Genomic DNA, 144,179 nt, shown 5'->3' with positions numbered 1-144,179 from the left:
CTAACAGTTACCTAAAATAGTGATACAATAAATAATAATTAGAAAACTGTTTATTAAAAGAAAAACAAAAAAGTTAAATTATCTTTTATCCTGATAGGAATCCCACAAATGTGTTATTATCTAAATAAAGCAGTAAAAACCATAAGAAAATATTTTCCTACTAAACATTTCTCTGTCCGTTAAGTTTTAAAAGCATCGGTTGGTGAGAGCTGCGACAGTGTTGTTGAAGAAAGGCATGGGTTGGTGTTATACTGCAGAACATTCTTCACGATGGGCCTGAAATGGGTCGTGGAAATCAACAACACTAGGATTAATGTCGGAGAGTGTACGTATAGTTACCGATCACAAGCACTTCAGTGCCGGCTCGCATCGTCTAACCTTTACGATGGTAAGTTGAATAAAGAATATAGACTTTCTAATTTTAGACGGTTTCTCTTTAGATATAACAACTTATGGTGATTAAGGTGCAACTGTAGGGGGCTGATAACAATGCATGTGTTTGTGTTGTGTGTTAAAATAATATAATGAACGATTTAAAAGTTATTTCAGTCTAAAGTTAAAATTAAACCTTATCCCTATCTTCTATAGTGTTTTAATGAAATAAAGGAAACATCTTTCATTTCGTCGTCGACATGTCAAATCAAAAATCCTTTGTTTGATTTAGCATATCTTTTCGTTAGTTCTGATTCAGATTCAATCACATTCTTAAAACTTTATAAAATAAAACTGCGTGCATTAGATAAGAAATGATATTCCCAACAACAAATAATACAGAACAGTTTGCTTTAAAAAAAGTCAAGTGTTGTCCCTTGCTCTCTTCCTTTTTTAAACATCAACTCTCATTAGAAGAGGACGGCTTCGCCTAGCGATAGAGAGATAGACTTCTAAACCGAAAGTCTCGAGTTCGAATTCGCCATCAAGTCAGTAGAATTTCCCTTTATTAATCCAGGCGGCTGGACATACTGCTGACCACACTATCCCTTCATATTGCGAGTTTAATTATTCCATATATTATTCTGTGAACCCGATAAACTCTAATTCATCTGCCCCGTGTGTTTTAAAGCGAAAACTGTTTATTCCAGACTATGACATTGGGATTGTCCCAAATGCAAGTTCCCAGTTCACATCCTACTTAACAGTGTATCAAGTTCCGAGAGAGCTGACTAAAGTCAGGTGTATACCTCTCTTACCAGTCCTCACTACCGGTTCTACATGTGCGATTACAGTCGTAGGTAAGACATCATCTGTTGTTCACACGAAAAGTTATGCGGGTTAAGTTAAGAGGTAAAATAGTTAACTTGGGTAGTGTAGTTTATTTCAGAAGTAATCGTTTAGGTCTAACTTCATGCAAATGTATTCTAAATATGGCGTGCTATTTATAAAAAAAAATGATGCAGTTTAGTATCTCTTTTAAAAAAATGATTACTAAAAAAAATAATTCTAACATACATCTGAGTTCAAACTTTAAACTAGTGGTCAACTATACAAACTTTAGACTAATGGTCAACTATACAAACTTTAGACTAATGGTCAACTATACAAAATTTAGACTAATGGTCAACTATACAAACTTTAGACTAATGGTCAACTATACAAACTTTAGGCTAATGTTCAACTATACAAAATTTAGACTAATGGTCAACTACACAAACTTTAGACTAATGGTCAACTATACAAACTTTAGACTAATGGTCAACTATACAAACTTTAGACTAATGGTCAACTATACAAACTTTAGACTAATGGTCAACTATACAAACTTTAGACTAATGGTCAACTATACAAACTTTAGACTAATGGTCAACTATACAAAATTTAGACTAATGGTCAACTATACAAAATTTAGACTAATGGTCAACTATACAAACTTTAGACTAATGGTCAACTATACAAATTTTAGACTTATGGTCAACTATACAAACTTTAGACTAATGGTCAACTATACAAACTTTAGACTAATGGTCAACTATACAAACTTTATACCAATGGTCAACTATACAAACTTTAAACTAGTGGTCAACTATACAAACTTTAGACTAATGGTCAACCATACAAACTTTAAACTAGTGGTCAACTATACAAACTTTAGACTAATGGTCAACCATACAAACTTTAAACTAGTGGTAAACTATACAAGCTTTAGACTAATGGTCAACCATACAAACTTTAAACTAGTGGTCAACTATACAAGCTTTAGACTAATGGTCAACTATACAAACTTTAAACTAGTTGTCAACTATACAAACTTTAAACTAGTGGCCAGCTATAAAAACTTTAAACTAGTGGTCAACTATACAAACTTTAAACTCGTGGTCAACTATACAAACTTTAAACTAGTGGCCAGCTATAAAAAAACTTTAAACTAGTGGTCAACTATACAAACTTTAAACTAGTGGTCAACTATACACATTTTAAACTAGTGGTCAACTATACAAACTTTAAACTAGTGGTCACTTATACAAACTTTAAACTAGTGGTCAACTATACAAACTTTAAATTAGTGGTCACTAATAAAAACTTTAAACTAGTGGTCACCTATAAGATTTAAATTATTTGTGTTCCTCAACAGTGCGACCGTACAAAACACTTTGCAACAGCTCCTTAACAAACTCTGGTCAAACATTTCAAGTCACCTGCAGATTCCTGGTCTACCCAAAAGGCACGTGCAGTCTCAACTCACAGGTAAATCCTAACATCATCTTTTCCAAGACACATGGGGCCGCCACAGAAAGGTCCCTTCACTTTTGTCGGTCACCGGCAATTTTCTGGCAGTCCCCCATGACAGTCCTGCCTCTGCCAGCTGCAACCTGGTAGTCCCACATGACAGTCCTGCCTCTGCCAGCTGCTACCTAGCAGTCCCCCATGACAGTCCTGCCTCTGCCAGCTGCTAACTAGCAGTCCCCCATCACAGTCCTGCCTCTGCCAGCTGCTACCTGGTAGTCCCCCATCACAGTCCTGCCTCTGCCAGCTGCTACCTGGTAGTCCCCCATCACAGTCCTGCCTCTGCCAGCTGCTAACTAACAGTCCCCATCACATTCCTGCCTCTGCCAGCTGCTAACTAGCAGTCCCCCATGACAGTCCTGCCTCTGCCAGCTGTTTCACCGCTGTACGCCTCCACGTCTCCCTTGACCTATCATAGAACATAATACACATAAAAACAGAATATAGATTTTTAGAAACAAAAATTCTTGATTATACATTTTTGAACGCTCAAGAAAATAAAAAATAGATAAACAATTGTTTTAACAAATAACAGCAGCATTCTCATAGCGTATAATAAAAAGCTTTAAAAAGTAATAATAATAAAAGAAAAAAAAAAAGAATTAATTAAAACTTTTTATGTTTTTCAATGTAAGCCATATTCGCTAAAATGTTGAGGAGATTTCATGAGCGACCAACGATGAAATTGAATAACAATGCAATTTAGATTAATTTAATACCAAGAAATTATTGTTGTCTTCGAAGGCTAATGTATCATGAAAGATTGGACAAAAGTTTGAAAAAATACTAGAGAGGACTGAATTGAGTTAACAGCAGTGGCGTAGGCAGGGGGGGAGGGGGGGTTAGGGGGGGTCATAACCCCCATAGACCCCTCGGTATATATATATATAAAGTATGAAGGGGGTGCAAATAGAAAGTTTGAGGGGGGTGCAAATCGAAAGTTTGGCCCCGGTAAAAATTGGACCCCCCCCTTGAGACGATCCTGGCTACGCCACTGGTTAACAGAATCTACCACAACACCATAAAGAAGAAAAAAAGAAACTACCAATGAAGAGACATTGTAAAAGCTCATAAAAATAAAAATGTTACTATCGTTGTTGCGTTTATTCTTATCTTATGCAAAATTATGCACACAGCCTACCATCCTAAAGCTCTACGCTACTTCAAGCTGTTCTAGTATGTAAATACTCTTTTTTATAATATGGGTTGACCTTTTTTTAAATAAAGTATTTTAAGTAAAATCACCATCTCTCAGTGGCGTAGGCAGGGGGGGGTTAGGGGGGGGGTCATAACCCCCCCATAGACCCCTCGGTATATATATATATAAAGTATGAGGGGGTGCAAATCGAAAGTTTGAGGGGGGGTTGCAAATCGAAAGTTTAAGGGGGGGGGGGGACGTGCAAATTGAAAGTTTGAGGGGGGGGGGTGCAAATCGAAAGTTTGTTCCCGGGTAAAAATTGGAACCCCCCCCCCCCCCTGAAAACAATCCTGGCTACGCCACTGCCATCTCTTATTGTATGTGTTTCAGTTCGTACTCCCTGATACAGACCAGCTACAGCTACAAACAACCTACAGTCACGAGCAAGTCAATGGGAAACCACTCTACCAGACAACATGCACCATAGAGGGGATCGTCCACAACGTACTGTACTCGCCCTTTAGAGTCGAGGCCCACCCGGACGTGGAGAATGGCGACAAGTATTCAACACTCAGTGATTGGATCTCGCTCGATAACTTTGGTAAATTGTTGAATTCATGCACGTTTAGAAACCGTGTATAATTCTCTTCATGGAGACCATAGAAAACACCACACAGCTTAGCCACCACCCTCTTCCCCTCCTGGCAAGTGATCTGTGGTTCACCCCGAATGTTTACAATCGTAGAGCCGGGTTAGTGACGGCTATAGGCCTGGTAAGTAGGTCACCAACCAGTTCTACGGCTTAATAAAATCTGCCTGAGCCATAGAACTGGCTGGTGACCTACTTACCAGCCCTATTGGGGGCAGATAATTTAGTATTAAACGATTTGAAACGAAGGGGAGGTAACAATTTCTAATTGATCTTTTCTTTGTCTGTAAACGGCTGCTTTCACTGGGTGGGAGGGGGGGGGGGGGGTTGTGTTGAATTCACAAATTATGAATTGCTGATAAGCAGAAAATAATACAACTAGATGGCGGCGTACACTACGTAGCGGGTCAGCTCGTTTTTTTTTTTATAAATCGCATAATGGAAAACATTTCCCTGAGTAAAAAAAAATAAATTAGAAGGTATTTCCTGGACCTTTTATTTCGCAAAAAGTAACACTAACATGATTTACTACGTTTTCGACCCACGTAAGTCATGCCTAAGACCGGACTCTTAATAATTAAATGATTATAATGATTTTGTGCTATACATCAAAGTTTCTATACACTCGTCTTATTTCTTTAATTAGACCAGACACTGGTGTTTACTGTCAACAAATTGACTACGGACATCAGCGTCAAAAAACAGCAACAAGTCAACTTCCTGTGTTACGTCAACAACATCCCCGACCTGACCCTCACACTGTACAAGGGCGACCTCCGCCAGGTGATATACAGAAGTCCAGTGGTCAATACGCTTCAGTACACCCTGTACATGACGTCATGCAGTGACTCAGACGTGTACATCTGTCGGACAGATAATGACATCATCATTGAGAAAAGGATCACCGTCATCCTAAACTCTTGTAAGGCATTTGGATATATATATATATATATATATATATATATATATATATATATATATATATATATATATATAAAGACATATATACATATATATATATATATATATATATATATATATATATATATATATATATATATATATATATATAGACATATATATATATATATATATACACACACACACACATATATATATATATATATATATATATATGTGTGTGTATATATATATATATATATATATATATATATATATATATATATATATATATATATATATATATATATATATATATATATATATATATATATATATATATATATATATATATATATATATATTCATATATTGCAGGTGGAACAGAGGACACGTCAACAACATACACTATCGTCGTTTACGTTGCTTTGCCTCTCTGCCTCATCATCCTCATCGTTATTGTTACCATTTCTGTCGTCTGCATTAGACGAAAGATAAAACTACGCAACGCCCTCCTAGAGGCTCAGGCCCGTAGAACTGGTGACATCAATATGACAGCTTTCCCGAGCAGAACCTCGAGAGGATGTTCCAGGGGGCGCGGACGCTCATGCCATAGAGGTCATCGGTCAAGAAATCCACACGTAACAAACCAGCCATCTTATGACGTCAGATACACGGCTAACCCCCCGTCATACAGCTCTATTTTCCATACAAGCTCGAACAATGACGTCATACCGTCGGCGGATATTCCCGCATTTTACCCTCTTTCCCCGCCGTACGAAACTGTATACACTCAAGTCGAGGGCGAACATCAAAGTGCTGTCCCTCAATGTAATCAAGAAAACAACAAGCCTGGTAAGAGTTTCAGTTCTTGAAACATTTCTCGTTATTTTATTTACTGTATGTCTACACGACACATGTAACCAATAACATAATTGGTTAAACAATCAAAAACACACATGTTTTGTAAAAAAAAAAATTGTGTTTAAATGTAAACATTAGTTTTGAGGTAGAAGTTTATGTTTTCAAAATGGCCAGTGATTTGTAAATGCAATCGTAATGCAAACCAACACAGTTTATATCAGAAACTAACAGCAAGACACATTGATTAGGAAACTTTTAAAACAAGATCCTAAGAGAATGTTATTATAAAAAAAACTATTCAGTTTAAATGTATCAACACAACATAATCGAATTAAAGAAGTATGGTTAAGGTAGACTATTATTTGTTGAAATGTATGTAGATTGTTAGAAAACAAAAATTCAATGCAATAATTGTATGTAGTGATCTTCAATTTGAATGTTTACAATCTCGCTTTTTTTTTCCATTACAGGTGATTCAATAATCGACCTACCCCCTCCATATCCAGGAAGTTAAATGATACTTCGTATCGCCTTTCACTAACACTAATACTGTTTTTATATGAAACATGTTAAGCACATTTATACGTCATTATAAAACCCATATAAGAGAATCTGACATTCTATGTTAACAAGTTGCCTATTTATCTTTTATGTTCTGATATTGACGTTTACGGTGCAGGAGGAATAAAACTATTGCTCTCACTGTATACAAAAAGGTGTGGCTAAATGGGACTAATGGGCTAATTGCCTCCAGAAGCGTAGCGACCCTTCCCGGCGCCCGGGGACAAACTTTTGGATTTGCACCCCCCCCCCTCGAGATTTCGATTTGCACCCCCCTCAAACTTTCGATTTGCACCCGCCCCCCTCCTCAAACTTTCAATTTGCACCCCCCTCGAGATTTTAATTTGCACCCCCCTCAAACTTTCGATTCGCACCCCCCCTCAACCTTTCAATTTATTTTTCCAACCCATTTTGGCGCCCCCTAAGGTCGGCGCCCGGGGACATGTCCCCCCCCCCCCGCCCCCCCACCCCTGCCCCCTCGCTACGCTACTGATTGCCTCAGCCATACCGATTAGGATATAAGACAAAAACACAGTCCGCATTGTGACACCATCCACCTATAAGCTATATGTATGTACACGTTTTAGACCTTAAGATACGTATTTATGTAGAGATTTTTTTTAATATGTTATACACAAATTTATTTGAATACTTTAATTAAATTAATGATATATCCATAAGTACAACACACAATAAATTATACAACTTGAGAACAATAACTCTGCATTATTTACAACATGGTGTCCACAGAAATAAAGAATTAATTTTTTAATACAGAAGTTGTAAGCTGAGGAATGACCTCTTTAAAATGTGTATAGTCAAGTTGCCTTTCTGACCTGTTGTGACATGGGGCAGGGGAGGTAGATTTGACCTGTTTCTGAGACTCAGCTGACATTGGTGTTTTTTTTTTTTTTAAACATGTTAAAAACATGCTTTGCGATTGTAAGGACATCTTGTAAACAATGTTTCTTCCAGGCGTTTTTCTCCGGGAGGGATGAGGGGGGGAGACACTTAATATTTTCAGACTAAATTTTCCGGGGGGGGGGGGGGCAGACACTGATAAAAATATGTTATATAAATTCTATTTTGTTCGGAGCGCAGGGGTGGGAGGGGGGGGGTGGGGGGGGGGGCAGTATGCCTGGAGGAGACTCTGCTTTTAAATGTTGCATCTAAGTTCCATAAAGCGGACCGATTGCTTTAAGACTGTAACACGGTTGTTGTTCTGATAGATTGATAAGGATGGTGTTTGACTTTACACTAAAAACGTCCTGTGATATATGACTATATGTATTTAATGGTATAGTTATTTGTTTGTTTTTTCAAATTTTAACACGATGTAATATGCTCTTTATTAATTCCTTTTGAAAAACAATTTATATATAATTTTGATTGCTTTTAATGGCAGCTTATATAATAATATTTTTTTTTTGTTTTACTTCAAATAAAATATTAAAATTAAAGATTTTATTCGTTTGTATTTATTATTTTTTTGAAGACATTTGGTCTTATCTGATGTTTCATCTATCTCAAGTTTGATATCCTACGGATGAGAACTAGTAATAGTTTTCGCTACCTGTATTGTGGTTGTTTATCGTTAAGGGTCGTCCATAAATGACGTCACACTCGTAGGGGGAAGGGAGGGGGCCGTAATTTTGTGACGGTGTGTGATGAGAAGGGGGGGGGGGGGGGTTCAGAGGGTGTGACGTCACAGTTTTGCATTGTAAAAAAGCAATGTTAGAAAACAAGTTTTAACCGTTATTTCGCGTTTAGGAATCGGTTTTAATAAATTGTAATAGGAATTTATCAAAATACTCAATGTTGACAGAGTTCTGACAAGATTTTGAAAAAATTCAACAGCATTTTTGAGGGGGGTTGTAGGCTGAGGTGTGACGTCATTTTAGGGGGGGGGTCTGCCTTTTTGTGACGACGTGTGACGGAGGGGGGGGGGAAGGAGGTAAAAATCGTCAACAAAAGTGTGACGTCATTATGGATGACCCCTTACGTGTACAAAGTTGAATCGCACTTGTTGTGGAAGCTCTATAATAGCGCTTGCACATTCAAAATTTTGTTTAGCGGACTTCATTAAGTTCAAAGCTCCGAGAGACTTCTCTAAATTTTTGCTCACTTTACTTTGTGATATGCTTTTTTTCCCAGTGTAGTAACAGTTGATTTGATTGCATATTTTTTTAAAGAACACCTTGTTGGCAGCTTTAAAAATTCATTATCAAGGTGTGGTCAGACAAATGAGTGCGTAATCGCAAACTCTAGAGCAAAGTTTAGGACATTTGCTTGCTATTTGCTTGCTGATAACTATAAATACGTTCCTGATTCGAATACCAAGGCCTAGTTTAGTCTTATCTACAGATATGGCAAGGTGAAAAACAAACATGTAACAATATGGAAGCACTGCTGTTTCCTTCAAATAAAAATAGCTTCCCATTTTGAACTAACTGACGGATATATTAGCGTGCAGAAAAAAATGTAAGTCATAAATCTGTTATGTACTCTATACAATTATGATTATTAAGTTATTCTATTCTATTCTATTCTATTCTATTCTATTCTATTCTATTCTATTCTATTCTATTCTATTCTATTCTATTCTATTCTATTCTATTCTATCCTATTCTATCCTATTCTATCCTATTCTATCCTATTCTATCCTATTCTATCCTATTCTATCCTATTCTATCCTATTCTATCCTATTCTATCCTATTCTATCCAATTCTATCCTATCCTATCCTATCCTATCCTATCCTATCCTATTCTATCCTATTCTATCCTATTCTATCCTATTCTATCGTATTCTATCGTATTCTATCCTATTCTATCCTATTCTATCCTATTCAATCCTATTCTATCCTATTCTATCCTATTCTATCCTATTCTATTCCATTTTATTCCATTCTATTCCATTCTATTAAATTCTAATTCCATTCTAATTCCATTCCATTCCATTCTATTCTATTCCATTCTATTGCATTCTATTGCATTCTATTCCATTCTATTCCATTCTATTCCATTCTATTGCATTCTATTGCATTCTATTGCATTCTATTCCATTCTATTCCATTCTATTCCATTCTATTCCATATATTCCATTTTTTCCATTTATTCCATTTATTCCCTTTATTCCATTTATTCCATTTATTCCATTTATTCCATTTATTCCATTTATTCCTTTTATTCCATTTATTCCATTTATTCCATTTATTCCATTTATTCCATTTATTCCATTTATTCCATTTATTCCAATTATTCCATTTATTCATTTTATTCTATTTATCCCATTTTATATCGTCCCATGCCACACTGTACAATTCCATGTCATGCCGTCCTTTGAAATCCCAGACTCGCATTGACTTTAATCTCAAAATGAGGACGAAGAAAAATGACTTTAAAAAATACACTTTTAATTCAACCAAATTTGCCAAGAAATTGTAGCAACTACAAAACCTCATAATTAGTAAAAAAAAAAATTATTTTTAAAAATTATTTCATTCTACAAAAAATATAATATAATGTGCCTTCACTTTTAAATCTGTATGTTTCAATAACAATCCGCTAAACATATCACTAGGTCAATACATCACAAGCTGTTGCTGTATATATGTGTAGAAATACTTCTCCAATCATGTAAGTACAAACACAGGGCTTGGTTATATCTCTAAACATATGCCATACACCAACAGATAACGTTATTCGATAGATAAGAATCCCATGAACATTGAGTGGGCTATGTACAACTCAAAAGTTATTACAGATTACATATTTATATATGTATATATATATATATATATATATATATATATATATATATATATATGCTTATATATATATATGTATATGTATATATATATATATACATATATATATATATATATATATATATATATATATATATATATATATATATATATATATATATATATATATAAGCATATGCATATGTATACATATTAAAATTACACATATTTTATTATAAAAGATATTAAAACATTAGTTCCTTTGTTCAAGTGTAATACATGAACAATGCTTCTAGAGTTTCTTTCAATTTGTAAAGCATCAGAGGCTGCAAGCTGCGATAGAGTTGTAAAAGAGAATGATGCGCTCATTGTTAACTGTAGCGGCAAGTATAACGAGTACGCCATGAATTGGTATGTGTACGTGGAGGAACGTCCAGTTTTTGTGGGACAATGTACACACAATATTTTGTACTCACACACGCAGTGCCATCTGACGCAGTCCAATTATAACTTAGGTAAGTATAATGATGGACATATGCAAGCTAACTATAGACAGCTTTTTACTTTCCAGTACAAAATTATACGTTTAAAATGTTGGTGTTGAGTTAGAAATAATGTCAAGTGGGTCTAATTTTGATAAATGCTTAGGTAAATCTTTTGTTTGAAATCATATGTTCACAAACCTTAGCGAAGCTAAAGAGCATACCTGGTATAAATATTATACAAACGATGTTAATTAATTCAACATAATTTAGCAAATATCAATCAATGTCACGTACAATATAAGTGTTTACGATCTCATTCAATAACAATTATTCCCGGCTAGAATAAATAATTTTCCATGTCAAAATTAAATTGAAATGTTTTAAAGAATTTTCATTGTTACGATTTTTAAAATCATTTTAAAGTTTGTTTTCCTAAATGGGAGAACTAATTATGTTAAATAATAAAATTGATATGCATCGCTCTACTTCATATTCCGTTAGTTTTTTCCAAAATGTAACGAACAATAATAATTTTCAGACTATGAGATAGGAAATTTCACGGTAAAAAGTTCACCCTTCACAACTTACCTCAAAGTGTTTCATGTGCCGCGAACGTTGACTCAAGTTGCATGTGTTAAGACAAGCGGTTGGAATAGGCAGACTTTATCTAAGTGCGAGATTACAACTGTAGGTAAGTTTCTAGTGAAGTGCACAGGTAATTTATTTCAGAAATTTAGTACTGGTAATAGCATAATGATGGGTGTTTTAGAGATCATTATATATATACGCTTAATTAAGTTACATAAAATAATATGCTAATGTAGATGATGTAGTACTGTCTGTTGACTAATTTGGGTTATTATTACTCGAGTAAATAATAATATTTCTGCCTTCCTTAAAATAAACGTTTTATTCTAGCATACATTTACAGTATCGGCCAAGATAAGGTTACAAATATTCCTCTATTTTCTCAGTACCGCCTTACAGCACCTATTGTAACAGCTCCGTCGCCAACTTTGGTCAAACATTTCTGATCACCTGTACATTTTTGGTCTACCCACAAGGCAGGTGTAGGCTCAACTCACAGGTAAAAACGTATTTTAATCACATGCTTTAAATGGACTACTGTAAGAAATAAATTTTTCCCACTAAAATGATTTCGAAAACTCTACATGTTTCAATTATAATATGTTAAGAAGGAATGTGTTGGTGGAAGTCTCTAAGACGTGAAGATTAGTGTTTCTTCCCGACTTTTTATCTCTTGGGGGGGGGGCACTTGAAATTTCCGGGGGGGGGGGCGGTAGACTTTCTTCGGGGGGGGGGGGGCAGACACTGTTAAAAGTATATATTTTCTATATAAATTTCATTTCGTTCGGGGGGCGGTAGACTTTTTTTCGGAAGAGATGCCTGGAAGAAACTCTGTTGAAGATATCAATAAACACCAGTTCACATTAATCTAGTGAAGAATTTGATGATCTGCATAACTACATTTTCTAGATTTGTTTGGACAAGTAATTTACCTCTTTAAGTCCGTAATTATGTTCACGATATACCGGAATTATTTTTTTCACCCATTTTTGTCAGTACCCCTGCGGCCTAACGACCCATATCTTTTTACCCGTTGATTTAAACCCCACACATTATGGATAAAAATTAATCATAATTAAATACACTACACGCACATATAAATTTTAAGTAATTATTTATTTATTAAAGAAAGGTAATTACTTAGCTTTAGAGAAAAAAAAATAAAAAGTTGATTTTCTTCGAGCAAAAAATATGCTTATGTCTGTAAAATTAATGATAGGAATTACTTTTCATGAGTTCTTATTCAAAGAAAACGAAAGTACTTTCAATTTTCTACAAAAATCATGGATTGGATTAGTCTCGGTATAAATACTGTAATTTTGGTTAATTTTATAATGCGGCGACGTAAACTTTCAGATACATTCCGAATTGTTAAAAATGCCGTTTTGCTAGTTGTTTTACAAAAACAATTTTATAACATACAAAAATCAACCTAACAAGAACACTACACGAAGTAAGTACAACACAAAATGGCCGTTCTAGCGTTATCATGACCTAGATTTACGATAAAAAAAACTTGGATTCTGAAAAACAACGAATTAAATAGAGAAAATTTTACCGGACGCTGGGAGCGTCGTTACGGTCTTAAAGCAGTTTTAAAGAGTTCGCTAAAATTTGTAAACTATCAAGTTACAAGATCTGACAACAAACTGACCCTCGATTTACAGAATACAGACATTGTTAAAAATGAAAAAAATGATATAACGTTTAATTACGTGTGTAAATCAAGAGATCAACATATTTATCAGTTTCAGAGGTGTTGCGAGGCGGGTGCGGGGGTGCGGACCGCACCGGGTGACATCATTTAAGGGAGTGACACCAAGACACAAAAAAATAGCAAGATAGCTAGAATAAATATGTTTTTGACAGTTCAATGAATGACGAATTAGAGTTAAAAATCATTTAAAGTACATAATGGCGATCCCAACAGGGGAGTGGGGGGGTAAAACGATAACGTTAACATACAAATAATAGAAAAAGCAATGCTTATCCCACTTTATTAAGAAACGACAAAAAATAAATGTCGTTAGAATTCTTCTTCTTCGTTCTTAATTTTTAGTGTTGGAGGGGATCGAGCCTTATATGCCAGAGGGTTTGAACTCGAGACTTTTTCGAATTTATCAACCATGAGCTTTTGCCGACTCGACCACGCCTCCAACACAATTAAGGATTACGTGTCAACTGGTTATGTGCCATTGAGGCCATTGACTCCGATTTCAGCCTGCTTTTCTTTTTGGATTTGCTTCCATAGCCTTTGTCCAACCATGAACAAACTACAAGGCAGCAGTTTTTTGAATTTCGGAGTTGTCTCTCCTAGAAGTGTGGCTGTCCCCAGCTAGCGAGCCCCATCTGTACGAGGGCTCGAACTCAAGACTTTTCGGTTTAGCAACCATGAGCTTTACCGACTCGACCACGCCGACCCCCTCGTTAGTTATAAAGCTTTAACTGGGGGTGACACCAACTGCAAAATTTACAGAGATAAATTAGGGTGGGGGGAGACACCAAGAGGGTCGGCACCGAGTGACGCCCGACCTAGCGACGCCACTGATCAGCTTGTCATCATGTCGACTAAGGGCCGCACTTATGTTTGAAATCTTAGTTTTCTCTCCTAAATTGGGCATTGTGCCCAGCTTAAAAGCCCAATTCACCTTGGGACTCAAACTCGGGAATTTCGGTTTAACAGACATCAGCTCTTCCTTCTAATCACGTTATTATGGCGGTATTACAAAACGTATGTAACACTACCATATTTAGTATTTGCCAGAATTACCCACACATATCAACCTGCCGCGGTAACCTAGGAAATCATGCTCTTTTTCATCACATATGTAACAACAAATACAATGTGTTTACAATTTTGGCACCCCGTCAAAAAAGCGCACGACAAAAGAGCGCCGACATAAGAGCGCTGACAAAAGAGCGCCGACATAAGAGCACCGACATAAGAGCGCACTAATTTCCCGACAAAAGAGCGCCGACATAAGAGCACAAACTAAAGATCGAAAACAATAGTTAATGGTTAATAAAAATTAACTCAGATCAGAAGGCATCGTTTGATGTTAACTCTTAATTGTTTCATTAAAAAACTAATTGTTCAGTTTCTTTAACTAAAAAACTGATAAAATCAACGTAAAGTCCAATTATTCAAAACGCAATCTAATAACAAATACAAAAATTTTAAATGTTAGGCCTAAATTTAGAATACAAACTGAAATGAAATGTAACAAACTGAAAATATATTTCAAATGAGTAAAACGTTTCTTTATAGTTGCATTTATATTGCTAAGTTGTGGGCTATACCTCGTAACTGTGATCTTGTTCCAGACGAAACTGGTTGATCAATTTATAAACAACAGGATGGTTTCTCCTTCGCCTCCCTATGTACGTATCCTGCCGATGATGACAGAACAACATCGTTCAGCATTTCAATCCATCCTCGGCAGCCATCGTTCTTGCAGCATCTCCATGTCGTACTTCCACCAGCATTTGCTCTGCCCTTTCCACATCTGTAGCCTTCGACCAAAATAATAACCTTCCCTTTCTGTGATTCGATCTTCTCCATATTAATTTGGGTTAGAAATATTTTCAAACTGCATTCATAACATATTAACCATAATATATAAATGTGTTTTTTAATTGGCTGCGCTCTTATGTCGGCGCTCTTTTGTCTGCGCTCTTTTGTCTGCGCTCTTTTGTCTGCGCTCTTTTGTCTGCGCTCTTTTGTCTGCGCTCTTATGTCGGCGCTCTTTTGTCGGCGCTCTTATGTCGGCGCTCTTTTGTCGGCGCTCTTTTGTCGTGCGCTCTTTTGACGGGTCACCTACAATTTCATGTAAATAAATTCATACCACTATGTGTTTCAGTTCGCACTTCCCGAGTCAGACATAAAATTACAAACCACCTACAGCCACAAATCAATATATGGGAGAGCACTCTATGAAACAACTTGCACGATTGAAGGGATAGTCCACAACATCATGTACACGCCCTTCAGAGTGGAGGTGTGGCCGGATGTGGACAATGGCGACACGTTCTCGACACTCAGTAACTGGATCTCGCTCGATAACTTTGGTAAATTACAGATTTATTGAACAATTATAGAAAATCAATTCACTTCGTCAAAATAGAAAATGTGTTAAAAACATGTATTTCGATTATTAAAATCGAAGTATTTTCAATTTCTCTTCATTTGCAATTCATCATATTCAATGTCTATATAGGGGTCCGCGTGGTCGAGTTGGTAAAGTTCATGGTTGCTAAAAAGTATCGAGTTCGAACCCTTGGGCAGATGAGGCTTGTTAGCTGGGGACTCTTCTAGGAGAGACAACTCCAAATCAAACAACTACCGCCTTGTAGTTTGTTCTTGGTTTGACAAAGGCTATGGAAGCAAATTCAAAAAGAAAAGCAGGCTGAAATCGGAGTCAATAGCCTCAAGGGCGCATAAAAAGTTGATACGTAATCCTTAATTGTGTTGGAGACGTGGTCAAGTCGCCAAAAAGTTCATGGTTGATAAATTCGAAGAAAGTATCGAGTTCAAACCTTCCTGCAGATAGGGCTCGATCCCATCGAACACTAAAAACTAAGAACGAAGAAGAAGAAGAAGATCAGTAAAAGAAACCAACACGTATTTACATGATTTTCAAAACAAACTATTATTTATTAATTTCTATTAAGCAGTTTTAGTTTCCAGAGTTAAAAGTGTCATATGTTTATTTAGCTCTCAATATGTATTTGATTTTAATGGGTTTTTTTTTTAATTTTAATTGCAAACATTGCAGTGTTTTATATCTAAAAAATATTTTTCATTTTTTTAAATATATATTTAAAGAAATAGTTGAATTTTGATTTAGAAATATTGCTTGCGCTCAAGCAAAATCATTTGGTGCTGTACTTCATAATTTATACTATAAAAGTCTCATGTTTATTTACACTAGACGACAGCCTAGTGTTTACTGTCAACAAATTGACTACACACATCAGCGTCAACAAACAGCATCCAGCCCACTTCCTTTGTCACGTCAACAACATCCCCGACCTGACCCTCACCCTGTACAAGGGCAACCTCCGCCAGGTGATATACAGAAGCCCAGTGGTCAACACGCTTCAGTACACCCTGTACATGACGTCATGCGGTGACTCAGAAGAGTACATCTGTCGGGCAGAAAATGACGTCATCATTGAGAAGCGTATCACTGTTAATCTAAAATCATGTAAGACACCTGTGTATATACGGTTATATATATATATGTATATATATATATATATATATATATATATATATATATATATATATATATATATATATATATATATATATATATATATATATATATATATATATATATATATATATATATATCATATATATATATATATATATATATATATATATATATATATATATATATATATATATATATATATATATATATATATTTCATATATATATATATATATATATATATATATATATATATATATATATATATACATGTCATATTCTATGTTTTTATATATTTATATATATATAATTCAGGTGGAACGGATGAGACTACAACATACGATATCGTCGTCTACACTGCAGTCCCCCTCTGCCTCATCATCCTTATCGTTATTATTACCATTACTGTCGTCAATGCCAGACGGAAGATCAAACTCCGTAACGCCCTTGATGCGGCTCACGCCCACCGCCCCGGTGACCTACACATGTCCAGCCGCCCAGTCCACGATAGCCATCAGTCGAGGAATTCACCTGCAGCAAACCAGACATCATATGACGTCAGATTCTCGGGTGACCCTCCGTCATACAGCGCCATATTCCACACCAGCGCGAACAATGACGTCCTACCGTCAGCGGATATTCCCGCATTTTACCCTCTTCCTCCGCCGTACGAAACCGTATACACACAAGTACAAGGCGAACCACAAAGGGATGTAACTCAATGTAATCAAGAAAATAACAAGCACGGTAAGAGTTAGTATATTTGTATAGTTTCTTGTAACGTTCCACTCAATGATATTAAAAGTGCCGCTTCTAAAATCGTTTCTCATTGAGAGTTGTTGCAAATAAAAGGTTTATTTAAATTTACCTTTAAAAAATGGCCGTCGATATGAAAATCGATCTTCATACTCAACTTCTGATAACAACGTCTGTATCGTAAAATATTACGAAGACAAATTGAATTAGTTAGCTTTTGCAGTCAGATTCCAACGGAATGTCAAAACGTATATTGCTAGTTTGTGTTGTTTCTATCAAATCGCTTTCTGTACCCTTTGTTTCTTTCCTCTCTCGTAAACATAAAATCAATGCCTTAAAAGAATTTGTTATCATAATAATTTCATAATTATCAATCATTATTTTCTATCTCATTTGAATTAATTACTTGTTTTTATATTACAGGTGATTCAACAAACAACCCACCTCCCCCTTATCCAGGAAGTCAACCATAGTTAAATATCAGCTGTCAAATTCGCAAATATTTTGTTTTATAAAAATAAATTCTGTCGGTCAACAAAAAAAAAAACCTACACGAACATATTATATTTATATTTAGTGACTAAATGACATTCCATTTTAACATGTATTCTGTATGTCTTTCTATATTTATTTAAAGTTATATTTAAGATGTATGATGAATATATATGGAAGAGAAATATTGATCTTACTATTTAAAATCATACTGTACGATAGATAAAATGGGCCATAAACCCTCATGTCATTTCGAATAAAAGTAGGCCTATATAACATAGCTCGGCATTGTGAGACATTCTACTTTTATGTATATTGATAGAAAAATTAAATTGTTTATAGTTTATACTTTTCAAAATTTCAAATATATCTTCTCTGTGTAATAAATATGCTTTTTTTATTAATTTATTTTTATTTTTTATTTTTAATATGGGATGACGTGGCCTGGAGGTAAAGCACTACGATCCTAATCGAAATTCTCGATTTCGAATCCAGGTTCAAGTCAGTGGAAAGTCCTTGGGTCCAGCCATCCTTGATGGGTACCTAAACCGTTTAGAGAAAGTAAAGAAGCTGGGCATAGTGCTGACCACATAATCTCTTCATACACCAAGTTCAAGGAATCTATAACTCTACTTCATCTGCCCAATTGATCGCTAGGTTTAAAAAGGAATCGTTACTTTTTTTTAAATAACAAAGCTTTAAAGTTTGCTTGAACCTACCGTTTAAATGCCACATCGACTTAACTGAAATGCCCCTGGCTGTAATGCAGCCATCGTTTTCATGGGTAGATAAAAGATCGATGGTTGTCATATCAACAAAAAAAAAAATTGTGGTATAATTGTGTTTCATTTTTTGGTTTGGTATATATTTTATTCTTTACACTATATAATGTGCGTTATGTTCCTTTTTAGAGAAATAGTTTACCATTTTAATTCCGTTTACATAAAATGCTGATCATTTTTTTTACATTTTTGTTCTGTTTTTCTTTAGAACATATTTATTGAAATAGAAAATGTATAAAAAACTAACCTTTAATTTGAATAATTTTATAAACATGTTTTATTTGCTATTTTATTCAGTATAAAAAAAAAATAATTTTCTACTTATCAGACTTTTAATTAAAAATTTATCCTTACCTATATTTTAATTGTTTACCATTGCGTATTTTAATAGTTATCTTTATTCTAAACTGGCTTGAAGTGTAACGGTTGTAATATCGTCAAAACACTAGGCTTCTTTTTTCTATGGCATATTTAGCATCTCGTTCAGCAGAACTCATTCTTCTTTAGCTCCGATAGGCGTGGTCACCCTTTTCTCATTTTTCTAGTTGATAAGCAATTTTTCAATGTTCTTGCAATGGTTTCGATCCTACTGTATTAAAGAGACCACCTAGTTAAAAGCTTAGTGATAACATTAGCGTGGTGAAATAACATAACGCTCGATTGCTAACTTTAGAGCCAAGAATATTAGCACAATGTATCTCTAGTACAGAGGCGTAGCGAGGGGGGGGGGGGGGTCGGGGGGGTGCGGACCGCACCGGCTGACACCTTTTAGTGGGGGGGGGGGTGACACCAAGGCCAAAAATAGCAAAATATATAGAGAAAAACTTGAGGGGGGGGGGATGAAAATCAAAAGTTTGAGGGGGGGGGGGCAAATAGAAAATTTGAAAGTTTGTCCCAGGGAAGGATCGCTACGCCTCTGGGGGATGACACCATTAAGTTCCGCACCGGGTGACACCCGACCTGGCTACGCCACTGCTCTAGTAACTCCATCAAAGGTGCTAATTATTTAAATACCGTTGACAATAACAAACACCTGTTTTAAAGTTTATCACCTGTACACTTAACATCACGACATATTTATTCGCCACACCAAGAAGTACACACAAGAACGATTGATACATTCATAAACACACTTGTATCCCGTATGTTGTACATAACACAACTTGCGGCAAAGAACTAAAACGCTGATCCTAATTATAGCCGCCATGCGATTTGGCATCACGCGCTTTCTATAAACAAAAAAGAGAACCTGCAAATCAATAAGGTGAACAATTATATAATAAATTAAGAATATAGAGCCGTACATTTAGAAGAAAAAATATTCATCCATTCTAACCCATAGATAGTCAACTATATTGTCAATTTGTATTCAAGTTTTTTTTTGTAAAATTACATTATATATCAAGTTCTTTTAGTGGGTTTTTTAGATTCACAAGTGAAATATATTAACAGAAAACATTTGACTAAAAGAAGTTCGCTTAATGTAGAGCATAATATGTTGGCATACCTGTAGATTGTCAAAGAATAAAATATCGATTCAATAATTTTATATAGAGACCTTCACTTTCAACACTCTCGTTTAATTATTTATTTTTTCCATTACAGGCGATTCCGTTATCGACCTACATCTCCTTATCCAGGACTTTAAGCCAGAGGCGTAGCGACCCTTCCCGGCGCCCGGGGACATACTTTCGATTTGGCGCCCCCTTGGGAGCAAATTTTCGATATTTGCACCCCCCCCCCTCGAACTTTTCATTTGCACCCCCCCCTCAAACTTTCAATTTGGTGCCCCCCCCCCTAAGGTCGGCGCCCGGGTACATATGTCCCCCCCCCCCGCCCCCCCCCCCCCCCCCTCGCTACGCTACTGCCTTGGGGGGAAACATAACTAAACGATAAAACTAAACTACACACTTTAGGAATGTTAATTATATGTTAATGCGTAATTAATTCGGTACTATCTGCTTTGTATTTAATGTTTAGCTGTTAATAGGATTAGTGAGTCAAGTAGAATCCCTGGTCCACTGTACAGGATGTCCAACCCACGGACCATATTTTCTAAGATAGCATCTGTGGAACTCGTGGTGCCAACTCGTTGCCTGTGTTGATTTGATGAACATTTGATCGGTTCTAGTTACTTCCCATATACATAATCTGAATAATTAAAGGAATATAACTTGTGATTTTTCACATAGTGATTAAAGTAGAAAGCAATCAATCAAGTTTTATGATACAATCGATTTTATTAATAATATATTACAAAAAATAAGGCTTTATAATGTATGTAAATATTCGTTAGGCGTAACCTGCATTTTAATTGAATGTTTGTGCTAGTGTTTTATAAGTGGACTACTATTATTTTATTATACGAGCCGACCCGCTGCGTATCATACGCCGCTATTTAGTTGTTTTATTTTCTACTTTTCATTCATTCATAATTTGTGAATTAGACAGTACCAATGCTGCCACTGAAAATATTTGCTTTAAAACACTAACCCCCCCCCCCCCCCAAACCCCTACCCTACCCCCTCCCCACTCCCCGCAAATGCAGCCTTCTCTTAGTTACCTCCTGTAAGTTTAAAATCGTTTCAAACTAAATTATCTGCCCCTTATAGCCGTCAACAAACTATTTGTAAACATTCAGAGTGAACACCGCTCACCAGATCATGTGGGGGTGGGGTGGGGGTGGTAGTGATGGTGATAGAGAGGAAGAGAGGGGACTGCCAAGGCGCGCTTGCAGCTTGTTATTAACACGTTTTTCTTAACTCAGCTTCGCGTTTGTGGGTTTGTTGTTAAAATTGACATCGAAAATTAGCCCACTTCTGATTGCTCTAGAGACCTGAAATTCGGCATGCATGCTACTTTCGCCTAACAATTTCAGATGCAATCATAAAAACTAGCAATTAGTGACCGTAATTAGCTTAATTTAATTACGCCCCAAGGACCATAAAATTGAGGACATGATTTCTAAAGATACCGACAAGACTGGAGGCCTATCGACACAGTTACTTCGGCCCCAATCGATGTGAGCGCGCTGGCCGTGATCGTATAGTGGTTAGTACTTCGCGTTGTGGCCGCGACAACCCAGGTTCGAATCCTGGTCGCTCAAGATTTTTAGTCCGTGTATTTATAAACACTTTTTTAAAAACCACGTTTTTCATGTGTAGCAACGGACTAAAAAGGAGAAAATAAAATACATTTGATGACAAAAAACGTGGGTCGGGCAGATGGGTCGGGAAATTTGATGGTGAACGTACCCACTTTGTTTGTCATCAAATGTATGAAAATTTATTTTCTACTTTTTAGTCCACAAGAAAAACGTGGTTTTTTAAAAAGTTTTTTTTAAGTATTTTATTTTCTAACTGATCCCAGAAGAGAATTATATATATAGATACCTAATTGTATTAGTAAAGAACGATTTTCTTAACCATTTACCTCCAGTTTTTCAACCCTTCGCCTAAAACTATATATATTATTCATTTATAATTATATTTATTCTCACCCAAGTCGATTAACATGGCGGCAAAGATGGCAGAAGACAAGGGAGCTGCCAAGGCAAGCAAAACAACTGCAGGAAAGTCTAGAAAGGAAGGGTCCGGTGGTAGAGCTGAGAAGAAGTGGTCTAAAGGAAAAGTCCGTGATAAGTTGAACAATCTTATCCTGTTTGACAAGGCAACATATGACAAAATATTAGCTTTTGTTGCACTCAGAACGACTGGGAACAATAAAAGATTGATAAACATTGAAGTGAAACATATCACGAAATAACAACTATACAAAGGGAACTGGCAGATGTACGTGTATAAACTCGTGGAGCTGTTACGGAACGCTGTCTTAGAACTGTGAGCTGGCCACAGACCGAAAGCAGTAGCGTAGCCAGGATCGTCTCATGTGAGAGGGGTTGGGGGTTTACATCTTTTCCAGCAGTATAATATAACCCGGGGACATACTTTCGATTTGCATCCCCCCCCCTCTCAAACTTTCGATTAGAACCCCCCCTCAAACTTTTGATTTGCACCCCCCCCCCTCAAACTTTATAAATATACCGGGGGGGTCTATGGGGGGGAGGGGCTTATGACCCCCCATAACCCCCCTCTACCTACGCCACTGCAGAAACGTTTTAAAATCTACGAATGAAAACTTCAACATCAGTATCGTGAAACCCAAGCACTCTGTGGCATAGACGCCATAACTCATCCACATCATTATCGGCCAACAAGAAGACAATATGGCTATCTTGTTACTGTAAGGTAGAGTAATAATGTGCCCTAAATGCTAGACAATGGGTTGGCAACCTTTTGAGAAGGAAGAGCCAAAAGCTACAATTTACAAAATTTCCTAGTTTTTGAAGAGCCATTTACGTATTTGTTTTTCTTTAATATTATGATAGTTGATTAGGATTAAGTTAATAAATTTGATTTGTGATTTGAAATGAATAGCGTTAATTACGATCTAATATTGATGCATAGCTCTGCTATGATGCATTTAGTAATCAAATAATATAACAATATGACTATCCCAATCGAATTTAGAAGCCAGTTACGAACACCGCTGGTGTCTCCTATAGCTAGGCAGCCCTCTATACAGCAAACTTCGACTAACTGGTTTGGATATCGGTTTGATGACCTTATATCGATATTTTCTGTCCATCGGTTCTCACCGGGCTTATCTTCCACCCTATTCGAACCTAGAGTCCAGTACATGGCTCAACCGTAGGAAACTAATAACTAAAATACTTCGTCACTCAGGTCAAATTAGGAAACTAATAACTAAAATACTTCGTCACTCAGGTCAAATTAGGAAACTAATAACTAAAATACTTCGTCACTCAGGTCAAATTAGGAAACTAATAACTAAAATACTTCGTCACTCAGGTCAAATTAGGAAACTAATAACTAAAATACTTCGTCACTCAGGTAAAATTAGGAAACTAATAACTAAAATACTTCGTCACTCAGGTCAAATTAGGAAACTAATAACTAAAATACTACGTCACTCAGGTCAAATTAGGAAACTAATAACTAAAATACTTCGTCACTCAGGTCAAATTAGGAAACTAATAACTAAAATACTTCGTCACTCAGGTCAAATTAGGAAACTAATAACTAAAATACTTCGTCACTCAGGTCAAATTAGGAAACTAATAACTAAAATACTTCGTCACTCAGGTCAAATTAGGAAACTAATAACTAAAATACTTCGTCACTCAGGTCAAATTAGGAAACTAATAACTAAAATACTTCGTCACTCAGGTCAAATTAGGAAACTAATAACTAAAATACTTCGTCACTCAGGTCAAATTAGGAAACTAATAACTAAAATACTACGTCACTCAGGTCAAATTAGGAAACTAATAACTAAAATACTTCGTCACTCAGGTCAAATTAGGAAACTAATAACTAAAATACTACGTCACTCAGGTCAAATTAGGAAACTAATAACTAAAATACTTCGTCACTCAGGTCAAATTAGGAAACTAATAACTAAAATACTTCGTCACTCAGGTCAAATTAGGAAACTAATAACTAAAATACTACGTCACTCAGGTCAAATTAGGAAACTAATAACTAAAATACTACGTCACTCAGGTCAAATTAGGAAACTAATAACTAAAATACTTCGTCACTCAGGTCAAATTAGGAAACTAATAACTAAAATACTTCGTCACTCAGGTCAAATTAAGAAAATTAATAACTAAAATACTTCGTCACTCAGGTTAAATTAGGAAACTAATAACTAAAATACTTCGTCACTCAGGTCAAATTAGGAAACTAATAACTAAAATACTTCGTCACTCAGGTCAAATTAGGAAACTAATAACTAAAATACTTCGTCACTCAGGTAAAATTAGGAAACTAATAACTAAAATACTTAGTCACTCAGGTCAAATTAGGAAACTAATAACTAAAATACTTCGTCACTCAGGTCAAATTAGGAAACTAATAACTAAAATACTTCGTCACTCAGGTCAAATTAGGAAACTAATAACTAAAATACTTTGTCACTCAGGTCAAATTAGGAAACTAATAACTAAAATACTTCGTCACTCAGGTCAAATTAGAAAACTAATAACTAAAATACTACGTCACTCAGGTCAAATTAGGAAACTAATAACTAAAATACTACGTCACTCAGGTCAAATTAGGAAACTAATAACTAAAATACTTCGTCACTCAGGTCAAATTAGGAAACTAATAACTAAAATACTACGTCACTCAGGTCAAATTAATGCATACTGACAGGTAGGGGAATGCATTCTGAATAGAATAACATTCCTCATTTAACGATATTCGAAAAAGTCGGCATTCGGGCACTAGCAAGCATGGAATTGTTGCCAAGGGGCTGTACACAGCACGGGAGTGCGGCTGGACCTGTTGCCAGAGCGGCTGTCAGCTGTCCGTATACATTCTTTTTTACCTATTCTCAATCTTCTCTCATTAGTTTGTTAATTCTATTTAAGTTACTTTTTATGAGTTTTGAAAATGAAATAATATAAATATTAATAGTTGTGCATGAAAATCGAGAGCCGCACCTTGACATCCAAAGAGCCACATGCTGCTCCGTGAAAAGTGTAGAACTATCCATTTTAGAAATTAGATTTCATGGCGGCATAAAATACGGGAAATACATCGCGGCAATAAAAAAAAATAGTGTTTCGTTGTAATAGTTGTTTCCCATATTATAAGATATAGCAACCAAGGGAAACAAAAACAACCTAAAATAATTATGTGGGTAAAAAGTAATAATACAATAAAAACTAAAATGATTGTTTTATTAATTAGATATGTCGCAGTTATTAATATTTTCTTACCACAAGTTCTGTCCATTATTGATACGTTTTGGATTTCTGAATAATTAAGTTGCTCTAAAACGTGAAGAAAACCATTAGCTCAATGACCGGCGGCATTTTATCAGATGGGAAACCGCCGCTTCTTCCATGTTCATATGACATCAATGAGAAATTTTGGATCCCTTGAAAATCAAGGGACAAGTTGAAAATGAAAATTATCTGTTGCTGTTCATATGTGACAAGTAGCAGCAATTTAAGTTTGCCAACAATTATTTTGATAGCATTATTTAATACCATGATTAATTATATACTTAGACCATGGATCAAAAGAGCCGCATGCACAAATATTAATAATTGTTTTGTTTTAATTTCAAAACTTATAAAAATATTGTTCTGTAACACTCGGTAATGAACGATTTTTTTTTTTGCCTCAGACATGTAATTTACAGCGTCAGTTGTGTGTTCGCTTTAGTATTACAGTTTTCATCATCGGCTTGTGAGGACTGATACAGATTTACAATAGTAATACTTCTTTATTACTTGTAGCCTACTTTCATTCATTTTAGATGGTTTATTTATACATTAATCTAATACAAAACGTCTAAATATTAGAAAAAAGTAACAAATTAAAAAAAAACCTAAACATGCAAATGTGTAATTAAATGATGATTCAGGGGATCTTTTTTCCGTCGGCGTGGTGGGTGAGGGGAGGGGGGGGGTCGGGGGTGAAATTTGGGTTTTTAAGTAGAGCTGAAACAGAGGCGTAGCGACCCTTCCCGGCGCCCGGGGACAAACTTTCGATTTGCACCCCCCCCCCCCCCCCTCAAACTTTCGATTTGCACCCCCGCTCAAATTTTCGATTTGCACCCCCCTCAAGCTTTCAATTTATTTTTCCAACCCATTTTGGCGCCCCCTAAGGTCGGCGCCCGGGGACATATGTCCCCCCCCCCCGCCCCCCACCCCCCCCCCTCGCTACGCATCTGCTTTAAGCGACAATTCAAATCACGTGTTACTTTGCAATATATGTTTTATAAGAAAATGCGAAGCACATTCTACAGGTCTACATGGAATCATTATTTGTTTTGTGATTATAACTGGCGTTCTATGTTTAAGAGTAGCCCATTTCTGTTTCTATTCCTATTTACAATGTATGGCCAATACATATATAGGATTTTAATGTATATACACTAGCTTTTGTTTGAAAGGCAAATTGGACCTTAGGCATGTTATTTTTTATATACGTACACAACACAGACGGCAATGTTATACCTGCCGCCCATTTCTGTTTCTATTCCTATTTACAATGTATGGCCAATACATATATAGGATATTAATGTATATACAATAGTTTTTGTTTGAAAGGCAAATTGGACCTCAGGCATGTTATTTTTGATATACGTACACAACACAGACGGCAATGTTATACCTGCCGCCCATCATGTGTACAAATAGATAAAAATAAGTACTGCCACTACGTGAAATTGCCAGTCGTGTGTAGGTTATCTAAGTTGTTTGGCAAAAGTCTAGCCTACACGCATAAATGTCATGCATTTTCAGGCTATTTCTTAGGCTAAATTAAGAACAGCCACCTATACCGGCGTCCGGGGCGGCTTATTAATTTGCGCCCCCTCCATCCCATTTCTATATATAGTTTTTCCTGTCTGTGAACCCCCACTCCCCACCCCAATTGAAAAGATTTGTGGCGCTTCTTACCAGTTACTATCCCGTATCATTTTCTATTTCGGTGCCACAAAATTGATATAGAAAACAGTTAAATTAGTGTGTAAAGCCTTGTAGTTGTTTATTTTTTAACATTGACTGTACATAATTCAATACTTCAGCTTTAAATGAGCTTTGAAACAAATTAATTTCTCTACCCCTTTTGGCGCCCCCTATGCGTCGGCGTCGGGGCGGCCGCCCCACCCGCCCTCCCCTAGCTACGCCACTGTTGGTAAAGGTGTATTGTAACATAGTTCTAAAGTCTACGTCATAATGTCAGGTAGGCAATGATATGCCAGGAAGATTTGATATTACGTACGCTGGCCAGTACAGAAAACAAAACACAATTTTGGGAAATTTTATTATCGAATATCGGTGTAATATTTTAAACAATATACTTTTACAAAGATTACTTTATGTGTAATGTGTATGCTTTAAATTCAATTTGCTTTGTATTGTTAATTTATAATAAAATACGTTTACCAGTATGCCATTATTTAGTATGACCTTTTTTTAAAAAAAAGGTAACAACAGAAGAAGCCAGTTTTATGAATTTGACATTTTTGAATGATCATCCGAGAAAATATGTCAATAAAAAAATGCCCCCTGCACTATAAATGGGTTGAAATTTAATTACATGGTTCACGACAAATCTACACATTTACAGACATTGTGAAGTAAATCAAAAGCTTATGAAAATAAAAATGTTTCTCAGCGGGAACAGTAATAGACGCTATGAACTTGGTCATGTCCTCTAACCTAGATCGAGTCCATGAATGCAGTTCAAGTTTAAAGGTGAAGGACAGGGGTGTTCATTTTTTATAGCACATCGGACAAAACCACTCGAGCATGACTGGTGTCAGTGGCGTAGCTAGATCGGGTGTCACCCGGTGCGGCACCTCATGGTGTCACCCCCCTCCCCACTTTTTAGTTCTGTAAATTTTGCTGTTGATATCACCCCTCGCCTCCTTCCCCGGTAATTTTTTAAACTGTTTACATTTAATACTAATGATGTTTACCTATAGTCGCTTGTTATTAGTTCAATATAGCTGGGTGTAGCATTATTGGCTCTACAGTTTGCGTGTTTACGTTATAGTGTCATCCCCCTCCCCTTGTCGGGATCGTCATTATGTACTTAAAATACTTTTAAATTATAATTAACCATTCATTGAACTGGCAAACTACATATTTATTCTATAGTCTTTCAATTTTTTTGACTTGGTGTCACCCCCCCCCCCCCCAAATGGTGTTACCCGGTGCGATCCGCACACCCCCGCCGCAGCCTCGCGACGCCCCTGATTGGCGTTAGTAGGTTTAAACGCTATTTGTTACTTTAAAGAATTATAGAAATATCTACATATAGAATATAGATTATAGAAATCTATGAAATAAAACCGTAACAAAGCAGTATTGTGTTCATTCATTGAACCATTCTTACGGCAGAAATGTTTTCAAAATGAATCAAATCTTTACTCTCCCTACATATATCAACACAAACACCCAAAAACTGAATGACATGAGAAAACCCACTAGCACCATTATTGAACGACGCAACGTGTTCATTAGTGCGCCAGTCAAGAATGTTCAATGTCAACAATCTAACGGACGTGAAGATTGGAGGGGTAGCCATCTTCACGTAAAATTTGGGATATTAAAAAATACATTGCGGTAACTGTTCACATGTTTTATAATACAAATAGGTGTATCTAGGTTTGTTTATCGGTTCTGTTGGTTACTCAAGCATGAAGTGTGTTGGGTGGTAAACAATACTCTAGAGAGTAGGCCTACCTTTTTTTACTAACTTTCATTTCTCTGTCTAGACTCCAGACTTACCCGCGAAATTCCGACCAGTTGTATCGGAAGCCCAAATTGATATAAACACTGAATAAATTAGATGCTTTGTTACTATTTTAAAGAATATTAAAAATGTCCTTTGCAAAGTAGCCAAAAATTTTTTGGTGCTTTTATGCGCACACTATTAGTGTTCATTTGGTGCGAAACATAATAATGGTGAGAGTGTGACAATATACTTTATCTGTCTATGGACCGTTGATTTATTATGTATTACATCTAATGATAGATCTAGTGTAATATAAGATGGGAAGCTTATGGTGCTAGGGTGGCAGTATATTTCATCTGTCTATGGGCTGTTGATTTATATATTACATGTCGTACAGAGGCGTAGCGAGGTGGGGGGGGGGGGGGGGGGGGCGGGGGTGCGGACCGCACCGGGTGACACCATTTAGGGGGGTGACACCAAGGCAAAAAAAGCAAAATATATAGAGAAAAACTTGAGGGGGGGTGCAAATCGACAGTTCGAGTGGGGGGGGGTGCAAATCGAAAATTTGAAGGTTTGTCCCCGGGAAGGGTCGCTACGCCTCTGGGAGGGGGGGGTGTGACACCATTAAGTGCTGCAACGGGTGACACCCGACCTCGCTATGCCACAGAAGTCGTATAACATAAGCTGTGAAACTTAAGGTGCTAGGTTTACATTATATATTTCATCTGTCTATGGGTCGATGATTTATATATAACATGTCGTATAACATAAGCTGTGAAACTTAAGGTGCTAGATTTACATTATATATTTCATCTGTCTATGGGTCGATGATTTATATATAACATGTCGTATAACATAAGATGGGAAACTTATGGTGCTAGGGTGACATTATATATCATCTGTCTATGGGCCATTGATTTATATATCACATCTTATGTATTATAACATAAGCTGGAGAACTTATGGTGACATATTGTGACAGTATACTTCATGTCCATGGGCCTTTGATTTATATATCATATCTAATAAATTTAAACTGATTAAGTATACAATAACTTTAGGAATTCTTACAAAAGAAACTTGAATACAATATTTGCCTTGCTTTCTAATATTTCACGTAAGATAAAACGCGTATTTTAATTTTTTTTATATTTATTTTAATTAATAATTTTTATTTTTTTTATTTTTCTAAAATGAATAAAAACATCCAATTTACATCGCTGGTTGGCATTGCCTGCTAGTTCGCTTTAGTGCATGGGTTCCCAAACTATATCGTGAAGGGCTTTAATGGGCGTCGCTAACTGGTAGACTTAACTAAACAAAAAAATTATTGTAATGGAATAGAGAAGCCATAATGTTTACTTTGCATAGTTGTTATCAGTCATGAGTCTATGAAACCTTTAAAACTAAAACGTCATTCTGAGACGAGTCATTCGAAACATATCAGGAGTTCTTTTGTCGGCATGAAGCTAGTTGCTAACGTCTGTGACTCGATCGAACAGGAAGTTTTCACCAAGGAAACACAGCATTAGTGCAACCACCTTATAAAGTCATTAGATATTGCCAATAAAAAAAAGTCATACAATAGGAGAAAATATCATCAAACCCTGCTTGTTAAAGATTTTGAAATTAGTTCTTTGGTATTCCAGTGCAGTGAAGATGCAACAAATAGCTCTGTCTAATAATACTATTCAGCGGGCGTATAGCATACAAGTCCGTAGATGTTAAATAACAAATTTTGAATGAAGTCAAACTTTCACCATTATTTGTTTTCAAGTTCGTGTTCACGATTGGTTGTCTTTGTTAAATATATGCATTCAGATGGTATCAAAGATGAGTTTCTACTACAAAATGTGAAGATATTATTGAGAAAATAAATACGTTTTTTATGAAACTGGAGGATTAAAATGGAAAAACGTCTGTAGGATTTGTACCGATGGTGCGCCATCTATGCTAGGTAAAAATCGGGCTTTCAGAAATAAGTAAAATATTTAGCTCTCCAATCAGGGGGAATTCACTGTATGATTCAACGGTAAGCCCTCACCATCAAGACACTTCCGAATACATTGCAATTGTCACCTAATTCGATAATCAATGTCGTAAATTAGTTTAAATCTCGAGCCCTAAGCACCCGTCTGTTTAAAGAACTGTGCAAAGACATGAATTATGATCACTGGGTTCTGCTCTTCTACAATACAGTAAGCTGGCTGTCAAAAGGAAATGTGAATTATGTTTTTGATTAGAAATATGAAATAAAGTTGTTCTTGGTAGTGCAAAGTAATCAAGCCCTTTTGATATAATTTAACGACAAAGAGTGGTTAAAGAGAGTATCATACCTAGCAGGGAAAATGAACGAATATTATTTCTTTTCATGATAATCGCCGGATATTTTTAACAAAGCTGAACTATTGTCGAATAAACATACATTTAGGAAAGATTGCCATCTTTTAGAAACCCTGCAGTGTGGTAGAATGTGATATAAGTAAACGTTTGAAAGCGTAGATTTCTGGGCATCTTGAATCTTTTGAAAACAAACTGCGGCGTTATTTCACTGTGCTGAAAGAAGAAACTGACACATAATCCATTCTCTGTGTCCTTTGATGTTGCCAGCATTCCCGATGAAAAGCAAAGTGACTTCTTTGATATGCGGAATGATTCCGTTCAACGTACCGTTAAAACACTCTCACACAATATGTGTGTAGTATGCACCATTCATACCCTATTGTGACATTGTTGCCTTTCGTGTTTTAATTCCTTTTGTGTCTACATATCTTTGCGAGAGTGTATTTTCAACACTACTCCAATTTAAAACAAAACAAAGAAAGAAAACCTCAACCGCGAATTTTGAGGCTAGTTTCATGCAGTTTCACCCATCGCGTAAACACAGTTATAAAAATTAATTGAAAATAAAGTAAAACTAGACATTCTTACTTTAATATTTATTAATTTCCTTACTAATTTCGACTTTTATTTCTCTGGGTGTTGCGGGTTACTTACTATTTATAAAAAGGGTCGCAACTCGAAAAAGTTTGGGAACCCATGCTATAGTAGTACAGCTTTGATCATCAATTTGTGAGAACAAGTACACATTTGAAATGTAGCAATATAGTATTCCTACTTTTTTTAGATGTTTTTTAATAGTACAGCTTTGATCATCAGATTATGAGTACTAATACAAATTTAAAATATAGTAATGTAGTATGATGTAGTAAGATGTTCTATAGTAGTATAGCTTTGATCATCAGATTAAAAGTACTAATACACATTTGAAATACGGTAATGTAGTATTTCTACCCTTTTTTTAAAGATGTTCTTTACTAGTATAGCTTTGACCATAGCTTATGAGTACTAATACAAATTTGAAATATATAATATAGTATTCCTACTTTTTAAAAAAGATGTTCTTTAGTAGTATAGCTATGATCATCAGCTAATAAGGACTAATACACATTTGAAATACAGTAATATAGTATTCCTACTGTTTTTAGATGTTCTTTCGAGCCTAAAATATGGTTTATGTATATATGATACAAAAGTCTAATTTAAAGGTGTTTTCAAACTAAACAATTAAACAATGAATTAAATGTTAAATATATGAGAGGAGGTGGAGGGTTTAAACCCCATATTTTTTTTTCTATTTTCAAAGAAACTTTGACTTGAGCTGAGGTACCTGAAATTGCATACGCTTTTTCGATATTATAACAAAAATATACTACATTATTTTGTGTTCATTTGTACAATTTAAGTGAGATACACACCGGATAGTTTTTTTAGTTATTACTCTAGCGAGTACTAAATATAGTTAGTCTTCTTTCGACTCTAGTTAGTATTATGTCCATTGAAAAATTATTACTTTAGAACGCTACCTCTCCAACATAGAGCCCGGATGAAATGTTTGTTTATATTTTTTGAAAAGAATAAACAATCGAAGTAACACTCTTTTTGTTACCCTCGGGGATTGAACTGAGACCTCAGGATTTATCAAATGGTTTCGTTTTTTTGTGTGTTAAATATTTTACAATAAGGGGTGGTCATTATCGGTCAGTTTTTAGCTCTTGGCGAGGATGGTGAGGGTAACCGATAGTTGTTTTTTTTTTTTAATATGACGGAGTAAATTACCGAGGTCCATGCCAAAAGTTAGTCACAGGAACAAAACAGTACCCTATAAATACTTTTTTTGACATTTTGCTTAGTTTTTCGTAAATAATTACAACGAGCCGACCCGCGGTGTATCATACGCTGCTATTTAGTTGTTGTTTTTCTACTTTTCCGTAATTCATAATTTGTGAATTCGACAGTACCAATGCTGCCACTGAAAATATTTGCTTTAAAACACTAAACCCTCCTCCCCCCCCCCCCGTGAAATCAGCCTCTTAGTTATCTCCTCTAAGTTTAAAATCGTTTCAAACTAAATTATCTGCCCCTAATAACCGTTACCGAACCCGGCTCTACGATTGTAAAATGTAAACATTAGCGTGAACCACAGCTCACCAGACCATGTGAAGGGGGGGTGGGGGTGGTAGCGACAGAGAGGAAGAGAGGGGATTGTAAGGCGCGCTTGCAGCTTGTTTTCTAACGACTCCCAGAAGAGAATTATATATATAGATGTTCATATACGCAAGATTTTCTCAAAAGCGACCAGTTTTTTGGTATCCTTGGGCATTGGTCTAAAACAGTGGTCGGCAATCTTTTGAAGCGGAAGAGCCAAAAGTTACAATTTTCAAAATTTCCCTGGTTTTAAAGAGCCACTAACATTTTTTTAAATTTAAAATATATTTATTTAAAAAAATGGATTTGTTGTTTAAAATAATTAGCTTTATTTATGAAATAATATTTATTCCTATAAAAACATACGCTTGTTTCGCCAGAATAATTAAACTAGTTATCAAAAAATAAAAATATAGCACTTAAGAAGCAGTTAACTTTTTTTTCTTTCTTTACGGACATCACCGGCTCAGGGGATGTCTCTCTAGGCTACAGGACATTACCCCCCCCCCCCTGGATATTCCCTCCCACCGGACATTTCCCCCCCCCCCCCCGGACATTTCCCCCCATACATTTCCCCCCGTATTTACCCTCCCCCCCCAGGAACAATTACACTCCCGTCAATTACCCCCCCCCCACACACACACACCATCCAACAAGATAGAATCCTGATTCTAACTCCAAATCTATACATATATATATATTACCTTAAACCTAACCTTAAAACAAAGATGAAAAACTTAACAATTTACCTCACCCTAAAATAAACCCAAACCCAACTCATTCATTTAAGCCTAACCCTGATCCTAACACTCACCTTAGCCCTAGCCCTTGTCCTAGCCCGAACCCTAGCCCTAGCCCTAGCCCTAGCTGAACCTTAAGCTATGACCCGGGGGGGGGGGGGGGGGTAATGTCCTACTTGGTGGGGGGTAATTGACAGGGGGGTAATTAGTCGGTGGGTAATGACGGGGGTGGGGGGTGTAATGCCCTGTTCCCGTCTCCCATTAGCCAGGCATGCCTCAACACGGCAAACTCGCTGACCAACTGGCTTGGATATCGGTTTGATTACCGTGTATCGTAAATTTTGACCTTTGGTTCTCACCAGGCTTATCTTCCACCCCACTAAACTCGTACCCCACCGTCCAGTACCCGGCTCAACAGTAGAAAGCTAATAACTAAATAAACTACATTACTCACGTTAATGATTACTGACAGATAAGGAAATGCATTCTGAATAAAATATCATTTCCCATTTGACGTTATGTGATAAGGTCGGCACTTGGGCAGTGGCAGACATGGCATTGTTGTCACGTGTCTGTCGCCAGCACGGCTGTGGGGCTGGGCCTGGTGCCCAAGCGGCTGTCCGTATACTTTCTACTGCACCTTTTCTCACTCACTGTTCTTTAATGAGTTGTTTCTTCTGTTTAAACTTGTGTTTCTTTGCAGTATAATTTTTGTTATGAGTTTTGAAAATGAAATAATATAAATAATAGTATTTGTGCACGGAACTGGAATGCCGCATCTTGACATCAAAAGAGCCACATGCGGCTCGTAAGCCGCATGTTGCCGACCCCTGGTCTGGAAGCTCACAAAATATTAGAGGGAGTTGAATTTAAGATAATTTTCCATATATATTATGCTTATCTAAGGAGGTGGTCACTCGCAGTTGGTATTTAGCCCTCGACGAGAGCATATATTCTAACGGGCAAGTTTTCCATATTGCCGAATAAATTACTACGGCCAGATCCATGGAATACATTACCGAAGTCCATTGAATAAATTACCGAAGTCCATTGAATAAATTATCGAAGTCCATTGAATAAATTACCGAAGTCCATTGAATAAATTATCGAAGTCCATGGAATAAATTACCGAAGTCCATTGAATAAATTATCGAAGTCCATTGAATAAATTACCGAAGTCCATTGAATAAATTATCGAAGTCCATTGAATAAATTACCGAAGTCCATTGAATAAATTACCGAAGTCCATTGAATAAATTACCGTTCCATTGAATAAATTATCGAAGTCCATTGAATAAATTACCGTTCCATTGAATAAGTTATAGAAGTCCACTGAATAAATTACCGAAGTCCATTGAATAAATTACCGAAGTCCAAATAAATAAATTACCGAAGTGCATGGAATAAATTATCGAAGTCCACGGAAAAAAAAATAGCTTTATGTACAGAGATTAAATGCTGTAAAAATTTTCAGATATTCACTTCATTTTTACAAAAGTTTCTATAAGGAAATATGCGTCTAGCCATCCTTCACCCCTTGAGTGAATTTTTCACAAAAGTTACTTCAGTTTATTTTTTCGTTACCCTCGTGAGTTGCTCTGCGAGCTCAGGAATTATCAGAGGGTTTCGACGTGGGGAATTTTTTTTTTCGATATAAATCTCATATATACCGCGGCCAGTCTCTTTCGATTTCCTCTCATTCGTCGAGCTTTTTGCCGATGTGTATTTTACTCCCGTGTTTGTACTAGCCCCACGGGAGTGTGGGTTAACTTTGAAGCACCTGCTGCACTGACAAGTGCACTAACCAGCATTGGACCAATATTATGTATAGACGTATTAAAAATAGAAAGCCAATTATTTTCTAACAAAAAATATATGAAACAATAAATATATACCCCCGGAGCAGTCCCCCTCTGTCAATTACCCCCCCCACCCCCCACCAAGTTAGAATTAGAATCCTAACTCTAACTCAGATTCTATACCTATATATTACCTTGACCCTTACCTTAAGAAAAAGACCAAAACCTAATCATTCACCCCAGCCTTAAAACTTAACACAATACCAACGCTAGACTTTTGTTTAAGCCTAACCTTGACCATAACACTAACCCTAATCCTAGCCCTGGCCCTCACCCTAACCCTAGCTGTACCTAGCTCCGACCAGGAGTGGGTAATGTCCTATTGGGCGGGGGGGGGGGGGGGTAATTGACAAGGGGGTAATGTCGGCGGGGGGGGGGAATGTCCGGTGGGTAATTGAGTAACGTGGGGGTAATGCCCTGTTCCTGTAAATACATTTACTTAAAAATTTAAGAAGTGACTTAACCTTTTCTTTTGGTTGGATGTTATTTTATTATTTTTACTTGGCTTAAGTCCTTCTTTCTAAAATATTTGGATAAATAAAATTATTTCCTTAAAACTAGCCGACCCTTTTAATTAACGCAAAAGATAAAGTTATGAAATGGTTACTGTAGTCCTTACAAGTACACGTTTTGATAATATAAAATTGTGTCAATGTTTGTGGTAAGGATGTTGCCACATTAAATAGATATATACACTGAAACTGTTGAGTCCAAAGCAATACCAAAATAAATGCTACACATTTTAGTTAGAGAAGAGTAACATGTCTTAATTTTTTTTCATCTGAAAAGGATTTTCCTTTGTATGTTTGTTACGAAATACAGACAAACTTGAATTAGTTTTGAATTAGTTTTGTATGCTCTTTAGAATGGATGGATTAGTATGGGAGAAATATACATGTTCCCATTACATAGTTTTATAATCGTGTGCGGGATATTAGAACTAACGTGGTTTTAAAAACTTGATTACATGGTTTGTGTTGGACTTAACTAGAAAATTGACTTTTTTTTTAGTCTTTTCCGTAACTAAAAGTAATTACCAATAGTATTTTATTTTCCAATTTTTTCAATGATTATTCTAAGATTACATAACTAGGTTAAGCGTTTTAGCTTTATTTTAAACATTTACCGACGAATTTGTTTACTAAAAATTTAAAAAAAAGGGGATTTTCAGTAAAAATAATCAAGGTTTTCTACACAGCTGATCAAAGTTTGTCTTACTAAATTAGAAAAAAAATGAAGTTATAGTTTCGGGTTGATCTACATACATAGAATTGCCTCTTTAAACAAACGCAGTATTTTCAATTTCTCTGCATTTGCAATTCAACATATTCAACGTCTATATAGGGGTTCGCGTGGTCGAGTCGCTAAACCGAAAAGGCTCGAGTTCGAACCCTCTGGGTTCGTCAACCACTCTTCAAATATGAAACAACTGCTGCCTTGTAGTTTGTTCTAGGCTGGACAAAGGCTATGGAAGCAAATCAAAAAAGAAGAGCAGGCTGAAATCGGAGTCAATGGCCTCAATGGCGCTTAAACAGTTGACACGTAAACTTAATTGTGCTGGAGGGACCTCCTTCAAACACTAAAATTAAGAACGAAGAACATAAAGAATGTCTATATCTCTTCCAGGCATATGTTCTTTTTGTTTTAAATTATTTTAGGTGCTTTCTAACATTAGACCACGCATTTGCATACAGCACGAGCTAAAACAAAAAGTGTTGCTTTTTTTTTCTTTATGAAAGTAAAAACAAAACTTAATTGTATGCCTATTTAATGTTTGCAGACACGGGGTAAAAAAGACATCCATAATGGAACCGAATGTGCGTAAACCATGCAACTGCCACACAGTGCGCTCACCGTGTGATAGCAAGCCCGTTGAGTCAACGAAACCATCGCCTGCTGATCCAAAGCCAACACCTCCTGAGTCTGAGGTTCTGCCCAAAACACAAACCCCAGCCGAACCAGCACCAGCTCCCGTTGAACCAGCACCATCAGAAGTTGATCCCGCACCACCAGCCACTGAGGCACCAGCTCCCGTTGAAGAAGCGCCAGCTCCCGTTGAAGAAGCCCCAGCTCCCGTTGAAGAAGCACCCGCTCCCGTTGAAGAAGCACCAGCTCCCGTTGAAGAAGCACCAGCTCCAGTTGATGAACCCCCACCTCTCGTTGAAGAAGCGCCAGCTCCCGTTGAAGAAGCACCAGCTCCCGAAGCACCAGCTCCCGTTGAAGAGGCACCAGCTCCCGTTGAAGAAGCCCCAGCTCCCGTTGAAGAAGCACCAGCTCCTGCTGAAGAAGCGCCAGCTCCCGCTGAAGAAGCACCAGCTCCCGCTGAAGAAGCACCAATTGAAAATGTGGCCACCCCAACAAGCAATGTGATACTGGCTCCTGTTGAGCCGACCCCACAAGACTCAGACAAGGAGGATGATGACAAGAAAGAAAAAATGTTTCATAATATGTGCCCGGATCCTACCGGTTGTCACTAATTATTCTGCAAGCATTTTTCCCCGACCTCCGGAAATAGTTTCAGTCTTTGAGTCTCATACTTGATAGTTTCAGTCCTTGGGTTTCATGCTTGATAGTTTCACTCCTTGGGTTTCATACTTGATAGTTTCAGCCCTTGGGTTTCATACTTGATAGTTTCACTCCTTGGGTTTCATACTTGGTGGTTTTAGTCTATAACTCGAACTTAGTTAAAGTTTGTCGTTTTCTTCTTTCTGACAGTGATTTAAAAAAAAAATAGGGCGTCGAAATTTAAACATCTTTTACTCAAACCGTTTGTTTATAACTTGATACATAGGTCAAGAGCCGATGACAAAACAATGAAATGTAAAATTATTTTTTTTTTAAATAATAAAATAGCATTAATTAAATTATTGATTGTCCCGCAAATATCACTTGATTGTTGTGGATTATTTTTCGTGCATCTTTTTTGCTGTGTGAATTGATTTGGTGAAAATGTAACAAGTATTAAATTAAAAAAAAAAACAACAACAATAGAAAAAAAAACCATTTAAGGTAACAAAATTGTGTATAAGCACTATTTTGTATTATATTGTTTTTTTTTTTTTTAACTGGTTAAAACTACTTTTAAAATCAAATAGGTTTAGTATTATTTTCCTTAGTAAAACATCTAATTAAGATTACGACAAAGTGTGTGTATTAAAGTAAGGGGTGTTTAGGTAGTCTTTTGTCTACTCCGCCCCCCTCCCACACACACACACACAACTAGCCCCTCACACATAACACTCACAACATGATCATGTCACACCGAAGAGTAAATTACTGAACGGGTTTCATGAATTTGTATTCCTTGTTTAAAACGATGTTGTTGTTTTTTGTTGTTTTTTTTTTACTTTCTCATATATACGAAGTATAGAGAAAGTATTGTAATCGTTTTACACCTCACTGACACGGAAAACATAATTTTGCAATCTTGTCTGTGTGTAAACACGATACCTTGAGTACCGTTACAGCTAGGTTGATGAAATTTCATATATAAGTATTTTATCAAAATCGAAGATCCGTATCAAATGCATTTGTTGTGCTGTATATATCTAACGTGTATGTTGTCTACTTGGAAAGTCTAGCTAGTGTGTTGTGTAGTATACATCTAGCTAGTGTGGCGTGTTGTATACGTCTAGCTAGTGTGGTGTGTTGTATACGTCTAGCTAGTGTGATTTCTACTTCATACGTCTAGATAGTGTGGTGTCTACTTCATACGTCTAGCTAGTGTGGTGTGTTGGATACATCTAGCTAGTGTGTTGTGTTGGATACGTCTAGCTAGTGTGTTGTGTAGTAGACGTCTAGCTAGTGTGTTGTGTTGTATACGTCTAGCTAGTGTGGTGTGTTGGATACGTCTAGCTAGTGTGTTGTGTAGTAGACGTCTAGCTAGTGTGTTGTGTTGTATACGTCTAGCTAGTGTGGTGTGTTGTATACGTCTAGATAGTGTGGTGTCTACTTCATACGTCTAGCTAGTGTGTTGTGTTAGATACATCTAGCTGGTGTGTTGTTTTGTATAAATCTAGCTAGTGCGTTGTGTTGGATACGTCTAGCTAGTGTGGTGTCTACTTCATACGTCTAGCTAGTGTGGTGTGTTGTATACGTCTAGCTAGTGTGGTGTCTACTTCATACGTCTAGCTAGTGTGGTGTCTACTTCATACGTCTAGCTAGTGTGGTGTCTACTTCATACGTCTAGCTAGTGTGGTGTCTACTTCATACGTCTAGCTAGTGTGGTGTCTACTTCATACGTCTAGCTAGTGTGGTGTGTTGGATACATCTAGCTAGTGTGTTGTGTAGTATACGTCTAGCTAGTATGGTGTGCTGTATACATCTAGCTAGTGTGGTGTGTTGTATACATCTAGCTAGTGTGGTGTGTTGTATACGTCTATCTAGTGTGTTGTGTAGTATACGTCTAGCTAGTATGGTGTGCTGTATACATCTAGCTAGTGTGGTGTGTTGTATACGTCTATCTAGTGTGTTGTGTAGTATACGTCTAGCTAGTATGGTGTGCTGTATACATCTAGCTAGTGTGTTGTGTAGTAGACGTCTAGCTAGTGTGGTGTGTTGGATACGTCTAGCTAGTGTGGTGTCTACTTCAAACGTCTAGCTAGTGTGATGTCTACTTCATAAGTCTAGCTATCGTGTTGTATGGTTCATACTTCTAGCTAGTGTGTTATGCGCTTGATACTTCTAGTCTTTTTTCTGCTTAGTATGTTAGCAAATATGTTCACTGTATGTTGATACAAATTGCTTAACTTTGCTAAACATAAAAAAGTAAATCACTTCAGAAATTATTCATCTTATCATAATGCGCATACACATTACATTATAATGTTGGAATTGAGTCTTTGGAAGACTTATCACGTAGATTTAACTTATTTCAATGACCTAGACATTCGTGGGAATAGTCTGGTCAGAATTCCACCCAGTCGTCTTTGTTTATCTCACGTAATTCACGCACTCACCAGAGCTGAGTAGACATAGGGACGTCCTACAGACTCAAGCTCGGGATCCGAACTCGTGACTTTCGGTTTAGCAGTGGTTAGCTCAACCATTCGACCACCTCGTCCAGCAAACAATGGTATTGCTTAAAAAATAAAAGCAACAAAATCATAAGCAAGTAGTAATAACATGTTCACTAAACTATTCTAACGGCAGAAATATCCCTAAATCAACCCAGGCTTTCTCTTCTCATACGCACAGCAACTCAAATATCCAAAGCGCGCCTGGTTGTCAGGTAATGCACGCATCAGCACCATTAGTGAACGATGTGACGTGACTTGTGGTGCGTATTGTTGTCAAGGATGTTTCTTGACAACACTTTGATGTGACGACCAAAGCCAAGTGGGTTCGAAAAATCGTCCGTTTACAGTGCCAGCGCTATACGATCAAGGTACGACTGTTATTTAGTTATACTGTGTATACCTAAACACATCATTGGTTACTCCATCCTGAAGTGTTAAGGTATATAGAGTCTGTTTTTAAGTTTTATTAATTTTATTTCCCCTAAATTTCTATGGATGGGCTCGTAGATGTCCTATGGACTATCTATGCCCAGTCGACTTTACTTTCCCAAACTTTAGTCAGGTACCCATCATAGCTGGGTGGGCTCAACGTTGTCATATGGACTGTACCCAGTCGCCTTTACTTCCCCAAACTTTAGTCAGGTACCCATCATAGCTGGGTGGATGAAAATGTCGAATGAAATTGAATTAAAATTCAAAGAGTGAGGATAACCTTTTTGGGTATATTTTAAGATGGAATTTAGACATGATGGGTCCGAGCTCATGGTTTTCAGGTTTATAATTCTCAATCGCTGCCATAGGACCACCTCGTCCCCACAACAAACAAGTGATTTCTTTTTTTTTTATACAAAAATAAAAACATACATACATACAAACATACATACAAACCCCATTTCACTTCTGCAGCGTCATGTCTGAAATTCCACAAGACAGCAAGATGGACGAGAACAACATTGAAGTTGTGGCTCACTCGCCTATCAAGACAACAAGCAGCCACAGCATTCATCGCATTCTAAACAATCAACACAGGCAGCTTAATCCTCATCACCATCACCTGTCCATCGCCAGACGTCACATCATTAAAAGTAAAGGGCAAATCAGCCTAGGTCTGCGTAGCCACCTTACAATGAGAAGGGTGTACCACCACCTTATGCTAAGCAGACACCACATTTATACAAGTCATCATCATTTAACCCTTAGCAGGAATCATCTCCATCCAGCTTTGATCCATCGACCGACTGAGAAAAATCATTACCACCTGCAAAAGAGTTTCAGGCACCAAACCTACAGCCACCACCACCTAGCTATGAACACCCACCTACAGCCGTGGTCAACCAAAAACCTCCTCTTAAACCTGTACCGTGTGGAACTCAGTCATTATTATTTATTGTCTTCCCATCACCATCTGGCATGTGTCCATCACCCCCACATGTCATTAAAACGGCATCACAACCAACTTCCGATGAAACCCCGCCCCCGCCTTATTTCATTGACCCCCCAACCCGAAGCGTTTAAACGCATTCACCACCCCCTCTCCCTAAAACACCACCCTCACCTCCAATCCATGATCCGTAGCCTTAGGTCCTTAAAAAGCCACCACCACCTCCTTTCTTCGAAACGAAACCACAAACTTCCTACTTTAAGACTAAGTTATAAACCTACCCAAGTCAACCCCCACCTACAGTCAAAAATCGACCCCCACCCTCTACAGGCAAACATCGACCCCCACCCTCTGAATACAAACATCGACCCCCGCCTCCTGGCCATGATCCCGCGCCCCCTCCAGTTGAAAAGCCACATCAAACTGCAGTCAGCACTACACGATGCCCAACATGGAGAAAACCAGCCACTGACCCGTCAAAGTCGCCAGCTCCTGACACTTAGCCGCCAACAGCTATTTATTAATCCAGGAGACGAGTGGATGAGCCGCAAGGCACTGGACTTAAGCCGCAACCCTATAGCGGCCAGCCGTGTTATGTTGAATCCGCACCTACAGTCGATGAGCCAGAACACTCAACAAGGCTTTCAGACTCACCAAGGCCTTCAGACTCAACAAGGCCTTCAGACTCAACAAGGCCTTCAGACTCAACAAGGCTTTCAGACTCACCAAGGCTTTCAGGCTCAACAAGGCCTTCAGACTCAACAAGGCCTTCAGACTCAACAAGGCCTTCAGGCTCAACAAGGCCTTCAGACTCAACAAGGCCTTCAGACTCATCAAGGCCTTCAGACTCAACAAGGCCTTCAGACTCAACAAGGCCTTCAGACTCAACAAGGCCTTCAGACTCAACAAGGCCTTCAGACTCAACAAGGCCTTCAGACTCAACAAGGCCTTCAGACTCAACAAGGCCTTCAGACTCAACAAGGCCAGAGTTGGCCTTCTACGCTTCAACCTTGCCACTCCTCACAGACGGTAACGATGACCCACGAGCTGGAATTTAGTCAACTGTCTCACACGGGCCAAATGACATTCGGCCAACAAACAACCTTGAGCCAACTGTCAGGTAGCGGCCACGTTACATTGACCAGACGCGTAACGCTGAGCCATCATGACCTACACAATCCGCTACACCGAGACAACGAACTACAGGAAAACCAACAACCACGTGGTTTGATGCCGAATGGTTATGCTTCATCAGGATCTGTAAGTATTTTTTTTCCTTCACTTAGCTAACGCTTTTAGTCGAACCTAATGGAGGCCACTGAGTTGACAAGATTTTGCCTTCATATTGTTGACATGGATAAAATTCGATTTTTTTTTAAATAATAAAAAACTAAAAACCGAAAACAACAACCAAACAGTCGGGTTTTTATAACAATTTAATTTTAAATACACCGTGTACGGTTTTAAAAATAATTAATGGGCCTCTCAAACACCTTTGGCACTTATTCTCGGTGGCTTCCATATACGGTTTGTTCATCTTTCAAAACTTTACTTATTCTCGTTAGCTTCCATTGACGGTTTGTTCACATTCCCAACAGCTGACTTAGTATCGATGACTTACATTGACTGTTCATCTTACCAACACTTGTTGAATCTTTTGACCAATATTTCAGCCACCTCCACCTATCCTTTTTTTAAAGATGAAATTTAATAATTTATTTGGATGTAGCATTGTTTTCTCTATAGTTAGTACGTTTACGTCATGGTGTCACTTCCACTCTCTAGTAATACTTGTCAATGTGTACTTAAAAGACCATTTAACTTAATGGAACTGGCACCAAGGCCTTTTACTTCTGTACATGTTGCAGTTTTTCCTCTTGTGTCACCCCCCCCCTCTAAATGATGTAACCCGATTTGGTCTTCATCCCCCGCCCCGCCCTCGCTACGCCTCTGGCTTAGGCGACCTACTCCCCCGCCCCCTTCCACCCCCACCCTTAGCACTTACAACTGCAATCACAAAAATCACCGTGGTAGGGTGGCAAGAATAAAAGTAAAGTAAAAGTTTCCCTTTCAAACCTGACGGTTTATGGGGCAAGTGAAGTAGAGTTCACTTGTTTCTGTGACCTCGGAATATGAAGATATAGTGTGGTCAGCACTATGCCCAGTCGCCTTTACTTTCCCTAACAGGAGTTAGGTACCCATCAGAGTTGGGTGGACTCAGGGACGGTCTACTGACATGAACCCGGATTTGAACTCGAACTTACGGGTTAGCAGTCCAGCTCTCTAGCAGCCCAGAAAGACCACTCCGTCCCAAACCTAAGAGTTCCGAGTTCGAAACCACGGGTAGATGAGGCTCGATAGCTGGTGACATCACCAAAATCAAACAACTGCTGCCTTGTATTTTATTCTTCAATGGAAGCAAATCTAAAAAAAAAGCAGGCGGAAGTCGGAGTTAACGGCCGTTAACAGCACATCAGTGGCCTAGCGAGGTCGGGTGTCACCCGGTGCGGCACTTAATGGTGTCACCCCCCCCCCCCCCCATAGGCGTACGTAGCAACCCTTCCCGGGGACAAACTTTCGAATTTTCGATTTGCACCCCCCCTCAAACTTTCGATTTGCACCCCCCCCCTCAAGTTTTTCTCTATATATTTTGCTATTTTTTGCCTTGTGTCACCCCCCTAAATGGTGTCACCCGGTGCGGTCCGCCCCCCCCCCCCCCTCGCTACGCCCCTGCAGCACATTACAAGTGTATGCGGTGCGTCATACTTCATGGCGTTGGAGGGAAATTCCGTTCAACATTACAATTAATAATGAGGAAGAAAAATCTAATTATGAGATACTGGTTCTTAATTATTTTTTTTTCGTTTCAAAAGACTCACTATAAACCTACTTAATGGGGAGGGAGGAGATACGTCGTTTCAAAAAATGTGACGTCTTTCATGAACAACCTGTCTAGGGTTGCCAGGTGTCCAGTTTTGAACTGGACAGTCCAGTATTTGAGCAGACTGTCCAGGATAAAATAAATATAAATACTGGACAAGTATATGAATAATACTCTGTTACCCCCCTTCTTCTGCTTTGCGGCATACCTGAGAAGGGAAGGATGGAAAGATGTCCAGTATTTTCGGAAAAGGTATCTGGCAACCCTACACCTGGGGAACAATATTGTATTCAGCTATTTGTATTATTTAATTTCAGACTCACACAGGTGTCTTGCTAAGGCCATCAAAGTTCCCTCCCAATTTTTAAACCATAAGTGAACTTTATGTAATCATCCGCGGTTTACAAAAAAAAAAAAATCATCATTTATAAATAATAGATATATATAATTTTTTAACATTATAAATAAAAAAAATAAATCAGTAATATACAATGCTAATGCTTTTCATCTTCAATTTATTGTTAGCATGGTGTAATTTAGATGAGCTACGTTAGGTTCATTTGTTGTCCGTAGATGTATTACACTATTTGTTTTTTTTTAAAGAACGTTTTTTTTTTAATTAAAAAAGTGTGTCAAATGACTAGATGGTAGGGAGATTTAAAATGGTATATGTGACCAAGACATTTCAACACAGTCACATCACCTTCTTGTCAACATTTCGATACGTTCACGCATGACCTAGTTTGAGGCGGATGAAAAAGAAATCGCCCAGATTAGTAGCCACCCCCCTTTTCCACCCTTAAACTTAAGCTTCCCCCCCCCCCCCATTGCATAAGCATCCCCACTACCCCCCCCTCCCACTACTCATGTCAACTCGCCTATTGAACATCCGGGTAGGACTTGTGTTGACACAAGCAATTCTTAACAAAAGGCGCGGCTACGACACCTGAACGTCACGCATTCCTTACCACCCCCCCCCCCCACCCCCCGCTACCCCAGTAGTTGCGATACACGGACAAAGGACATTGGCAGCCAAACGCGGGCAAACACAGGGCGACACACGTACGGCAAGGATTAACGCTACACATACCTACTATTTGTCCGATCATTCGACACTTTGGATCAAAGACAGGAGGGCTTCAGTGATATGTCTGCTATTCTATTAATATCCCTGAATGTGGGCCGAGTCCTGCTCTACACTAGGCGGACCTGACACGGTAGGATATGATCGTGTAGCTGGGACCAACCGAACGTCTTGACCAGCTAACATAACTTGGATACACGTAAGTAGAAAGCTGTTTTGTTTGTTTTTAACTTTTGTTAAATAATTCATGCGACCAGTTGAAAGTATGACAAGCTAAAATAACTTGGATACACGTAAGTAGACATTTGTGTTGTTTCTTTATAACTTTTGTTAAATAATTCATGCGACCAACCGAACGTCTTGACCAGCTAACATAACTTGGATACACGTAAGTACAAAGCTGTTTCGTTTGTTTTTAACTTTAGCTAGATAACTCGTGTAGCCAGCTAAAATAACTTAAATACACGTAAGTGAAAATCTTTGTTGTTTGTTTATAACTAAATAATCTATGCTCCTTGATTTTGTTTATGATTAATAAATTAAGTTGGATTTCAGTCAAGATTACCTGTTAACTTAAGATTAAATGTTATTTTTACGCCTTGGGTTAATCTAGATTTAACGTTAAACTTATCTTAGGATTCGAATTAAGATTTAGTCTTAAACTTAGGATAATAGTCTACATTTTAAGTTAACTGAATAACTGTTATTGTTACACTTTGGATTAGCTAAAATTAAAACTTACCGTTGGGATTAGAAACGAGATTAAGTGACAGCCATTGATCTAGTTATAAATCTAGTATAACCGGTTTGCACTCAGGGACGATAATATTTTTATCTCAGTCCAAGTCAACCTTCTCCACTCCCCGCCCTCCCTTCTCTCCCCATAACACACGAGAAACTGATATATCTAGACACCGAAGTCAGATTTAAAAAAAAATCTAAGATTGTTATAATAGTTTTTTCTCTATTTTATGGGATTCCATATTTTTTTCTATGATTTTCTGCTTGTTTAAGAATTGAATGATATATTATAAGGTAGTAGAGATTTTAATTTTTACATTCTTCGTATTAAATATTTATTTCAATATATATATATATTACTTAATATTATATTTATCAAACTATTTTTTCTATATAATATTTATGATAATGACCGCGGCCATTTTATGTGTTAACAAATGACATGTACATTTCCTTCTATATCTCCAGAGGACGTGTAGTCTCAGTGAACGAACAACACACATACAAACGTCACCAGCAGCTGTTTCAAGTGACCTTTGACCTCAACATTGTGTTTACCGTCCAACAATTAAAAGCTCCGTTTCCGGTTGGTGTCAGTCATCAGGAAATATGAGGGATGCCGTGTCCTGGTCCTTTCGTGTCCTGGTCCTAGGTAAGTCCTTCACCACCTGAACTGGGTCATTCGATGTGTGTCGTGATATGGCCAGTGCCAGGTGTTAACACGAGTGATGTTACAATGTTCACATCATTGTGATGTTACAATGTTGACATCGTTGTGATGTTACAATGTTGACATCATTGTGATGTTACAATGTTGACATCATTGTGATGTTAAAATGTTGACATCATTGTGATGTTCCAATGTTGACTTCATTGTGATGTTAAAATGTTGACATCATTGTGATGTTAAAATGTTGACATCATTGTGATGTTAAAATGTTGACATCATTGTGATGTTAAAATGTTGACATCATTGTGATGTTACAATGTTGACATCGTTGTGATGTTACAATTTTGACATTGCGATGTTACAATTTTGACATTGCGATGTTACAATGTTGATATCATTGTGATGTTACAATGTTGATATCATTGTGATGTTACAATGTTGATATCATTGTGATGTTTAAATGTTGACATGATCATGATGTTATAATATTGACATCATTTTGATGTTATTATATCGAGATCATCGTGATGTTACAATATCGACATCATTCTTATGTTGTAATATCGACATTATCATTATGTTATTATCTTGACATCATCGTGATGCTGTAATGTTGACATCATCACGATGCTGCAATATCGACATCATCGTGATGTTATAATGCTAACATCATCGTGATGTTACAATGTTGACATCATCGTGATTTATTGTCATCACGTCAACTTTAACAAATGTTACACTAGTGAAGATTAGACGTTTTTATGGTTTTGATACATTTTCTTCCGTACTTCCGTTAGATACACATTTAGCACACACATACACAAAAAACATCTAGTTTATTAGAGGAAGACATACACCTTACATTGCAAACTTAATCAAGCATGAGAGTCTAATGCTAGATGCTAGACAGTAGCTTGTACTCCAGTAGGCGTCTACTCTACAACGGCCATGTGATATATCATAGTACAGCATCCATATCACAGTGCAGCATCCATATATCATAGTGCAGCATCCATATAACATAGTATAGCATCCATTTAACATAGTGCAGCATCCTTATAGCATAGTACAGCATTCATATATCATAGTACAGCATCCATATATCATAGTGCAGCATCCATATAACATAGTACAGCATCCATTTAACATAGTGCAGCATCCTTATAACATAGTACAGCATCCGTATATCATAGTACAGCATCCGTATATCATAGTGCAGCATCCATATATCACAGTGCAGCATCCTTATAACATAGTACAGCATCCGTATATCATAGTACAGCATCCGTATATCATAGTGCAGCATCCATATATCACAGTGCAGCATCCTTATAACATAGTACAGCATCCGTATATCATAGTACAGCATCCGTATATCATAGTGCAGCATCCGTATATCACAGTGCAGCATCCTTATAACATAGTATAGCATCCGTATATCATAGTGCAGCATCCATATAACATAGTACATCATCCATATAACATAGTACATCATCCATATAACATTGTACAGCATCCGTATATCATAGTGCAGCATCCATATATCATAGTGCAGCATCCATATAACATAGTACAGCATCCGTATATCACAGTGCAGCATCCTACGACCGGTTAGTTTACGTCAAGATCTTAGAAACGATGCAAATCCAATGATTGACTTAGAGTTAAATGATAAGAGCTTGATAATTAACATCAGCTTAATGGTGTGAGTTTAATGTATGATCAGTACTAAATGTACGGCCACAGATTGATACAAGGGAAGAGTTTAATAGGCGACAAATGTTTATTAAAAGCTGAATGTATGACGGGAGGTTCTTGTAATAATTGTCGGGATTCCTGTCGACGCGACGGTTTATCGAGGGCCCTATTATTGTGAAATTGTTAGCCAAGGTCCCTGATCAAGCTTTCTGTTTGATAAAGAGTTGCAGACGTAAAGCCGGAAGACATGTAGTCTGATTCATTTACACAGACGTACTTTTGTTCGGATTGTTCATACTTTTGTACCCAAACTGTCAGAAGATTTTCGACGGGTCTATTTCTATTATATAAATATTTATCTAGGGGGGGGGGGTATGTTTCGCGAAGCTTGGTTCGTTTTGGTCAATGCTGTTTGAATGCTGCACATCTATGAGTATCTGGAATACAATTTTAAAATGTAATGAAAACTTAAGCGATTTTTAATGGTTTGGATTCGTTATTTACCACGACCGTAATCGTAGTATGATATCGAAAACCCTAACCAAGTCCCTAGTCTTATTGTATGTATGAAGCAAACCATATCATCTACTCTACTCCTAACCAAACTGTTTCCGGTTAAGGTGACGGGCATGGTTGAGTTGGTAAAGCTCTTGGTTAACGAAACCTAGCTGATGAGTCTAAATTAAAACGCTTAATAAACTTTATAAAGGATTGTTTTGAATTCACTGTGTAACGGTAATCTGTGTACTTACATCTCGTGTTGGGAATATCAGCAGATATTCGGTATATAGTGTACTTCCCTTTATATAACGTGTTGGCTAGTGTAAACAAGATGGAGTTATATCCCTTGTTCGAGGGCAATGGTAATCAATTTTTAATTTCCTAATTTAAATTCAATCCCATCTTTGTTAAATTAGTAAGAACTGTTGAAACCCTTTATAAGTTTTCCTTAACCTAATGAGATGAAGAGTTCTCAGTGGTGTGATATGTTCACTGTTCAGTATTAAGTAGTGAATTTACTGTCTGATTTCAATGATTTAGTTTTTATAGTAATGCTAGGATTGTAAAATAATATACTTAGTCACAAAGAATGCCTAGCGTTTCCTTTGGTGTCCAGTACGGTTGAAGAGGTAGCGGAGATAAATTAGTTAATCGTGCGTTATTCATTTATCATTGTTCTGTTTATCCGAGATAATGAGACAAACGTTGTATGTCATACGTGGAACTGTATTTGATATAGGTAGTGTTACAAGACTTACTAAACCACCCATCTTTATTTTCAGTTCTGTTGTGTAAGGCCCAGGTGTACATTGTGGAACAAGGGGACAATCTTACCTTCTCTTGTGACAGTAGGCAAACTATAGCCTGGTTCAACAGTCCCTCTATGGAGTCCAGGATTGGCACATGTCGTGTTGTGAACAACGTTTGCTACACTTCTTACCCAGGTACGTGATGATTGGGTGTGGCTGAAGATAGTGTAGATTGATGTGTTGTTGTAGATAGTATGTACATGATGTGTATAGATTGTGTAAATGGATGTGTTTTTGTAGATATTATGTACATGATGTATATAGATAGTGTAAATGGATGTAAATTTGTAGATAATATGTACATGTGTATAGATAGTGTAAATGTGGTTTTTTTTGTAGATATGACATACACAATGTGGATGTAGATAGTGTACATTTGATGTGTTTCTGTAGATGTTTCCTAAATGATACGTATATAGATAGTGTAGATTTGATGTGTTTCTGTAGATGTTTCCTAAATGATACGTATATAGATAGTGTAGATTTGATGTGTTTCTGTAGATGTTACGTACATGATATTATGTAGATATTGTAGATTTCATGTGTTTTGTAGATATTAAGTATATGATGTTGTAGATTCGATGTATGTTCGTAAATACCAATACGGTCCCTACCATGTATCTGTACATTTTGTAGATTGAATGTGTGCTCATAGATATGGTTTATAGGATTTACCTCGCGGTTTGTTTGTTGATATTATATATATAGCATATCTGTGTATATTGGTATATTCGATGTTTGTTCGTAGATATGGTCTATTTGATATATCCGAGGTATTTTAGAACCTAAATGTGTTAGTAGATATTATCTATACGATTTACCAGTAGATTCGCTGTTAGTTCGTATTTAGTTCGTAGATTCGATGTATGTTCGTAGATATGGGCAATATGATGTGCTTGTCGGGATAATATACCTATCTCTGTGTATATAATTACTGAAGACTCCGTATAGCTTGTGTTTGCAAGTAACACAGTTTGGTTCGTACCGAATACAAAACGAAATTGTGTAGCTAATTGATCTTAGCTAGTACTACATAGATTTTCTTTTTTTTTTTAACATAGTGAATCGTTCGCTTAGGCTTTAAGCAGGGCATAGACTATGTTATGTGCAGCGTAGCTACAAATATAGTATCAACTAGATAATTCGGTTACACTAGGCTAACAGAACTTGTGTTCTTCTGTGTGAGTGTTTGTAATACTTATACTAAAACTCGTTGTAAAACAATTAGCATTTTAAAGTAATTTATTTATAGAGATTTACTTTTTTATTTCAGTATATCAGATTACAAAATATGTTAGGCCTTTAAAAATGTGAATGTGCATAAGTTTAAAAACTATTGTATATCTCGCTGATATAAAATGTAATGTAATTAACAATTTTTAACATCATACATCAAATTTAAAAATTATGTACTAAACCTTTTTAAAAAGTGTGCAATCCAGAGGAACGGCGTGGTCGGATAGTAGAGCCTGCTAACTCACAAGTCTCGAGTTCGAATCCAGGACTCAAATCCGTAGGATGACCCTGAGTCCACTCAGCTTTGATGGGTACCTGACTCACGTTAGAGATAGTAAATGTGGCTATTCAAAGTTCTGACCACACTATCGCTTCATATCACTGCATTTCATTCAACAGGGGAACTCTACTTTACCTAGACAGTCTGGTACTTTATCTTCTAACAAACCCAATTGTATTTGTGCTTATTTAATTATTAGAGTACGCGTTGGAAGCAAGCACATTCAGGACAACTGACGGGTTCAGCTTGATTCGATCCTTGCTGACGGTCAAGTACGTCACCAGAGAGATGGAATACTTTGTTTGTGCCTCCCCAAAGTTCCATATCAACAATATCATCAGCACATTTAGGCTCCAGGTTGTTGGTAGGTATAACTAACATAGGTGTGCATGCTCCAATAGGGTAGTAGGTCACGTGATCTAGGTGTGTGTGATATGTGTGTGTATAATAATGTTGGGGGATCTCTACTTTTTCAATATTTTAGATTAGTTAGCTCAAATTATTTGGTAGCAGAGTTTCTTCCAGACAACTGGAAGCCTCCTCCCCCCCCCCCCCCGAAGAAAGTCTACCACCCCCTCGAACGAAATGGAATTCATATAGAAAATAAATATATACTTTTAACAGTACCCCCCCCCCCCCCCGGAGAAAAAAGTCTAGAAGAAACAATGTTGTTAGGCAGTTAAAATTTGCGTTATTTAAGATATACGATTACACGCCGTAGATTATTTAATTTTATAAAAATGTAGTGTAAAGTGATATGTAGTGTAAAGTTGTCATTCACACACCCATGTGAACTCTTTTTATACGCACATTCATGGGACAGTGGATCTATATACATGTTTTTAGTATTTAACGTTAAACTAATGATAATGTACTATGTGTCTTGGCCTGTAGCCCGACCCACTAGCATTACCTGCAACAAGGCGACCTATGACTCCACTGGCCAGGTGATTATCGTGATCTGCCAGTTTGAAGTGTATCCTAAAGGCACATGCAGCGTTGCTGAATTGTTGTCACCTTTGCAGGTTAGTTGTTGTAGGGTAGATAACTGGGCATCTACTGTTCTATATCTTTGTTGTAGGGTGGGTAACTCAGCTAGCGCCGTTCTAGATTGGGTGTTACAGGTAGTCATATATACCGTTTTATATTTGTTGTGGTGGGGTTGTTTATTTTACATTTACCGTTTTATATTAGCCATAGTTTTGAATTAAATGTATTATAGGTAGATGATCTTAACCATAACTTGAGAAAAATTTAGATTATGGTTTAATAAATAACAATGTTAATAACGTAGGCGTGTAATGATTATGTTTTATTTACCTGTTTTATGTCATGACGCCTTCATACGATATTCATATCGATTTACCTAAAATATTCCGAAAAAGAAAGACTTTATTTCGGATATAGCCCACTACTTCTAATAAAGATCAGTATAACAAAATAATATAAAAATGTATAGATCCTTTAACTCTAGGAGGTCGTAGGGGCACCATGGAGTTGTGTGTCTAAGTGTCGCCTGCTGGCGCCCACCCTTCTCCATGCTTGACCACAGCCAGATGCCTCAATGTAGATGGCTCGCCTTGGTCGCGAATACGTGACCGTTGAAGGAACTTTTGCGCCCTGACCGGTGACCTTTACTGGAAGGCCATCCGCCCAGTGATGCCATATTAGCATCAGTTGTTGGATTTTGGAGTTGTCCCTCTTATATGGTTTGTTGCTATCGTGCCTCATCTGTCCGGGGATTCGAACTCGGGATGATTACCATGAGCTATACCAACCCGACCACGCCGACCACCAAATACTATAGTATATATATATATTAACATTAATGACCACCTGTCTCGATTTCTCTAATTCATTCCTGGCTAAGTGATATTATTTTTATGGTTAGTTATAAAAAGCATTACACGTCAATTGATTTTTCAAAACATGTTCTTAATAAATTGAAACAATTTCCAGCTTGAAGTCGACTACTTTCATCGCTTCTCCAACTTAACAAAGAATTATAGAACCACCTGCGGCATACGGGTGCTCGCTGGTGCCATCTCCAGCAGTACGTGGCGACAACTGCACGTTGTTATGGCACCAGAGCTGAACGCCAGTGTTTCACAGTACCAGGAGACCAGAGAAGTGGAGAGAAGCCCAGCTCAAGGTAAAATATGATCTACGCTTTATTCGCCGTTTAATTTGTTGTTACTTATTTAAAAAAAATAACAAGATAATGGGATTTTGTGATTAAATAGAGATCTGGTTATATTTTCGTAAATAAAAAAAAAACAAATTCAAAAATCGAAATAACATTCAAGCGTCCCATAGACAACTATTGGTCTTTGTCACAACTGCTAGATTATTCGTGTTATATACATAATTTTTCATAATCTCTTTTTTATTATGTAGGCCTAAATTGTAAACACAAACATGCATATGTAGATTTAAAGACAGATGCGCCAAGACCAAGTTCTAAGTGTTTCCTAGTACTAACTCTAGACTAAGACCAAACAGTAGTCAAATCAACCTAGTCAGACACATAGAAACAGACATACTCTGACAAAGATAATGTCGATATACGAGCGAAACAGACATACTTTGACATAGTTCATGTCGATATACGAGGGAAACAGACATACTTTGACATAGTTCATGTCGATATACGAGCGAAACAGACATACCTTGACATAGTTCATGTCGATATACGAGCGAAACAACCATATTTTGACATAGTTCATGTCGAAATACGAGCGAAACAACATTTGGACATAGTTCATGTCGAAATACGAGCGAAACAACATTTGGACATAGTTCATGTGGAAATTCGAGCGTGGATTCTTTATTTACTTTCAGAACTGAAGAAGTCCCCGTGGATCATACTCTTCACAGCGAATGAAAAAACCGGCGACGTGTTTGTCGAGAAAGGCAGTGCCGTGACTTTCCGGTGTGAGTCCCTGAGCGTGCCGGCACTAAGAACGACGCTCTACAAGACCAGGCTGTTCGATGTAACCTCGGTGGTCGAGGTGGCTAGAGAGTCGAACAGTTTGGGTCATGACATAACGGATGTGGATTGTGACGACGCCGCCACCTACACCTGTCAGGACAGCTACGGACTGGATTATATCCATGTCATCCACTTACAGGTGTCAGATTGTAAGTATTGTGTAGGTGTGTTATCTAACTATAATGAACTAAGTAGTCTGTATGACATAAATTATAGGGTTAGGATGAAGGCTATGATTAGGACGAGGGTCGGCGTGGTCGAGTCGGTAAAGCTCATTGTTGCTAAACCGAAAAGTCTCGAGTTCGAACCCTCGGGCAGATGAGGCTCGCTAGCTGGGGACAGCCACTCTTCTAGGAGAGACAACTCCTAGTTTGTTCTTGGTTGGACAAAGGCTGTGAAAGCAAATCCAAAAAGAAAAGCAGGCTGAAATCGGAGTCAATGGCCTCAATGGCGCATAACCAGTTGACACGTAACGCTTAATTGTGTTGGCAAAAAAGCTCATGGTTGATAAATTCGAACAATGTCTCGAGTTCAAACCCACTGGCAGATAAATCTCGATCCCCTTCAACACTAATAATTAAGAACGAAGAAGAAGAAGTCTGTATGACAAAAATTATAGGGTTAGGATGAGGGCTATGATTAGGACGAGAGTTAGGGATCAATTTGGGATAACTAGAATTAAGGTTAGGATGAGGGCTATGATTAGGACGAGAGTTAGGGATCACGTTAGAATTAACGAGGATTAAAGTTAGAGTAAAGTTTATGATTAGGACGAAGATTAAGGATTAGTTTAGGGTTTGGACAAGGGCTAAGGTTACAATGAGTGCTAGGGTTAGGACTACGGTTAATCAAAACCGATGACGAATTCTTATAGTTACTTTGTTGGTTCACGTATTAAGCGTTCAATTGCATGCCTATGATACAAATACAAAATCTGATCTATTTCAAGCTCTGTCGGTATTGTCGAAATGGGGCAGATACTATGGAGGGGGGAGGGGGGGGGGGGGCATTTACATGTGATAATCGGAAGCAAAGTCAATTTCAGTCTATTTTCTTCTAATGTGGGAAGTAGGGGTACATTTAATATATTTTTTTCAATTTTGACTGATAGAGGGGGTGGGTAAGTTGCTGAATGAACATTTGTGTACTAGATACAAGTCACGTACACAATATCAAGTTAACCTTAATGTAGTTGTCAGCAATGTCTCATTGAATGCCCCTGTATAATATAGATCTAATATTTATTTATAAATAACGTATTGTTTAAGCTATTTTATGTTCAACTTTAACTTAGTTAAAGAAAAATAAGAATATGCCTTACTTTATTTAGTTGTATCCTGTGTGGGAGGTAAAATTTGTCTAGTTTTTAATCAAAACATGCTTCTGTAAATAATATCACGCACAAAAAGATATAGGCTTTCCTATAGTATAATTGTGACAAAAGCGGGGTGAATAAATGTAATCTAGCATACATCTTACATTGTAAAAATATGCTAATATATTTTAATTTGTAAAAGAGCGGAGCAGGGGGTTGGGGTAGTAAGTTAATTTTATTGAGACGATGAAAAAAAACCCTGATTATAAGGGAGGTAAGGAGATAAGGAAACTAGAATAAAAAAAAAATTGATATTATGTATGCTTGGTCATTTAACTAAATGTTTTAAGTTTCTCACTTTATTTTCTTCACTTGTGTATCATCGCTGTGTAGATTAACACGTTAATTACAATTAATATTACAATTAATAACTTAATTACAGGTGGATCCGGAAGCTCCCCTGGCGTCAAAGACCGGTTCCCATTGGCGCTGTCCATAGCGCTGCCTCTGATTGCCGTCATCCTCACCGTCACCATTCTACTCATCTGTCTTCTCAAGCGGCACAAAAGCAGACGTAAAGCCCGCAGTCGACAGCTACATCTTGCGGCCCACGCCAACACCGCGGTGGTGTACACGCTACAGCAGGCTTTAGACAGGGGGACCAGGGGAGGTAGCTCCCTCACCACCTCGCTAGACCCGCCTTCCTATTCAAGTCTTTTCACCACGATGGATCCTCCACCGGCGTATACCGAAACACCCCACGACGCAGAGTACACCAACGCTGCTTTTGTTAACGACGCCTACGACAGCATCACAACTGAGAGTGTAACAGCAACAGCACCACCTGATCTAGTGTTGACAGTACCAGACAGCAAGGATCAGACAGTAGCAGACAGCAAGGACAGTGTGAATGTCAGTGATATATAATGTCATATATAATATCAGTTTGTTAATTCATGTTTTAAATCATTTTGATATACATGTAAATAGTATTGAGCCAGAAAATCAAATTTTTAAAATTCATTAATCTTCAAGTATAATTGTACTATCTGTAAATATACTTTTGAACGGTTGTCTTTCACTGAAGGCTGCAGGTTAACACGAGGAAGGTATGGGGGTAAGGGTTGGGGCATTTTATTACTTTTCTGGACAGACCCCCACTTGTCTATCTCTCTATATTAACATACTCTGTTTTCACATTGGCTAAGTATTTTAAAAAGTTATTACTTATAATATTTATATTTGTTTAAATGAGAATATATGATGCAACATTTAACTAAATCAAAGTGTTCATGTTAGGATTTTTGTCTCAATTTTACAATACTTAATATTCATCTACTACAAGCTAATATAAAATCGGTAAATACCTCACTACATCACAAATTGTATTTTTATAGTATTAAAAACATAAGGTTAAAAAATGTATAAATAAATAAACGGACTGATTAGAAAAGATGATTACAAAAATAACATCTACTTTAGCTACATTTGTTTAATCGATTGCTGCCCTTGACTTGTTTCAGAAATATTAACTGTTGTTACCTCACCTTGTTTTATACATAAGTTCCAGTACTATGTCAACATATTCATCTGTTTAAAATTATGTTCATAATAACTTTTTAATTAATGTTGGCCATATACTCCGCAAGCTACTGTTTAAAGTAAAATTGTAACTGTTTAAAATATTTGATACTGCTAGAGAAAAGGCTTACATTTCTAAATAATAACAAACTATTTGGGATGTAGATCCTAGATTCATGTTTATATTTTGTCACTACTTTTATTAAGCCCATGTTGTGTCTTAGCTACCCAAACTATAAGAATCTGGATTAGAATATGTGTATAACATTTTCATTGAATTTTTTATGGTAGTATTTAGATGTTGTGCCTACACTTACAAGAGGATCATGCATTGTAACTACATACTTTAATTTATTGTATACAAACGAGGATACATTAAAGAATGTGAAATAAATTATATGTGTTGTCTTTCAATGATTGCAATTAAACATTAGACTTTTATTCTGGTTATAACCAATGACATGGTAAAGTCATCATCATGTCATCATATTTTCTTGTTTATGCTCAAGACACATAAGGCGTATACAATAGAGTGCATCTATTTCAATGACCTCGCCAAATGATGCTATAGTGTGGTCAGCACAATGCCTTTGTTCCCCTAACTTAAGTCAGGTACTTATCAGAGCTGGGTGGACTCAGGGGCGGCCTGCAGTCACGAGTCCAAAACAAGATCCGAACTCGGGACGTTTGTTCTAGTAGTTAACGCTCTACCACTCGACCACACCATCCTGTTGTTGCAAAACTACACTAGTCAAATTTCTTTCAGCTGCTGGTAATTTAGTAGTAGCTACTCGTGGGATCTAGAACATTATCGTTACCTCAGGTTTAATTATCCCTATTCTAACCCACATCTAACTTATACTTTTCCGCATCTCTATTAAACTCTCTAACCCTAACAGTGTCACCATATTTGGAACCCTTATCCTATTCCTATCCGTATCAATAACTCAAACTACATACCTTTGCAGAACACTATCACCATCCCTAATGATAACTGTCCCCATCCCTAATGATAACTCACCAACCCTAACGATAACTCACCAGCCCTAATGATAACTTTCACCATACCTAATGATAACTATCACTAACCTTACCTTATTCGTTATCCATAACCCTATCCATATCCGTATGTATCTCTTAAAGGAGGAGGGGGGTATGCCCTTTAGCAGCTTTGTGTGGGAGGGTAATTGATCCGGGAGTAATGACCAGGAGGTAATTGACATAAGCTAATGTCCGGTTTCCATGTCCAGGATAGAACATCATCCTTGTATCTGTTAACTCGTCTTCTGTTCTCTAAGATAAGATCGGTAATTATTAAAATAGACATAGGAAATGAGTAGTACTTACATATAATGTCATTCAGACAACTTTGATTACAGGAATGAGAGATTATAGAGATACACATCTGTACCTTACGATAGGATAAAAGATATGTATTACGTGTTTTATTGCCCTCCTGTTTTGTTACACAATTTACCTGAGTTAAGTGTGGGTGGTCAACTATCGGTGTAGATAGACGGTCAACAGAGGGGCATGATTGGGTGGACACAATCATTGGTGAATAAAGTTATAAACGACTCATTCACTTGACACAATCACTTGATGCAATCACTAAACACATCCACTAAACACGATCAATAGACATGATCACTGTACACAATCACTAGACACAATCACTAGACACAATCACTAAACACGATCAATAAAGACAATCACTAGACGCGATCAATAGACACAATCGCTAGACACAATCACTAGAACAATCACTTGACACAATCACTAAACACTATCAATAAAGACAATCACTAGACACGATCAATAGACACAATCACTAGACACAATCACTGTCGACTATCAGATGAAAATTGGATGGACACAATCACTGGACACAATCATTGGGGTTTAGAAGATGGACACCGTCGTTAGCGGTCAGGCTATTGTATAGACTCAACCACTGGTGGCTACAAGATTGTATGGGCACAATCACTGGACACAATCATTAGGAAGAGATGCAGATTGAATTAACGCAAGTAATTAGTTAACATGTGTTAGAGAGTATTTGACCTATACGTATGATTCATGCTTAGTAAAAATCCCGTGTTTAGAGATTACCCGGACAGGTTAATAAAAGCTAATATTAGAACGTTTAAAAAACACCAACAAAGTATTAACAAATATAAACAGACATTGATCATAAACAGTAGAGCCCGTACCAGTAGGCGACTACAGCTCTTATCTACTTGGTTGTAAATCTTCGAAACTTTAAATACAAGCCTTAAGGTGCAGAGTTAATCGGGGGTTTATGAGTGGTGGTGTGTGTGTGTGTTGGGGAGGGGTGAGGGGGGAGGGGGAAAGTATGGAAACTTTGATTACACATTGTGATGACGTTAAACTTGTATTTATAATTGTTCTCCATATTTTGACGGTAAATAGGCCCATTGACAAGACCTGGATGTATAGAAATAGAAATAATTATTTTAGATTGTTTACTATTTAAAATAAATAAATATATATCATAAGGGATAATTGTATAGACATATTGTGTATAATATACTTCTATATTTCTATATTATAGAAGTGCTAACTTATAAATGCGAAATTCCATTCTCAAATTACAAATTATTGCATTCAATTGTGCGCTAAATTTGTTTTCCTCTAAACTGGAATATCATGACGCGCCGTTTATATAGCAGTAATATTTTTGCAATTGCTATTTTCAAAACAAATCGTCTAATTCAGTTTTCTAAAAAACCTTCACCCACCTCCTAATCTATCTGAAAATCTGAGCCCTAAATCTAGCCCACAATCTTTACAACGAGAGCCCAATAAATTATAGCCAGCACGAAATCGATGCTACAACACGGTCGTGTCATGATCCAGCGACCGGATCCCCCCAAGTTCCTGTGACCCCCCCACCCCCCCCCACCCCCCCCCCCCCCCCCCCGCAGCCCTTGTCGTGTTTGACTTAACCATCCTACCCCCGTGTCACCTGAGTCATTGGATCACTCGACAGGGACATTCAACTTTCACTTACCTGCCGTCGTTGTAGGCTACTACACCTGAGGACAGTTGAAACTGTATTCGTGATTGGATTCTTAAAGCAGTCAGGCGCTACAGGTAAGGTCATACAACTTAGCTATTTCATTTACCTGTAGACATACTGTTTTTTTTTTTTTCAATTTAGCTTTTTACAAATGTACTCTCGAAGCAGATTTTTAATCTAAACAAAGACTATATATATATATATATATATATATATATATATATATATATATATATATATATATATATATATATATGCTATTTATTCATTTACCTGTAACTTAATGACTGTATTTTTTAAAAATTTAGCTACTTACAAATGCACACTCGAATCAGTTTTTCCACATATATATATATATATATATATATATATATATATATATATATATATATATATATATATATATATATATATATGATCTATCTTTAAGTTTGAGATGTGTACTGTACTCTCCATCATTTGTTACTGATAGAACATCTGTAAAACATATTACTGATTGACAAGTTGCGACTATTAACACCCAATCTTAACTACCAATCACATATATTTACTGCGAAGCTATGCGTAGATCATTAACTAAATAATATACAGTCTAATTTGCTGTTTTTAAATATAATGTAATCTCGGCGTAATTAATATCAACACCACACCTTAATTGTTTTCACAGACGAATGGCTATATTTAGATTTTAACATAGGAAAAAAGGTGAGGCAAAATATCCGGTAATTATCCGATCCCGGATAAAACAAGCACGTACACAAAGCCATAAAACACTCCAAGCCTTTAACTCTGTGGTGGCCTTAGACGTATAGATCCGTCACACCTATGTGGTACCTCTTTGGTTATTTTATCCTTTAAAGTTTATTGTGCTATTTATTTTTACAGGAGTAGTGTGTTCTATTTACACTGTAAGAATGGTCGTTTGTTAAGTGTTTTGTTTTTTCAACAAATAACACTGGGAATTCACCATTTTTACCACATAAATTAATAATTACTATTTTAATGATTTAGAACATAGGGTATTGGTCCTAAGAACGTTCTAAAACGGCGCAAGAAAACAAATATAACATTAACCAATTTTGTTATCTGAGTTTTATAACCTGGCAAATAGGTCTGAGCTGAGACTTTCATATATCAAGATAAGAGATCTCTCGCTTTTGTTTATAGCCTGCATGCAATGTGTTTCCTGTTTGTTCTAGAGCTAGACAAAAGATCGGTTTTGTTGATCAATGCGTTGAATGTAATTGTTTTTACTCTTACTGGTAGATCGAGCATGTTTTATATACATACACACACACACACATATACATATATATATATATATATATATATATATATATATATATATATATGTGTGTGTGTGTGTGTGTGTGTAAATATATGTATGTATGTACTTAATTAATGATGATGTATACTTTTAAACAACATCACAGCCATGGTTTAGTAACCTATTTTCTTTAAAAGTTCATGTAAAATTATAACCCTTTTGAATAATGCCTGTCTGTTGATATCCGTAGATCAAGATAGCAAAGATGTTCAAGGTAAAAATGTATTGGATTATAGGCGTGTTGCTGGGAGTATCACTGTGTAGGTACATTTTAATTTACTGTTAGTCTTCTTACAGAGGATCAATACCCTTGGTAGAATTGTAAAAAACAAACTGAGTAATAATAGATAAAATTCATAAATTGAGTAAAGATTGATACCATTCTTAAAATGAGTAAAGATTGATACTGTTCATAATATATTAGTATAGTAAAAAAAAATTTCCCTTTGCGAAACCGACGGCCCATGGGCAAGTGAAGTAGAGTTCATCTGTTTATATGATCATAAAACATTAAAAAATGAGTTGTATAAATAAAAACAATGCTAATATTACTTTTTCTAAAATCGTATTGTTGTCCATTATTGAAATTTGGTCCATTCACTAAATTTGATAATAATTATCGTAGTTGATGTAGCGTTATACAGCATTTTAATTAGTTTCCCTTTATTATAAGTAATTTACCAGTATATAAATTATTGGGGCTGCGTGGCCTAGCGGTAGAGCACTAGCGTGCTAACCCGAGAGTCTCGAATTCGAATCTACAGTCTGTAGAACGTAAAGTAACCTTCGGTAAACAAAGGCGGCTGAGCATAGTGCTGACAACACTATCCCCCCTTATGCCGAGGTAATTGTAAAAAAAGGAGATGACATCGTCTAGCCGCATCTGTCTACAAAAAAGAAAAGATGATGATGATGTTTGTTCCTACAAAGACTAAACAACTTTCACAAATGTAACACCATCGAAAATTTTAACTTGAATGCTATCAATTTTCTTTTTTACTTTCTTGTATATACAAAGTATAGAGAAAGTCTTTTAATCATGCAAAAAAAAAAATCGAGATTTTTACAAATCTCGACGTTTTAGGCTCTTGTCCATATGTCTGTGTGTGTGTATGTGTGTCTGTGTGTCTGTGTGTGTGTGTGTGTGTAAACACGATAACTTGAGTACCGTTACAGCTAGGTTGATGAAATTAAATATATAATTATTATATCAAAATCATAGATAAGTTTCAACTTTTGAGCGATTTCCGATAACCGGAAGTGGAATTTTTTCTACTTTCAATTTTGCAAAAGCCTATAACTTGAGTACTTTTTCAGATAGGTAACTGAAATTTCACATGTAAGTAAAAGCTCTATTTCTCTGCATTCTTTCAAATTTTGAGTAATTTCCGTCGACTGGAAGCAGTAATTTACGCTATTTCCGATTTCTCAAAAAAAAATCGCATGTGAATTTATAAAGTACAAATAATATCCCGCACTATTATGCACATTTTATTTGACGTTAACTTAGTGTGCAATTCCCTTTCTTACGAGATTGTATTCTATTATAAAAAGTTTAAGTAATTAAAAATGGATTTAAAATATTGTCTTTCTCCCAAGTTGCCATCCCCCGTAGTGTTATCTATCTATATATATAATTCTCTTCTTCGAGCCGTTAGAAAACAAGCTGCAAACGCTCTCCCTACCTCCCCACCCCTACATGGTTTTAGTGAGCTGTGTTCACTCTAAATGTTTACAAGCAGAGCCAACGATTTTAAACGTAGGGGGGGGGAGGGGGGGAAGGAAGTGGGGGGGGGGGGTTATGGTCCTTAACGAGCTACTTATAGTGTTTTAAAGAAATATTTTCAGTGTCAGCGTTGGTACTGTCGAATTCACAAATTATGAATTATTGAAAATTAGAAACAACTAAATAGCGGCGTATGTTATGCCGCGGGCCGGCTCGTATTAGAATATTCGAGAAAGTTTAGGGGAGATCAAACCCGGTTTATTTCGTTTTTAATTGCTTTTTTTTTATTAAGGAACAATCATTTCTAATGATCATTAGAAAAAAAACGGTGGATTTAATTACTTTTTTTTTTCATTCAGGCTTCAGCTGTGTGGGATCAGTGCTGGTACAGTTTGAGAAATACGGGACTTGGTACGCTCAGCTTGAGTCAGTGGCAGAGCTGGTGTGTGTTGTCAAGAACTTCCCTCAGTCTCTTGAGAATAGTAGTGTTGTCATCAGGAGGGACAGTGACAGAGACGTCATACTGACAGTTGGTGACAAGGTGGCAGTGACAGATCCCAGATACACGGTGTCCGTCAGCAGAAGTTTTGATTTAATTGTGGTCAAGTTGGTCATTAGTTCTGGTATGTGTTATGTCTGGTCCAGTTGGTCATTAGTTCTGGTATGTGATATGTCTGGTCAAGTTGGTCATTAGTTCTGGTATGTGTTATGTCTGGTCCAGTTGGTCATTAGTTCTGGTATGTGTGATGTCTGGTGCGGTCATTAGTTCTGGTATGTGTGATGTCTGGTCCAGTTGGTCATTAGTTCTGGTATGTGTGATGTCTGGTGTGGTCATTAGTTCTGGTATGTGTGATGTCTGGTGTGGTCATTAGTTCTGGTATGTGTGATGTCTGTTGTGGTCATTAGTTCTGGTATGTGTGATGTCTGGTGTGGTCATTAGTTCTGGTATGTGTGATGTCTGGTCAAGTTGGTCATTAGTTCTGGTATGTGTGATGTCTGGTGTGGTCATTAGTTCTGGTATGTGTGATGTCTGGTCAAGTTGGTCATTAGTTCTGGTATGTGTGATGTCTGGTGTGGTCATTAGTTCTGGTATGTGTGATGTCTGGTCAAGTTGGTCATTAGTTCTGGTATGTGTGATGTCTGGTGTGGTCATTAGTTCTGGTATGTGTGATGTCTGGTCAAGTTGGTCATTAGTTCTGGTATGTGTGATGTCTGGTGTGGTCATTAGTTCTGGTATGTGTGATGTCTGGTGTGGTCATTAGTTCTGGTATGTGTGATGTCTGGTGCGGTCATTAGTTCTGGTATGTGTGATGTCTGGTGTGGTCATTAGTTCTGGTATGTGTGATGTCTGGTGTGGTCATTAGTTCTGGTATGTGTGATGTCTGGTGTGGTCATTAGTTCTGGTATGTGTGATGTCTGGTGTGGTCATTAGTTCTGGTATGTGTGATGTCTTGTGTGGTCATTAGTTCTGGTATGTGTGATGTCTGGTGCGGTCATTAGTTCTGGTATGTGTGATGTCTGGTGTGGTCATTAGTTCTGGTATGTGTGATGTCTGGTGCGGTCATTAGTTCTAGTATGTGTGATGTCTTGTGTGGTCATTAGTTCTGGTATGTGTGATGTATGGTGCGGTCATTAGTTCTGGTATGTGTGATGTCTTGTGTGGTCATTAGTTCTGGTATGTGTGATGTCTGGTGCGGTCATTAGTTCTGGTATGTGTGATGTCTGGTGTGGTCATTAGTTCTGGTATGTGTGATGTCTGGTCCAGTTGGTCATTAGTTCTGGTATGTGTGATGTCTGGTGTGGTCATTAGTTCTGGTATGTGTTATGTATGGTGCGGTCATTAGTTCTGGTATGTGTGATGTCTGGTGTGGTCATTAGTTCTGGTATGTGTGATGTCTGGTGTGGTCATTAGTTCTGGTATGTGTGATGTCTGGTGCGGTCATTAGTTCTGGTATGTGTGATGTCTGGTGTGGTCATTAGTTCTGGTATGTGTTATGTATGGTGCGGTCATTAGTTCTGGTATGTGTGATGTCTGGTGTGGTCATTAGTTCTGGTATGTGTGATGTCTGGTCCAGTTGGTCATTAGTTCTGGTATGTGTGATGTATGGTGTGGTCATTAGTTCTGGTATGTGTGAGGTCTGGTGTGGTCATTAGTTCTGGTATGTGTGATGTCTGGTGTGGTCATTAGTTCTGGTATGTGTGATGTCTGGTGTGGTCATTAGTTCTGGTATGTGTGATGTATGGTGCGGTCATTAGTTCTGGTATGTGTGATGTCTGGTGTGGTCATTAGTTCTGGTATGTGTTATGTATGGTGCGGTCATTAGTTCTGGTATGTGTGATGTCTGGTGCGGTCATTAGTTCTGGTATGTGTGATGTCTGGTGTGGTCATTAGTTCTGGTATGTGTGATGTATGGTGCGGTCATTAGTTCTGGTATGTGTGATGTCTTGTGTGGTCATTAGTTCTGGTATGTGTGATGTCTGGTGCGGTCATTAGTTCTGGTATGTGTGATGTCTGGTGTGGTCATTAGTTCTGGTATGTGTGATGTCTGGTGCGGTCATTAGTTCTAGTATGTGTGATGTCTGGTCCAGTTGGTCATTAGTTCTGGTATGTGTGATGTCTGCTGTGGTCATTAGTTCTGGTATGTGTGATGTCTGGTCAAGTTGGTCATTAGTTCTGGTATGTGTGATGTCTGGTGTGGTCATTAGTTCTGGTATGTGTGATGTCTGGTGTGGTCATTAGTTCTGGTATGTGTGATGTCTGGTGTGGTCATTAGTTCTGGTATGTGTGATGTCTGGTGTGGTCATTAGTTCTGGTATGTGTGATGTCTGGTTTGGTCATTAGTTCTGGTATGTGTGATGTCTGGTGTGGTCATTAGTTCTGGTATGTGTGATGTCTGGTGTGGTCATTAGTTCTGGTATGTGTGATGTCTGGTGTGGTCATTAGTTCTGGTATGTGTGATGTCTGGTGTGGTCATTAGTTCTGGTATGTGTGATGTATGGTGCGGTCATTAGTTCTGGTATGTGTGATGTCTGGTCCAGTTGGTCATTAGTTCTGGTATGTGTGATGTCTGGTGCGGTCATTAGTTCTGGTATGTGTGATGTCTGGTGTGGTCATTAGTTCTGGTATGTGTGATGTCTGGTGTGGTCATTAGTTCTGGTATGTGTGTTGTCTGGTGCGGTCATTAGTTCTAGTATGTGTGATGTCTGGTCCAGTTGGTCATTAGTTCTGGTATGTGTGATGTCTGGTGCGGTCATTAGTTCTGGTATGTGTGATGTCTTGTGTGGTCATTAGTTCTGGTATGTGTTATGTCTGTTAAAGTTGGTCATTAGTTCTGGTATGTGTGATGTCTGGTGTGGTCATTAGTTCTGGTATGTGTGATGTCTGGTCCAGTTGGTCATTAGTTCTGGTATGTGTGATGTCTGGTGCGGTCATTAGTTCTGGTATGTGTGATGTCTGGTGTGGTCATTAGTTCTGGTATGTGTGATGTCTGGTGTGGTCATTAGTTCTGGTATGTGTGATGTCTGGTGTGGTCATTAGTTCTGGTATGTGTGATGTCTGGTGTGGTCATTAGTTCTGGTATGTGTGATGTCTGGTGCGGTCATTAGTTCTGGTATGTGTGATGTCTGGTGTGGTCATTAGTTCTGGTATGTGTGATGTCTGGTGCTGTCATTGGTTCTGGTATGTGTTATGTATGGTGCGGTCATTAGTTCTGGTATGTGTGATGTCTGGTGCGGTCATTAGTTCTGGTATGTGTGATGTCTGGTGTGGTCATTAGTTCTGGTATGTGTGATGTATGGTGCGGTCATTAGTTCTGGTATGTGTGATGTATGGTGCGGTCATTAGTTCTGGTATGTGTGATGTCTGGTGTGGTCATTAGTTCTGGTATGTGTGATGTCTGGTGTGGTCATTAGTTCTGGTATGTGTGATGTCTGGTGCGGTCATTAGTTCTAGTATGTGTGATGTCTGGTCCAGTTGGTCATTAGTTCTGGTATGTGTGATGTCTTGTGTGGTCATTAGTTCTGGTATGTGTTATGTCTGTTAAAGTTGGTCATTAGTTCTGGTATGTGTGATGTCTGGTGTGGTCATTAGTTCTGGTATGTGTGATGTCTGGTGTGGTCATTAGTTCTGGTATGTGTGATGTCTGGTGTGGTCATTAGTTCTGGTATGTGTGATGTCTGGTGTGGTCATTAGTTCTGGTATGTGTGATGTATGGTGCGGTCATTAGTTCTGGTATGTGTGATGTCTGGTGCGGTCATTAGTTCTGGTATGTGTGATGTCTGGTGTGGTCATTAGTTCTGGTATGTGTGATGTCTGGTGCGGTCATTAGTTCTAGTATGTGTGATGTCTGGTCCAGTTGGTCATTAGTTCTGGTATGTGTGATGTATGGTCAAGTTGGTCATTAGTTCTGGTATGTGTGATGTCTGGTGTGGTCATTAGTTCTGGTATGTGTGATGTATGGTGTGGTCATTAGTTCTGGTATGTGTGATGTCTGGTGTGGTCATTAGTTCTGGTATGTGTGATGTCTGGTGCGGTCATTAGTTCTGGTATGTGTGATGTCTGGTCCAGTTGGTCATTAGTTCTGGTATGTGTGATGTCTGGTGTGGTCATTAGTTCTGGTATGTGTGATGTATGGTGTGGTCATTAGTTCTGGTATGTGTGATGTCTGGTGCGGTCATTAGTTCTGGTATGTGTGATGTCTTGTGTGGTCATTAGTTCTGGTATGTGTGATGTCTGGTCCAGTTGGTCATTAGTTCTGGTATGTGTGATGTCTGGTGCGGTCATTAGTTCTGGTATGTGTGATGTCTGGTGTGGTCATTAGTTCTGGTATGTGTGATGTCTGGTGTGGTCATTAGTTCTGGTATGTGTGATGTATGGTGCGGTCATTAGTTCTTGTATGTGTGATGTCTGGTGCGGTCATTAGTTCTGGTATGTGTTATGTATGGTGCGGTCAGTAGTTTTAGTACGTGTGATGTCTGGTGCGTTTAAGTTGGTCATAACTTCTGCTATATGTGATGTCTGGGGTGGTCAAGTTGGTCATTAGTTCTGGTATGTGATGTCTGGTGACGATAGTCATTAGTCCCTGCATGTATGATATTAATTACTTCTTCAACTATATACCAAAAACTCACAGCTTTACAGATAATACTGTCAGGTATTACCTTCAACTAATTATATACCTGTGTCTTCATGATGTATCTAACATACACCTAATGATGTCTCTAATATACACTTAATTATGTCTCTAATATACACCTAATGATGTCTCTAATATACACCTAATGATGTCTCTAACATACACCTAATGATGTCTCTAACATACACCTAATGATCTCTCTAACATACACCTAATGATGTCTCTAACATACACCTAATGATGTCTCTAACATACACCTAATGATGTCTCTAACATACACCTAATGATGTCTTTAACATACACCTAATGATGTCTCTAACATACACCTAACGATGTCTCTAACATACACCTAATGATGTCTATAACATACACCTAATGATGTCTCTAACATACACCTAATGATGTCTCTAAGATGCACCTAATGATGTCTCTAACATACACCTAATGATGTCTCTAACATACAGTTAATGATGTCTTTAACATACAGCTAATGATGTCTCTATCATACACCTAATAATGTCTCTAACATACACCTAATGATGTCTTTAACATACACCTAATCATGTCTTTAACATACACCTAATGATGTCTTTAACATACACCTAATGATGTCTCTAACATACACCTAACGATGTCTACCTTAAACCCCCAGTTCAATCAGTTGACGAAGGAAGCTACAAATGTTACGTGAGAGGTCGACACGACTCATCTGATGAGGATATAAACGAGATTGACATGAAGGTCGTCAGTAAGTTACAATACATCTATCTCACTCTCAGTCTCTTGCTAAATTGTGTCTATATATGTGTGTTAAATATTTTATAGAAGCTGATTTAAATTCAAATATAATTTTAAAAAGTTGCATAAAAAACGTTTTAGTTAACAAGCTTTTATGTAATACTGCACCAAAAAGGAGAAAAAAATATAAATATATAAGAATACACTACTATTTAAACAACTATAAAGAAAAACATGGGTACATGCGAAGTTTTACCTTAATGTCGTGATGTTTTAACACCGGGTACATGTGGTGTTTTACAAACAAGTTTATGTGATGTTTTACATTAATGTCGTGATGTTTTACATAGACGTACATTTGATGTTTTACCTTAAAAAGTAATGTTTTACAATAAAAAACATGTGATGTTTTACATTAATGTCGTGATGTTTTACATAGACCTACATGTAATGTTTTACCTTAAAAAGTAATGTTTTACAATAAAAAACATGTGATGTTTTACCTAACATTGTGATGTTTTACAAACAAAGACATGTGATGTCTTACATAAATGTCGTGATGTTTTACATAGACGTAAATGTGATGTGTTATCTCAATGCCGTGCAATATTTCTCAGATACCAGCACAGCTCTGACCTGTACCAAACCTCTACTTGACCCACCCAAAATCATCCAGCTGGGCTGCAGACTCTCCTCCTTCCCTAAAGCTCGCGTTGAGGTCGTCAATAGCATGGTATGTTGCGTCGTTCGGTTCAGTGGCGTCACTAGGTCGTGTGGCCAGTGGCGTCACGAGGTCGTGTGGCCAATGGCGTCACCAGAGGGTGCGACCAGTGGCGTCACTAGGTCGTGTGGCCAATGGCGTCACTAAGTCTTGTGGCCAGTGGCGTCACTAGGTCTTGTGGCCAATAGCGTCACTAGGTCGTGTGGCCAGTGGTGTCACTAAGTCTTGTGGCCAGTGGCGTCACGAGCTCGTGCGACCAGTGGCGTCACTAGGTCGTGTGGCCAGTGGCGTCACTAAGTCGTGTGGCCAGTGGCGTCACTAAGTCGTGTGGCCAGTGGCGTCACTAAGTCGTGTGGCCAGTGGGGTCACTAGGTCGTGTGGCCAATGGTGTCACTAAGTCTTGTGGCCAGTGGCGTCACTAGGTCGTGTGGCCAGTGGCGTCACTAAGTCTTGTGACCAGTGGCGTCACTAAGTCTTGTGACCAGTGGCGTCACTAGGTCGTGTGGCCAGTGGCGTCACTAAAGGGTGTGGCCAGTGGCGTCACTAGGTCGTGTGGCCAGTGGCGTCACTAGGTCGTGTGGCCAGTGGCGTCACTATGTCGTGTGGCCAGTGGGGTCACTAGTTCGTGTGGCCAGTGGCGTCACTAGGTCGTGTGGCCAGTGGCGTCACTATGTCGTGTGGCCAGTGGGGTCACTAGTTCGTGTGGCCAGTGGCGTCACTAGGTCGTGTGGCCAATGGTGTCACTAGGTCTTGTGGCCAGTGGCGTCACTTGATGGTGCAACCAGTGGCGTCACTAGGTCGTGTGACCAGTGGCGTCACTGAGTGGTGTGACTAGTGGCGTCACTAAGTGGTGTGACCAGTGGCGTCACTAGGTCGTGTGCCCAGTGGCGTCACTAAAGGGTGCGACCAGTGGCGTCACTAGAGGGTGTGACCAATGGCGTCACTATGTCGTGTGGCCAGTGGCGTCACTAAGTCTTGTGAACAGTGGCGTCACTAAGTCTTGTGACCAGTGGCGTCACTAAGTCTTGTGGCCAGTGGCGTCACTAAAGGGTGCGACCAGTTGCGTCACTAGAGGGTGTGACCAGTGGCGCCACTAAGTCGTGTGACCAGTGGCGTCACTATGTCGTGTGACCAGTGGCGTCACTATGTCGTGTGGCCAGTGGGGTCACTAGTTCGTGTGGCCAGTGGCGTCACTAGGTCGTGTGGCCAATGGCGTCACTATGTCGTGTGGCCAGTGGGGTCACTAGTTCGTGTGGCCAGTGGCGTCACTAGGTCGTGTGGCCAGTGGGGTCACTAGTTCGTGTGGCCAGTGGCGTCACTAGGTCGTGTGGCCAGTGGGGTCACTAGTTCGTGTGGCCAGTGGCGTCACTAGGTCGTGTGGCCAGTGGCGTCACTATGTCGTGTGGCCAGTGGGGTCACTAGTTCGTGTGGCCAGTGGCGTCACTAGGTCGTGTGGCCAGTGGCGTCACTAGGTCGTGTGACCAGTGGCATCACTAGAGGGTGCGACCAGTGGCGTCACTAGGTCGTGTGGCCAGTGGCGTCACGAGTTCGTGCGACCAGTGGCGTCACTAAGTGGTGTGACCAGAGGCGTCACTAAGTGGTGTGACTACTGGCGTCACTAAGTGGTGTGACTACTGGCGACACTAAGTGGTGTGATCAGTGGCGTCACTAAGTCGTTTGGCTAGGAACGTTTACTAAGAAGTGTGACCAGTGGCGTCACTCGTGTGCGCAATGGCGTCGATAGGTCATGTGACCAGTGACGTCCCTATTTCCAACCTTAATCTATCCCGACTCTATTTGTAAAGTAATATTTTTCTTATCCTTTCCCTCATCTGATCCTTAACCCTATGCTAATCCCTTGTAGCGGGGTAATATCCTGTTCCCAGAGGATATATATATATATATATATATATATATATATATATATATATATATATATATATATATATATATATATATATCAGGGGCGTAGCGAGGGGGGGGGGGCGGGGGGTGCGGATCGCACCGGGTGACACCATTTAGGGGGGTGACACCAAGGCAAAAAATAGCAAAATATATAGAGAAAAACTCGAGGGGGGGGGATGCAAATCGAAAGTTGAGGGGGGGGGGGGGGTGCATGCAAATCGAAAACTTGAGGGGGGTGCAAATCGAAAGTTTGAGGGGGGGATGCAAATCGAAAATTTGAAAGTTTGTCCCTGGGAAGGGTCTCTATGCCTCTGGGGGGGTGACACCATTAAGTGCCGCACCGGGTGTACCCGACCTCGCTACGCCACTGATATATGTATATATATATATATATATATATATATATATATATATATATATATATATATATATATATATAGAGAGAGAGAGAGAGAGAGAGAGAGAGAGAGAGAGAGAGAGAGAGAGAGAGAAATATACGTAATTGATTGAGTAAAAAAATGGACACATAAATAATACTTTTTACCTATTGTACACCCACAGAACGCTGTAGCTACCTATGCTGAGTCCAACAACTTTGTACCAGAAACATCACCCAGCACCTACTCGACTTTCGTCAAGATCAAGATCGACTACCCCAGTGTGCAGTGGGGCCAAAGCTACAAGTTTCAAGTTCGCTTCTTCCCCCTGAGCAGCGGGTTGTCGTACTTCAACGTCAGCACGCCCTGGATAACTCAAGCTTACATGGGTTAGACGTGGTTCACGTTTTTTTTTTTGTTGTAAGGCTTTATTCGGCCTCGTGATCATGCTGTTGGGTACAAGGTTTCTTTCAGGCATTTAACGAGAGGTTGGAGGGGATCACTACACCCCCTATAAGCACCACCCTTATTATATTATATATTATATGTACAAAATACATAACATTATATATATATATATATATATATATATATATATATATATATATATATATATATATATATATATACATATATATAAATATATATATATATATATATATATATGTATATATATATATATATATATATATATATATATATATATATATATATATATATATATTCTTTAATATATATATATATATATATATATATATATATATATATATATATATATATATATATATATATATATATATATATTCTTTAAAATATAACGAAATGGATAATTTACAAAATTAAAAAAAAATTATTATTAAAATACTTCATCCATTATTCAAACGATAACCTCAACGAAATTTGCAAACGCCCTCAATCTACAGTAAGCTATCTGAAAGAAACGTTGTTTTATTGTATTATGTGACCTAAGTGTGTTTTGTTTAGTCCCATTACTTATGTTGTTTTTAGAGCTATTATTTTAATAAAGGATTCGATGGTATAAGAATTAAATAGCCCATATGCCGAAAAATACTTCATTCGTTGTCCTGGTATATAGGCCTAAAAATATTAAGCTTTTTTTTTAAAGACAAATATGACATCAATGATAAAATTCTGTGCAGTCCGAAATACGTATATTTTACTTGAAACCGTTTCTTTTCTTCAGATAAATAGTTCCATAAACAGACTGTGTAAGAGTGCGGATAATAAATACAATTTAAGCTAATGCAACTGCGATATGATTTGGGTATTTTTTCTTTCTTTTTTACTCGGGCTATCTTACAATAGTTTACAAAATTTGAGCCTCTGCACTCGCCACAACCTAAAGCCGATCCAAACCCAACGATTCAAAACAAAACTACATCATACTTAAAAATAAATTGACAATAAGATGTTATAATATGGGTACATTTTTTCTCCACAAAACATCATTGCTAGCATGAGGAAACAAATATATTCACAAAGCAAAAATGTGTAGGTTTTAGACAGTATCCAGAGTAAATCGAACACACGAACATTACAAACAAATCATTCAGCTGTCTAAGGCGTTGTTACTACCGTTTTGTAATAGTAGACCATGTATTATAGAAGGACATGGTAGTATGGTAGAGCATATTACAGTTAACCCGAAAGATTCATTCTCCTACCCCGGGCTCAAGTCACGTAGAACGTCCCTGAGCCAATCCAGCTTTGATGGGTACCTGACTCACGGGAACGTAAAGTCGTCTAAGCATAGAGCTGTCACAACTATCCCTTCATAAGCGAGGGGTGGGAGGGGGGGAACATATGTCCCCGGGCGCCGACCTTAGGGGGGCGCAAAAATGGGTTGGAAAAACAAATTGAAAGTTTGAGGGGGGGGGGTGTAAATCAAAAGTTCGAGGGGGGTGCAAAACGAAAGTTTGAGGGGGGGGGTGTAAATCAAAAGTTCGAGTGGGGGTGCAAAACGAAAGTTTGAGGGGGTGGGTAAATCAAAAGTTCAAAAGTAAGTTTGAGGGGGGGGGGGTGCAAATCGAAAGTTTGTCCCCGGGCGCCGGGAAGGGTCGCTACGCCTGTGTGCTTAGATTACATAAACAGGTGAACTCTACTTCATCTTGACCGCTAGGATCAATAAGCTTATCACTATGACTCAATAAACTGAAATAAATAGTTTTTTCTCAAATCCAGGCAACGCGCAGACTGGCATCTACCAGTTCACCGCCAACTCCAAAGGCAGAGTCGTCAGCGTGGAGTACGGAAGTGACGTTACGTTCCAGTGTAAGACCTGGCTGACGGAGCCCACCGTACCGGAACTGTACCAGGGCGATGACCTCTTGTACACGAGCACCATGTACGACTCGCTCAAGTACGACATCTACAAGGTCAGATGTCAGCACGCAGGGTTGTACGAGTGCAGGGTCAAGGGCGGGGATGTCGATAGGATGGTCATCACTCTCAAGGTTAAGTCATGTGAGTTGATTGTATCTCTCAAGGTCTTCACGTGACTTGATTTTATTACAAATACTTATTTCTAATACTAAAAGTATAGTTTAGGCAATAAGTTATTGGAAAGTGTACACGGTGGGATAAACTATTGATGAAACAATAGGTTGGACATTACATTACATACTGCATATAGGCCTACATTTGAATCAGAATGGAGATATTCCCTCCTCTACTTTGTGATTCAGCAATAAATCTACTAAGGTAATCTTTGAAAGGGCGAATTTCTCGAAGATTACACTATTTCCAGCCCCAATCTCCCTGTGACTCCCAAACAATAAAACTCAATGTTTAAACTCTATGCATCATAACTTTGTTCTAACATATCCTGTTACGAAGCTTGCCTACCATTCTACCCAGGTCACCCAGGCGGAACCTCCCCCCACTCCTCCAACCTAGCGGTCAGCATCGTCCTGCCTATACTCGGCCTCGCCCTCATCATCCTACTCATCTTCTTCGCCATCTGCATCGTCAAACGCATCAACCGGAAACGCAACGAGATCCAGAACACCGGCAACAGGGGCGTGGTCTTATCCACGCTTGAGGTCCCCAACCCCACGGACCCCATCTACGACACCATCAACCTGGGGTTCGTCGGGGACGGTGCTGTCAGCAAACCCCCACCCCCGTACACCGCAGGTAGCTATGTGGTCAAGGACAGGCTGGACGCCCCACCCCCCTACACCGAGGCGTCGGGCAATGTGTTCACACTCGCATCTGCGCCAGTGTACACGGGATTCGATGCTGTCACACAAGGTAGGCTAGACAATTATAATTTACACTACCCTATCACATCAACATAAAATGCTAATTAAGTTACACTTGCGAGTTAGTATTGTTTATCATACAATGTCAATTAATCAGTGATCATTTCTATAATAGTACTGATGCTCATAAAACTCATATAAAACTCATTATCATGTTAATAATTTTAATAGCTGAAAATTCTAAATACACTTGCATTTCTAAATGGGGAAGATGAAGTAGAGCTCATCTGTTTCAATGAGCTCGGCATATAGGGAGATAGTGTGGTCAGCACTATGCCCAGGCGCCTTTGCTACCTTAACCTGAAACAGGTCCGAATCAGACCTGAGTTGACCCAGGGACGTCCTAATGAATAGAGCCCTGAATCCGAACCTTGTACGTCCGGGTTAGCTGTCGTAAGCTCTACTATACGACCACACCGCCCCACCCCCCCTGCATGAAAACTTATTGGTAAACAAAAAGCCACCTCTAGAGTCTAGACACAGATCCCGTCTATAAACATATGATCATCAGCCTCCTTATCCGAATACCATAAAGAAATCCTAGTGTTTCTATCATTTTGTAAGGGTCACACTAATTATTTACACAACGATTGTTATATTTTCAGGTCAGCCACATATGGAGGCCCCTCCCCCTTACCCTAGCAAATAAATCCTGTCAGAGTTTCATTATAGTGCTCAACACTTCTGTATATTTTATCCATTTACTTGTATGTGATTCATGAAAACTATGTGTATATTAATTGTGAATTTAATTTTGCTCAATGTTAAGATCCATTTTAATGATTTTTATGGAAAAAATGTTTTTTTTAAAAAATAAAACTTATCAAAATGTTTTTAATGTACAGGGAAAATATATAAAATAATTTTATAATTGTGTATTCAGTAAAACTTGATGTAATACAATCATTTTTTTATTTTCATCTATTTTCCACCGATATTGTTTTAAGGTCAGATTCAGTCTAACATAATTTGATAAACAGCATGACGTATGAAACCTTTTTTTTTTATTGTAAGGTGCTGTGAAATATTACGTTAGGCACAAAGTTTACATCAAGATAAACAAAAAAAAAACCATGGAATGTTTTTTTTTTTGTTTATCTGCTCCTGTTATATAATGACTGAAAAATAACTTATTTGTTTAGTCTAGAATTGTAAATATGCAAACAACTTTTTTTTTAAATTATTCAAACAGGAAATTCAAAAACTTAAATTTAAAAAAAAATCAATTATCTTTTATTGTCATCTCATAACTATTGTGCTAATTCAACTTTTCACTTTGTAATGGAAATAAAGAATGACTTTTATTTATTGTAAATAAATATTTATCATTCGTATTTTTAAAAAAATATAGATGAATGATAAAAACTATAACGTCATATTTTAACGAGAAACTGCTGTAACATTTTAAAAGTTTAATTTTATAAAAAACTGTAACCAAGTTACGAATCAAACATTAAGATAGGGCCTACTTATACCTCATATTTACAGTGGCATTATCAAGACTACTGTCATAACTTTTCAGCTGATACTTTACACTCAAGAACATGTAGAAACATTTTAAATGAGGTACATTCAAACAAACACACAATACAATATAAATGATTTTATAAAAATGGTGCATTAGAAATAAATAAAAGAAAAAAAAAAGAAAACATTTCATACATTGTAAATCAATATTCAATTATAAAAGAAAATACAAATGTGGACTCAGTAGGTTTCAAATATGAACATGTATTCGCCAATCTTTTAAAGTAAAATTTGACCTTAACATAATATTTGATATATACCTGTAAGGAAGTGTTACCAACACAGTGTACATAAATGATAATGAATGTATTTAAATTGGATGTGATAATTTTATTTTAATTTAAATTTCTGATTTTTGTCGAACGAAAAACCTAATTTTATAGCGTCCTAGGTGTAATGTTTCTAATTAGATAAAATATTTGAACATTAATAAACAAAACAGAAATATACAGGATATTTTTACAATAATTTTTAATAAAATACAGAAAACTGGCTACTTTTTAAAATGTTTCATGTTTATTATATATTTTACAATTGTTTTCTCATGAAACTATATTTATTGTTTACATTTAAAAATAAAATGTATCCAAAATGTTAATGAATTCGCTGTTATCAATCTTATGTGTTTATTTATGTAGCGATACATTATTTTCCAATACTTTTTGTTAATGTTTTAAATTCACCATAATATAAATGTATTGTTAAAACGCCCCAATAAAACGCTACATATTTACAAAATCATGCTTGAAAAAAGAATAAAGCGTGCCAAAGAGCATATTATATATATATATATATATATATATATATATATATATATATATATATATATATATATATATATATATCGAACAGTAATTTCTCGTCATAAACTTAAAGTTACCAATTTAAATGAAATGTCTAAGGTAGAATTATCATTTGGTGGAGAAATATTTTCTAAATTTAGAGCTATACCTGCGGTAGATGAAGACGTTGAGGCTCGAGTTAACGGCCTGGAAGATGCAGACGACACCGACCATCTCCTGATGCAGGCACTCGTAGAGCCCGCCCAGAGAGAACTCTGTCTCCAGCATAGAGGTCAAGCTGACCAGAACGTTGGGCGTATTGCAGACGATGAACACGACGCTGATGAAGATGATCTGCCGCATGCATTTGAGTTCTTTTTTCAATAATCTGGGTCTGTTTATGTCTTCAACTTGGTGAATTCTAGTTACTTTGGGATGATCTTTATCAAGATGGCATGAGGTATTAAAACAGTGTTGAGTTGGGTAGTTCTGATGGGATAATCGTACACAATGACTTCTATAACTATTCTGGCTAGTTTTTAAACGATGCTGATTTTTACCATACTGTACTGTAGAACTAGAATGATGGAATCTAAATCTAGCAGCCTCCCGAAAACAAGCCGCCAATATTGTAACAAAAATGATGACGATTATTTCCGAAACCAGTGGCAGAATTCCTTCACAAATCAACTTAATGATAGCGACAATTTTTTCTGTTAGCTGTGTAGTCCGTAGTTTAGGTCTTGAAACGTGAAACCTTGGATAGAACTGGGGTTTAATTTCCATGTAAACCAAAATTTCCGAGTAAGTGAATGTGAAAATAACCGCGAAAATCGCAAAATAAAACGTGAATTTTTTGCTGAAGTTCACTCGAAAATAAAATGGCCGGGCTACGCTTAAACATCGAACAACCATAACGTATGACGTCATCAAGATGGTGAACGTGTAGGCGTGGTTTCCCGTGTTCTCGCAGAAGACGTAAACACCGAACGGCTCTACCGGAAACCAGAGGGCCCCACCGTGGATGGTTTCCGTGACGTGGAAGCCAAACGACAGCACCCGCCCCTGCATGAGTACCAGGTACACCAGGTTGGAGAAGGTCATCAGCAGACACGACAAGGTCATGCCGTCCTTGACCCCGATGGAGACGATGACTTTAAGGTTGATGATGTTCCCTAAGCTACCGACGGCAGAGACTAGACCTAGAACACAGCAGGAGGCGCCTTCAAATATCAGAAAATGGACGGCTGTAAAAGAGTCATCTTCAGGTTGATTTATCCCTGTTATGTTGCTAAATGAAGAGTTGGTGTTGTTCCCTAATACATAGTTTATAATCTCCATCTCTTTCTTGTACAGAAAAAATAGTATAGTATGTCTAGAAATAAATAAATTTATAAGCCCTAAAAAGATAGTCAAAGGTTTGCCAAAAATTCAAAGTTTAACGCTATAAGATATAGAAGTTTAAAACCATAGATTTATAAAAAAATTTCTTCCGTTGGATAAGTATGGATTTGTATGTCACTTTTCTCAAGTTCTGATATTATTCATTAATAAACAAAACTTTTCTTCTTCAATAAACAAGACTTTTTATTTATAAACAGGACTTTTCTCCATAAATAAACAAGACTTTACTCTTTCAATAAACAAGACTTTTCCTCCTTCAATAAACAAGACTTTTCTCATTCGATAAACAAGATTTTTCTTCTTCAATGGATACTATTTTTCGTCATTTAAAACAAGGACCAAAATTGTACGAGAAGTGGTCATAATATATGATGGAAGTCACCTGAAGCAACAGCCAAGCTAATTTCACGTTCAAGTAAACGTCTAAAACAATTAACCTCTTCTTCAGCTAGTTTCTAGTGACATTAAATTGGTCTCATCAGAACGTTAACATTCAGATGCCTTCTCTAAATAAATTCCACACAGCCGTATCGTCATTACACATAACACAGATAGATGCAATTGTACCCTAAGCAATGCGTTGTGTTCATTCAGTGGTTGTACTTTTCATTAGATATTATTTTGTAACTTATATTTATCGTTGACGAGATTACATTATTAAGGCAATTTTTTTACCAGAATTCATTGAATTAAACTATTTCTTGAATTCAAGTTTCTTCTCTCCGAGCTCGGGATAAAATTACCCTAGAGAAAGGTATATCATTGAAAGCAATCAGCTTCAGCGCTTTAAATGATTAGTTGTATCGCTCACATTCTAGAAACTTCCCTGGCTAAATTGTACCTTATAAGGCATTGCCGATTATGGACCTTATAAGGCATTGCCGATTATGGACCTTCTCGCAGAACTAAATTGGAGTGAACGTTTAGAAGTCGATTTGTGCTGATTAATTTAATTGTAAAGTACATTTTTATCTGGAGAAAGAATAATTCGAATATATTTTTCTGAATCGATTTCACACCGGAACGAAGATAATTGTCATTTCATATAATTTCGACTAACAAAGTACAAAACACGAACATAACCAATATAACCATCGTGAAAGAAGCGATCAAGGAATTATCTTTGTGTTTTTTTCTCTCAGGTATTGGATGTTAAGAGACGTGTGTTTGTGGTGCCGGTTCCAGTACCATCTTGCAACAACTCGCGCTTCATTTAATGGATACGACACCAAAAAATTCTGACACAATCTTTATACATGGCAGACATCGGCACCAACATTGAAACAGTAGCCAATTCAATGCGTATTGTATTTTATTCTTTACTCTACAAACCTCCGACAACGTGTTCTGTGTGATATTCTCAAACATTTATCATTGAGAACTTCTTTTCCTTCGTTCTTCATTTTAGTGTTGGAAGTGATTTCCTCCAACTACATTAAATATTACGTGTCAAATGGTTATGTGCCTTTGAGGCAATTGATTCAAATTTCAGCCTGCTGTCCTTTTTGGATTTGCTTCCATAGCCTTTGTCCAACCAAGAAAAAAAACTACAAGGCAGCAGTTGTTTGATTTTGGAGTTGTCTCTCCTAGAAAAGTGGCTGTCCCCCGCTGTCGAGAGTCGTGACATTTCGCTTCTACAACTATGAGCTTAAAATTTACTGACTCGGCCATCATCAGTATGAATGTTTCTCTGGTGTTTCAATAACACTATCAGGGACAACTACAATTTAACTTTGTAAATTATTTCGCTGGACCCAGTAGACAGCGAGATATGTTCACCGATACACGATTTCCCTTGAATGAGGAAGTGAAGACAACGATGCAGAAGGCAATCAATATCGATCCTAAAGCAACATTTCCTCAGGCTATAACTGTAACAGTTATTGCAGTCTTACATTTCTTGCAATCAAGTCAACACACACGACGTTTACATATTGATTGGCACAAGAGTGCGATTGTTAAACCTCAACATACGAACTCACAAGCAAACAACGAAATATGAAAAAAAGTCATTGCTGATTCTGAGCCAACACAATAGACGCCTGTGTTGTATAATATCTAAATTTGCTTTGTTAAGTTATGTTTGTGTACAACATAAAACTACACCTTACTAAACTGGTATTACTGGACATTTTTAATTCCCGTGAGCTGTTGCTGGAGACAGCACTATACTTGAATTAACTTTCATTGGTGGAAATGTCCAGTGCTAATGTAGGCGACTAGGTTAATAATATAAGATATTAAAAACAGATGAACAATTAAACAACACGATTAAATACTAATTAATAAAAAGTTATTTTACTTTAATTAAAATTTGTAATATTCTTATTTTTTGTCTGTTTTCTTAAAACCAGATATGCAACATACGAGCCATTGTTAGGAATAACGAACACAATCTTAACGTACTACTTAAACGTGAAAATAAAATGTTTGTTTGCATATAATAAAAATACAAATTTGTATCCGCAATGCTATTTTCTAATTCGTAAGATTCACTCTTTAGGTTGTCACGACAATGTGGATTCTCAACTGCATTCTATAAATTTTGCTACACAAAAGATAGTGTAAGCATGTAGCATAAGGTGCTCTTAAAATTGTATATTCTTGGGAGAAGAAAATGTTTAAAATACAAACCACGTTCAGAAAAAGGCAACTCTCAATGAAAGTTTTAATATTCATTTTGACACGTTGAAAATAGCTTTAAAAATGTATGGTTAAACCAATTAGAACTTCACACATACAAGAAAACCAACTTATCTAGACAAACTACATTAACCCTTTGAGCCCTGGCCTCCCTGGCCTAATTTCTCCTATTTCCTGAGCTCCCAGGGCCAAACTAATTTTCACTTATCTGCTTCTAACTTTGCCTATAACTTTTGAACCGTTTGAGATAATCAAGCCACATTTGGTATCCACACTCAGGATCAAACAACAATGTAGCAAGATTCTGAAATTCTTTATTTTTTTACAACGTTTGAACAGAACAATGTATATAAAACGAACACATAATTATTGTTTTGACAGAACATAGAAGAAACCAATTTACATTTAGTAACTGTTTTGTTATTATTGATACCTGGCCATACTAGTTCATCGCCAGAAGTCCACTTTTGTGTGATAACTTTCAAAACAATTATCACTGCTGGACCCGATGTAAAGAAAAACATTGCATGTTTTGCACCAGTAAACAGTTTTTTTCGTTTCGGCAAGTTTTGTCCTTGGCTCTACGTGCATCAGAACGTACTTGAACAGTTTCATTGTCACTGTCAATTTCAATGTTACTGTGTTCAGTCTCAAATTCAACGTCACTATCATCACAATATAGACCAAGAATATTATCTTCTTAATCAGAATCAATAAGTAGTTGTATTGCCTGAGATGCAGTCATTCCACTTCTTTTGTTGATATTTCGGTCTTTTGCTTCATCTTTTGCACCAACTTTATGTGCTGAAGTCGACGGCTGTGGCCCAGCTTTTCGTTTCGGCGGCATTACTACGAAATATAAACACTTTCACTTGTCATAAAAATCAATTTTTAGAATCATAATCCCGCACTCAAAAGACATATGCGCAGTTTTAGTCAGTCTTCCGCTAATTATATTTAATTAGACGGTATACCGGCCGCTAGGAATAAGACGCTACATCATCGGGCCGGTAAACCGGCTTTTCGGACATATATGCCTAATGTTGAAGCCGGTTTACCGGCCTGGCGGGCTCAAAGGGTTAAACAAACATAGATCCAGCGTAAAAGCATACCAGAGAGTTTGTTAAAACCTTTTTTTTAAATAAACTTATGAAAGTAATACTTTATATTTTGGAACCTTTTAGAGAAGCTGGATTACTTGCAACGTTGTATGCAGTTATTAAAGCTGAAAAAAACATAACCTGCATCATAGTGTCAAATTTGTATATTCATTAAAGCTAAAAAAAACACAATCAGTATCATAGTGTTACACTTGTACATCTATTAAAGCTAAAAAATTAAAATATGTATCTTATTGTAATAGTGGTAAATTTATTAAACAACTAAATGGTCGAAATGGTAGTGTTAGACTCTCGCTGCATAGCAGTGCGACACACTTAAGACCCAGCTCAATAGCGTAGCGAGGGGGGGGGGGGGCCGGGGGGGGGACATATGTCCCCGGGCACCGACCTTAGGGGGCGCCAAAATGTGTTGGAAAAATAAATTGAAAGGTTGAGGGGGTGCAAATTGAAAGTTTGAGGGGGGGGGGGGGGTGGTGCAAATCAAAATCTAGAGGGGGGGGGTGCAAATCGAAAAGTTTATCACCGGGCGCCGGGAAGGGTGTGCTACGCCTCTGACCCAGCTATAACACCATGTATATCCTAATATATCAGATGTACATATATTAAAGCTATATAAACAACACGTCTATTCGATGTTGTAACAGGTGTTAACTTTTCAGCGTTTAATCGTAAGTGGTGAATAAATGTTTTTCTTATAAATCGCAATAAAATCCTACAATATTTGTTTTGTTAAACTTGTTTGTTGCTACACTTGTTTGTTTCATGTCTATTTTAAAAATTTAGTAAAAATTTGATATTTAGCAATAGAAATAACATTGAAGTTTTTGATGATGTTCAACAATTAAAATATGTCTTGAAACTAGCTGGTACAAAATATTTGACATATCAATTCGAATTTCCTAGCAGGGATATTATGCTGTAGTAAAAAAAACAAAGTATAGCTGTCATTATTGAAAAAAACTCCAATACTGCAAATATGATGTTGTTCTTTCAAATGGAATCCTAATGATCAGCCCAACTGATGGTAAAATAAAAGACCTACTCATTAAGTGAAACAAATGTGTAAATACAACTTATCTCAATGAACTAATACATATTGATTATTTTACAATAAAAACGTTTCAAACATTATATTCATCTAAAAAAATAGCTCGACATTATATATATATATATATAAACAACAATAACATTTATGGCAGTATATAAAAAAAGATAATTCTGGCTTGAGTATTTTAGTGAGTGGTGAATTCGAATCACTGTAAATTTAGGCCTACATTTTGACGCCAGATATTTTTCTAAGTAATTAAGTACAAACACTAATTAAAAATAATTTAGCGATCAACTTTTCCATTCAACAAATTAAGTGACTAAAGTAAAAAGTCAAAGTCTACGCAACTTTAGATAATGGTCTCAGGTCAAGGGGAAACCACTATATAATCGCATATAACCATTACAACATAAACTTGGTTATACTGATGGGAGATAACAAATGTTTACAGGAATGATGTTAGTGGGCACGAAAACTACTTTTTAAGATTTTTTTTGGCTCGATATTCTTTAAAGAAATTGACTCATATATAATACACTTATATCATAGATACTACCTAAAAAAACATCACCGTATTTATTTTTTTTACAGAAAGAATCGAAATACTGAACATTTTAAAAAAATGGGATTATCCACATATTGGAGTAGTTTTTAGAGTTAAATCAATTAACAAAGGCGAGGCGAGTACAAAAACACAAAGTTGACGAGTGACCCAAATTAAATTAACCAACTACTGGAGATGGAAGCTGATTGCCTGCTTGTTAGCGTTTGTGGAACGGAATCAAATTGGTTTTCAGAAAATGTTTCTTCTTAATCTAAATACTACTCGAAATAAAATTAAAAAAAAACCGCGTAGAAAAGGAACAACAAGATGTTTTCGTATGGAACATTCCTCTTTAGATCAATTAATCGATCAATGTGTATGAAGTAGAGATAATCGCAGTTGATAAGGGACAGTTGCATGTCCAACCCTACGATCCGAACTCTAGACCTTTAGGTACGCAACCTTACGCTTTACCGTTCGACCACACCGTCCCAACGAGTGTTTTTAAACCTTGCATTATAATAGTAGGTTTCTTTTGGTACATGAGGTAACCATCGATTTATTTGTCATCCTCGTAATATTATTGTAGTTATTTAAAAAAAAACACACAAAACCACAGCTAGATGTGTTATATATATATATATATATATTTGTATATATATATATATATATATATATATATATATATATATATATATATATATATATATATATATATATATATATATATATATATATATATATATATATATATATATATGGTTATAAGATTAAATTCTTCACTGTTTTCAATATAAACAAAAATGTATTCGTTAATATCTTCGAGCAGTAAAACGTGACTTAAAAACCTGCACCGACCCTCCCCTTACCTCTCTATTTAAAGATTCATTCTGGAGTCAATCAACCGTGAACACACACAGAGGCCACGCTAGACTGACTGTGGCAACACGACGCCGCATTAAGCTGCATTATACTGGTTTAAATCTACACCAAGGTTGGGGTAGGGGGTGGCGGGGGGGGGGGGGGGGGGTAGGATGATACTACATTTCAACCTTGTTTTCATTGCGTTGGACCCAAAAAAAGAAAACAAACTGTAAATGGAATAAATGATACGTGTTTTTAAATAAACGAAACAATTTAACAAGTGTTGTAAGAAAAGGTACTGCTATTTCCTAAACTCACAAGAAGGCAACATTCAATGAATTCTTTAATATTTACCCGACACAATCATTGAAGAAAAAAATAACACTTTATCGAGAACATTCGACGATCTGATCGGAAAACAAAGTTCACAAATGAAATGCATCCCACACTAAACATTTTTTGAAAAAATTAATACACTAGATAACTTATACTTTATGACATTTTAAATGAATTCAGTCAAATGTTTCAAGTATTTAATCAAAATTACATGAGAAAGAAATGTGTCGGATACTTTAATCCTCTATAAATGAGAAAGAAATGTGTCGGATACTTTAATCCTCTATAAATGAGAAAAAAATGTGTCGGATACTTTAATCCTCTATAAATGAGAAAGAAATGTGTCGGATACTTTAATCCACTATAAATGAGAAAGAAATGTGTCGGATACTTTAATGTTCTATAAATGAGGAGAAATGTGTCGGATACTTTAATCCTCTATAAATGAGAAAGAAATGTGTCGGATACTTTAATCTTCTATAAATGAGAAAGAAACGTGTCGGATACTTTAATCCTCTATAAATGAGAAAGAAATGTGTCGTATACTTTAATCTTCTATAAATGAGAAAGAAATGTGTCGGATACTTTAATCTTCTATAAATGAGAAAGAAATGTGTCGGATACTTTAATCTTCTATAAATGAGAAGAAATGTGTCGGATACTTTAATCCTCTATAAATGGGAAAGAAATATGTCGGATACTTTAATCCTCCAAAAATGAGGACAAATGTGTCGGATACTTTACAAACCGTTTAAAAAAAAAGAAGTCGTTATTTCTCCATAAGCTGCCTTTATATATTCCATTTAAACTTTTTTTCAACATCACACATTTATTTTTAGCCCCTGAAGATCTAAGTCAATATTTACACAATAGACTGGGTCACTTACATCAAACTGTCAATTTGCTGTATGTTTATGCTATAATTACATGATCAATGATACATATATTTCACTAAAAATGTCTCATGCAATACTCATTTAACTCATGCAGCAACATATGTAAATGTATTTTTAAGCCTATATTTACATTATGTTTTCATACGTGTTTATCTGTTGTAAATTTCTGTCATATAACAGTGTAAACAAGTTATGTTTTTTTATCTGATGTTGTTGTTATACTGCAATCATACTAAAGTGTCTCATGCAAATACTCATTTAACTCATGCAACAACAAATGAAAATGTATTTTTAAGCCTATATTTACATTATGTTTTTCATACGTGTTTATCTTTTGTAAATTTATGTCATATAACAGTGTAAACATTAAAGCTTGTTATCTGATGTTGTTGTTATACTGCAATCACTTCAATCCCCCCTCAATGTCAAGTCTGCAAAACCGAATTTCCAACGAATGTAAACAACAGGCACTAGATATCAATTCAAGAGGCCCTCAATGTTGAAATACCACTGAATAAATAAAGTAAAAACGTGTTGGGTGTCTAAAAATAGCATCATGACGTCATGGTTCAACACACGAGTTCCGTCCCTTTAATCAAAATTCATGTGACTAAAATCAATGGAATAGAGAAAAACTAGCAGCCTAGTCCTAGGCGCATAGAGTTACAGTTGTGATTATTTACAGAACGTATAGCTGCATTTGTTTCTCCATTACAGAAGGTAATACTTTAACTAATTATTTAAACCAGAGGTGTTGTTTATGTAAGGTTTAATAGTGTTTTAAAATGTAACTAAACAAGTTCAGCGGTATTGATCAAATGGAGGGCAGACAGGTGAAGAGGGTGACCTAGCTCCCCGTTCTGCTCTGCTAGATCTGTCCTGTATTTAGCTTACATAAGACCGGTCTCATTGTGTAACTTCGTGACCAATGAACAAAGGGGGACTTTGTTTCAATTCACGCACGACATCACAAACTGGGCCAGGTAACCAGACAATCTGTTCGTGTTTAGACACTAGTTCACATCTTGCCCAGGTAAGTCGATAGATCTGTTTGACTTGCAATAATATCATTTAGGTGTCACCAGGCAAGCAGTCATATGTATTTAGGATTATATGTCTGTGTTTGTATGTACACTACTTATGTACGAGCTCTATCTATGAACATATATATGCGTATATATATATATATATATATATATATATATATATATATATATATATATATATATATATATATATATATATATATATATATGTTTATATATATATTTATTTACTTATATCTATGTGTGGGTGTAGATTTGTATGCAGATGCATAATTATATATTTACATATGCGAATGTTTACATGAAACATGCATATGTAAACATGAACTACATAAACAATTATAAATGTAAATTTCTTTATGTCTAATAAACTTGTGTTTACTTATAGTTATTTATACATAAGCTTGTATTATATGTATGCATATTTAAGCTAAGCCTATATATATATATATATATATATATATATATATATATATATATATATATATATATATATATATAATGTGTTTGTTTATACATACATATATATGAACATATTCACATATATAATAATATTATATACATGGACAGGCAGAAATATGAATATATATAATGAGAAGATTTATTTATATATACATATATATATATGTATATATATATGTATGTATATATATATATATATATATATATATATATATATATATATATATATATATAAATCACATTGTTTTAAATATAAATAAATGTGATGTGTGAGTATTTAGAAAAATTGAGCATTATGTTGTATTTTGTACCCATTTGCAGCGTATATGAACATATTCTATTATGTTTGCTTTTCATTCGAACACGCGGCTCCAACAGTATTCAGTGAGCCACAAGATATAACTAGAGTAATTAGTAGACATTAATTAGATACACCTAAAGCGTACACCAGTGTGACAGTCTACCGCCAGTACTAAACACTTAAAGCACTCATAATCCCAACAAGATTAAGACATAGTTTTCGTCAGTGCGCATGACCGCCTGCTTTTCGTATACCGACGTATGTGGTATGGAAAGGCTGAGACCTTGGCACTGAGCCAAGCAAATCAATAGTGCATGACTGGGGAGACATTAAAAATGGCGACTGCTGCAATGACACAGCTAAATGTCACGGGAATACAAACCCTAGTGCTTACCATTCAAAACTAACACACACACACACACATACATATATACACACACACACACACACACACATATATATATATATATATATATATATATATATATATATATATATATATATATATATATATATATATATATATATGTATGCATGTATATATAGTTAAATAAATCTATTTATCCAACATCGATTTCCAATAGTGTTTTTGTTTACTTATGTTGTTAGACTTGTTTAAGTTCTAAATTATTTATAGCTTCAGCGTTATTCAACGTTGTCTTCTTTGCACTTAGCATTTTTTAAAATTTATATGTGTGTATCCTGCCTTTAACTATTTACCATCAAAATGCTGACTAATTTGGAATAAAACAAAGCCTGTACAGCCTATGCAAATCACGTGACCCCCGTATAACAGTTAGCTATAGAACACTTGACACCCCCACTAAACGCCACACATCTGTGTGGGGGACTCTGTACTACCACACACTAGGGCATGGTTTAGCTGTCCCAAACACATGCCCATGATTCATGACCGTGGGATTGCGTCCTTCTCACACACAACAAGACAGATATTATTTTCCCGTGTAAGCCTCCCAGTTCAGTAGCATTGGAATACAACCGAGTGTTGTTCCGTGGTTATAACGAATACCCATTTTTTTATTTCCCTTGTTCAATAAGGTATGGTTTGATATTAGCTTCTTATATTATATTTTTAGAGATTTAAAGATTTTGCATGAGCACAAATGAGGGGATTGTGTGTTGATAAATTTGAATATATTTTGTTGTGATATGTTTTGCCCATATTACAATACAAAAACACACATTTTGCAAATAATTTATTCACATACGTACATTAACGTACGCACGCAAAACACATGCAAACACATCTACACAAACTTACTTACATAACGACACACTGTACATAATATATATATATATATATATATATATATATATATATATATATATATATATATATATATATATATATATATATATATATATATATATTATGTATATATATACATACACACACTTGTATACAATTATTTATTGTTCATATATACTCCCAACCTTGCACATTCCAACGTTTACTCAAATATTAAGTTGATATCCTTAAAATAGAACTACTTATCACTTTTTAATATAGAACCATACAATTCTAGCTAGATATCTATTTCACTTGCAGTATTTATTTTAACACATTCATACCTTAAATTAAGATAAAGAAAACACCACTTATGTTGTAAAATCGATCAACACCATAAGGTATCAGGTAGCTTACACACATTTTTCACACAAGGCCAAATATCCAGCTTCAAGGTGGATCTAATATCACCTACACTTGGGACTACTAGACAGTAGATTCAATGAAATATTTGTACTCAAATGTGTTTGTTTGAGAAAGCCATTGAGTGCAATCTTTGTGGGTCTACCTGAAGCAAATACGGCTCCACAGTCTACCAAAACGATATTAGGCTTTTGACAGCATAATATAAGACTGAGTGGTGTTAAGTCTCTTACTTATGGAACACAAAATGCATACAGTGTGTATACATTAGTAAAATATATTTCATTAAGCATGCATATTTATTAAAGCGTTTATATTTACTACCTAACGTATACATAATTCTTAGCAAAAAGCACCACTACACTAAAATTGAACTAATTCGGAGCAACCCCCCCCCCCCTCCCAGAGGCGCAGCGACCCTTCCCGGCGCCCGGGGATAAATTTTCGATTTGCACCCCTCGTCAAACTTTTGATTTGCCCCCCCCCCCCCCCCCCCCCCCAAACTGTCAATGTGCACCCCTCCCCACCCTCAAACTTTCAATTTGTTTTTCCAACCCATTTTGGCTACCCCCTAAGGTCGGCGCCTGGGGACATATGTCCCACCGCCACCCCCCCTTGCTACGCCTCTGCCCCCCCCTTCTACTCCCAAGCTACCCCTATGAATAAGAAACAACAATAAAAAGGTGGCGGGCGACCCTGTCAGTTACCCAATCCACAGAAAAACAGCAACAAGTGTACCAGTACCTACCCCAGCCTGTGTAATGTTAATAAATCAAGATAAGACATTTATCACCCAAACACCAACTGCGCACTTGAATCCACCACACCCCCCCCCCCCTCCACGTTATCTGTCTGTATAAAACCTATTGTGTTTAGACTAGTCAAACAATGCACTTTGGCGTTGTGTTACATAGTCACACACAGCGCGCCACATTTCCTGATGTTTATCTCTGATTTCATTTACGGACATTTAACCTTTAAATTATTTAAATATCCTATCATCACGATCTCAATGATAGCGGTTTTATTTTCTCTTGACTAAACCTGAACATCCTCTCTTTTTTACATTTTGTATTAAATAAAAAAAATATGAGATTAATCTAATGGATGATTTATGGCTTTCTATATTTATCTCTTAATATCTTTACTTTACGATCAACTGATTTATTCTCCGTATATGAAGAAGGTCTTATACACTGATTATTGTTGTACTTTAAGACAAAATAATTGTACGTTACTGTCGCATATTTCGAATTTTATAAAACAAAATAACTTGCAATGCCAGTTTATACATTGCATTTAATAACCCGGAATTAACGTATTGATTTAGTATCACAAACAACTTACACTGTGCATACACACTACAGCAAAAAACATGTAGGCATTCATATTTAAAGAGCAAAATCAATTCTCAGACACAACTAGCATATACTGCAGTTCATATTTAACACCACATCACTAATGTAAACACGAGTAAGTTACAGCTATGTAATACCTACATCTATTGAAATAGCTTCTTAAAGTTGTTTTTTTCCATCTGTCTAGATCAAACATGGTGAAGATGATGTTTGCAGCGGTTGTTACATTAAGCCTTCTCTGTACACACTTGAGTAAGTTTTTTTTTAATTGAATCTACTATTTTATCTTAAGGCAACTGAATAAATTAATTCAATTTCAGCATCATATTGTGACTTGTAAAGTATTACGTGTTCATCTTGTTAAACTATACAACAAAAGCCAAACAAAACAAATATTATGAAGGTATTTTTTAAATTATATTTGCTTTTTTATATTATTTTAACTGAAAATATTAATTCAATCTCAGCAACCTGTGACTTGTATAGTATAACATTTTCATCTTTTTATTTTATAAATAAAAAAAGCCAAACAAATTAAATATCGTAAAGTGATGATTAAATTCCGTCTACAATTTAATCTTATTTTTACTAAAGCTGTTAGATCTAATTGAATTTTCGGCACATTAAAAAGATAAAAAATAAGTTAATGGTAGACCATACGACTGCTATGTTGAAAGTCCCGAGTTCAAATCCCAGGTCCTTGATTTTTGCTATTGAAGTTTGTGATATAGTGTTTGTCATATGATATTCCTATAGACAGGCAAACTCTTCTACTAACGTTACTTAAAGTATAGAGCTATGTGATGTTCCTATGGGCAGACATATTATCTTCCACGAACTCTATTAAAGTGTAGGCCTATAGCTAGTGATATTCCTATAGACAGATAAACTACCTTCTACTAAGGCAACTTTAAGTGTATAACTACGTGATGTTGCTATAGACATATAAACTACTAATGCTACTTAGTGTTTAGCTATGTGATGATCTAGAGACAGATAAACTATCTTCTACTAAGGCTACTTAAATTGTATAACTATGTGGTGTTCCTATAGACAGACAAACTATCTTCCACTAACGCTACATAAAGCTATGTGATGTTCCTATAGACAAATACACTAGCCTCCACTAACGTTACTTAAAGCTATGTGATGTTCCTATAGACAAATAAACTATCATCAACTAACGTTACTTAAAGCTATGTGATGTTCCTATACTATAGACAAATAAACTATCCTCAACTAACGTTACTTAAAGCTATTTGATGTTCCTATAGACAGATACACTAGCCTCCACTAACGCTACTTAAAACTATATGATGTTCCTATAGACAAATAAACTATCCTCCACTAACGCTACTTAAAGTGTATAGCTGTGTAATGTTCCTACTATAGACAAATACACTATCCTCCACTAACGCTACTCCCCAGCTTTAGGTCAACGACCCCCCCACCCCGATGTCGAGTTTGAGGACTACGGCGAGATGGAGGTCGAGGTCGACCAAAGCGTGACCTTCAAGTGTCTGGTCAAGAACTACCTTGGTCTGATGACACCCAGGTTCCCGCCCATCCCAGTCGAGATTGTGCGGGACATGGAGCACCAGTTTGAAGAGAGGGTGCTCTCAAGTTTTGACAAAGTCTTCGAGCAGCAGGACAGGTACAGGGTCACTGTCCAGAACAGGTCAAGTACTCTGGAGGTCAAGTTCACAATTGACCCAGGTAATTCTGATTTTTAAATACTACAACTTCTGACATAAGGTCCAGCTTACTGTTCATCTAAGGGGTCGTCCATAAATGACGTCACACTCGTAAGGGGGAGGGGGGGGGGGGTCCGTAATTTTTTGACAATGTGTGATGAGAAGGAGGGGGGTTCAGTTGGTGTGACGTCAAACTTTTGCATTATAAAAAAGCAATGTTAGAAAACGAGTTTTAGCCGTTATTTCGCGCTTTAGAAAACGGTTTTAATAAATTATAATAGGAATTGATCGAAATACTTTTTGTTGACGAGTTCTGAAAAGGTTTTTGAAAAGTATCGATGTTTTAAGAAAAATTCAACAGCAATTTGTAGGGGGGTTGAAGGCTGAGGTGTGACGTCATTTTATCAGGGGGGGGGGGGTCTGGCTTTTTGTGACGACGTGTGACGGAGGGAGAGGGTAGGTAAAAATCGTCCAAAAAAGTGTATGACCCCTAAGTTATTATGTTTTTATAAGCTTTTATTTCTTTCGCAACGTCTGTTTTTAAAATACTTTCATCTTCGATGACAATGCAATAATATCTAAGTTTTGCTCTAATCAGATGGACAATTAGTAATTAAAATGTAATTTTTAAAAAAATCAAATAATAAATCTCAAGCAATTACTCGATCAGCCTGTTAACAACAGAACTAATAATAGCTTCTAATGTTGTTGCCAACTAAATAATTAGGGTCTGCACCATCTCGCCATTTTAGCTGTACAATAATCTAACTCTGGTCACACAAAGAAGCCGTAGCTATTCAATTAAAGAAATCCGTCAACCACAACTCGCCCATGATTTATTTCTATACACCTGACGTCAATAAGCTACAGCTATTGATTTTTTTAAACAAAGGCGGCCTACGATCGTGCTTGACACACTTTAGTGTTAACTAAATATAGCAAACTGTCAGCGGAGTTGGCGACTAATCTGATTCATTCATCCAGATACATGAGCAATGTATACATATAGTTATTAGAACACGTTTCTTTTGTTTTGCAAATTATTTTTAAGTCTTAAAAAAGACAAGGGTTTAATGATATCGATACATTGTAGGCCAATCTATGATCATGTTTCTTTATGTCCCCGATACCTTAAAACAGATGACACTAAGAACGTTTGGTGCTTTGGTTATGTTTCGCTTTGCCCTAGTAAACACTGCAGTCATTTAAAAAAATGATTTTAAGATATAAGTTATCCTCTTAAATTTGCAAAATAGCAATTACATTTACATTTGTAAAGTAACAATAAACACGACATTTTTGAGGTAGCAAATCATTTAAACCTTCTAAAATAAGAAATTCATTCTATGTGTGTAAATTAGGACATCCCTCTACATCTACAAAATAGCCATGTACTCTACATTTATAAAAATAGCAATTCATTTTACATTTTAAAAAAATATATATTAATTCTAAATTTACAGAATATAAATTATCTTTACATCTACAAAATTAGTAGTTTACGTTAATAAGATATAAATACTTCTAATCTCATTTAAAATTAAAATTCTTCTCTACTGTGATAAAATATCATTTCCCCACAACAGTTATAAAATATATATTCTCTACATCTGTTATAAAATATCTTTTCACCACACGTTATAAAATATCTATTCTCTCCATCTGTAATAAAATATCAATTCTACTTTACTGTTATAAAATATCAGTTTTTCCCTACTGTTATAAAATATCATTTTTCCCTACTGTTATAACATATCATTTGTCCCTTACACTTATAAAATATATATTCTCCACATGTTATAAAATTTACATTCTCCCCTACTGTTATAAAATATATATTTTCTCCATTATATCTTACTGTTATAAAATATCAGTTTTTCCTTACTGTTATAAAATATCAGTTTTCCCTTACTGTAATAAAATATCAGTTTACCCTTACTGTTATAAAATATATATTTTCTCCATCTGTAATAAAATATAAATTATACCTTATTGTTATTAAATATCATTTTCCCCCTACTGTTATAAAATATCAATTTTCCTCTACTGTTATAAAATATCAATTTTCCCCTTACTGTTGTCCATCTAAACTGACAGTGAGGAGAGAGGACAGTGGCATGTACAGATGTAGGGTAGGTCAACATCCTCATCGATTCTCATCGGAGGAAGAGAAGACTGTCATTGAGTTGAAAGTCTCAGACTTTGGTAAGTGAATATCACCCCACAGCCAGTACCAGCACATTCCCACACAACACCCACACTTTCCTCCACACACCCACACACTCAATTCCTCCCACACCCAACACCGACACTTTCCCACACACCCAACACCCACACTTTCCCCAACACAAACACTTTCCCCCACATGCACCCAACACCTATACTTTCCACCCATGCACCCAACACCCGCACTTTCCCCCACCAACTCCTACACTTCCCCCCCCCACCCAACATCAACACTTCCCAATCACATCCAACACCCACACTCCTCCACCCTACACCCACACTTCCCCACACACAAACCAGTGGCGGAACTAGAAAAAAAGGCTCCCCCGCAAAAATTTGTATTGGCCCCCCCCCCCCCCATATATATATATATATTTATATATATATATATATATATATATATATATATATATATATATATATATATATATATGTATGTGTATATATATATATATATATATATATATATATATATATATATATATATATATAAGTAGCGTGCTTCTCTAAATTTGAAATTGTCTATTACCTGAGTATTTTAATCTATTTCAATGCAATGTATAACCACTCTGAGAAAACGAACCAGACAACATGGGCACCCCTATTTTAAAGAAGGGCATTAAGTCATGGAAGTAGTTTGAACGTTTGCCTATCTTTCAAAATACAGCTCTTGTAGATTTTTTTATTTTTCTACGCAACAGGGTATGCTAGTTACTGTAGAACAATCACTGCTATAGTAGACATGTTTGTTTTTTACAAAACCACTATCAAGGTGCGCGAAAAATATTATTTATGAAAAGAAAATTCATTGTTTTTTTTTTGGTCGGAATTGGGCCCCTAAACGTTGTGCCCCCCCCCCCTCCCCACATTGCGGGGTCTGGCAGCACTGTAGTTCCGCCCCTGACACAAACACTTCATGGTTAAGGTTTTAGCACAAATCAATTCTTTAATAGACTGAGAAAAACAGTAGATTATTAAATCACATATTAGCGAAACTTTATTTCCTTTTCTCTCATCGTAACAGTAATTCCTTGGAAACGGTTATCCTGTGATTAAAAGTAATCGTGATTGAAATATGAAATTATTTCCTCATGTTAAAGACGGTTATAGACATAGAGAAAAAATGTGCATTTAAATGTGTGCCTCATGTTAAAGACGGTTATAGACACAGAGATAAAATGTACATTTAAATGTGTGCCTCATATTAAAGACGGTTATAAACATAGGGATAAAAAGTACATTTAAATGTGTGCCTCATATTAAAGACGGTTATAGACATAGAGATAAAATGTACATTTGAATGTGTGCCTCATATTAAAGACGGTTATAGAAATAGGGATAAAAAGTACATTTGAATGTGTGCCTCATATTAAAGAAGGTTCTAGACATAGAGATAAAAAGTACATTTAAATGTGTGCTTACAGGTGAGCGTCGAGGCGACCGCCAGGAACAGCACATGATCCCTAAAGCCGCCGTCATCGCCATCCCTGTGGTGGGCGCTGTTATCCTGATAGTGGTCATCGTGGTCGTGTTCTGGATGGTCAAGGTGCGTCGTGCCAGGGGTCAGGTCGTGGGAGAGAAGGGCGTGGTCGCCACCTACCCCCTGTCTTTCGTCGAGACGGACAAGGACTGCAAGAAAACCCCCATCTTGGATTTCGTGAACTCCGGCTCCAACCTGTACACAACCCCCGGCTCCAACCTGTACACAACCCCCGGGTTCAACCAATACCCACCCGCCTACGGCACTGAGAACGAGAAAGCTGGGGTGCCACCCCCTTATTACGGCATGGCTGTTGGCCCCAGCGCCCCAGTCTACACCACTGCGGCCGCCATGTCCCCTGGTAAGTAGTAAACACTATTGTGTCAGACTTACTAGATTGTGGGGTTCACATCACCATTAGACGAGTGCTTCTTTCAGGCATCTCTCCATGGGAGAAATTAAAAAAAAAATGCTGTAAATGGTATATAAATTATAATGATATATATAATTATAACCGCTCCATCCTGAAGTTTATAAGAAGCAAATTGTTTGAAATGTATCCAGGATTAAGTAAATATATCTTTTGCAACTGTGCCCAAATATATAAATAGGAAACAGGGTACTTTGGCTGTCTGGTCAGTATTTTCTGTTGATGTATGGGGTCAGGTGGTGGGGAACACCTTATAACACTGAGTTCCATTTTTTTTTTCCATTTTTAGACAATGAGAAAGATTTTACGAACAGGTCATCTCAACAAATTGTTTTTCCTACCATAATTTAATTCCCTTTATATGTTTTAGAGATGAGTCATGACTTAAGTTTAAGCATAAATTGTCTGTCTTTGTTTTGTTATATATAATAAGAGGACAATCTTTTGATCTTCACTCACTGAACCGTACAAAATAATTTATATTTCTCTGTCTGTCATATGTGCAATAACGAATACAAATAATGCATTGAGCGACACACACATAAAGTTCAAGAATACCAGTATACACTATCCAGTAATATAAAATGAGTGCGAACCAAAACTTGGTTTCTGTACAATATCGCTGTCTTACAAGATTGTTTAATTAAACTTTGTACATTTCAGCCCAGGTGGAAGCCCTAGCTCCCCCACCCTACCCAACTAAGGAGCTGTCAATGTAAAGGTAAGATACACGTTTACTTATGCAGCACAATTTGGTGTGATACACACGTGTGTTGGCGTGTCGATTACAACACTCTATTGATGTGTGATTGGTTCATGTTTATAAGACTATTGATGTGTGATGGTTTCATGTTTATAACACTCTATTCATGTGTGATTGGTTCATGTTTACAACACTATAATGATGTGTGATTGGTTCATGATTACACCAGTCTATTAATGTGTGATTGGTTCATGATTACACCAGTCTATTAATGTGTGATTGGTTCATGATTACACCAGTCTATTGGTGTGTGAAGGGTTCATGTTTACAGCGCTTTGATGATGTGTGATTGGTTCATGATTACAACACTCTATTGATGGTGATTGGTTCATGTTAACAACACTCTATTGATGGTGATTGGTTCATGTTTACAACACTCTATTGATGTGTGATTGGTTCATGTTAACAACACTCTATTGATGGTGATTGGTTCATGTTTACAACACTCTATTGATGGTGATTGGTTCATGTTAACAACACTCTATTGATGGTGATTGGTTCATGTTAACAACACTCTATTGATGGTGATTGGTTCATGTTTACAACACTCTATTGATGTGTGATGGGTTCATGTTTACAACACTCTATTGATGGTGATTGGTTCATCTTAACAACACTCTATTGATGGTGATTGGTTCATGTTTACAACACTCTATTGATGTGTGAAGGGTTCATGTTTACAACACTCTATTGATGGTGATTGGTTCATGTTAACAACACTCTATTGATGGTGATTGGTTCATGTTAACAACACTCTATTGATGGTGATTGGTTCATGTTAACAACACTCTATTGATGGTGATTGGTTCATGTTTACAACACTCTATTGATGTTTGATTGGTTCATGATTACAACACTCCGTTGTATTTTAATGGGTTCATATTTTAAAGATGTTAGTTGATAGGACACACTTTTGTCCAAACTAACTGTTGAGTAAAATCGCTTCTACTTCACTGTACTATGATTTTATATTTGACATTTAGAGAACATTTTTTTAAAAATATCTTTTATCTCGTCAACGTTTTTTCCATGATTGTAAATAAGTTCGTATTTTGAAAGTAAAGAAAATATTTTTAATGAAAAAAAATATTCATTTTACTTACATAAAGTGGCTTCTAATCTTTTTTTTCTCAGGATATTATGATGCAAGTTCTACAACTCCTGTGCCAGAACTCCCAGAGTTAACTCCTTTCCACTTACATGTTTGTTGCAAAGAGATAAAAGCTCACAGTTTTAAAATACATTATTTTCGTGAAAATATCAATGTTGTTTTTACACTTAGCTTTTATATATCTCATACTGTACAATTTTTTTGTGAAATATTTTAAAACGCCACTTCACTGTGTAAAGTTTGTATTTTAAAGTTAACTTCTGTATCTAATTTAGTTTGTTATTTTAATGACTTAAGATTTTAAAAAATCAAAACAACAAATATTGTACTCCCGTTATATATTAAAATTGTAACATCAAGAATATTTTGAAGTTCTTAATTAGATTAACATAAGTTATAATTAAAACTTTCGCCAGTGTAAATATTAAATTTTACAGTAGATGCTAATACCCGTGTGTGTCAAATTAAACATTAGTACCGTAAATGCTAAAATTTTACTGAAATTATAGAATATCTTTTTAACATTGTTATAAAATATGCATTTCTGTTCTATTTCTACATACTTTCTTATATTTTAAACAATTCCTTTATCCTTATCCTAAACACATTTGCTGAAGTCTCACAGCTAAAGATATTAAATAAAACGTCATACAATTCTGATATTGTTTAAATAAAACTCTATATCAAAATGGAAATAAAAATGTGTTTACTCATGTCGTGTCCGGTTGACTTAAAGTACTCAACAGCTCCAACCTTTGGTGAATCGTTAGAGAAACTGTTTGAAGAAAATGTAAATATGACTATTTTTGCACACATTTAATAGTTTGTTGCTTATGTTTTGTACTACGATTCACACAGAAATAAAATTTTAAAAATCACAAAATCGTGTGTTTTCATTCACTGTTGAAGACAATTCAATTTGACATGAAAATCTCTTCCTTAATATTAGTAAACGTATCCAATAGATAATATAGCGACCCACACTTTTCTTTTTAGTTATTTAAATAGTAGTGTACCATTATATATTTAAAGAAAATCATTTATTTTCTCCTTTTTAGTGCATTTTATCATGAAAGCTTGTTATTAAAACGGCTGGTTTTTTCAGTTGTTTTAAAAAGAAGTTTTCATGTTTGTGCAGTATTGTCAGTTTAGTTCTAAGATCTTGAGATTTGGTAGTTATACTTGTCTTAAATAGGTGGAACTACATTAGCCTAACGCAGGGGTCTCCAAACTACGGCCCGCGGGCCAGATGCGGCCCGCGAGGTCCTTTCATCCGGCCCGCGGAGATCTTTTTGTCCACGGAAAAAATGTTTGCTGGTGATGGCTGAGGAACTTTGCCCAGAAAAATTAAAGACATATCTGGAAGAAACTGGCCCCAGAACTGAAATTTGATAGCTAATGCGGCCCTCGGACTGAAAAGTTTGGAGACCCCTGGCCTAACGTAACAAGGACGTGGTTTGATAGCACGAGACTAAGCATGTTAAGCTTAAATGGGGAGTAGGCCGCGACATTTCGGTTCCTATCCAGTAATAGACTAGTCCAGTAATAGACTAGTCCAGTAATAGACTAGTCCAGTGATAGACTAGACCAGTGATAGACTAGTCCAGTGATAGACTAGTCCAGTGATAGACTAGTCCAGTGATAGACTAGTCCAGTGATAGACTAGTCCAGTGATAGACTAGTCCAGTGATAGACTAGTCCAGTGATAGACTAGTCCAGTGATAGACTAGTCCAGTGATAGACTAGTCCAGTGATAGACTAGACTAGTCCAGTGATAGACTAGTCCAGTGATAGACTAGGCCAGTGATAGACTAGTCCAGTGATAGACTAGTCCAGTGATAGACTAGCCTAGTCCAGTAGACTAGTCCAGTGATAGACTAGTCCAGTGATAGACTAGTCCAGTGATAGACTAGTCCAGTAATAGACTAGTGGTGTGATAGACTAGTCCAGTGATAGACTAGTCCATTGATAAACTAGACTAGTCCAGTAATAGACTAGTCCAGTAATAGACTAGCCTGGTGATAGACTAGTCCAGTGATAGACTAGACCAGTGATAGACTAGTCGAGTGATAGACTAGTCCAGTGATAGACTAGCCCAGTGATAGACTAGTATAGTGATAGACTAGTCCATTTATAGACTAGACTAGCCCAGTGATAGACTAGTCCAGTGATAGACTAGTCCAGTGATAGACTAGCCCAGTGATAGACTAGTCCAGTGATAGACTAGTCCAGTGATAGACTAGCCCAGTGATAGACTAGTCCAGTGATAGACTAGCGCAGTGATAGACTAGCCGAGTGATAGACTAGTCCATTGATAGACTAGTCCAGTGATAGACTAGCCCAGTGATAGACTAGTCCAGTGATAGACTAGCCCAGTGATAGACTAGTCCAGTGATAGACTAGCGCAGTGATAGACTAGCCCAGTGATAGACTAGTCCATTGATAGACTAGTCCAGTGATAGATTAGTCCAGTGATAGACTAGTCCAGTGATAGACTAGTCCAGTGATAAACTAGTCTAGTGATAGACTAGTCTAGTGATAGACTAGTCTAGTGATAGACTAGTACAGTGATAGACTAGCCCAGTGATAGACTAGTCCAGAGATAGACTAGTCCAGTGATAGACTAGACTAGTCCAGTGATAGACTAGTCCAGTGATAGACTAGACTAGTCTAGTAATAGACTAGTCCAGTGATAGACTAGTCCAGTGATAGACTAGTCTAGTGATAGACTAGTCCAGTGATAGACTAGCCCAGTGATAGACTAGCCCAGTGATAGACTAGTCTAGTGATAGACTAGTCCAGTGATAGACTAGTACAGTGATAGACTAGCCCAGTGATAGACTAGTCCAGTGATAGACTAGTCCAGTGATAGACTAGTCCAGTGATAGACTAGTCCAGTGATAGACTAGTCTAGTGATAGACTAGTACAGTGATAGACTAGCCCAGTGATCGACTTGTCCAGTGATAGACTAGTCCAGTGATAGACTAGACTAGTCCAGTGATAGACTAGTCCAGTGATAGACTAGACTAATCTAGTAATAGACTAGTCCAGTGATAGACTAGTCCAGTGATAGACTAGTCCAGTGATAGACTGGTCCAGTGATAGACTAGCCCAGTGATAGACTAGTCTAGTGATAGACTAGTCCAGTGATAGACTAGTCCAGTGATAGACTAGTCCAGTGATAGACTGGTCCAGTGATAGACTAGCCCAGTGATAGACTAGTCTAGTGATAGACTAGTCTAGTGATAGACTAGTCCAGTGATAGACTAGTCCAGTGATAGACTAGTCCAGTGATAGACTGGTCCAGTGATAGACTAGTCCAGTGATAGACTAGTCCAGTGTCAGACTAGTCTAGTGATAGACTAGTCCAGTGATAGACTAGTCTAGTGATAGACTAGTCCAGTGATAGACTAGTCCAGTGATAGATTAGTCCAGTGATAGATTAGTCCAGTGATAGACTAGCCCAGTGATAGACTAGTCCAGTGATAGACTAGCGCAGTGATAGACTAGCCCAGTGATAGACTAGTCCAGTGATAGACTAGCCCAGTGATAGACTAGTCCAGTAGACTAGACCAGTGATAAACTAACCCAGTGATAGACTAGTCCATTGATAGACTAGTCCAGTAATAGACTAGTCCAGTAATAGACAAGTCCAGTGATAGACTAGTCCAGTGATAAACTAGTCCAGTGATAGACTAGACTAGTCCAGCGATAGAGTAGACCAGTAATAGACTAGTCGAAGTGATAGACTAGTCCAGTGATAGACTAGTCCAGTGATAGACTAGTCCAGCGATAGACTAGTCTAGTAATAGACTAGTCGTGTGATAGAATAGTCCAGTGATAGACTAGTCCAGTGATAGACTAGTCCAGTGATAAACTAGTCCAGTGATAAACTAGTCCAGTGATAGACTAGACTAGTCCAGTGATAGAGTAGACCAGTAATAGACTAGTCGAAGTGATAGACTAGTCCAGTGATAGACTAGTCCAGTGATAGACTAGACTAGTCCAGTGATAGAGTAGACCAGTAATAGACTAGTCCAGTGATAGACTAGTCCAGTGATAAACTAGTCCAGCGATAGACTAGTTCAGTGATAGACTAGTCCAGTAATAGACTAGTCCAGTGATAGACTAGTCCAGTGATAGACTAGTCCAGTGATAGACTAGACTAGTCCAGTGATAGACTAGTCCAGTGATAGACTAGTCCAGCGATAGACTAGTCCAGTGATAGACTAGCCCAGTGATAGACTAGTCCAGTGATAGACTAGTCCAGTGATAGACTAGTCCAGCGATAGACTAGTCTAGTAATAGACTAGTCGTGTGATAGAATAGTCCAGTGATAGACTAGTCCAGTGATAGACTAGTCCAGTGATAAACTAGTCCAGTGATAAACTAGTCCAGTGATAGACTAGACTAGTCCAGTGATAGAGTAGACCAGTAATAGACTAGTCGAAGTGATAGACTAGTCCAGTGATAGACTAGTCCAGTGATAGACTAGACTAGTCCAGTGATAGACTAGTCCAGTGATAGACTAGACCAGGGGTCGGCAACCTTTTGAAGCGGAAGAGCCAAAAGTTACAATTTTTTAAAATTTCCCTTGTTTTAAAGAGCCACTAACATTTTTTAAATTTCAAATATTTTATTTTTTTATTTAGATTATTAGTATTTGTTCAAGAAGCTGGAGAGCCGCATCTTGATATCAAAAGAGCCGCATGCGGCTCGCGAGCCGCAGGTTGCCGACCCCTGGACTAGACTAGTCCAGTGATAGACTAGACTAGTCCAGTGATAGACTAGTCCAGTGATAGACTAGTCCAGTGATAGATTAGTCCAGTATTAGACTAGTCCAGTGATAGACTAGTCCAGTGATAGACTAGTCTAGTGATAGACTAGACCAGTGATAGACTAGTCCAGTGATAGACTAGTCCAGTGATAGACTAGTCCAGTATTAGACTAGTCCAGTGATAGACTAGCCCAGTGATAGACTAGTCCAGTGATAGACTAGTCCAGTGATAGACTAGTCCAGTGATAGACTAGTCCAGTGATAGACTAGCCCAGTGATAGACTAGACCAGTGATAGACTAGCCCAGTGATAGACTAGACCAGTGATAGACTAGTCCAGTGATAGACTAGTCCAGTAATAGACTAGTCCAGTGATAGACTAGTCTAGTGATAGACTAGTCCAGTGATAGACTAGTCCAGTGATAGACTAGTCCAGTGATAGACTAGCCCAGTGATAGACTAGACCAGTGATAGACTAGTCCAGTGATAGACTAGTCCAGTAATAGACTAGTCCAGTGATAGACTAGTCTAGTGATAGACTAGTCCAGTGATAGACTAGTCCAGTGATAGACTAGTCCAGTGATAGACTAGCCCAGTGATAGACTAGTCCAGTGATAGACTAGTCCAGTAATAGACTAGTCCAGTATTAGACTAGTCCAGTGATAGACTAGCCCAGTGATAGACTAGACCAGTGATAGACTAGTCCAGTAATAGACTAGTCCAGTGATAGACTAGTCCAGTGATAGACTAGTCCAGTAATAGACTAGTCCAGTGATAGACTAGTCCAGTGATAGACTAGTCCAGTGATAGACTAGTCCAGTGATAGACTAGTCCAGTGATAGACTAGTCCTATGATAGCCTGGTCTTTATGACAGACTATGTGTACCTGTTATAGCCAGTGATGTGAGATATTCCATAACACAATAAAATGTGGAGCTCTTAACTAGGTCATATACTTCAGGTTCTTTGTTATCTAGATATTCATTATGCTGTTATAATTATTTCGGTAGTTTTTCCTTAAAATTGACGAGACCGCGACATAGTTATCTCATCAACTCCCGGACCCCCTAGAATTCAACAATACCTATTAAAGCAAGTTAATTGTTTTAAATAAATGGTTTCAAACTAATAGTCTGAACAGCCATAATTTTGTTATTATTATTTAATAACTAATCAACTATGTTACGTATTTTGAATAAATGGTTGGAACAAAGCAATAATTTGAACAACCATAATGTTATTGTTTTTTAATAACTATGCGTGTATGTTTTTTTTTTCCGAGTAATTAATCACTATTTATTCTTCAAAACTTAACAACTAATTAAATTTTATGTTACGAAATACCCAACCGTACGTATTTTAAACATTAAAAAAACGCAATCTTTTCACACACTCGGGCATACTAACGTATGTTTTGCCAGTAAGTAATGACGACAGTAGGTTCAGATATCAAACGGTTTACTGGAGCCCCAGTGCCAAAGTATCAGATGGAAACACACCACGCGGTCAAGTTTACTGATGAGACACGATTCCTTGTACAACTTATGTTCAGTGTTTTACTCCAAGGGTCCCATGGTGTGTTTGGCCCAGTGACTAACGACATCAACATTGTGAAGTTCTTGAAACAGGTCACAGGGCGAAGACAGTCATAGATGATGGGACTTTGACGTCATACAGTCAGAAACGTTTGTAATATGACGTCATGCAGTCAGTCACAAATACATGGAATTTGACGTCATACAGTCAGTCACAGATGATGGGAATTGGACGTCCTACAGTCAGTCGAAAATGGTAGAACTTGGATGTCATACAGTGAGAATTATATGCTGGGAATTTGACGTCATATAAATCATAGAGGGTGAGAATTGACAACCGTTAGGAAAAAAAATAAACCTAGACACAAAGGAATAAACGAAATACAAATAATCTATATATATAATTCTCTTCTGGGAGCCGTTAGAAAACAAGCTGCAAGCGCGCGCCTTGCAGTCCCCTCTCTTCCTCTCTATCGCTACCACCCCCCACCCCCACCCCCCTCACATGGTATTGGTGAGTTGTAGTTCATGCTAAATGTTTACAAAACAATCATAGAGTCGGGTTTGGTGACGGCTATTAGGGGCAGATAATTCAGTTTGAAACTATTTTAAACTTAGAGGAGGTAACTAAGAGGAGGCTGCTTTCACCGGGGGGGGGGGGGGGGGGGGGGTTTAGTGTTTTAAAGCAAATATTTTCAGTGGCGGCATTGATACTGTCGAATTCACAAATTATGAATTACTGAAAAGTAGAAAAAACAACTAAATAGCGGCGTATGATACGCCACGGGTCGGCTCGTGACATATAAATAGAGAATACTGCGCCTTGAAAGAATATACAAAACAAGGGAGCTAATCGGTAGTATTATTCTTGAAAAAAAGCAGGATTAACTCCCATTTGAAAATTTTAACAAAATAAACTAATACTAACAATATTTCTAAAGAAAAATCTAATCCATCTAATTCATAAACAAGCACATGTTTTAATATTAAAATTTTCTAACATATATATATATATATATATATATATATATATATATATATATATATATATATATATATATATATATATATATATATATATATATATATATATATATATATATATATATATATTATATATATATATATATATATATATATATATATATATATATATATATATATATATATATATATATATATATATATATATATATTGTGTCTTAGAGTAAATTAGACTAACTATGATTTACAAAGTTCCCTGAAGTGAATATTCTTACATTAATATTATTTCATTCACAGAGTAAACAATACAATGTGGTTAATTTAACTCTAAATATTTTACTTCAAATAAAAGTTACTTTGATTTATAAAGAACTCGTGGACGGATGTTATGTTTGCATGAAAGACAATCGAATGAACGTTTATATGAATGTTTGCCCCAAATGGGACAAATGCCAGAAAGCCAGTTGCTCTAGGGCTTGGGTTTCCAAACTTTTCAGTCCGAGGGCCGCATTAACTATAAATTTCAGTTCGGGGGCCAGTTTCTTCCAGGCATGTCTATGATTTTTCTGGGCAATTTCCTCAGCCATCACCAACAAACGTTTTTTCCTTGGACTAAAAGATCTCCGCGGGCCGGATGAGAGGACCTCGCGGGCCGCATCTGGCCCGCGGGCCGTAGTTTGGAGACCCCTGCTCTAGGGCATTAGTTTCAATCGGGCAAACGTCCATTTGACACGTCTCTTTCCGGTATTTGTCGTAGACCTGTTTGTGTGTATAAATAGATCGATGGATACATGAATAAGACATATTTTTAAAAATACTGATCTTAAAATAATCTATTTTGAAATAAACAGTTATTCCCTTACCCACGAAACAAAGAGCGTCTGAAACTACAGCCACTTAAACCCCGTTACAAACTAATCAATCTAAATAATCGGAAGTTGATAAGGAAGACAACACTAACCCAGTTACGATCTATTCACAAACTGTCATAACATTTGACGTTATTATAATTAGCCGGAACGTAGTGAAGATTATTCCCTCGGTTTAAAAGATTTGACGTTTGAAAAATAAATTAATTGTCAATGATTGTAAAGCTGATTATTCAGAAGCTATTACCTTGTAATTCTTAAGAAAAGAAAAAAAAAAGAAACAAGATTTTGATAATGTAATTGTTTTGTCATTTTTGTCATTTTGTTAATTTTCCTGGGTATTTGATTTTGCCTTTACTACTGAACGCTTCTTCAGATGTGATATTTTTATATTGTTTAAAGACGTAAATGTTAATGATTTACACACGTCAGGCGATTTATAATGACTCAAAGTGCTGCAAATATTTTCATCAACTAAAATAAAAATAGAAAATTCCGTCGTAACTTAAATAATTTAGTTTATTCTTAATAGGAAGAAATATTTTTAATAGGAAGAAATATTTTTAATAGGAAGAAATACGTTTTTCTAGATCAGTAGAGGTAGAAGCAGAATTGGAGAGGGATTTTTTTTTAGGCGATAGTAATAGTGTGATGCTTTTGTTTAGTGCTAAAAGGCACTTAATTCAGTGATGTCTTTCTTTGGTGCTAAAGGGGACTTGATTTAGTGATGTCTTTGTTTGGTGCTAAAGGGGACTTGATTTAGTGATGTCTTTGTTTGGTGCTAAAGGGGACTTGATTTAGTGATGTCTTTGTTTGGTGCTAAAGGGGACTTGATTTAGTGATGTCTTTGTTTGGTGCTAAAGGGGACTTGATTTGGATTCGAACCTTTATCACAATGGCTGTTAACCTTAGAATTACCATAACATTTTCGCTGCTTTCTGTTGTTTATTTTATTTACATGTCTAATATGGTAGGTGCCAACTGGTATTGCATTTTGTTCGTCGCTGAAAAAATCACATGTTACATAATATGCGCATGATTCTTACCCTGACATCTACAGAGCTAAGAATAAATAAATATATGAAGACCATCGTTCAGTTGAACTCTAAAGCTTGAGATTTCTGATGCGTGTGTGAGATTACAGGAGTGGTGGTACGCTGAACTTACTAGATACATTGATTTCAGTAACCTCTATTCATAAACAGTAGGAAACTTGATGACGAAAGTTAGGTTTTTGGAGATTCTATTGACAGACTGCTCTTACATGAGATTAGAGCGGAGAAAATAACCCTCATTTAGAAATTATGTTTCTGTATTCCAGTATTTAATATTATATTTGACTCTTCCTAAGCCAAGAAGCATAAAGGCCACTGTCTGTTTACTGAAAGCCAAACTTCTGAGTCAGCACAGTTATTTGAGCTCGTATTTCAAAACTTAAACGCGATTTTAAAAAGATAACAGTCATGCACCTATAATATTTCTACATGAAAATCAATGTTGGTAATAAGATTCCTCAGCTAAGTAAGTTACTAAACTGAGTCTGGATTTGAGAACTTTAGAAATTTACAAAAACACAAAATGGGAATCAACAGATCCGAAGCTGAAGTCGACGTCTTGGTAGCAATCTTCACCGTTACTGTCATCTACGGTATCATGACTTTGTTTGGAGCGGTAGGCAACCTGATCTCGATTCAAACATTTACAAACATGGGCGTTAAAGACGGCATCACCACGACGTTTTTGTTACTCTCTATCTCCGACCTGCTTTATTTAGCCTGCATGTGTGTTTCATCCGTGGCTTATGTTTTGTATTTGATTGAAGAAATATCGGACTTCAGAATTTATTTCCCCGTCGATCCATACGGGGTGTTCCTATTTATAACAAATGTTGGAAGTACAATATACAACATAACGTTGCTAACAGTAACATACATGGCTGTCATAAAATGCCTGGGTGTTTCACACCCGTTGTATTTTAGAAACTTTTTCACCATACGAACAACTCTAATTGTTATGTCGATTATCGTCATCTTTACAATAGCGTTGTGTTCACCTCTTTTTGTTGTCATGAACATGACGAAAAAGTTTGATCTTCGAATCAACGCGACACGTCCAGTTTTGGGTATAGCCTCGTATGCATCGCAAGTCGTGTCGGTTCTTCATCCTTTAGGCGGATCCTGCCTTCCTTTAGCGACACAGATAATCATGACAATCAGCGCTGGCGTCATGGCCCGCCATCTGAAAAACTGCCTCACATTTCGTCTAAAAAACACATCCAATCGTCTAACTTTTCCTTATTCAAATTCCAAAATCGCTGAGATAAATCTAGAGCTGACAAAACAAAGCAAGGAGCTTCGCGTTATTCAGCAGACGTTTCTCATAACTACAGTTTTCATCCTCTGCAACTTAACCAAAGCTGTCTTCAACACAGCCAAAATTTTCTTGCCAGATTTTTCCTTAGACAGACAGGCTGGCCTGTTGATTGTGTTGTTTCAGTGTATCCGAGACACGTTCCAAATTTTAAATTCCAGCACTAACGTATTCATTTATTACAAGTATAACTCCAATTTTAGGAGATACTTTTTAAAATTTATTTGTTTATCGTTAAAAAATGAAAACATAACAGCTTGAGAAAAAAAAAAAGAAAGCTATTTATTTATACAAATTATTAAGATTTGTTTCAATCTCTTAAATAAAAATTATTTCTTTTAAGTAGTTAGCATGCTTCTCACTTTTCAGTGCAACTTTTCAAACTTTATTCGTTAAATGTTTATTTATCCAAACAACATTTTGTATTTAATAAGTAAACATTTTTAGCTAGTTAAAAATACGCCATACCTCATGAAAGTGTAAGATACAGTGTTTTGACACTGACCATCAGAGCGTTGTATTGTGTTGAAGCGTCGTCTCCTGTCATCTGTATGTCTCTCTAGTCTCCTGTCATCTATTTGTCTCTCTAGTCTCCTGTCATCTGTATGTCTCTCTAGTCTCCTGTCATCTATTCGTCTCTCTAGTCTCCTGTCATCTGTATGTCTCTCTCCTGTCATCTGTATGTCTCTCTAGTCTCCTGTCATCTATTTGTCTCTCTAGTCTCCTGTCATCTATTTGTCTCTCTAGTCTCCTGTCATCTATTTGTCTCTCTAGTCTCCTGTCATCTATTTGTCTCTCTAGTCTCCTGTCATCTATTTGTCTCTCTAGTCTCCTGTCATCTGTATGTCTCTATAGTCTCCTGTCATCTATTTGTCTCTCTAGTCTCCTGTCATCTATTTGTCTCTCTAGTCTCCTGTCATCTATTTGTCTCTCTAGTCTCCTGTCATCTATTTGTCTCTCTAGTCTCCTGTCATCTATTTGTCTCTCTAGTCTCCTGTCATCTATTTGTCTCTCTAGTCTCCTGTCATCTGTATGTCTCTCTAGTCTCCTGTCATCTATTTGTCTCTCTAGTCTCCTGTCATCTATTTGTCTCTCTAGTCTCCTGTCATCTATTTGTCTCTCTAGTCTCCTGTCATCTGTATGTCTCTCTCCTGTCATCTATTTGTCTCTCTAGTCTCCTGTCATCTATTTGTCTCTCTAGTCTCCTGTCATCTATTTGTCTCTCTAGTCTCCTGTCATCTATTTGTCTCTCTAGTCTCCTGTCATCTGTATGTCTCTCTAGTCTCCTGTCATCTATTTGTCTCTCTAGTCTCCTGTCATCTATTTGTCTCTCTAGTCTCCTGTCATCTATTTGTCTCTCTAGTCTCCTGTCATCTATTTGTCTCTCTAGCATCCTGTCATCTATTTGTCTCTCTAGTCTCCTGTCATCTATTTGTCTCTCTAGTCTCCTGTCATCTATTTGTCTCTCCAGTCTCCTGTCATCTGTATGTCTCTCTCCTGTCATCTGTATGTCTCTATAGTCTCCTGTCATCTATTTGTCTCTCTAGTCTCCTGTCATCTGTATGTCTCTATAGTCTCCTGTCATCTATTTGTCTCTCTAGTCTCCTGTCATCTGTATGTCTCTATAGTCTCCTGTCATCTATTCGTCTCTCTAGTCTCCTGTCATCTGTATGTCTCTATAGTCTCCTGTCATCTGTATGTCTCTCTAGTCTCCTGTCATCTATTTGTCTCTATAGTCTCCTGTCATCTATTTGTCTCTCTAGTCTCCTGTCATCTGTATGTCTCTCTAGTCTCCTGTCATCTATTTGTCTCTCTAGTCTCCTGTCATCTATTTGTCTCTCTAGTCTCCTGTCATCTGTATGTCTCTCTAGTCTCCTGTCATCTATTTGTCTCTCTAGTCTCCTGTCATCTATTTGTCTCTCTAGTCTCCTGTCATCTATTTGTCTCTCTAGTCTCCTGTCATCTGTATGTCTCTCTAGTCTCCTGTCATCTATTTGTCTCTCTAGTCTCCTGTCATCTATTTGTCTCTCTAGTCTCCTGTCATCTGTATGTCTCTCTCCTGTCATCTGTATGTCTCTATAGTCTCCTGTCATCTATTTGTCTCTCTAGTCTCCTGTCATCTATTTGTCTCTCTAGTCTCCTGTCATCTATTTGTCTCTCTAGTCTCCTGTCATCTGTATGTCTCTCTCCTGTCATCTGTATGTCTCTATAGTCTCCTGTCATCTATTTGTCTCTCTAGTCTCCTGTCATCTATTTGTCTCTCTAGTCTCCTGTCATCTGTATGTCTCTATAGTCTCCTGTCATCTGTATGTCTCTATAGTCTCCTGTCATCTATTTGTCTCTCTAGTCTCCTGTCATCTAGAGAGTCCCTAACGTATGTGGCTGCTGTAATAAAGAGTACCATCCTTCTTGTATGTCTTTAATCTAGTGTAGCATATTAGCAAGTCGCAGATAATCTATTCAATATGATAAGACTTATGTTATTATCTCTAAGGCTATTTATTGACAATTTATTGCAAACGATAATTTATAACAGTTTTTATTACCGAAATCTGTTCTCGTACTGTTTATAAATTTTCGTGTAATCTCTTTCGTTAACAATCCATTTTGTATTCTAGATCTGAATAATAAAAAAAGCATCCAGTTACATATCTAAACACTCTCTAATTCAATGTTAAAATGTTACATTCATTCATTTAGATAACATGATTGTGTTAGTTCATAATGGAATTTATATGCCCAACAAAAATGTGATGTAATTTTGTTTTGAAAATTATGATTTTTTAAAAATATTCTACTACGGTAGGTTACATTATAAATATTATCTAATAATGAAGCGATGAACAAAATTTAAATTTCAAAGTAAAGCCAATGTTATGGAACTTCTAACACATCGTTTTAATGTATAGATTATAATAAACTTGAAGCAAGCTCATGCGTTAATTTATCTCTATTTTTTAAAAATTAAATGAAGTGCCAAAGAAATTATTTAAAAATCAAGTTTGATAAAAATCTACACACCATTCTCCAAAAGTATATGAAAGTATTAAAGGTGTATGCTTTACCCAGAGTGAAATTCGGAATTTATTTTTCGTTGTTGAGTGAGCTATATAAAGTGATATAAATAATTTCACATTTTGATATCGTCTTATTTTACAGCCATCATTTTGAAAGGCGTATACGGTTGGTTTATTTCGGAACGTATGCAAGCGTATTATTAAAACTATTTTATTATAATTATAAGCATTTATTTTGTTCACAATCATTACTGGGATTTTTTTGGGTTAGTATCGATTATGTTACATATACATTTGTGTTTGAACAAATTGCAATAATATGCACTTTTAATGAATTAGATATTAATCGATATACTTAACTTAAATAGTATATTAAAATACATTTAAATTAAAAAAAAAAAAGTTCTAATAAACTATATTTCAATTGCTTGTTTGTGTTCTCTGAAGAATGACCTAGTTGTCGTGCTATGTAAGATGGTTGATATGTGTCTATATTTCATTTGCGCGTAAATCCTGAACAGACCACACTTTTTAAAGAAATTCGAATTTCTAATAGACTTTACAATTATTTAACATAAATCAGGAATTTTACTAAATAAATATTGTAATTTTTAGAAATGCATTTTGATATTGTGTACCATTTCGTAATATATTAGTTCATCAAGTCGTTGTGTTTTATACTTTGATATATTTTCTTCACAAGTCATTTTTGTTTTGTTTTAGCACACGGGTAAAAATTAAAGCTTTTAAACCAAACGAAACCCGAAAAAACTCCCCCATTTTGAATTTTTCGGTACTTTTAAAAATCGCTAAGGCTTATTTATTTATGAACTGCTAACAATCAAATTTAAAGGCTTATATTTCAGTATATATATTTAAACTTTTGTCACGACAACATTTTGAAAGAACTGCTAGTCAGATTTCTAGAAGGTCTGAAAAATCGTACCCTTTTTAGAATGCAAACATTTCAAAATTCGCTTATTATTTACAATAAACTTTTATCTATGAAAGCCATTACAATTGCCTCAAGAAAAAAGTTTCATTTTTGCATAAAGAACAATTACTGAAAATATGGTGTGAATTGTTGTATAAATACAAAAGTAGTAGGCTTTTTAGTGTTAAAAACTGCGAACTTAGAAAAACATACAAACGGAAAGAGAAGTAGGTCACGAAAATACCATGCGCATAATTTGGAAAGCCGATTGTAATCTTTGGGTGATTCCGAGATTATAAAAATACGATTATCAAATATATAAGAAATCCAGATATATAACCTTTCGTAGAGAGCTTGTAAGATTTGGAGAAAATGATTATTAACAGGGTTATAAAAATGTAATTTTAAACACATTTAAAAAATGTCATTAAAGTTATTATTTTAATAGAAAAATGGAGAAAGTATCATAAAGTGTAAGAAACCCATGATGAATAAAAAATCAGGATTTTGGTGATTTTTTTAATGCTCATATTCCATTAACATTTACCTGCTTAACAACTGATATAAGTAACGGCTATAGTTTTCTTTGATCGTATTTGGAAAATATAGGAGTAATTGAATTACTGATTAAATCTTCTAAGAACATTACTTTTAGAATTTCAGTACTTATCTACCAATCAATATTACCAATAAATGTACTTAGTAACCTTCTGAGATAATCTCCCCCACACACCCACACCCACCCCACATATGATACTGGCATGTGGCAAAGGTGTGGCGCTTACATGTACATGTATAAGTCACAGTACCAGTCAAACAAAACGTGACTACACCATCAGAGAACACACGGGCTTTACATTGGGTGATGTATTAAAAGAGACGGAGCCCAGAACTAAATATAGAATCTGGTGAGATATGTGTGGCGCCCTAACAGCCAATCAGAATGATGAATAGAGAGGCGAATTACAATTTCGAGGCTGGAGTGTACTGTGATATCGGATAAATCCAAGTAGGCCACAAGGACATGTGCTGTAATAGATCTGTTTTAACTTTAATTATTTTTTTGGACTTCCTTATTGATGAATCATTATAGCAAGAGTGCGTCCCTATTCATTTTACCATTGCTCCTTCCTTCATGTACTTTCCCTATCCTCAAGTCGACCTTAGGGGGCGCCAAAATGGGTTGGAAAAATAAATTGAAAGGTCGAGGGGGGTGCAAGTGGAAAGTTTGAGGGGGGGGGGTGCAAATCGAATGGAAATCTTGAGGGGTGGGGGTGCAAGTCGAAAGTTTGAGGGGGGGGGGTGCAAATCGAAAAGTTTGAGGGGGGGGTGCAAATCGAAAAGTTTGTCCCCGGGCACAGGGAAGGGTCGCAACGCATCTGAGCTGGTTAAAGTTTATAAACACAAAAAACACCTATCATTTGAACTTTTAATAAAGTACCAGGCAGACCCGTACCTTTACAAGAATTTTTGGCCGACAAACGACAACGACAACAATTACACAACATTTTAGGCTGAAAGGGGTGTCTTATTTTAGTTTGCGGATATGTTGGAACTAGCCACTCCAGGCCGGAGTAGGTGAGCAAAAATAAATAATTTAACACCCTGAAGCAGATATTATTTTAGACGCTACAACACTAAACTAAAGCAATTATGAAAATGATTTTTTTTCAAAATTTCTTAAAATATATGCACACAAAAAAAAACAATGCATAAGTAAGATCTACACATCATGTCAGATTTTATTATAAGACTAAAGTTAACGGTAAAAACTTTTGTTAACAAACAACCAAACAGACTTTCAGATAATGCACATATAAGCAAAAGAAGCAAGTAAATCTTTGGTTTTCCTCCTAAGGCGGCTCCAAGAATTAATAGATTAAGCTCATTTGACTAACTTCATGACATTGATTTAAATTAAAGTTTTCTCAAACTCGCCACAGCTTAAATAGTTTTTTCAATGAGAAACTCCAAAAACAAGGGCACAATATTTTAGTCAGTAAAACTTTACTTTGTTTCTAAATTCTATAGTATAATATAGTATATATATGTATATATATATATATATATATATATATATATATATATATATATATATATATACCAGTGGTTCCTAACTTCTTTGGAGTTACTGAACCCCACAAGTTTTAAGGGCACATTCACCGAACCCTTCTTAAAAGTGAATCATATGAGCCGGGTGTGTTTCTCGACCTCCACTGAACCCCTGAGACTATCTCGCCAAAACGAATATATATATATATATATATATATATATATATATATATATATATATATATATATATATATATATATATATATATTTAAACATATATACAGTCTCACGGATCTAAGTGCTAAATTAAAGATTATTTAAGCCAGCCTTTGTTTTGTTGTTTCTCGCTTAAAAATATTTTTTTGCTCGTAAATCTTCGTTAGAAAAAAATACAACCCCCCCCCTCCACACATGCAGTTTATCTACCGTCCCCCAGACGAAACGTATTATCACCCCCCCCCCCCCCAGCCCAACCACACCTGCAGAAAATGTCTAACATAAACCTCCTCTTAAGTGTAATAAACTGTCTTCTTATTGTATGATTGCAATAACCTGCGCATTAAATGCGCATATTTGAAAATTAAATTAAGCACATTTAGTAAACTGCTCGATAAATTACTATTATCAATAAATAGCAAAACATAATTTCATAAAGCGTCATTCAAATCACATTTCTTAACGTTTTAGTTTATTTATTTTTTCCCCAGGGAAACTTAATTGCCAGAAATGGGTCAAGCTTTCTTTGTTTTAAATAATACAAATAAAAATGTTTTAACATAGTTTCACGTGTTCATAGTTTATGGGTTTATATCTTGATAAATAATATCACACGTCCCATCCAATTACTCCTTTAAATTATTTATCTATTAAATAATACAAGTTATCATGCATGAAATATTAACATTACTTCTTGAGTTAAAAATCACGAGTCGAGTAAATATTAGTAGGAAAAACAGAACACTGTTTCTGTTTGTTAAAAAGCGCTACACAACAATCCATTTGAGAAGTAAAATGGGAGCGAGCAGAACTCAAGTCGAAATTGAGATTTTCTTTGCAATTGGCACTGTTTCTCTTCTCTATGGAGCAATGTGTTTACTCGGTACTATTGGGAACTCGATATCTATTCGAACATTTCTAAAAATGAGAGTTAAAGATGGTATAACCATGACGTTTTTGCTACTTTCTATTACAGACCTCTTTTATCTGGTGTGTGTTGGTGCTTCAGTCGTTGTTTACATTTTATATATAGTCGAAGAAGTATCGGACTTTAGAATTTATTTTCCAATTGACCCTTACGGTGTGTATATGTATATTACAATTAGTGGAAGTATGATATACAACATAACTTTGCTAACCGTAACATATATGGCTGTCATTAAATGCCTTGGTATTGCCAGTCCTTTATATTTTAGAAACTATTTTACTACACGGGCGACATTATTTATTGTTGGTGTAATTGTATTTTTTACAATAGTGGTATTCACACCACTTTTTATTAATTTTGACATGGAGGAGATGTTTGAATCTCGAGTTAACGTGACGCGGCCAACGTTACATTTTGTATCGTTCGCATCACAAGTCGTGACTGTTGTCCACCCATTCGTAGGCTCATTCCTGCCTGTAACAACGCAAGTAGCTATGGTCATCAGTGCTGGCATTATGGCCCGTCACCTCAAGAACTCTCTAGCCTTCCGTAACAAACACACGCTCCCGTCTCGTACACTGACCTATCCCAACATTGACCACCATGCCCGGAATTCTCAGACGACAAAACAAGTCAGCAAGGAACTTCACGCCATTCAGCAAACATTCATCATCACGACGATTTTTATCGTCTGCAACTTACCTAAAATTACATTCAACATTTCCAAATATTTCTTACCAGATTTCTCCTTAGACAGAAAAGCTGGCTTGTGGATTGCTCTATTTCAGTGTATTAGAGACACGCTTCAAATTCTAAACTCAAGCACCAACATACTCGTTTACTATAGGTATAACTCGAAATTCAAAAGAAATTGTTTGAAATAATTTAATTTTTGTCAAACAATGACGTTTCTTATTTAAATTCATTTTATTATCAGCAACACACAAAGTATTACTATTGCCTTCATTTTTACAAATATGATTTCTGTAAAATTGATTCACGTCAAGTTGTGTTGTCTTTTATCTTAAATTTCATCTCTATGTAAAAAATTTGCTAAATATTATAAAACAAAATATTTTTAAAATCTAGAATATTTGTTTTCTCCAGTAATCTAATTATTTTCTTAATATCAGGCATGGCGCATTAGGGAGGTGAAACAAGCATGTCTTTACCCCCTAACGACTCCAGCTTTACAGTGTGTTAAACAAACGATCAGATCTTTTGGATATGCCATGACAATTATCTCCAAAACATATCTCTGAACTTGGAATTGTAATTGTAGTATATAAAAACATTGGAACACGAATACAGCATTTGAAATGTATCCCGCATGACGTCAACTGTCTCATACATTCTCCCGTATTTCCCGTCGATAGAATACTCAGGGTAAAAAAACACGACAGTGTGGATGCACATCTTTGGTAAACTGCTCACAGTAAACACCACAGACAGGAGAATCATTTGTTTGATGATCTGAAGTTCCTTGCCACTTAACTTGTTCTTCTCGTTTGTTATTGTTTTGTTGTTGGTTTCTTGGCTGTCGATTTTAAACTGAGTTGATTGAGTGGATGCTATAGCCGATGTTGTGTGTTTCTGTCGAAATCTTAAAGCTGCTTTCATGTGATTGGTCATTAACACAGAAGTAATGATTAGAATAACCTGAACAATAAGTGGAAGCAAGGATCCTCTGACTGGCCAGACGACATACGTCACCCATTTCCTTTCTGGTGAAATCCACAACGAAGGCCTTGTGTTGTTGATCCTGGCATCATAGAGCGGTATTATCCCCATCAGAGCTAAGATGGGAATATTTGTTGACAAACAAAACGGAGCACTGATTGAGAGAAATAAAACGGAGACCTTTTTTGTCCCGAGCTTATGTCTAAACCACAGAGGTTTGGCGACACTTAGGCAACGACAAATGGACAGAAATGTCAGTGTGAGCATTGTGTTGGCATAAAAACCGCTCCCACAATTTGATATATAGGTCTTTATCCCGTACGGATCCACAGGAAAATATATCTTAAATGATGTCATCAGTTCCATGGTTATAAATATGTAAGAGATTGATGAAATTGTCATACAGAGAAGATACAACAAATCTGAGACAGAGAGTAACAAAAATGAAAGCGTTACTCCATCTTTAGGTCCCATGGCCAGAAATGTCCGAATGGTCAAAGAATTTCCGATAAGACCAAGAAACGAAAGGACACCCCGACACATAAAGAGGACCGTTGTTTCAAACGAAAAGTTGTTTTGCATCGAAACGTAGGATACATTTTCGGAGACATTTGTTCCCATTGTTAGTTGTGGAATTTGAGCTTTATTTTTTGAATTAATATTTCCCTCTGTTCCTTTAATTGCGTAGCAGTTATATATTGATGAACAACATCTTTTGACAAAAGAAATTATGATTTTTCCTAAATACCAAATATCTTTAATTTATTAACTACTTATTTGAGTTAGGAAATAATATATGCCCTTATTTTATCAAATGTTTTTTGTTAGTTATAGTTTTGTTTATAACTAGATTATTTTAAAAGAATAATTCTAAATTGAATACAGCCTTATCAAAATGGTGTAGTTTTTGCTTTCTTCTATTTGTGGTAGCTTTTATAATTAAAAAAATATGTAATTTTTAATTTCATCTTTGTTTTGGTCTTAATTACAATAGACTCGCATTTAAAAATAATTAAATACAGATTAATTAATCTACGCGACCAATTTTATTGTTTGATTTAAAAGGGTGTATATGATTGACTATTTCACGGTTTTCAATATTGAGTACAGGAAAGGAAATTTTGTTTTCTAACATTAAACATGCGCCAAATATTCACTTGGTAAATTTCTAAATGTATTGATATGAAACGTAGTTGCAAACATGAGTTTAATTATTATGGATCTCAACACACCTTTGATAACCCACATTTTTATTTGTAACGACAATAGTGACTTTGTAAAGCTATAGCATGAATGCAAACTAATTTTATTTTGTAACTAATGGTAGCGTGAATTTAATTTGCAATCGTTACTTAAGTAATATTTACATAAACCGATGTGCAGGTATAAGGCGTCAGACAAGTATTGACTTTTTTGTGTATTCTAACGAAATTTCTTCTCTAAATATTGGTACACTAGTCATGTACTCGTGTTTCATAATGTATTTTTAAATTCTCGAGTGTATGTAAATGCTGTATTATTCACGAGGACATCAACTTGTAGAAAGCCCTACAGTTGAAATAATTTAACTGCAACAAAACATCATCTGGAATGTCTGCCTTATGACGTCAAAAGTCTCATACAAACCTCCAAACTTGCCGTTGATGGAAAACTCTGGGAAAATAACCATGGCAATATTAATACAGACCTTTGGGATGTTACTGACAATACAGATAAGGGAAATAAGAAGCATCTGTGTTATGATCCGGCGTTCTTTGGCGTTTAGAATTACCTTGTCGTTGACCAACAATTTATTGTTTACCTCTCTATTACTATGTTGTATTTGATTAGTCAAATCTATCTTAGACATTTTGCATTTGTCCTGAACTCGATTAGACTTTTTGAGTATTTTGGACATCACAAAAGCACAAATCATTTAAATGTATCCTGCAGCTATCTAAAGAAAAAAAACGCTCACTAGCAAGACAAGGGATTTCAGTTGAGACCGGGGGGGGGGGGGGGGGGGGGGATGGATACACGAAAATATCAGCCTGGTTGTGTTGATCTGAACCTCATAGAAGGATTTACTTTCCAACAACTTGACAGCTTTGTGATTGATGGGGAATTCAATTTAAACATTCAGATACACAGAGAAAAAATAGAAATAAACAAATCTATTATATTACTAAATCTCGCTGTCGTTTAATATATTATTTTTTTTTATAATTATACAATGTATGCATTTATATATCGGTAGTTTAAAACAAGCACATCTAAAATAAATGTATGTTAAAATGATAACATGCACGAAAAACATGAAATTCTAACAGTTTTCACCGTTTTACTCCTTCATCACATCCGGAGTATAGAGGACTTATTTTAATCAGGCAAAAATTATAAATACAAATATATAAACATGTTGGCGTTTTATGCGTTATCGAGTCGTAAAAACTGAACTTTCAATTCTGTCCGTTGTCTGTGTGTGTGTGTGTGTCTGTGTGTAAACACAATAACTTGAGTACTGTTACAGCTAGGTTGATGAAATTTCATATACAAGTATTTCATCAAAATCGTAGATACTGATAAACTTTTGAGCGATTTCCGATAAACGGAAGTGGTACTTTTTCTACTTTGAATTTTTTAAAAGCCTATAACTTGAGTACTATTTCAGATAGATACATGAAATTTCACATGTAAGTAAAAGTTCTAATTCTCTACCATCTGTCAAATTTTGAGTAATTTCCGTTGATTAAAAGTACTAATTTACGCTATTTCCGAATTCTCAAAAACGAATGTAAATTTATAAAGTACTAATAATATTCCGCACTATTATGCACGTTTTATTTGGCGTTCACATGTGTGCAATTCTTTTTTCTACGAGATTTTATTCTATTTTAAAAAGTTTAAGTATTTAAAATGGATGAAAATTCATGTCTATATCCCGAGCTCCCATCCCCTGTTTTTTTTTATAAAAGAATATTCCAGAAAGTTTAGGGGAGATCGTTCCCGGTTTATTAAATTCAATGTTATTGCTGAATTCGACTAGAAGACTGTTCATAATTTCCAGCGCATAATCAAGTTGGTCTTTTATAAAAGTCGTCAAAATGCATTTAGATAAGACTTTTCATTGAGGTGTACGAAACATGAAACATTTAATAAGTGATTTTAGTAACTTGAGTTTTACCTTTACCTCGCGGTTTTCTTGGCAAAGATTTGTGTTTGTAAATTGATCAATATACTTAATGTATACCCAGCTCAGTTAAAGATTTTTAAAAAATACATAGCTGCTTCAATTTTTAAAAGACAAAAGTTTCAGTTTTAAGGGGATTAGTACGCTAAGGTGTCGTGTCATATTATTGGGGAGGGGAGGGGGGGGGGGGAGTCTGGCTTTTTGTGACGGTGTATGTAGGGCCGGCGCTACCTATAAGACCAACTAGGCGGTCGCCGAGGGCGCCATCTCTAGGGGGCGCAAAAGGTGTTATCGCTATTATCAAAAAAGCACCAAATAATTAATAACTTTTATAAAGGTATTTCGATCTATTTCGGCATCCAGGACGAACTTTCAATTTTGCACCCCCACCCCAAAAATTCGGTTTATATAGGCCTATATTTAATAGCAACATAGGCGTAGCGACCCTTCCCGGTGCCCGGGGACAAACTTTCCATTTGCACCCCCCCCCCCACTTGAACTTTTCATTTGCAACCCCCCCCCCCCTCAAACTTGCGATTTGCACCCCCCTCGAACTTTTGGTTTGCACCCCTCCCCCCCCCTCAAACTTTCGATTTGCACCCGGTGGCGGAACTAGAAAAAAATGGCCACCCCGCCAAAAAATTTCTGCCCCCCCATATATATATATATATATATATATATATATATATATATATATATATATATATATATATATATATATATATATATATATATATATATATATATATATATATATATATATATATATATATATATATATACAACACAGAATACAAACATTGGATAGTCGTTTCTCGCCTGATCGGGTTTTGAAAAAAAATGGTTTTTTGTTTTCAATGTAAACAAATTACACCATGTGTGTGAGTGCATTAATCTGTTTTGAATTTTTTTTTCATTCAATATGTTTGCTGTAATACTGCCTGCCCTCTAGGTTTAGCCGGTGAAAAGAATATAAATCTTGAAAGCTTTGCATATGTGTAATGGTTTCTCGTGTTATGTTTATTTTATGTTTTTTTGTATTTGTATTATTTGTTTCAAATATATTTCCTTTTTGTGTTATGTCAATCTTTAGTATGTATATTTTTAAAAATAATATTTAAGAGAAGTAATTGCTTTTTAATTTGTTTAGTACAAATATATTAAAAGGAGTTTCGGAGCACCCCTATTTAACAATTTAAAAAGAGGAAATAAGTCATGGAAGTGTTTTGAACATTTGCCTATCTTTCACACTACAGCTCAGGCATATACATTTTTTTTACGCAACAGCATGTGTAGTTACTGTATAACATCACTACTGTAATAGATATGTTTGTTATTTACAAAAGCTTTTACCGTTATGTCAAAAATGCAAGAAAATTATTTTTTTAACTAAAAAAATTATTATGGTCGACTATGGGCCCCTAAAGGCGTGGGCCCCCCCCGCATTGCGGGGTCTGGCGGCACTGTAGTTCCGCCCCTGTTCACCCCCCTCGAACTTTTCATTTGCACCCCCCCCCACTCAAACTTTCAATTTGGCGCCCCCCCTAAAGTCGGCGCCCGGGGACATATGTCCCCCCCCCACCCCACCCCCTCCCTCGATACGCCTCTGATTTGTAATTGTGAAAATGCAACCCCACCTCCCTAATTTGGAAATGCCGGGGCGCTTTTTAACAGTCACTTTGCCTTTTTAATTCGGTGTCACATAATTGATGTGGAAAACGATTAAATAAGTTCGTAATTTAAATTTCGAACATTTCAAATGGCTATCTAATTTTAATAGGGTTTGTAAGTCTCGTTTTCTCTGACTGTAGTAGTAGGTCCAGTGACATCGTTGTTGATTGGGAGTATCGTTTTTAGAGCTTGGTAAAGTTAAACGAATCCGTGTCGTAGTTCTGGAGCATCGAGACTAGTTATGTTTAATTATCAAAGTTTGGTATGTGTTGTGAATGTAGTAGATTGAGTATATCGAGGAGTCGAGTTTATCGTACGTAAGATGATTTCAATTCAGGACGGAATACACTACAAAGAAAGGTAGGCGTTCTCTAGCTAAAAAATATTTATTAAATGGATGGAATTTATAACTAACCGTAAACTTTTTTTTAAATTATAGTTTTTTTTTAATTAATCAATAATTATAGCAATGTCTATGATCTATAACATGTAGCCCTACCTGAGTGTTAAGTTTTGAAAAGCGTCCCTTGAATTAGGGGATCCAAAATATAATGGTAGTAGTATTGAAATTTGGTATCGTGTAAATGATTGTCGTCATAATTGAATAGAAGTATGTTATAATAAAGCTACCGGTTGCGTACTTTTAAATAAAACAAGCAGTTAAGTATTCAATATTTAATACATATTGTTTTTACAAGCTGTCATCGCTAATATAAAAGTTTTGTGATAATTATTACATAATGAAATTTAGAGCATTTTGTTGTGTTTTTTAAGCATGTCTTAGTTACACTTGGTTAATTTAGCTATCCTTGTTACAGTTATTTCCCTTGAAAAACTTCAGTATTTGGATTTTCAAATGGGAGATAATTCGTTGCTTAACTTTACATTCATTTCAAATTCCTGCACCTCAGGTTGACCGCTTACATATATTTTAAGTTATTATTTCTTTTGTAAAAATTATGTAGAGCTTAAGTTGTAAACAACATTATTTTGGTAGGGTTTTTTTTTCTTAGCATTATCAAGTTGAAAAACGAATACAAGAGTAACCGTTGTAGACAGTCTTAGTCGTAAGTTAAACATCTAAATAATGGTCTTTTCATATTTTTCACCCTCTACTAAAGGATTCATACATTACGATTTTAGGTTGGAATCTGTAGCATTTATAACCTTTTATATTTCAAAAACAAAACAAAATCGTTACATAATCACACAATATAGACATTTTACAATTATAACTAAAGACAGTCAAGCTTAAAACAGGTTAAGTTCCGTTTTGGTGTTCACCTTGGGAGGACTGCAGAGAGCAGAACAAGAAATGTGTGGTTTTCTTAAAGAGTTTTTTCAGACTTTTTTTCTCCCGGGATGGGAGGGGTGGGGGAAGCACTCAAAATTTTCTAAGGGGCGGGTGGGGCTATGTCGTAAAGTACAAAATTTGATTTTGATGTCTACTTATAACGTGCATGCAATTGATAATAAATTACTATGTCGCTTTTAATTAATCTTTTTTTTATACATACGTTTTAGTAATTAATTTGTGTGAAAGAGGGGGCGGGCGTTTTAATAAGTTTTGCCTAGGGCGCTAAATAACCTGGGGCCAGCAATGGGTGTATGATGATGAAACAGGCTGGTGTTCGACAAGACAGGTCATGCACTTGTTACATTGCCACGCTGTGCATCATTGCTGAACAGTCCCTTAAGTGACAATTTCACTTATCTGACTTTATAGACTGCGTAAAAGCATTTTAGAAATGTTATCTGCGAGCTAATGAGCCAACATTGTACACACCCAAAATGTATATCTTTAACACTAATGTATATGTGGATTCTGCCCGACAGATAATCCCCTTCACGGTGAAGACGGGAGTGAGACATTGATGTGTGTTTTTGCCGATGAAATTCTTGATGGTTATCGACTGGATCATGCAGAAGACTACAAACAATAAACTGGATTTAAAAAAAAAACTGGAGGATCTCGATTTTCTCGATGACATATACCGACTATCTCATAAGAAAAAACATGCAAAAACCATAACTAAATCGACTTTCTGAAGTATCATCCAAAGTTGGACTAAAATCATTAGAAATAAGAGTTCATCAGAATCAATAACAACAAGGACCTGCCCACACAGCTAAATGAAGATATACGAGAAACAAACACATTCGCATAACTGGTTAGTGTGATCAACAAGGATGATGGAACAGACGTAAAAAAATGTAAAGTTCCCTTTTCAAACCTGACGGTCTATAGGGCAAGTGAAGTAGAGTTCACTTATTTCTGTGACCTCGACATATGAAGAGATAGTGTGGTCAGCACTAAGCCCAGCCGCCTTTACTTTCCCTAACGTCAGTTAGGTACCCATCAGAGTTGAGTGGACTCAGGGACGGTCTACTGATTTGAACCCGGATTCGAACTCGAGCCTTACGGGTTAGCAGTCCAGCTCTCTAGATGCAACAGACGAGGACATTAAAATTCCATGTAAACAAAGCTAAATGTACCTTCAACTCACCACGTTTGATATGGGATTGCACAGCCCGGTCACTCCAGAGTAATTTAAGAATCTTCATCACAAATATTATGGCAGTATTTTGTTTATAGTTCGGAGACTTGGATGGTTACCAAAACAAATACAGACTGGCTGCAGTTATTCAAAAACAGGAAAGATGGTCAGACAAAATATCCAATACAGACCTGTAGCAAATCATTAAACAATAGCCAATGGACCGGAACACTAATGCCCTCAAATGGGGATGAACAGGGCATACCCAGAGATTGAGAGAGAACGACATTCTACATGAAAGCATTTAACTGAAGCTTTCACGAAATTGCTTGTGGAATTATTTTGAACACTACAATAACAATTAAAACTAGTAAACACCCAACCAAGTTTCTAACGTAGCCTTTGACAAGCAAAGTGCCTACAACATACAGATCTCTGCATTGGCGTCGCCAGGTCGGGTATCACCTGGTGCGGAACCTAATGGTGTCACACACCCCTCCCATCTAAAAAGTATCAGTTTATATATATATATATATATATATATATATATATATATATATATATATATATATATATATATATATATATATATATATATATATATATATATTTAAAGGTCCATGTGATATAGTTATATGAAAAATTGTTTTCTCAATAATTGAGCAGGTTTACGTCCAGGTGTCACCCCCTCCCCTATATCAAAATCTTTGATTTGCACTTGATAGGACTTTTTAACTCTAATTAATCATTAATTAAGATGGCGAAAAGCATTTTTCTACGAAACATTTTTAATTTTTTCATTTTTTTTCTGTTGGTGTCAACACCGTAAATGGAGTCACCCGGTGCGGTCCGCACGACCCGCCCTCGCCTAGTGACGCCTCTGGATCTCTGTATACATACTTACGTCGTTCATTCCAAGTCAAAGAAAAGTCAAGTCTCCCGTCTGGTCGGCTTAAAATACCAACAAGGGCAGAAGTAGCAATCAGACAACATCAGTACCGAAAACGATTCGCAAAACTAAAAAAAAAAAAATTTAAATCATTCCACCCGCTCTCTCGTTGTCTCTATCTAGCACACACACATACATACACACACATACACACAGACACAGACACACACATACACACATACACACATACACATACACACATACACACATACACACACACATACACACAGACACACACACATACACACATACACACACACATACACACAGACACACACACACATACACACATACACACATACACACACATACACACAGACACACACACACCCATACAGAGACGGTAAATGACGAATTAAAGAACTTCGACAGCACCGAACAACAAAAATGTTTACTCCCTTTTAGTGCATGTCCTGTAACACAAACCGCCAACAAACCCCCACCCTCCCACACAAACTACCTAACCGCACACCGTCCCTCACAATCGCTCACACAACCCAAATCCAACCTCGGGATAACTCAACGTAGAATCACTGTGTTAAACTCAACTCACACCCACACCATTACCCGTTCTGGACTATTCTAATGCAGTTACCAGTAACAACTACCCCCAACCAAGTATTTGTACTTGTAATACTGACTACCAATTTCATGCTAAACTAACAAAAAAAGCCTTTCATTCACATGGTACAAAATCCACAATTTTAAAATGTACATTTCATAGAATGTATGCGAACACATTTTAAAATTTCAATAAAATACATAGCGTCTCATTTAAACATTTAGAAAATAAAAATGTAAATTGAATTATTTCGACTGAGTAAAAAGAGTCAGAATTTTTTTTTTTTTTTAGCAAATAACATTCAGCCAAACATAGAAAAGCAAACAAGCACGCATTCCCGCGATATAATACAGCTTGTTTCTTAATTTTGGTCAAGCACGTTACATTAGTGCGGGGTTACAAATCATACTCATCAGCGGAGCGACCCTTCCCGGCGCCCGGGGATAAACATTTCGATTTGCACCCCCCCCCCCTCAAGATTTCGATTTGCATCCCCCCCCCAAACCTTTCAATTTGCACCCCCCCCTCAACCTTTCAATTTATTTTTCCAACCCATTTTGACGCCCCCTTAGGTCGGCGCCCGGGGACATACGTCCCCCCGCCCCCGCCCCTCGCTACGCTACTGATACGCATCCTTTGGCCTGGTACCGAATCTTAAAACTTCCTTCCTCACAACAATCAACAATATTGAGTCTTCTCTCGCTACACTGGCCTATGACTCTCTCCCTTATCTGAACTTTCTACAACACAACACTATTGAGTCTGCCGTTAGTGCTCCCTATCTCTAGCCACCATGTGTTTTATGACTCTCTAAAATCTCACAAACTTTTTACACCACACAACCTACTTACAACGCAAAAGGCGATGTTGTTTCATACTAGGTTAAACAGCTACAGCATCAGGCTATCGGCATAGGCCAACCACAATACGACAGCATCTGGCAACAGGACAGCATCTGACAGCCACAGGACAGCATCACACAATGGCACCAGGACAGCGTTCAGCAACGGCAACAGGGCATCATTAGGCAAATGAACAGCACCAGGCAACGGCTATGGGACAGCATCAGGCAACGGCTATGGGACAGCATCAGGCAACCGCTATGGGACAGCATCAGACAACGACATACAATGAGAACAATCACAACGATGATGGTTCTGCTTTCTTACTTGTCACCAGTTATTATAGTCAAATAACTTCAAACACCGACGATGTTTTAACTCTTTTTGTTCTCATGTCCAGCTAAACAAGCCGTCTAGAACCTCCTGCCTACTACCTAAACACATACCCTCCCGCCTCATAATCATTTACACACTTTTTAAACTTTGATACACACATTCGACCTTGGGATAACAATATACGATTATATAAGGTTAAACTCAACTCACAAATGATACGTAACAACACACACATATATGTATGTATGTGTGTGTATGTGTATGTATGTGTGTGCGTGTGTGTGTGTGTGTGTAAATTGATAACTGCACTAAAGTATACATCGAATCGTCAATCTTTATTTTTTTTTAAAATTAACCTATTGAACATTTAATAAAGTGTGCCGTTTTAAACAATGAATTCTAATTAAAAATTTTTTCACCAATTACAATGTACATCTGCAGCTACTGGCACTAAAACCCATTTACAATTCAGAAAGAAAATTTAAGCAATCTTTCAAATTTGAAAGTCCAAAAGAAAGACAACAGTTTAATCCAATCACGTGATATTTACGAATTGTGATGAAAATAACCTTAACTATAATTATTATAATGTAGATAAGGTTTGTTCTTCTCTTTTAAATTCCTGACATTTAAGATCACACGTTAATCGTAAATTACTGATGACGATCAAGAATTCTTCGCAAACATAATTTGCTTGCTATTACCGATGATTACAATTTGGTTAGTTTTTGTGTAATTTGATTCTATTACTTGATGTATTTTATTCTTTAATTTTTTTTTCTATATTTTGTTGTTTCCAATAATAATTAATATTTTGAAAACTTTGTTAGCGTTAAGAATCAAAATAAAATTTTAAAAATTGCCTGAAAAACATGTAATCTGCAAACTGGGTCAACAAACATTCAGCATCTACAAATAAAATAAATTGTTTATACGAAACTTTTGTTACATTTATTTCCAAAAACATCGCAAAAACAAATCCAAAATGGGGGAACGCAAATCTCAAGACGAAATCGATTTTTTATTCGTCATCAGTGCCGTGTCACTAACAAACGCATTGATGTCTTTGTTAGGTGCTATAGGGAACTTGATTTCTATTCGAATATTTGTAAAAATTGGGGTCAGCGATGGAATGACCATAACATTTTTGCTGCTTTCAATTTTTGATTTTATTTACTTGTGTTGTATGTTGGTCGCTACTGTAAGTTACGTTTTGTTTATCATCGAGGAAATTACAGATTTCAGAATTTATTTTTCCATAGATCCTTACGGAGTAAACTTTTATTCTTCTAGTTTAGCCAGCATGATGTACTGTATAACCCTGTTGACAGTAACGTACATGGCAGTGGTTCGATGCCTGTGTGTAGCTAAACCAATTTATTTTAGAAATTCTTTCACCAAAACAACAACAACGGTTACTGTATCTGTCATAGTTTCCTTTGTTGTGATGGCGTACATACCATTTTTTGTTATTCTAGACATGAAGGAGATGTTCGACGATCGATTCAACGCGACAAGACAGACGCTGTGTTTTGCTTCGTATACAAAACAAGTTGTGTCTGTTGTTCACCCATTCCTCGGCTCTCTACTCCCAGTCACCACGCAAGTTGCAATGATCATCAGTGCTGGCACCATGGCGCATCAGCTGAAAAACTCTCTTAAGTTCCGTAACAACCACACGTTTCATGGCAATCCACACCTCAAAGATGACGACATCCATAAGACGAAAGACGTCAACCGAGAACTCCACGCCATCCAGCAGACGTTCATCATCACGACAATTTTTATCGTCTGCAACTTACCAAAGGCCGTATTCAACACAACGAAAATTTTCCTACCGGCGTATACCCTCGAGAGGACGAGTGGTTTGTTCATCAATTTGTTAGAATGTTTGAGGGACACTTTTCAAGTCATCAACTCTAGCACTAATATATTTGTATACTATAAATATAACTCAAAATATCGCAGACAATTTAAAAAGTAAAAAAAAAAGAAAAACCAATGCCTGATCATTAAACACGTAAGAAGTTCAATCCAATTGTAAAATTAGAATAATGGTATTTTACACAACAGAAAAGCCACTACTATATATGTGAAACGCATAAACTTCAGAACAACCAATTTTGTTTCTGCGTCCTTTATACTTGTTTACTCGCATCTATAGACTGCATTAAATAATCAATTGGTTTATCCTGGGTGCTTTATAGCAAGTCCGGTTCGAAAAGACAAGCAGCACTCCATTGCTTTAGTTTTCCAACTATAATGTTATTTATTGATAACTGTTTAGATCACAGAAAAATGAACAGCAAAACAATGTACGCTGCAGGAATTGTGCACGCATTCTTAAATGTGTTGTTTCAATTCTGACCTGTTGTTCGAATCATATAGTAAGTTTAGCCTGTTTGTTTTTGTAGTTCTACATGTTTCTTTCAGTCATGTTCATGTATGCGACTTTACATCAGCTGTTTAGTCTCCCTAAGTAGGCCTATGTTTACGATGTTTATGTTGGTTCTTCATTATTGATATATTTATATAGGCCTATACGATTCAGTCACTATTGATATACTTTCTAAATTTACGTGGTTGTATAATCATTTTAATTTTGCTAAACAGTTTTCTTTTAACAAACAGTTAGTTCGTCAACGCTTTTGTCTTGAAATACCGTATATTTTCCTCAATAAAACAATTTTTAAAAACGTCTTTGTTTAAAATGTTTGTATGTTAATATTACTTTACTAAACATCACATTATTCTTGTTAGTTGGTTAACTAGATAATTGACACATAGGCCCTTCCTAGTCCAGTAAAATACGATTAAACACAATCTAAATAATTCTTGCAAATTTTCTCCTAAACATATCTCTGAACTTGGAATTATAGGTGTAGTAAATGAAAACATTGGAACACGAATACAGCATTTGAAATGCTTCTCTTACTGCGCTGACTGTCTCATAAAGTCTACCATATTTCCCGTTAATAGAAAATTCTGGATAGATAAAGACGGCAGCATTGAACATCATCTTTGGTGTACAGCTGACGATAAACACCACAGACAGGATAATCATTTGTTTGATGATCTGAAGTTGCTTGCCGCTTAACTTGTTCTTCTCCTTTGAAAAACTTTTGTCGTTGTTTGTTGTATCGTCAATTTTAAACAGAGCTGATTGAGTAGATGCTAAATATGATGAAGTGTGTTTCTGACGAAATGTCAAGGCTGATTTTAGGAATCTAGTCATTACCACAGAAGTAATGATTAGAATAACCTGAACGATAAGTGGAAGCAAGGATCCTCTGACTGGCCAGACGATATACGTCACCCATTTCCTTTCTGGTGAAATCCACAACGAAGGTCTTGTGGTGTTGATCCTGGCGTCATAGAGCGGTATTATCCCCATCAGAGCTAAGATGGGAACACTTGTTCCTAAACAAAACGCAGCACTGATTGAGAAAAACATAACTGAAATTCTTTTTGTCCCGAGTTTATGTCTAAACCACAGAGGTTTGGCGACACTTAGACAGCGACAAATGGACAGAAATGTTAGGGTAAGCATTGTGCTGGCGTAAAAATCTCCCCCACAGTTTGATATATAGGTCTTTATCCCATACGGATCCACAGGAAAATATATCTTAAATGATGTCATCAGTTCGATGCTTATAAATATGTAAGAGATTGATGAAATTGTCATACAGAGAAGATACAAGATATCTGAGACAGAGAGTAACAAAAATGAAAGAGTTACGCCATCTTTAGGTCCCATGGCCAGAAATGTCCAAATCGTCAAGAAATCTCCAATAAGACCAAGAAAAGAAACGACACCCCTACACATACAGAGCACAGTTACTTCAAAAGAGAAATTTTCTTGTAAAACAGAGTTAGGCAAACTTTTTGTGACATTTGTTTCCATTCTACTTAGGCTAATTTTTTTAAAATCCCACTTTTGTATTTAAAACAACTGCTATAAATATGTACATCTGTTAAAATGCATTTCTATATTAAGCTACCTTCTTTGTTGTTATACACAATCCTTTATTGGTGCATACATTTTCTACAGTTTTCTATTTGTACTATGTATAATGTCACTTATTTTACAATGTTGCGCATTTTCATTTATGTCTAAAATCGACTAAATATAATATATCGACAAAAAAAATTGTAATTTTCAATTTTAAAACTTTATTTTCATCCATTGTTTTTAACTATTTTACACATTTACTTTCCATGATATTTTAACTGTAATTGAATAATCAGCATTCCACCTTTATTTGTTTAATTGATGTGTAGGTACGTATTTCTTTAAAAAATCAAACACACATTAAACATTTACTCGTCAATGCTCTACTTTTTCCTCGACACATCAAAACAACTTTTTAAATATCTATATAAAGGAAACTATAATTACCATTGATCTACATAAGCCATTACTTACTTTTTACGTAGCTTTTATTTTAAGACAAAACAATTCCTTCGTCGATATGAAGCCATGCATGTTTGACAATGATTAACGTGACCGGCCTTTCACAAAATACTGTTTACATTAGTGAATTCATTAATATTGTCTTACACCAGGCAAGTTCATGGGGAAGAAAAATTTCTTTGGCTTGTATGGTTTTAAAATCAACTTTTTTCGGCACGTAAATATGGTGTTTTAAATTGTAGAACTGTAATTGTAAACATTACCAAAATAAAGTTTATAAGAATGTAAAGAAGCATGAAAAATGTTTTTAAATGAAATTTACTGAGTAGATGTATATTCTTGTTGTTTTGCCTTTCAAGATCACATACAATTTATGTTAGGCATCATTTTAGAGTTCAGAGTAGAATGAAATAAAAATGTGTACTTGAAGCTGTGCATTCAGTTACCTCGACATTTGATAGAATAGTGCGTTCAGCATTATGCCCAGCAGTTATTACTTTCCTTAACGTGAATCTGGTACCATTTCGAATCAGATGGATTCTAAGACATCCTACGGACAATAACCCGGGATACGAACTTGAGTCTGTCGTGAAAACAGTTGCACACTCTACTATCGTACCAGGCTGTTCCCTAATGTATATGTAAAGTTTAAACGAAATCACTGTTTAAGAAGTAGGTCGAGATTGAGTTACATTATTTGCCTAGATCCACTAAATAACTAAGCAAAAAGAAAAATAAAGAAAAACGAACAGGCAAAAGAACTAAACAAAAGCTTATATTAAACGGAGGGTCTAACTACTTTTGGTCATATCATGACCAAACAACAGTACCTAGTGGCAGCTTACTGTGAGTTTCTTCAAAATGTCCTTAATAAATTTACAATTAAAACATGACACGTAAATTCGGCAGCTACATGATCTATAAATATCACTATACACAATGCCACCCACCAGTGTATGACCTACCCGCGGGTATTGTGCACGCTAATCGATAAACTATCGATTGAATACCTCTTTAATAACTGGTTAGACAAGAATGGTATTTTGATGTATAACTAATCGAAGAAGGTTAAAAGATTAAAATCAGGTGCTTGTAGCAAACGTAAATGTTAGTATAGAAATGATTTTAAAAACGTTACGTTTTAAAACGAGTATTATGTGGCTGTGTTCATATTTTGAGGGACAGTAATTTTTCAACGCTTTTGTTCTGAAGCTATTTTTTTTGTTTTGTAACCAGTTGAGTATCCAGTTATTTCTGAGATATGTAGGTAAAAGAAGAAAAACTGCTACATTACTACAACTCTTCACCTCACACCTTACTTTTTCCACAATAACCATATTTTCGCAATTACACACACACTTACATATATATATATATATACATACATATATATATATATATATATATATATATATATATATATATATATATATATATATGTATATATATATACATATATATATATATATATATATATATATATATATATATATATATATATATATAATTCTTGCACTTCCATTTGTTTTATTATTTTTATTTCAGATTTTGATTGGAATTACAAAACTTAAAAACGATATCCCTTTATATCCCTTTATTAATTGCAATAACAACCTTGACCACCGAGAGCAAAAGAGTCTTTTTTACACTCAAAAATAACTAAAACATGAGCTTCAACCTGTTGTTACAGTTATAGATATTCCTAACCCATCTAACACTGACATCATGTAAGTAAAGTTTTGAAGCTAATATGAAGAGTAAGGGTAAGATTGTTTTTTTATTTTACTTTTAAAAAAATATGCATTTGCAATTGAGAATACACGTTTTTGAATTTATATCATTAGTCAGTCATCAAATATACTCGCCCAAATGCACGCGCACTGGAACAACGCGGTCGAATGGTAGAGCGTACGACTGTTAATCCGAAGTTCTTGAGAACAGATACTTGGCTACTCAGGACTTACATGAGCTCTCCCAGCTCTGACGGGTGATAGCTCACGTTAGGAAAAGTAAAGTCAATCTAGCGCTAACTACAGTTTGCGTTCATGTTCAACGCCAGAGAGTTGCCGCCCATGTTCCACCAACAGCTGCAGGATAACCTAGGGCTGCAGCAGAGACAGCACCTTGGCCAGTCATACTCTAAAACTCGAAACTCAGTTGATGCATTCGTCTTTACATCATTCCATATTTTGAACATTTTCTAAATTTAAACGAACCTACTTATCCTTAATTGTCACATAATTTTTTTAATAGCTACTTTAGTATCTTCATAATAACGTTGGATTTACTCTCTTATTCTGTAAAAACAATGCATCTACTTTTTTCTAAAGTATATTTTCTTATATATTATCCACGTGACAAAAATATTACATTATTTGTTTTCACTTGGAAAAATTAATAAAACTTACCGTTTTAAATATGAAAAATCAACACCAACTGTACAATTCGTAATTTCATAAGTATAATTTCATCCGTTAATTGTTTTTTTTAATAACATATAGATTTATAAAATTATAATATCTTCTATATATATATAATTCTCTTCTGGGAGACGCTAGAAAAAAAGCTGTAAGCGCTCCCTACCTCCCCACCCCTACATGGTCTGGTGAGTTGTGTTCACGCTAAATGTTTACATTAATCAAAGAGCCGGGTTTAGTGACGGCTATTAGGGGCAGATAATTTAGTTTGAAACTATTTTAAACTATGGTGAGGTAACTAAGAGGAGGCTGCTTTCCACGAGGGGGGGGGGTGTAGGGTAGGGGTTGGGGGAAAAGAGGGTGGGTGTAGTATCGTCCTTAACAACCTACTGATAGTGTTTTAAAGCAAATATTTTCAGTGGCAGCATTGGTACTGTCGAATTCACAAATTATGAATTACTGAAAAGTAGAAAATAAAACAACTAAATAGCGGCGTATGATATGCCGCGGGTCGGCTCGTATATTTATAAATCTAATGTGTAATTATTGTTATTTTGTATTTAGGTGTGTTCATTTTTTTTTATTTAAAAAAAATGTGAATTCGTCAAAAAGGGAAATATTTTTTTTAAAATGCTTTAACCACATCTGTTATGACTATAGGCTGTTGTGAAAATAACTGCCGCTTAACATCAAGCAACATCATTTTCTACCAGGGATTTATCAACAAATTTCTGTTTGTGACATTTTAGTAAGTTTGTGTGTGTGTGTGTGTGTGTGTGTGAGAGAGAGAGAGAGAGAGAGAGAGCGTGTGTGTGTGTGTGTAAATGGTAGTCATATATTCTATTGTAGTTATGTTTTTTTTTTGCTTTTTCGTGTTCGTTTTAGTAAACATTATAGGATGAAAATCAATAGAATTCATCAGTCCAATTATAATACCAGGGGTCTTCAAACTACGGCCCGCGGGCCGGATGCGGCCCGCGAGGTCTTCTCATCCGGCCCGCGGAGATCATTTTGTCCACGGGAAAAAAAATGATTGTTGGAGGTGGCTGAAAAAACTATGCCAAGAAAACTCAAATCAATTGCCCGCCATGTTGCAGAAATTGGTGAAAACAGTGTGACTCAAATAGCGAAAAACGTAAGCAAGTTTCGCCATTTTTCAATTGCAATGGATGAGTCGCTGGACAGCTGTTCCACCTCTTAACTGCTTGTACTCATTAGAGGTGTGGAAGAAGACATGAACATAACACAAGAGCTGGCTTCCCTACAAAACATGTTTTGCACTGTTACCGGAGAGGGTATATTCACTTAGTAAAAAAAACATTTGCTGATTATAACTTGGACTGGACAAACCTCAGTTTCCTGACTGTTGATGGAGGAAAGTACATGAGTGGCATAAAGAAAGGCTTTGTTGGGCAAGTGAACGAGAAAAACATTCTACAGCCTATGTTCCTGCACTGTATTATTCACCAGCAAGCTTTGTGTGCTAAATATATGGAAATTAGCAGTGTACTGAATCCTGTGGTGAAGATTGTGAATTTAATAAGGTCACATAGGCTCAACAATAGATAGTTCAGAGACTTTAAATTTGTATATATTTCTATATAAATTATAATTCATTGGGAGGGGGGTAGACGTTCTTCAAGGAAGGTGGGGGGGGGGGGGTCCGACACCCCAAAGAGATGCTTGGAAGGAACTGGCCCCCGAACTGGTATTTTATAGTTAATGCGGCCCTCGAGCTGAAAAGTTTGGAGACCCCTGATATATACCATGGCGCCTGAATGTATTGAGATAATAGTATAGTTCACGTGTGCTTTATACTCACTTTACTTGTGACTGTCTATACATGATTATGTGATATGTCTAGCTGTTTGGTCATTAAAACGTGTTGTAGAATTGTGTTCTGTAACTAGTGTCATTTTTCAAACTCTAATAAAACGATTTATTAAAATCATTTAGCTGTTGATTATTTTGTAATAACAGTAAAGTGTATAATTAAGACGAGCCGTTATAGACTCAAGACATTTGAAGCCTTTTCTAAATTGAAATGGTAACTGTAATATGTTTGTGCGATTGGATTTTAAAAATGTAAACAGCCATGATAAAGCTATGCTCAAAACAGAAAAACACTTAGAGTTTTAGTTGATTCTAACATTTAACAATTAAAATAAATGTCATGAAAATATTGGAATATTATTATGTGAGATTATATAGCTTTTTACACAATCGTAGTAAACAATTGCAAAACCTAACATTTACGTAAAAAAATGAACAAAAAAAAGAAAACCACAACAGAGCAGTGCACACACATGTTTATGTCTAAGGAAAATATCTGAGACACCAATACAAGATATAATGTATTGAATGAAGTAACGCCAATATAATTTATGTTATGGTTGCAGTTAAGGTTGTGGTTATGTTTATATTTTGGTCTTTATGTTTTTTAGATTTTTGTTTTTATGTTTTTATGTTTTAATGTTTTTATATTTTTTATGTATTTATATTCTCATGTTTTTATGTTTTTATTTTTTTATCTTTTTATCTTTTTAATTTTTTTAATGTTGTTTTTTTTTCGTTTTTTTATTTTTATGTTCGTGTCCATTACCATGTTCGTGTTCGTGTTTGCGTTCGTGTAAATTTGATGATGTAATAATACTAGTCAGTCGGCCTAAGTCAGGTGCAGTACAACCAGGAAGTATCGCTCGCGGGTCTCTTTTATGTGTTACACTGTACGTTCTTTATTATTTGTTACACTATACGTTCTTTATTATTTGTTACACCTCTATACGTTCTTTATCATATTTTACACTAGACGTTCTTTATAATTTGTTACACCACTATACGTTCTTTATTATGTGTTACACTATACATTCTTTATTATTTGTGACACTGTACGTTCTTTATTATTTGTTACAATATACGTTCTTTATAATTTGTACACTACACGTTCTATATTGTTTAATAAACAATATATATCTTGTTTATTGTTGATTAAATAATATCTATTTTGTTTACTGTTTATTATACTGTACATATGCTGTTTTTGTGATTTAATACTATACGGAATCTTTTTTTTTATATATTAGCTGAATGTAAAACATGATATACTACACTTTCTGCAAAGTTTGGTTTTATTTAAGCGGAATATAAAACCTTGTACATTTGGGGGAGGGGAAAGGCGACTAAATTTTCCGGGGCATGGAAACTGGTAGAAGTATTTGTTTTATATTTAAATTACATTACGCTTTGGAGGATGTGGGTGCGAAGAGATGCCCAGGAAGAAACTCTGAACACAGACCTGCTGACACAATCACATACACACATACATTGACATACCCGGCTGGTTTAAAATTCAAAGGAACACGACAAGGACACGGTCGGCTTGACATTACAGCAGTGTGTACCTTAATGGCCTACTATAAATAGATTGACCAGGAAAACTTGTCGCCCTGGAAGGTATTGTTAAAAGATCGAGTCGTGTGTCTTTTTGTTGTGTTCTTTCTACAAGGAAGATGTGTTTCAGTCTTCTTGTGCTGGATTTATTGAATAATAATAATAGATCATATGTTATGTAAATATAACGTACGTTTTATGTAAAACTTAGAGGAAAAATAGTGCGATATATTAACGATAATTTTTAATTGCGTTATGTAGATCACCCGATTAATTAGCTACAGCACAAAGAATCGATTGATATTATTGATTTTTTTTTGTTCCATTGCCCGATCAATTTTTATCTGGTATTCACAGCAAGAATATGTAGCATCAAAGGAGCTAGACTAGTTTAATATAGGTGTTAAGTAACATAGACGAGACTCTACAGAGAAAAACCAAGAATCTGATAAATTTATTAGAGAAGATTGAGCTTGTTGAATATTTTGTTTTGTATGGTGCTATACAGAGTGGTATGAGACGGCTTGTCATAAGCGGTAAAGCACTAGACTGCTAACTCGAAAGTCTCGACTTCGAATCCGAGTTCATGTAAGTTGAACGACCCTGAGTCCACACAGGCGTCTGGGGAAAGTGCTGACCACACCATCCCTTCTAATGCCGAGGTCTAGATTCATACGAGCTCAACTTTATCTGCCCTATCTTTATCTGTCTATAGAGAATTATTTACTTTACTTTAAATAGAGTGTTGGTTAAGATTCACGTAAGATAGCACTTACGTTTATAATAATTGTATACTTAATCATCACATCTTCTCAATGTGTAATCCATCTACTTTTAGTGTAACACATCTACCTAATGTGAAACAGTCGCTTATTGTGTAATACGTGAACCTCAAATCAAGAAAAATGAAATTCGGCATTTTATTGTTTATCATATTGGGCATCAAAATACTGTACGATTTCTTTATTTTTCATAATTAATTTATCTTTCAAAATTTCAAAACATGGATAACTACTGCTTATGTATTCTCGGGAGAATAATGTCTTCTACAATTTCTTGTATATCGCAGAAAACTTTCAGGTAAAATCGAAAATCTAACATGTATACACGTGAGACTTTCACTTGCCCGATCATAAAATATGTTTTAATTTGTAAAATCCGTCTTAGTTTGGGCCGTATCATCAGACCACGTTTGAGATTATTTGCTTTCTAATGATTCTTTTGATTTCCTATGGATGTAGCGAGATTTCTGGTTATTTTTTTCTTTCCCTCAGTTTTCGCCAGGGCTGTGATCTCGTTTCCTGGTATCTGGGAGTTGCCCGGGATCCACTACTGCAGAATCATGCTGCATTTATTTCTTAGCGTTTCTAGGGCTGTCCTGAGTGATTGAGTATAGGATTCTGGATAGTTTTAGAGACTGCACGACAGATTTTGCATCTTTAAGAAAGACTATCTGGTTATTTGGGGACTCAGGGTGACCTGACTGTTTGTTTGCTGCATGTTCTAAATCTTCTTTCTCTGCTATAAAATTATCATATAGGCTGCCTGCAGCTATTGACTTTTTCTAAGCCGCATGCCCCTATTTAGTTGTTTTATTTTCTATTTTCAGTAATTCATAATTTGTAAATTTGACACTAACATGTTGCGACTGAAACTATTTTTGCTTTAAAACACTATCAGTAGCTAGTTAAGGGCGATTATCCTCACACTCACTTTCAACTCCTCACTCCCCAATCCGTCCCCCCCCCCCCTCACCCCGTCAAAGCCCGTTTACAGACGATAATTAAAAGATCAAACAGAACTTTTAACCTCCCGTTAGTTTTAAATAGTTTAAAAAACGGAATTATCTGACCAAAATAGCCGACATTAATTCAACCCGGCTCTACAATTATAAACATTCGGCGTGAACCACAGCTCACCAGACTGGTGGGGGTGAGAGTGGTTGCGATATGGTCTGTTCCGAATGCCTGGAGAGCATAGTCGACACGTAGATAATTATATATATATATATATATATATATATATATATATATATATATATATATATATATATATATACGATAAAGAGGATAGAAGAAAGTCTGATGAAATATATAAGAAGGGTATCATCAATGCGTTACCAATCCTATGTTCTTAGACGCTTGCCCCTCTTTTCTAAAACTGAGTTATTTAAATGAAAATCAACTTCCCAAAGCTTCATGGCGATCGGTTGAACGGCGTCAAACCGAAATTAACTTTTATTTTTATATACCGTATATAGAGAAAAACCTCATCCCCCTGCCCACCCCCCCTCCCCCCCCCCCCCCCTGGGCGCCGCCCTTGCGAAATTTTTGTTTTGTTTACAGAAACCTCAACTTCAGGGTTTTAATCAACTCCCCAAAGTTTGTAATCGACACAGCACGACAACTTTTTAAAGATCTATATAAAGGAAACTATAATTACCATTGATCTAAATACGACATTGTTTATTTTTAACGTAACTTTTATTTTGAAATAGAACAGTTCCATCGTCGATATAAAGCCATGGATGTTTGACAATGATTAACGTGACTGCCCTTTCACTAAATGCTGTATAAACGTGTGAACTCATTAATATTGTCTTACACCCATCAAGTTCATGGGGACCGAAAATTTCGTTGGTCCTACTGTTTTAAATTTAATCTAACTCGGCACGTAATTATGTTTTTTTTTACATATAGAATTTTAACTGTAAACTTTACCTAACTAAATGTTATAAGAATGTAAATAGGAATCTAAAAGTGTTTTTAACATGAAATTTACTGATTAAATGTATGTCCTTGTTTTTTACCTTTCAAGATCACATAAAATGTATGATTGACATCATTTAAGTGTTCAGAGTAGAATGAAATAAAAAGTGTAGTTGAAGCTATACATTCAGTTACCTCAACATATGATTGAATAGTGTGTTCAGCATTATGCCCAGCGGCAGCTAACGATAATTAAGTACCCATCAGAATCGGATGGATTCTAATACAACCACAAATATATATATATATATATATATATATATATATATATATATATATATATATTTATATATATATATATATATATATATATATATATATATATATATATATATATATATATATATATATATATATATATATATATATATATATATATATATATATATATATATAACGTTAGCGTTAGTAGATTATTTTAAACGCCATACAACAAAGAAAAGAAATATATCAAAGTAATTAAATTAAACAAGTAAACAACAATTAAAAATAAAATTTAAAAATAATAATTTAAAAAATTTGAAAATTTAAAATCAAATTACGTAACTAGTTAATAAAAATTACACAACAAGTAAACAAACAAATCAAATTCATTAAAATCAAACAAATAATCAAATTACGTAATAAAAATTAATTAAAATTTTAAAAATTCATTAAAACTAATGAAAAAACTCATTAAAATTACGTAACTAGGTCAATGATTACGTCACAAGGTCACTGATTACTTCACAAGGTCACTGATTACGTCACAAGGTCACCGGTGGTGACCCACCCTCACCCTCCGCATCCCCCAGGTGGGGGAGTATTTTACTATATCTCGTTGTCCCTCCGGCTCCTCACCCTCACCATATTTTACTATATAACATGTTTAACCCTCACCATCCACCTCCCCCAGGTGGGGGGGAGTATTTTACTATATGTCGGTGTACCTCAACCTCCCCCAGGGAGTATTTTACTATATCTCATTGTCCCTCCTCACCATCCACCTCCCACAGGTGGGGGAGTATTTTGCTATATGTCATTGTCCCGCCGCATCCCCCAGGCAGGGAGTATTTTCCTATATAACCTATGTTCACCCTCACCCTCACCCTCACCATCCCCCTCACCCCGCGCCTTCGCTCCAAAAGTGACCTAATATACTACTTATATATATATATATATATATATATATATATATATATATATATATATATATATATATATATATATATATATATATAATTCTTGCACTTCATTTGTTATAATATTTTTATTTCAGATTTTGTTTAAAATTACAAAACTTAAAAAAATATCTCTTAATTAATAACAATAACAACCTTGACCACCGAGAGCAAAAGTATCTTTTTAACACACAAAAATAACTAAAATATGAGCT

At 36.4% G+C, this 144,179-nt stretch overlaps 9 protein-coding genes across 13 annotated transcripts in view; 7 read left to right on the top strand and 2 right to left on the bottom strand.

Annotated features, from left to right (window-relative positions):
- LOC131934855 (uncharacterized) overlaps nt 1-7,859 on the top strand; it is a 9,076-nt gene extending 1,217 nt beyond the window's left edge. The window contains exons 3-9 of the mRNA XM_059290999.1: nt 185-388; nt 1,083-1,232; nt 2,570-2,682; nt 4,250-4,460; nt 5,155-5,430; nt 5,787-6,263; nt 6,743-7,859. Coding sequence (XP_059146982.1) covers nt 185-388; nt 1,083-1,232; nt 2,570-2,682; nt 4,250-4,460; nt 5,155-5,430; nt 5,787-6,263; nt 6,743-6,786 — 1,475 coding nt within the window. The 3' untranslated portion in view covers nt 6,787-7,859. The remainder of the gene's footprint in view (nt 1-184; nt 389-1,082; nt 1,233-2,569; nt 2,683-4,249; nt 4,461-5,154; nt 5,431-5,786; nt 6,264-6,742) is intronic.
- A 1,327-nt stretch (nt 7,860-9,186) lies between these two features.
- Nucleotides 9,187-18,863, top strand: LOC131934856 (uncharacterized). The gene is made up of 9 exons (XM_059291000.1): nt 9,187-9,314; nt 10,415-10,470; nt 10,898-11,095; nt 11,604-11,756; nt 12,040-12,152; nt 15,514-15,721; nt 16,585-16,860; nt 17,187-17,618; nt 18,051-18,863. Coding segments are annotated over exons 1-9 (1,488 nt in total). The 5' UTR covers nt 9,187-9,312; the 3' UTR covers nt 18,101-18,863.
- Nucleotides 18,864-28,967: 10,104 nt separating this feature from the next.
- Nucleotides 28,968-39,162, top strand: LOC131934795 (skin secretory protein xP2-like). Its single transcript, XM_059290925.1, has 2 exons — nt 28,968-29,075; nt 38,055-39,162. The coding sequence occupies exon 2, from the start codon at nt 38,080-38,082 to the stop codon at nt 38,749-38,751; it is 672 nt and encodes a 223-aa protein (XP_059146908.1). The 5' UTR covers nt 28,968-29,075; nt 38,055-38,079; the 3' UTR covers nt 38,752-39,162.
- A 2,381-nt stretch (nt 39,163-41,543) lies between these two features.
- On the top strand, nt 41,544-46,031 carry LOC131934847 (uncharacterized). Of its 2 annotated transcripts, none has more exons than XM_059290987.1 (3): nt 41,544-41,660; nt 42,199-43,933; nt 45,872-46,031. In XM_059290987.1, exons 2-3 carry the CDS (start codon nt 42,203-42,205, stop codon nt 45,920-45,922), a joined length of 1,782 nt encoding a protein of 593 aa, XP_059146970.1. In that variant the 5' UTR covers nt 41,544-41,660; nt 42,199-42,202; the 3' UTR covers nt 45,923-46,031. The 2 variants fall into 2 exon arrangements, with proteins under 2 accessions (XP_059146970.1, XP_059146972.1); XM_059290989.1 differs by having other exon boundaries at nt 41,544-41,731.
- Nucleotides 46,032-46,579: 548 nt separating this feature from the next.
- On the top strand, nt 46,580-58,840 carry LOC131934849 (uncharacterized). Of its 3 annotated transcripts, none has more exons than XM_059290990.1 (8): nt 46,580-46,837; nt 47,848-48,031; nt 51,031-51,192; nt 52,773-52,937; nt 53,468-53,598; nt 54,533-54,725; nt 55,415-55,714; nt 57,323-58,840. In XM_059290990.1, the coding sequence occupies exons 2-8, from the start codon at nt 47,989-47,991 to the stop codon at nt 57,805-57,807; spliced, it is 1,479 nt and encodes a 492-aa protein (XP_059146973.1). In that variant the 5' UTR covers nt 46,580-46,837; nt 47,848-47,988; the 3' UTR covers nt 57,808-58,840. The 3 variants fall into 3 exon arrangements, with proteins under 3 accessions (XP_059146973.1, XP_059146974.1, XP_059146975.1); XM_059290991.1 differs by lacking the exon at nt 46,580-46,837 and adding an exon at nt 46,887-47,026; XM_059290992.1 differs by lacking the exon at nt 46,580-46,837 and adding an exon at nt 47,264-47,673.
- Nucleotides 58,841-61,454: 2,614 nt separating this feature from the next.
- LOC131934792 (uncharacterized) lies at nt 61,455-78,731 on the top strand. 2 transcript variants are annotated; one of them, XM_059290923.1, is made up of 9 exons: nt 61,455-61,578; nt 63,022-63,091; nt 64,917-65,180; nt 70,345-70,440; nt 71,048-71,163; nt 73,618-73,822; nt 75,636-75,917; nt 76,311-76,706; nt 77,323-78,731. In XM_059290923.1, exons 2-9 carry the CDS (start codon nt 63,037-63,039, stop codon nt 77,364-77,366), a joined length of 1,458 nt encoding a protein of 485 aa, XP_059146906.1. In that variant the 5' UTR covers nt 61,455-61,578; nt 63,022-63,036; the 3' UTR covers nt 77,367-78,731. The 2 variants fall into 2 exon arrangements, with proteins under 2 accessions (XP_059146906.1, XP_059146907.1); XM_059290924.1 differs by lacking the exon at nt 61,455-61,578 and adding an exon at nt 62,316-62,334.
- Nucleotides 78,732-90,610: 11,879 nt separating this feature from the next.
- Nucleotides 90,611-101,137, top strand: LOC131934852 (uncharacterized). The gene is made up of 7 exons (XM_059290996.1): nt 90,611-90,750; nt 92,909-92,973; nt 94,150-94,437; nt 96,513-96,620; nt 98,066-98,482; nt 99,215-99,272; nt 100,449-101,137. The coding sequence occupies exons 2-6, from the start codon at nt 92,916-92,918 to the stop codon at nt 99,268-99,270; spliced, it is 927 nt and encodes a 308-aa protein (XP_059146979.1). The 5' UTR covers nt 90,611-90,750; nt 92,909-92,915; the 3' UTR covers nt 99,271-99,272; nt 100,449-101,137.
- An 18,210-nt stretch (nt 101,138-119,347) lies between these two features.
- Nucleotides 119,348-120,154, bottom strand: LOC131934817 (uncharacterized). The gene has a single exon (XM_059290944.1). It carries the CDS (start codon nt 120,152-120,154, stop codon nt 119,348-119,350), a length of 807 nt encoding a protein of 268 aa, XP_059146927.1.
- A 12,485-nt stretch (nt 120,155-132,639) lies between these two features.
- LOC131934815 (uncharacterized) lies at nt 132,640-133,719 on the bottom strand. Its single transcript, XM_059290943.1, has one exon. It carries the CDS (start codon nt 133,717-133,719, stop codon nt 132,640-132,642), a length of 1,080 nt encoding a protein of 359 aa, XP_059146926.1.
- Nucleotides 133,720-144,179: the final 10,460 nt, after the last annotated feature.

The sequence above is a fragment of the Physella acuta genome, unplaced genomic scaffold (assembly GCF_028476545.2).
Source record: "Physella acuta isolate Inbredline_101_S28 unplaced genomic scaffold, ASM2847654v3 ptg000118l, whole genome shotgun sequence".
Lineage (NCBI taxonomy): Eukaryota > Metazoa > Mollusca > Gastropoda > Physidae > Physella > Physella acuta.
This window is presented reverse-complemented; position numbering and strand designations above follow the sequence as displayed.

What these genes read in the sequence shown, in the direction of transcription:
- LOC131934817 (XM_059290944.1), bottom strand. Translation starts at nt 120,154, where the DNA reads ATGGAACTGATGACATCATTTAAGATATATTTTCCTGTGGATCCGTAC.
- LOC131934792 (XM_059290923.1), top strand. Translation starts at nt 63,037, where the DNA reads ATGTTCAAGGTAAAAATGTATTGGATTATAGGCGTGTTGCTGGGAGTA. An exon ending in GATAACTCAAGCTTACATGG is followed by an intron (nt 73,823 to 75,635) that starts GTTAGACGTGGT and finishes TCTCAAATCCAG; the next exon opens with GCAACGCGCAGACTGGCATC. An exon ending in ATTCGATGCTGTCACACAAG is followed by an intron (nt 76,707 to 77,322) that starts GTAGGCTAGACA and finishes TTATATTTTCAG; the next exon opens with GTCAGCCACATATGGAGGCC.
- LOC131934849 (XM_059290990.1), top strand. Translation starts at nt 47,989, where the DNA reads ATGAGGGATGCCGTGTCCTGGTCCTTTCGTGTCCTGGTCCTAG. An exon ending in AATTGTTGTCACCTTTGCAG is followed by an intron (nt 53,599 to 54,532) that starts GTTAGTTGTTGT and finishes AACAATTTCCAG; the next exon opens with CTTGAAGTCGACTACTTTCA. An exon ending in CCACTTACAGGTGTCAGATT is followed by an intron (nt 55,715 to 57,322) that starts GTAAGTATTGTG and finishes ACTTAATTACAG; the next exon opens with GTGGATCCGGAAGCTCCCCT.
- LOC131934847 (XM_059290987.1), top strand. Translation starts at nt 42,203, where the DNA reads ATGTCTGAAATTCCACAAGACAGCAAGATGGACGAGAACAACATTGAA. An exon ending in GTTATGCTTCATCAGGATCT is followed by an intron (nt 43,934 to 45,871) that starts GTAAGTATTTTT and finishes ATTTAATTTCAG; the next exon opens with ACTCACACAGGTGTCTTGCT.
- LOC131934852 (XM_059290996.1), top strand. Translation starts at nt 92,916, where the DNA reads ATGGTGAAGATGATGTTTGCAGCGGTTGTTACATTAAGCCTTCTCTGT. An exon ending in GTTGAAAGTCTCAGACTTTG is followed by an intron (nt 96,621 to 98,065) that starts GTAAGTGAATAT and finishes GTGTGCTTACAG; the next exon opens with GTGAGCGTCGAGGCGACCGC. An exon ending in TGCGGCCGCCATGTCCCCTG is followed by an intron (nt 98,483 to 99,214) that starts GTAAGTAGTAAA and finishes TGTACATTTCAG; the next exon opens with CCCAGGTGGAAGCCCTAGCT.
- LOC131934856 (XM_059291000.1), top strand. An exon ending in GTGCGAGATTACAACTGTAG is followed by an intron (nt 11,757 to 12,039) that starts GTAAGTTTCTAG and finishes CTATTTTCTCAG; the next exon opens with TACCGCCTTACAGCACCTAT. An exon ending in TCAAGAAAATAACAAGCACG is followed by an intron (nt 17,619 to 18,050) that starts GTAAGAGTTAGT and finishes TTTATATTACAG; the next exon opens with GTGATTCAACAAACAACCCA.
- LOC131934795 (XM_059290925.1), top strand. Translation starts at nt 38,080, where the DNA reads ATGGAACCGAATGTGCGTAAACCATGCAACTGCCACACAGTGCGCTCA.
- LOC131934815 (XM_059290943.1), bottom strand. Translation starts at nt 133,719, where the DNA reads ATGGAAACAAATGTCACAAAAAGTTTGCCTAACTCTGTTTTACAAGAA.